Source organism: Homo sapiens, chromosome 12 (genome assembly GCF_000001405.40).
Source record: "Homo sapiens chromosome 12, GRCh38.p14 Primary Assembly".
NCBI classification, from domain to species: domain Eukaryota; kingdom Metazoa; phylum Chordata; class Mammalia; order Primates; family Hominidae; genus Homo; species Homo sapiens.
This window is the reverse complement of record NC_000012.12, coordinates 67,492,271-67,636,449: the sequence shown is the minus strand read 5'-3', so window position 1 is coordinate 67,636,449 and position 144,179 is coordinate 67,492,271. Positions and strand designations below refer to the sequence as shown.

The following is a 144,179-nucleotide window of genomic DNA, read 5'->3' as shown; positions in this document are numbered from 1 at the left end:
TAGGAGATGACAGCTTCACTACATGTGTTATTGCTCCTGAAGACCTTCCAGTGGGACAAGATGTGGAGGTGGAAGACAGTGATATGGATGATCCTGACTTTGCAAGCCTAGGCTAATCTGTCCTTGTGTCTTAATTTTTAATTTAAAAAATTTAAATAAGAAAATTTAAGGCCGGGCATGGTGGCTCATGCCTGTAATCCCAGCACATTGGGAGGCCAAGGTGGGTAGATCACCTGAGGTCAGGAGTTCAAAGACCCAGCCTGGCCAACACAGTGAAACCCCAGCTCTACTGAAAATATAAACATTAGCCGGGCATGGTGGCGCTTGCCTATCCCAGTTACTAGGAAGGCTGGGGCATGAGAATTGCTTGAACCCAGGAGGCGGAGGTTGCAGTGAGCTATCGCACCACTGCACTCCAGCCTGGGTGACAGAGCAAGGCTCTGTCTCAAAAAAAAAAAAAGGAAAAAGCTTATAGAATAAGAATATACAAAAAGAAAATAATTTTGTACTGCTGTACAATGTGTTTCTGGGTTTGTTGTTGTTGTTTTTCAAGATGGGGGGGTCTCACTATATTGCCCAGGCTGGTCTCAAACTCCTGAGCTCAAGGGGTCCTCCTGTCTTAGCCTCCAGAGTAGCAAGGCCTATAGGCACGTACCACAGCTATGTGTTCTTACAAGAGTCAAAACATTTTTAAAACATGAAAGTTTATAAAGTAAAAATGTTACAGTAGGCTGAGGTTAATTTATTGTTGAAGGAAGAAAACTTTTTAAATAAATTGAGCGTAGAGTCCGTGTACAGTATTTATAAAGTCTGCAGTAGTGTACAGTAATGTCCTAGGCCTTCACATTCACTCACCACTCACTCACTGACTCACCCAGAGCAACTTCCAGTTCTGCAAGCTCCATTCATGGTAAGTGCCCTAAACAGGTGTACCATTTTAAAAATTTTTTATACTTTATTTTTACTGTAGCTTTTGTATGTTTAGACATGTTTAAACACACAAGTATTTACTATTGTATTACACCTGCCTACAGTATTCATTACAGTACCATGGTGTACAGGTTTGTAGCCTAAGTGCATTAGGCTATATCGTATAGCCTAGGTGTGTAGTAGGCTGTACCACCCAGGTTTGTGTAAGTGCACTCTGTGATGCTTATACAATGATGAAATTGCATAAAGAGGCATTTCTCCGAGTGTATCCTTGTCATTAAGTGACACATGACTGTATTTCAGTTCTCCATCTCATTGGGGTTGTTCCATTTTGGGCACCTGTTTTCCCTCTCTCTCCTCTCATACCAATGCTGTATTATCCTTTCCTCCTTGCCTAATTTACAATGAGTGAAGAACCTGACAAACGTTTCATATAATATATGCTTTACAGAAAGAAAAAAATCCTTGATTGCTTTATTCTTGAGCCATGTGTCAGGCTGTGTGCGAAGTGTTTTGCCTGAACCATCTCCTTGACTCCTCACTGCAACCCAATGAGGCAGGTATATTATCCTGATTTCAGAGACAAGGAAATAGAGGCCTTGAATGGTTAAATAACTTGTTAGTAACTGGCAGTGAATGGATCTGGATTCAGGGACTCTGATGCCAGAGCTCACTTACCCACTCAGAACTTTGCACATATGCTGTGGGGGGGGGGCATGGAGGATGGGAAGGCCGCTATCTTCCACTACCTGCCCACACATTTTCATCTGACCTAACAGTGGCACATTCAGCTTCCCTGTTAGTACTTCTCCCTCTCCCACCCCCAATGGCTGGGGAATCCCATTCAATAGAAATCCTGACATCAGCACACCCAACCCAAGCAGATCTGAGATCTCTTCTTTTTTTACTCTAGGCTTGTTCCCATGCTGCTGTTTACTGGCTTGGTCCTTATTTTGTCTTCCCTTATGTGCTGTTTCTTAAACAGAATTGCTTCCTCTCACTACAGAGCTATTAAGACAACATTTGGAAAAAAAGGAAGTTAAGACCCAGAGAATTTATCCAAAGAAATGCTCTACCAAATATGAGAACTTGACTGGAATTATACATTTCTGATGTAATTCAGTCAAGCACAGTCATATTGGCATGTGGGAATGTTGACTAATAATCTAACTTGGTAGAGAGAAATGATCCAAGACTGAGAAATTACTGTATATTTCAGATCTTTGAAACAAACAAAAAAGTATCTATACCATGGGGTCAGATGAGTTTTTCCTCCTTGAGAAATGAAAAATCAACAAAATAATATAAATAAGATCAACAGAAAAGTAATAAGATGACCCTCCAAAGAGAAATAATGTTCTCTAACCTGGTAAAGCAATAGAAAAGAGAAAGACATCCTCTCCTTTTTTTTTTTTTTTTTTTTTTTTTTTTTTTAAAGTGTTTCACATAGAGCTAACTGGCAGCAAAGGGTGTCTAAAGAGACCATTTATGAAGAGTAAGTCGGGGGAAACACTAATATCCTGAAATCCTGCAAGATCTTGCAAAGTGCCAAAGAAATCACTGAGCAAACACATGGCTAGCTGGCAGCTGCCCTGGAGCACGTGGCAGTGTAAGAACTTCCTTCTTTTTTGGAGGACCACATTTTCAACAGCAGCTTCTGTCCCCAGGCTTACCACTTCTAACCTTTATGTCAGCAAATCTCCTCAAAGTTCACAAAGTAAGTCCTGCTGAAGTTCAGGTAAATGACCAACCTACATTCAGCAGCTTCCTCTTGAGCCAAGCTTTTCCAACATCACTTTTTCCTCCATAGCCCTCCCCATGCATCTTTTCCCCTAGTTGTTAAAAGTTTTCCTGAAATGATTTGGGATTAGTATAAAATGGGGGCGAGAGTGAAGTTTACTAAAATTATCCTTAATCTCTCTAACTTCGAAGTCATTTTCTATTTTCATTTCAAGCAATGAGGACTTTTTAAATTCCCTGAAGAACCTGAGGAAATTTTGATTTATCACTGATGAGACCAAACAAGAACCCTACTCACCTTTTGAAACTAATCTTGTGAAAAGACTAAGCCAGAAAATATAAATGCCTTCCCTACATTTAAAATACCATAACTCTGACTTTTTCAGAGGTCATCCAAATGTTAACATCAACGATCCAGAACACAGCTGAAGAGCAGAAGGGACTTTTTAAAGACTTGTAGATAAACACAATTGGTGTCACAAAATCCATGCATTGCAATCCATGAATTTTATTAATGAAAGAATCATCCATTCTTTTACTCAAAAACAATCCATAGCATGGTACAGTGGTCAGATGGCCTGAATACAGATTGTGTCTCCCCTACTTACTAATTATATGAACTTGGCAAGTTTCTCAAGCTCTTTGTGTCAGTTCTCTCACCTGTAAAATAGTATTTTCATTGTAGGGTTCATAGAGGATTAAATCAGATTACCTATTTAAAATTCACAGAACAGAACCTAGCACACAGAAAATGCACAAGTATGAGCTATTATTCTTTGATACACCTTCCTATTAAGCTTAGAAATCTGGTTTCTCAGGCCATTGCATGTTAGAGTTAGCAAATTAAGAAAGGTGGGAGGGTGATAGTAAAAGATCCACTGACTATTTTCAGTAAGGAAAGAGACAGAAAAATTGTCAAAAGCAAGCAAAGGATCTAAAAAGCATAGCTGCTTTAAGCCGTAGAGCACTGAAGTAAGATGCTCTAGACCAACAATAATCCTAAAGTGTTAATGCAACAGATGTGATGGATGATCTTTTGCAGTGATTAAGAAATAGTTCAGTTTTGCTCTTTATACTTAACTCTAATTTGTGAAGCAAGAAAGAGTGCAGTAATTTTATAAGTATCTTAATTAAAATACTTAAAACAATTTGGTTGCTTCTAAGGAGCATGTTTTAGTTATATTGAAAGTCTACTTCTTGGCATTTAACCTGCAGACTTAATGTGCCTGAATTAGGTAAGAAACCATTAATAACTTCAACAATACATGCATGTGTGAGCCTTTTAGTATGATAGAATATAAATGATTTTGAAATGTCAAATGATAATATATACAATAGTCTGACACTAGAGTCACAAATCCATCTGAAGATGTTGTACTCATTTAAACTTGTATTTATTACATCTAAGATGTATGCCTAACCCTGCACCAGGCATTGCAAAGAGGCACAAAAGATGTTTAAAATAAACTCCCTCTCCTCAACGAGCCCATCAGCCCATCCGGGCAATGAACACTGAACTCCACAGTGCTTTGTTTCCCTGGCTGCCTCCTGTGTTTATCCAAAGTGATTTGAAGGCTGTCTGAACTCTTGCTCTAGGCAGAATTGAGTGACACTCTGACACTTCCAGTTCATACTGTTTCCAGACTTCCGGAGCTTCTGCCATTACTTTATAGTCTTGCCCTGTTGGCTCCCTGCTCCTGCTGGGGGAACAAAAAGTCATTTTCCTGCCTTAACCATTAGCTGGTAAGGGTTTTAAGATATTACCCCCACTCTAGGAATGTCTATTCTCTCAATTAATTTAGAGGAGAAAAATGAAGACCCTCTCTCCTCCAAATCTATAGGTATAGGTAGAAATAAAGCCACCACAGGGCAAAAGATTCTTAGGAAATTTCCCTGGAAGATAGAACATTTCTCAGATTCCTCTCAAATCACAGTGCTTGAAGCATGGTCCAGAGGCCTGCTTAGGCTATGAGAATGAATCGAGTTTAAGCATTCCTTCAAATCTATCCAATTGTCTGGTATTCTTGCTTTTCAATGAAGATTTCCAGATAGAATGATGGAGAAAATGAGTTACTGGGAAAGACTATGAAATAGCCTTAGTCATAATGAAAATCTCTCCTTCCACTTGTTCATTTCAGTCAGAACCAGTCGTTTTCCATCAGCTTATATGATTTCTGAAACCCAACATCCTTCAGAGGAATATTCCAGGAGAATCTTATAAAATGTCAACCTATTTCAGAAGCAGCAGAGCGTAACTCTACCTTATTCCACATCATATTTAGTTTAATGGTGACTTAACTTTCAGAAGATTTATGCAAAAGTAGTAATAAAAGTTGACAACTTTCATTTGTAAAAATTCTGAAAAGGAAAGGAATTATTTTTATTCTATTATTTTGCTTTTCCTCTGCTAGTATTTGAATAACATGATTTCATACTGCAACAGAAGCTTCAGGTCATAAAAAAATGGTTTCTTCTGTTTCTTCTGTGTAGGGGAAATCATTGTCATAACTATGTAGGGATTTAATGGCTCAGTTTACTCAATAATTAAAACTGTTTGTATGTAAATGGCAAAGTTAGAAGTTGCAAAGTTAGAAATTACAGATCAAAAGCAGCCTGCAGATATGTTTTGTTTGGCTTCCACAGTGTTTTTTGAAAATGTGAACTAAATGCCAACATTTAAAAATCAGGAGATTTCATGTAAATATCCAGATTTCTGGCTTTTCTGGAAATAAGGCAAAATCTGTCTGCACTGTGCTTCCTCCTAGTCCTACTTGGCAACGGAGAACATCCCCCACCTTTTGTAGCTTCAGCCCTCCCCACTTCCCACCAGTGCCTGCCCTGCAGGTCACCGCAGTCCCCACCACTTCCTGTTATTGTGTGTGTGCTAGGCTGGCTTTACCCATTGACATTACCACCTTTCTCCAGCAGGCATTTAGATTTTTAATTTTACTGTAAGCTTTGTATTTCCTGAGATTTTCTCACCGCCATTTCTCTGTTGCTACAAATGTATCCTGACATTTCTTTCTTTTCATTTCTTATGCTCCATTTCTTGGTGCTACTGCTGAGACTAACAGAGGTCAATTGTAATTTGGGCATTCACGCTGAAGCCTTTCAAACTAGTTTGTGCATAAATACATACCTGGCACAAGAAACATTGTTTTCTCTTGTGCTTGAAAATCAAACCGATTTATACTTAGCACCGAAGAGTGCGAAGACCCTAAAACCACTGCCTGTGTAATAGCTCACTGCAGTAAAATCTTTGGTTTTACTCTTTGGTAACCTCTTGCAGCTTTTCTAGACAGAGTTAGCTCTATTTTGGGACTCTTTTTCTACATCAGAAGCACACAACTGATATCTTACTGTTACTAGTTTGCTTTTCCTGAAAGCAGTGTTGAGGTTCTGAACTTCTTGTAGAAGTTCATAAACATGGTTTGCACCAAGAAACAATTCAAATGTCTCATTACTACAGAAACACTCAGCTATAAGTAATATATTCAGAACAGAGATGATGCTTAAAGCAAACTCTTTCTTTGATATACTTTAAATATTTGTACCCTCTAAATTTTATGTTATAATTTGTTCCCCAATGTTGGAGGTGGGGCCTGGAGGCAGGTATTTGGGACATTCAGGATCTTTCATGAACATTTGTCCTTGCATAATAACTTAGTTCTCCCTCTGTTGGTTCCTGGGAGATCTGATTGTTAAAAAAGAGCCTTGCACCTGCCCCTCTCTCTCTCTTGCTTCCCTCCTCTTGCCATGTAATGCCCACTCCCCTTCCCCTTCTGCCACGATTGGAGGCTTCCTGAGGTCCTCACCAGAAGCAGATGCTGGTGCCATGCTTCTTGTACAGTCTGCAGAACTGTCAGCCAAATAAACCTGTTTTCTGTATAAGTTATTCAGTCTCAGGTAGTTATTTATATCAACACAAAGTGAACTAAGACATTATTCAACATCGCTGTTTAGATACCTGATAAATAAGGATATCGAACTTAACGTAGCCAGTATTGAACGTGTGATTTCTTCCTCTCTACCTCTGTTTTTCCCAATATGTGTTTCTTATCTCAGCAAATGGCAAGTCTAGACTTTCCATCACTCAAGCCAAACACTTGGGTGTCATTCTTGATTCTTCTCTCGCTCTTACACATCACATCACATCCATCTGCAAATCCTGTTGATTTTACACTAAAAAATATCCAGGATCCACCTACTTCTCACTACTGCCACAAATATCACCATGCTCAAAGGCACCATTATCTCTCCTCTGGATTACAGAAGTAGCCTCTTAACAGTAGGCATACTGATCTCTTCACAATGTAAGATCATGGCACTTCTCTTCTCAAAACTCCCCGACAGTTTCCCATTAGCCAGAGCAAAAGCCAAAGTCTCTGGAGTAGCTAAAAGCTCCTGTATAATTTATGTGCTCCTTTTTTGCCCCTCTGGTGGTTTGCCTTGTTTCGCCCTGCCTTGCTCACTTCGCTTCAGCCACATTGGCCTTGTTGCTGTTCCTCACACACACCGTGCATGCCCCGCCACACATGCCTTACCTGTTGCTCCTGTTGGTTCCTTTGCCTGGAGTACTCTTCCTCAAGAATGTCCTCCTTGCCTTCAAGTCTTTGCTAAATGTTGCCTTCTTTGTTTTATTTATTTATTTATTTAAGATATGATCTTGAGCTGTGTCCCAGGCTGCAGTGCGGTGGCGTGATCGTAGCTCATGAAGCCTCTAACAACCTCAAGGTGATCCTCCCACCTCAGCCTCTCAAAGTGCTGGGATTACAGCCATCCCAGCCTAAACGTTGCAGTCTTGCTCAGGTCTATTTAAAGGTGCAGTCTATTTAAAGCTGCATTCTCTTTAAAATTGCAGTGCTGCCTCTCAGACCCTAGCTTTATTTTCTTCTTCACACTTACCACCATATGACATTTTATTTGTACTCACTTGTTTTCTGTTGTCTCCCTCCATTAGAATGTATGCTTTTTGAGGTTGGAGACTTTTGTCATTCTCTTTTTTTTTTTTTTAACTGCTGCTTTTCAGTACCCAGAACAATGCCTGGGACATAAGAGTTCCTTGAAAAAATGTTTGATGAATGAATTAAGTAGAAATGCCATAGATGTAAACTTTTCTATTTTCAGAATTGAAATCTATAAAGAAGAATGCATGCTTCCAATCATGAGCATATTTATATGATCTTCAGAAGGATAGAGCCAACACAGAAAGATTTATTTCCTACATTCTCTGAACATGACCCATGATTCCTGATTTATCGAAGTTAAGCCCTGTTGTTGAATTCCAAACATGTGAAACCTCTAAATATGAACAAAGGAAAATTCACTATTTCAAGTTATGCCCTACTAAGGGGTAGAGGATTCACTTTAATATTATGGCGATTGTAAATAAGGCCCTTTGGAGAGGTACATTTAGGCCATTGTGGCTGTTGGGCATGTTTCTGCATCTGAGTTCTGTTAGGTTGGTGCAAAAGTAATTATGGTTTTTGCCCTTTAAGTGATGGAGAAAATTGCAATTACTTTTGCACCAACTACTTGATTAATTCAGTGGCGTCACTGATGGCTACATTTGTTTTAACATCTTACCATGCGTTAAGATGTTACAACTCTTAGGCCCATGTTACTTAAATGTTCCTTCTGAACCTGAAAAAAAGACCAAAAGAAAAAAAACCCACAATATAAAAATCTGTTACTTTAGTAGAAACAATTATAAAATAAAGCAAAATGGATAATATACTGGCCACATTAATGTTTCAATTAGCTATTAATTTCTTAGCACTAATTTAGATGTGGGTATAGTCACTGTTCATTGTATGTGCCATCAAAGTTGTGTTAAAATGCGATGCGATCAACTGTCTAATATTAATTCTGGAGTTGGCATTTACCCATTTCAGAGAATTTTTTTCATTCTGACTTTCCTTCAAAGCGCTTTACAAAGTACTCAATTTACAAAATGCAATGTTGTGTAGTATCATACAGGTAGTATTCTAAGGGCTTTATGTATCATAGCTGACTACAATGCTATGAAAGTGGAGAATTGTTATCTCTATTAATAGAGGAGAAAAACTAAGGCAAAAGGAGGTTTAAAAATTTGCCTAAGACTACAGACTTAGTTTCAGTGCCTGGTTTGGACCCAGCTAGAGTTCATGTTCTTAATAATTACAATAAAAAAAAGAGAATAATACAAAAATAGAACCCAAATAATTGCGGTATTTATAAAGTTTTATTCATAGGTAGTAAGAATGTTCTACAGGAGACAAAGAAAATCTATCTCTTGCAGAGTCAAAAGCACTATTGTGAATTTGACCTTTGAACAGAGAGAACCAATCAAGAACGTACAAATCTGAACCCAAGTAATATAATAAAGTCTTATGAAAATCCCTTTCCTCTTCCCACAATTCTCAACTCTGATAGGAAATCCCAGAAGTGACTAAATACTGTGCAACATCAGAAAAAGGGTATAAGGGCAGAGCAGGATAGTCTGTCCTGAAGATTGTTTTACTGAAGCCAGTACAAAGACTCTAATGACAACACTGGGCACATGGAAAAGTGGAGTATGGGGCTGCTCCTCACACCTGCACTGCAGTGATGACAAAATATGACACCCACAAGAGGGTGGCTGTCCTTTCCAGGCAGGAAAGGCCTAGAGCTCATAAAGAACATAGCTTTGCCTCTTCATAAATTCTAGTCACATGCATCAAACATGCTTTCAGAATACATATGAACTTGCTTCTGCTGCACACTTATGAAGCAACCACCAAGTCTCCCAACCTTAGAAGTTGCAAATGTATTCCTTTTCATTCTCAGTAAGCTTTTAAAATATTTTTTTCCCTTGGTGTCCAATGTAAACATATTGCAATTAACTTTGGGAAAAAAAACAAGATTCTTTAAATATATTGCATTCATATGCTTAAAATGTAGGTTACCAATATAGTTTTAATTTTTTATAGGTATGTCTATGAAAAATTTTTATGTTCTAATTTTCCCAAAAGCACAAAGGAGGGATGCTTTGCTTGTAATAAGGGCTCATTTAATGCTTGTTAAATTGAACACAAACCTTGAGAATCAGGGGACATGGTGCTCTTTCTAGGATGTAAATCTAGTATGCCACACCTCTATTTAAATACTTACATGGTCCCTACTGCTCTAAAGATAAAGGCCAAATTCCTTAACACAGATTTTAGGGTAAGCAGGAGCCACATCCTACCACATGCTACCTCCTTTACCTGGAATGCCTTCTGCACCTTCTCCCCAACACATCATCTCACCTCTCAGTCTTTCCTGACCATCCCCTAGTAAGAACGGGTTGGATGCTGTATTAGTCAGAGTTTTCCAAAGAAACAGAATCAATAGGATATTTATATAGATATAGAGAGATTTATTATGAGAAATTCGCTCATGCAATTATGGAAGCTGAGAAGTCACATGATCTGCCATCTGCAAGCTGGAGACCCAGAAAGCCAGTGGTATAGTTGCAGTCCAAACCCAAAGGCCCAAAAACTGGGGGCTGATGATATAATTCCTGGTCCAAGTCTGAAGGCCTGAGAACCAGAAGTGCTGATAGTGCTGATGTCTGAGGGCAAGAGAAAATGAATGTTCCAGCTCAAGTAGAAAGAGCAAATTTGCCCTTCCTCCTCCCTTTTGTTCTCTTTGAGCCCTCAACTGATTAGATGATTCCACACTGGGAGGGCAATCTTCTTTACTCAGTCTACCAATTCAAATCCTAATCCCTTCCAGAAACACCCTCACAAACACACCCCAAAATAATGTTTTACCCACTGTTTGGGCATGCATCCCTTAGCTCATCAAGTTGACACATAAAATTAACCATCAGAAGTCCATCCCTTGTCAACTTGTTTCTTATAAACATCTCTTTAAACCATACTTGATCTCCAAATAAAGACAACTAGGTCATAATTTCATTTAATCTGATACTACTATCCAGCATACAACAAAAATGTACAAATCCCTTTCCTAGAATAGGAGGTAAAGTCTTTAACTGATATATTTACTCTTCCCTAATATCCTGTGACTTAAATACCATGATGTAAAATTAATAATACTAAAATACTGATGTAAAGTTAATACATCTTATGCTACATGATAAGTGGATAAAAGAGGAATAAAAGAGGAAAGAAAACAAATATACTTGTAACAAAATAAGGATAAAATACTTATGACAATTACAGTCTTCATTTTTGTAACTGGTCACATGGCCATAGCTGGTATTGATAACTGCCTTCTTCTACTACCCATTCTGTATTCCCTTTGCCTTCAACAAGCACCTCAGCTGATTATGTTTCTTTATGGGGTAGGGGTGACTCAGATCTTTATTCCTGAAGAGTCTGGGCCATTCATAGTCCTGCCTTCGTTGGATTGTTATAGTTTCCCACTGACTTTAATCAAAGGTCATGGCAATAATAAAAGATTCTCTAGGGCATAGCCTGTATTCCAGACATACTCTTCTTTATGTCCATTGTGGAGCAGTAGTCCACTTCTCTCTTGGTATTCAGAACAGTTACCTCAGCCAGCACTGTAACTCCCTTCTTGGTCTGTTGATTCAGAGGAATGAGGAGACCAAAGAGACTGGGTGGGTCTTAACTTCCACTTCAACGAAATCATTGTTGTGTCTTCTGGTAGAAGCATTCCTCTCTCTAGAACTATGAACTCTAGGTCAGCAGAGCATAAAGTCATGGGAACAGGAAGCAAAAATTTTATTAGTCCCTATGGGTAACAGTAAGTGGTGCCACTTCCATTTTCACCCCTTGATTCCTAGACCTGTGAATCCTGACTACCAGAAAAACAGCAGCATATATTGGATGCTGATTTAGAGCATATTCTGAAGATCCTTGCCCCAGCCCTGGTAGTATTGCCACCTAGCTTGATGCCAGATGAATCTTCGAAAGACCATTCTACCATTCTATCAAGATAGCTGCTGCAGGATGGTGGGTAAGACCAGGGAATTTCATGAGCACGGGCCCATTGCTGCACTTCTTTTGCTGTGAGGGTAATTTCTTGATCAGAAGCAATGCTGTTTGAAATAACATAGTAGTGGATAAGGTATTCTGTAAGTCCACAGATGGTATCTTTGTCAGAAGCATTACACTCAGCAAAGGCAAATCCATATCCAAAGTGTCTATACCAGTAAGGACAAAATGCTACACCTTCCATGATGGAAGTGGTCCAGTGTAATCAACCTGCCACCAGGTGGCTGGCTGACTCTGGAGAATGACGCTATGTCAGGGGCTCAGCGTTGGTCTCTGCTGTTGGCAGATTCGGCACTGAGTGGTGCCATAGCCAGGTTGGCCTTGGTGAGTGGACATCTATGTTGCTGAGCCCACATATAACCTCCATTCGTGCCACCATGGTTATTTTGTTCGTGAGGTCATTGGGTGATGACGGGGGGGGGGTGGATGGAGAAATAGACTATCAGGTGCCAATAGAACCCTATCGACTTGGTTCTTAAAGTCCTCCTCTGCTGAGGTCACCCTTTGGTGGACATTTATATGGGACACAAATATCTCCCCCTGCCTTCAGAGAGGTCTATCCATATACCTCTTCCCTAGATTTCTTTGTCACAATTTTCCTATCATGTTCCTTTCAAGTCCCTGACCATCCAGCCAAATCATTGGCTACAGTCCATGAATTGGTACATAATTGCATACGGCCACTTCTTCCAAGCAAAGGGCACTTCCAACCTGGTGCACTTCCCCAAGTGGCGCCCACCGGGAGGATTTCCCTTTACCACTGTCCTTTAGAGATGTTCCAGCTATCCATTTTTGAGTGGTACCTGCGTATCATGCAGAATCATCTGTCAGCTAGGCTTGTGTCTTCCCCTCCTCTGTTAATTTATTGTGGAGAACTCCTCATTAGCCTGTAGGTACAGGCTGGGAGAGATAAGGCAGTGTAGCAGCAAGGAGGGCCATTCGCATTTGGGCTAATTGTTTATGCAATTTACTTATGCCTTGAGGGCTCATTTGGCCCTGATCACGTATAAACCATTTCCATTTGACGAGGGATTGTTGCTATACATGCCCAAATTCATGGCTGGGTGTCAGATAAAACCCAGTTTGTGATTGGCAGTCCAGATCACATGATAATGTGGTGGTCCATCAGTCTCTACTAAGGCCCAGTAGCAGCCCAAAAGCTGTTTCTTAAAAGAAGGGTAGTTATCTGATATCAAAACCTTGCTCCAAAATCCTAAAGGCTGGCTCTGCAATTTACCTATAGGTGTTTGCCAAAGGCTCCAAACAGCATCCCTATCTCTGTTGACATTTTAAACACCATTGGATCTGCTGGACCAGATGGACCAAGTGGCAGAGCAGCTTGCACAGCAGCCTGAACCTGTTGCTGAGCCTTCTCTCGTTCTGAACCCCACTCAAAACTAGCAGCTTTTTAGGTCACTCGGTAAAAAGACCAGAATAGCACACCCAAATGAGAAATATTTTTTTGCCTCTGAAATCCAAAGGCGCCTACAATACACTGGGTCTCTTTCTGGGTTGTAGGAGAGGCCAGATGCAACAATTTATCCACTAGACCTCTAGAAATTTCACTACAGCAGAAGGCACTTGAATTTTAGTTGGATTTATTTCCCAATGTCTGAGACACAAATGCCTTACCAATAAGTGAAGAGTAGTGACTACTCCTTACTGATTCAGTCCAATCAGTATAATATCATCAATATAATGGACCAGTGTGATATCCTGTGGAAGGGAAAGGCAGCCAAGTTGCCTGTGAGCTAAATCATGACATAGGGCTGGAGAGTTGTGATACCCCTGAGGTAGGACATTGAAGGCATATTGCTGGCCTTGCCCGCCAAAAGCAAACTGTTTCTGGTGGGCCTATGGACAGGTATGGATAAAAAGACATTTTCCAGATCAATAGCTGCATACCAGGTATCAGGGGATGTATTAACTTGCTCAAGCAATAAAACCACATCTGGCACAGCAGCTGCAATTGGAGTTACCACCTGGTAAGTTTATGATAATCCAATGTCATTTTTCAAGATCCATCTGTCTTCTGCACAAGGCCAAATAGGAGAGTTGAATAAGATCTTTGTGGGAATCACCACCCCTGCATCTTTCAAGTTCTTGATGGTGGCACTAATCTATGCAACCCTTCCAGAAAAGTAGAATTACTTTTGATTTACTATTTTCCTAGGAAGGGGCAGTTCTAACGGCTTCCACTCAACACCTCTACAATAATAGCCCTCACTCCACAGGTCAAGGAACCAATGTAGGGATTCTGACAGTGGTTAAGTATATTTCCAATTATGCATTTCAAAGCCAGGGAAATAACCACAGGATGGGTTTGAGGACCCCTGTGAGATGCACCTGAACTAAAACTCCATTGATCACCTGACCTTCATAAATTTCTACTCTGACTAGAGGACCACAGTGATGTTTTGGGTCTCTTGGAATTGATTGAGAGGATGTGACTCTCTGTTTTTGTGATTCAGGCTAATCTTTTATTCACTTGACCTAGAACTTTTCTGCTTATGCAGATCAAATAAGATTTTAATAGGCTCCTATCTATTACACCACGATTAACTAGCCAATGCCATAGGTCGGTTCAAGTCAGACTATTCTGATTGCTGCTTTGACTCTGCTCCCTATTACAGTAACCACATTCACTTTGTCTTTGGCAGTTGAGTGCCCTAGGATCCAATTACTCCCATTGCATTTAAGTTTTCCATTTCAGTGACTATAGTTCCTACTGCGAGGTTTGACTACAGAGAAGAGTGATCACAGAGCTCTTTAATACTGAGGGACCCCGCACACATTTATTTCTTTCAGTAAATGTGAAAGGCCTGCCTCCTGGACCCTCCCAGTGTAGGTGAGCAGGTCTTAAATGACAGTCCACTCTAACATTCCAATCTCCCCAAGCCTTTGAATCCCTTCTTCCCCATTTACCAAAGCCTTATCCAGCATTTCCAACTCACTCACAATGGGCCATGTTTCGCTCAGTGTTTCAGCTAACCAAGCAAACAAACTGTTAAAGCCCTTTATAACTCCCTCAGCTGCAACAATAAATGCAAAATTTCTGTTTAGTATGGGTCCTTATCAGTAAATTCAGCCTTATCCTACTTTATATTCCTTCTGCCATTATTCCACACCCTTAGTTTGCACTTCCACACATGTTACCTTGATTTCTGCTTGTATAAATTAGAAAACTCACGTAGTTCTTTTGCAGTGTAGTACCTCCTTATGGGTCGCACTTTCTACCTTATCTCTAGGGGCCTGCTGGGACTTGAGTCTAGCTATAGGTCTAGAAGCAAAGAGGAGTGGTGGTACTGGTCCTGAGGACATTATTTTGCATGGCAACAGCCTCAAGAGAGGTCATTACCATTTCCTCAGGTAACGTGAGGTTAATTTAAAAGACTAATACAACTGTGGGTAGAGAGGCTGATACCACTGGGGTTGGGAAGACTTTCTACTGGTAAGATGACTCATCAGAATTTATGGTCTCAATGTTCCCAGTTTCATCAGGACCTTCACACATGTTTCCATCCCAACTTATAGTATTCCATTCTTTCCCAATCAATGTCTTGACTTTTAACAGTAGAAATCCTGCACTGGGAGTTCAACTTGTGTTGTAATTCAGCCAATTGTAGCATGAAGTTCTGCATTTGATTTTCAGCAATTTCAACCCTGTGGCTACAGGAGATAAGGAATCCTTCAGGGCGCACATAGAGGTTATTATGTCATATATACGACACTTGAGTTGGGAATTTGAATCCCTTAGCTCATCCTTTTCTTTCACCACTTTGTCCAGTAACGTAAGAAGCAACCAAACAATGCTATTATACTCATTAATTTTTAAAAAAATATTTGAAAATCTCATATACAGAGTCATCTATCTTCTTATTTCTTATAAATGGTGGATCAGGAGTATTCAATGCAGATATTTTCTATCTCTATAACTAGTTTATGCAATGGAGTATCAGTGCTCTCTTTAGAATTGGAAATAGTCATTAACGTCATTAATGTAATGGTATTAGAAAGCCAATTCCAGAAACCTCAGAACCAAATCAGAAAACTCATCCTTAAAATTCTGTTCCTCTAGAGCCACTTTTCATCTTTAGGGTTTATTAGTTTGTATTATTCTCCAGAGAAACAGAACCAATAGGAGATATATATATATATATATGTATATATAAAGAGAGAGAGAGAGAGAAGGAGAGATTTATAAAGGGATGTATTATATATATAAAACACACACACATATACACACAACACACACACACACATATATGTGTATATATAGAGAGAGAGAGAGAAAAAGAGAGAGAGAGATGTATTATGACGGATTGGTTCATGTGACAGGCAAGCCGGTGGTGTAGTTTCAGTTCAAACCCAAAGATCTGAGACCCAGGGGGGCCAATGATATAAGCTCTCGTTGAAGTCTGATGGCTCAAGAACAAGGATTGTTGATGTCCAGGGGTAGGAGAAAATGAAAGCCCTAGCTCAAGCAGAAAGAACAAATTTGCCCTTCCTCCTCCTTTTTTATTCTATCTGGGCCCTGAACAGATTTGATGATGCCGACCCACATTACAGAGGATGGATATTCTTTACTTCTTTCCTCTTTATTTCTATTGATTCAAGTGCTAATCTCTTTCAGAAACTCCCCTACAGACACAAGCAGAAATAAGCTCTACCAGCTTTCTGGGCATTCCTTAACCCAGTCAAATTGATGCAAATTGACTATTACAGACACCCTCCTTTTTTTTTTTTTTTTTTTTTTTTTTTTTGAGACAGACTCTCACTCTTGTTGCCCAGGCTAGAGTGCAATGGCATGATCTCGGCTCACTGCAACCTCCACCTCCTGGGTTCAAGCGATTCTCCTGCCTCAGCCTCCCAAGTAGCTGGGACTACAGGCACCCACCACCATGCCTGGCTAATTTTTGTATTTTTAGTAGAGACAGGGTTTCACCATGTTGGCCAGGCCAGTCTCGAACTCCTGACCTCAGGTGATCTGCCCGCCTCAGCCTCCCAAAGTGCTGGGATTAGAGGCATGAGTCACCATGCCAGGCCTACAGACACTCTCTTACATGCTGCTAGTATATAGTCATTGAAGACAGAGATTATGTTTTCTCCCTCTTATATCCCTGCTGTCTAACACATTGCTGATACATAGCCCATGACTAATAAATGTCTATTTAATGAACAAATAAACAATATTGTCTATATTATCACAAAGGTGATATAAGACTAAATTAGCTTACATGCTTTTTCTAGATAGCCATTCAAATACCATCTACAGCATACTTGCCATCTGTATTTTTTCTTCAGAATTTTTTTTTTTTAGATAGAGTTTTGTTCTTGTTGCCCAGGCTGGAATGCAATGGTGCGATCTTGGCTCACCACAACCTCTGCCTCCCGGGTTGAAGCAATTCTCTCCTGTCTCAGCCTTCCAAGTAGCTGGGATTACAGTTGCCCACCACCATGCCTGGCTAATTTTTGTATTTTCAGCAGAGACGGGGTTTCACCATGTTGGCCAGGCTGGTCTCGAACTCCTGGCCTCAGGTGATCTGCCTGCCTCAGCCTCCCAAAGTGTTGGGATTACAGGCATGAGCCAAGGTGCCCAGCCCCTTAAAGACATTTTTAACTAATTTCACAAATACTTCTTGAATATCTACTATTTGCCAGGCACTGTTTTAAGCTGCTGAGACACATGTTGGTAAACAACAATCAAAACATTCCTGCCCTACTGTAACTTGCATTCTAAAAAGGTAACTGATAATAAACATAATAAATAAGTCTTTCCATATGATTGGTGATCATTGTTATGGGGAGAAAAGCAAAGCAAGGTAAGGGGGCTCAGAATTGACAGTCTGATATTGTGATAAAATAAGAAATATATGTTTGGTCTCTGCCCCTGGTTTCTGGCACAGAGCTTCTAAAACTTTTATAATTTCCTGAGCAATCGGGATGCTAGAAGAATCTTTTGTTCTAATATTTGGTCATTGGTCACATTCCTGACAGAATCTTAATCTCTTGGAATTTCCTGGGTGATAGGAGTGTCTTTTGTTCTAACGAGGTAACTTTTGATGGGCTCTTGGATGGGGACTCTTCACCAGAAAGACCAAGCCTTGATCAGAAACTTGGAACTTTCAGTACTTCCTTTATCCTTTGGGAAGGGGAGAGAGCCTGGAGATTCAGGTAATAATCAATTACACCTTCATAAAAATCCCTGAACTCTGAGCTTCAGGGAGCTTCTGTGTTGTTGAATGTGTAGAGGTGTGAGGAAGATGGCATGACTGGAGAGGAACTGAAAGTTTCGTGCCCCTTCCCACATACTTCACCTCATGTGCCTCTTCCTCTGGTTATTCGTCTGTACCCCTAGTAATATCCTTTATAATAAATGGGTAAACATAAGCAAAGTGTTTCCCTCATTTCTGGGCTCACACACAAAAAAATGTGCTGTTCTAGCAAATTATTGAACCCCACAGGGGATTGTGGGAACCTCCGATATGTAGCTAGTTGGTCAGAAGTATAGAACAGAACCTGAGACTTGGGATTGGTATCTGAAGTGGAGGGCAGTTTCATGGGACAAGCTCTTAACCTGTGGGGTCTGCAGTAACTCCAGTTAGTGTCAGAATTGAATTAAATTATAGGACACCCAGTTGGTGTCTGCTGGTGAATCGCTTGGCGTGGGGGAAAATCCCACACATCTCAGTGATCAGAAGTGATCTGTGTTGAGAGGATAGCAGGAGAAAATAGTCATTTGTTTCTTCCTTACTGTTCTTGTAAAAGAGGGTATAGGTTGCAATTTGAAATAAAAGAGTCAGCTAGGCCTCACTGAGAGGGTGACATTTCAGTAAGTATTTGAAGGAGTAAGCAGGTTTGCCCTGCGAGTGTCTTGGGGAAGAACACCCAGGCAGAAAGAACAGCTAATATAAAGGCCAGATAGTTTACTTATTCCAAGAATGCCACAGAGGCCAGGGTGGCTGGAGCAGAGAGAATGAAGGGGATAGAGAAGGTGAAGGCAGGGAGGAAATGGCAGAGATGAGCACGCTGGGGAAAGGCTGTGTAGGGCCTAATTTCTATTCCAAGTAAAACAGTGAGCCGGTACAGCATCCTGGGCAGAGAAGTAGCATGATTTGGCTTACATTTTGAATAGATAGGCCTATTTGGGGAACAAGCTCTATTTTAGTAAATAAGAAGATGATCTTTTTAAATTGGTAGTTTCCTTGTTCATATCCCCTGAATACTTTCTCGTGCAGCCAATTCTGTGCCAAATGAAAAGTCTCATCCTGTATGTATGTCTGAATCTTATCTAGGATTTCTCAGCCAACTTATCTTGGCACACAGGAACATTATGACCTGTGGCTAGGAATTTCTCAAAATTCACAGCCAAGCTGATATTTAGGATACTGTCCTAAGATGGAATAAAGAAAAAAATGTAACTTAAATTCTGATTTTAAATATTACTTTAAATGAGTTCTTATAACAAGGGACACAAGATTCAGGATGTGATATAAGAATTTATAATTATAGCTATATAATGGTCCTACAAAATGTTACTGCCTCTTTGAATCAAATGTTCTATGTGGACCTTTGGAATAATAACAACATTCAAGAGATCATCACTTCTGGATTCTTGTCAATTTTTACCGAATCAAAAGGCAATGAGTAAATTTATTAGAATTGGTCATAGAAATGTTTTGACACCAGCCAGAAGGGAAAGTCACATAGGGGCTATTTCAAAAGCAAACTGCAGAAAACATTTTATATAAGAAGACCATAAATGGCTAATAAATCTGATAAAAACGTTTTAGCTGCCCTAGTAACCAAAGAAATTTAAAGTAGTAATGAGATACTTAAAGTGAATTTAAAAGAGGAGAAAAAACAAGGAAAAGGAAAAATAGAAGAATATTAGAATATTTGGGTGAAAATATAGGCATTTAGTGAGACACGGTCTTGAACTGCTTGGGAGTGGGAATAGGGAAATTCTCACATTGCTGATATTTTCAGTGGATCAGAAAAGCAATGTGACAGTACAGACTATAAACATAAAAAAGGATCGCATATTCCTGTACTTTTTACTCCTGGAAAAGTTTCTTTAGAAAATAGTGGAAAAAAAAAGTTGAATTGCAGCATTATTTTAAATACAGAAAAAGTATATACCTTGCAAAAGAAGGAAGGTTAAACAAAATATTTTAAATCCATATTGAGAAATGTTATATAACATTAAACATTCTATGAAAAAATTAATGATGTGGGGAAAATACTTACAACATAATGAGACATTTGATGCAAACAAGGTTCAGACACATGGTCTCGGTCATGTACAAATAATATGTGATAGAAATGAAAACTAAGTGGAAATATATAATTGGGAACAGCGATTATCTTTGAATGGTGAGGTCCTACAGGGGTTTATTTTTTATTACATTTTTATACATAGCATTTATAATAAATATGTCTAATATTTCTAATGTTTTTCTATTTTAATAAAAATTATGTATTTTAATATATAAATCTATGTAATATTTTCTGTATGTAAACTTTCAACATTATTTTTAAATAAAAAAGAAATATATTCAGAGTATAGCTAAGCAGTTGAAAAATAGCGAAATCTTTCGACCTAGCCAATGGTATAAAATAAATATAGGGATACACTATAGACCAAATACCTTAATTAAAGACAATAACCAATTTTCTAGATGCCAAACCAATGCCATCAGTTTGCTGTTAATCTGCATAAAATAAGTTAGTAACAGTCTATTTGCTGCTAACTATAGAATATTTTAACATTTACCAAATTATTAATGAGACTGGCTTTATAGTGACCCTTAAGATGGACTAGATCTTAAAAGCACTGTTGTTAAAGAATAGATTCACAGGACAAATATTTCAAGTAAAAGTCAACAAGAAAAAAAATGTATATGTAAGCATCTAAATTTTATATACCTCCAGGTGTCCTTACAAGGAAGTGTGGAAGAGAACAGATGCTAATTTATGACTCCGGATCAATTTGCTCAAACCTGCACACAGGCATTAGAGGCAGAAGAAGGACACCATTTTTCCCCCCGTTTGGTATATACCATTCCTCTGGTTATGTTGTTTACTGATATCCTGCCTCCGTGTCAGGCTTAATACAAATAAATAAACAAACAACAATCTCTATTTTTTTAAATAAAGGAAGCTTTTTAACCATTTAAAGATAAGCAGTTTAATGTTATTACTAGAAAAAAAAATGAGTATTGGTTATTTTAAGAACACGTGCATTTTTTTCTAATTAAGTCTTTGCTTTTGAAACCTTGGAAAATCAGTGTTTTCAGAGCTCCATTTCACTATGAGACAGTTGTGTTCAATGAATTCAAAGCATCCCCCGTAGGTCTTCCTTCTCTTGGGAGCTCTCATTCCACAGCTGGCTTAGTTTTCTACACCTTGGTGGCCCATATACAAAATTAAAGCCCCAAATTGACCAAACCTCCCTCAAAAGCAAGCTGAGTATGTGGGAATTCAAATCACTGTTTCGATAGAGTGGGTTTCAAAGCCTTCTGATTACAGTGGTCGGAATTCTGAATAGTCTCTAGAAATCAAGCCACACTAACACTTCCAGGACCTGTGCTTAGTTCTCTAGAAAGGTAGTTTCCTAAAAGTGCTCACTTAGTTCCCTCAGGTGAGCAGTTCTTTCCCCCAAGGATTGTTTCTCATTCTCCACACCTTTCTGCACTTTTAAGTAATTTGCCCAGTGCCCTCTTCTCCCAGGAATTGGAACACTTGATACAAATTTTCTATTTTATTTCACAGTCTGCACTTCTGTGGGGCCAGACATTAGATTTTCCTTCCAATTGTCCCACAGACATGTAGCCTCCTTCATTCAAGCAATGAAGGCCATGGTATGAACTCCACACCTGTTCCAGCAAGACAATTCTCCCTTCAGAGCACTCCCAAGTCAAAGGGCACAATACTATCACAAGTATAATACTGGATGGCGGAGGGGCAGGTAGGAGCACCACTTTTCTGTTAAATTAAACTCCTTACTTAGCCTGGAAATCACTTACCTTCCTAGGTTTCTTTTAGGTGATTGGTCCATTATGAACCTGGAAGATGAGCCAGCTGCCACGTAAGTGGACTTTCCAGCCTCAGATGACCACAGCCCCCCACTGACACCAGGATTACAGCTGAGTAGTTACATGCTTACATTCTAAACTGCCTTTTAGAATTGCCAGGTCTGGATTCAAGGGACAACTTCATATCACTGCAGCCACCTTGACCTCTTCCAGAGAGCAGCTGGCTATGGGAAACCATTACAGAAATATTCAAGAAAAACTTAATCTCCCCATTTAGCCACAGGGAAGACATGGAGGACAGGATTTTAGCTTTAAGCCTTAAATGTTCAGGACTGAAGGAGTTAGCCTCAAAATTACTTATAAATTTCATCAAATATTGAGTGTCTGCTTTGTGCCAGGAAAATGTCTACTGTTTGGCTGATCTCCTTGCATGTCCCTTTTGATGATTTCCTGTTTTTGTCCCATTTTCTTCTTTTAGTGAGGAATCAAGGTTCTCAGTGTAATCGAGTTACTCAGCCTACCGAAATCGTTTTGATTTCTATTCACAGGTGTTTTGCCTGTGTTTACCTGATGTTCCCTCTAGCTAATCCAGGGATTCTGTATGTTTAATTGTTGATATAAAGTGGCAGACACACTTTCGAGATCTTAATAGCAAGAATGTAAGCATTTCTTTTCTTTTTTTAATCTTAGGATTTATGGCAATTTCATAGAAATCTGACAGAGTTGGATAAGAAACTGTAATACTGTATATGAGATAGAGAAGATATTTGAGGTGGCGGACGGCGGGGGGCTGTCCTTGAGCAAAACTGAAATAGGCCAAGAGTTTCTTCTGAGGCTCAGTTTTCATAATTCACAATCTGTTCCCCTCTTCTCCAGCCTCTTCCCCTGGGTACCTGTCATGAATCGTTACCCCAAACGAACTGCATGAGCTAATTTATCTGAAGTTAGGTAAGATACATTATGAATATCCCTTTTTTATAGATGAGGAAACTGAGGCTTAAATTAAGCCTGGCTTAGAGTTGCACAACTCGTTACTGGCAAGCACAGGGCTTGAAAACAGGTTTTCTGCTTTAAATTCAGTACTTTTCCATATGCCAGTGACGCCCAAACTAGCATCGGTTTTATTTTTGTCTATAAAATGATATGTACATAGAATTGGCTTTTGCATCTTTTTAAAATCAGAGATGTCGATGGCTACTGTTAATAATATCTGCGTAGAGGGTCTAATAACCTCTCTTTTGGGGCCATTGTGATAATGGAATTCAATGAGATCTATGAAGCCCCCGGCATGGTGTCTGAGCAGTATGTGCCCACCACATGTGCAGCCCCTTCCTTTCTGAGCTTTCCTGCTTGAGCTGGGTCCCCAGTGTTCACCCCCTGGGATTCCAGGAAAATATTTCATTACACTGTTATTTCAATGTAAAGCTAGACAATAACTAAGGGCTTTTGTTAAAAGTGTGAAGCCTTTTGCCAGTGAACATATAATTTCTGTTTTAATATCGAAACTAGCTTACTAATCACTTTCTTCTTAGTTACGAATTTCCTAGCTGCCTTATCCCTGTACCCTTAGCAATTCACAACCCCAGGCTGTGAATCCATCCAGTATATAATTCGTTTTTTAGTATCTTAGAATACCCCAACTTCTTCTGAGAAGGGAAAGAGTATGTGATTATAAAGACTATGGTCTTAATTTAGTAGGTCACCCCTTTCTTGGGTGTATTTGCCTTTTAAAAAGAGAAACCAAGAAAAAGCAATATTTAACTCAAACAATTGAATATGTAATGGCAGAATGTCCAGTACTGTGTATGTGCATAGCCATTTCGTAGATTGAGGGAAACGCGAATATTTTAGACCAGAAGAGGGTATCGCTTAAATCAGTGCTCCCCAAATTTTTTGGCACCACGGACCAGTTTCATTGAAGACAATTTTTCCATGGATGGATGGGGATGGTTTCAAGATAAAACTGTTCCACCTCAGATCATCAGGCATTAGATTCTCATAAGTAGCATGCAACCAGACCACCACATGTGCAGTTCACAATAGGGTTCCTGCTCCCATGAGAATATAATGCCACCACGGATTTGACAGGAGGCGGAGCTCAGGTGGTAATGCTTGCTTGCCGCCATTCACCTTCTGCTGTGCGGCCCACTTCCTAACAGGCCACTGACCAGTACTGGTCCTCGGCCAGGGGGTTGGGGACCCTTGCCTTAAATTATGCCATGAGGGGCTCACTTCTTTGCTTTTTTCAGAGAGTCTCTATTTAGGGAATGGAACAAGAACCTCACCTATTCTCCTCTGCTTATATTGTGGACACTGAGTGTGAAGGTCAAACTAAAAAACTGTGAAAGCATCATGTTGTGAAGTTGGGGCTTTAGGATCAGACAGATGCAGATTCAACTCCTTAGCCACATACTAGCTGTGTGCCCTTAGGCATATTCCAAACTGAATGCCAGTTTTTTCCTCTGAAAATAGAGGTGGCCCCTTGGCAGAGTGGTTGCAGGGTCATATGAATCAGGACAGGTAAAGCATCAACCTCCACATTTGCATTCTCTAAATGACTGCTATTATGCTATTATGTTTCAAGTGCACTCAGCACAGACACCTTTCTTTCTCCTCTCCAGATTGGTTTCTTGGATTTATTTCTAAAACCTGGGAATTTCTAGGAATTGGCAGCAGTTAGAAACACAGGGAATGATTTAAAAGTTCCCCTGAGAAGTTGAGGAAAGCAATCTTGGAGCAGAGATCTTCTTCTTCCTCTTCTGAAAACTTTATTTACCATTTAAAAGACTCCACAAGTTAAAAGAGAGAGAGAGAGATAAAAAATTAATTAGATTTAAATCCCTACTCTCCTTTTGCAAGATCTAAATTAAAAGTCATCACAAAATACCTGTGTGCTTCACAAGCTGCCAAAATTTGAAATTCACAACCCCCTTGACTTTATGTTTCAGGAAATTTGATTTTGAGATCTAATTTTAGGATAACAAATAGCCCTTCACAAAGAGTCCCAAATGTTCCTGGTTCCCAAGGAGTAGTAATTTCAACACTTCTCTATGAAAATCTAAATATACAATTTTTTATTCCTACATTTTGATAAATCACAGCATACAAATTCTGTGAGAATTAACATTAAAATCTCATGCAGATCCATCATTTAATTCTCTAATAAGGCAAAGTTTACGATAAGTACTCTCTAAGGTCTCGATAATTTTTCAGAAATTCCAAAATGCATCTATCAAACATATATGCACAGAAACATGTTGTTATTTTAAACTAGTCAGAAACAAAACTGTTCTCCTTATTTGAACTCTCTACAGAGCCCGCACTAATATTCTTAAGACCAGTAACCACCTAAATGATCATTTCATTGACAACTCAATGCTTGGCACTGTTCTCTGCCCAAAAGACAGCATCCAGCCCAACTCTAGGCACAACTCAGCTCTTAAAGCATGCTTTTACATTGCTTCATCTTTTCCTTTCAGTTCAAGAATGAGCTCTTGCTGCATGGTTTTAGCATCATTCTTTTATTTTGGAGTTAAAAAAATATCCAGGCTGAACAGAATATGACAATCTATGCCTCAAAGTCAGTCAAAAATCCCTATATTTTTGCTGACAGAACTCCTAACATTCTGATAATTGAGAAACTTTCAGGTTTATTGATCGAATTTTTATTCCGTTTTACTGAGGCTTCTGCTAGAACTTCCATTTTCTGTGCCATGGACTTAAGTTCTCTACTAGGTTGTTTTCTGGTGTTGCTCACTTACTTCACAAGTAGCTCTCTTGCCTCTGCAACAAGATTTAAACTTTTGCGAGAGGAATTCAACATGTCTTAAAGCAGGGGCATCCAATCTTGTGGCTTCCCTGGACCACAGTGGAACAAGAAGAATTGTCTTGGGCTACACATAAAATACACTTACACTAATGATAGCTGATGAGCTTTAAAAAAAAAAAATCACACAAAAGCTCAGGATGTTTTAAGAAAGTTTATGAATTTGTATTGGGCTGCATTCAAAGCCATCCTGGGCTACTTGTGGCCCGCTGCAGGTTGCATAAGCTTGTCTTAAAGTGTTCTAGAACCTACCCCCTACACTTGGTTGAACACTGAGTTTGATGACTAACAGGCTGCCAATAAATACTAGACGAATTAAACACCTGTTATTTGGAGATGTCAGATATCTTTCTCTGGTTGATTAAGTCAGAGACTCAGTTGAAGCAAATATATTTTTTAAAATTTTTTTATCATGGAAGACTTAGAGAGAAGAAGTATAATGAATCCCCACGTCCCTATCATCAGCTTCAACAATTATCAACTCATGAACAAACCTGCTTTGTATAAATAGCTTTTGAAAAATTAACAGTTTTTTTGAGCAGTTTTAGGTTCACAGAAAAAGTAAGTGGAAAGTCCAGAGTCCTCAAATACTCCCTTCCTCTTCCCCCAGCTTCTACCATTATTAACATTCTGCATTAGTGTGGTACATTTGTCACAAATGATGATTCGATATTGCTACATTATTATTAACTAACTAAATCCATAGTTCACACTAGGGTTCCCTCTTTGTCTTGCACATTCTGTGGATTTTAACAAATATATAACGACATGTATCCAGCATTACCATATCCTACAGAATCGTTTTACCAAACAGTGCTAACTAACTAAAATAGCAATAACTAACTCCTGATTACCTCAGGGCGAGTTATATTTACACCCTAAAAGATGTTTCTATTCAAATTCAATTCACATTTTATGCTTTTTAAGATGATTTCATGTACATTGTGCCATTCTACTCACACAGTCATCTCCTTCAGTAAGCATTTTTACTCCCATTTTCTAAGATATTAAAGCTCAGAAAGGTTAAATAACTTTTCCAAAGGTCAAATAGCTAGTCAGGGACAGAGCAAGGATACCAATCTAGATTAAATGGGATTAATTCATGCTGCAGAATTTGTGACTTGCTAAATGACAGAAATGCTAAAATTAGTCCTTTCTACCATTTATGGAGCAATTAAGCATGTGGTTGAAAGTAGAGCCAGATGGCACAAGCCTTCCCAGAAGCAGGATTTCTTATACTATGGGAGAGAAGTGATAATCCTGAAATGGTGCTGGTGGGGGGTAGGGGGGATACTTGGTCCCCAACCCACCTCCTCGGGGGTACATGCTGTTTATATGTGTGTGAGAAAGAAAAACTGCAAGAGAAGTGCTGGGTGTATTGTAGGGAGAGCCAGAGTTCGATCAGGCCATGGAGCTGGAGGTAGGGAATGTATTTGCCATGGTGGAGAGAGTTTCCATATGGTTCAGAGGAAAAATTGATGAGGGAACAAGGAGCAGCAGCGGGAGGCTGTATAGGAGAGAGGAAGCACAGAGCAGCTTGGGGATGAGCACAGACGTTAGAGAGGCTTATATCTAGCCAGTCATTAGGGTAAAAATAAAGTGAGGCATGATGAGTTTAACTGACTATGAGGTTTTCCAAAGGATCCCCACTCAAGCTCTTAGTAAATGTTGGAGTCAGCAGTTCCCACTCTGTGTCCTTAAAGTCTGGAATCAACAGCTTGCCCTCTAGTTTCTCAGAACCATGCTGCCTCGGAGGGAGTCTGAAGCCCTGCAGTGTGGACCATGGCTGGAAGGGCGGCCCTACCAGGCCCTGGTTTCTGGTGCTGAGAATGGCATGGGTTGACACACAGGGAGGCAATTCCCTAAAGTTTGGGCTGTGGGTTGGTTTTGATGGGGTGATTACTGGAGAACCTAAGGCTCATGACAGTGAAAATATGTTTTGACAAATATTCTGCCCTTTCTGAGTGGGGAGTGGGACCAGTTCTATGAAAAGTGTGGCAGGGAATTGTGCTCTTGAGTGCCCACACTACCCCCACTCTTCTCCTTTGGTGGTTTCTTCCCTACTCTCCATCATGGCCATTCATGCTGCCATGGCTCACCCCTCCAGTTTCTCCCCAGAGCACACACATTTTCAAGCAAACATTTTGTTTCCTCATACTCGATAAGAATGCACCTGTTTTATGTCTAACTCTATGCGAATGCACCTTGCTGTCCTAATCATAGAATGGCTGTGCTGTAAATCTACTCCAATTACTCATCTGAATCATATCAAAATCACCCCACCAAAACCAACCCACAGCCCAAACTTTAGGAAACTGCCTCTCTGTGTGTCAACCCATGCCATTCTTGGCACCCAGAAACCAGGCCTAGCAGGACCACTCTTTGAGCCATGGTCTAGCCAGCTGGACAGAAAACTCCTTGCCTTAAAATGTTGCCCATCATTGGTTAGTACTGAGTGATGGACAGCTTTATTGAGTTAAATTCCTTGTATGGCCCTCAGACTCATATAGAACACTCATAATTCCTTTTCTTCAGGCCATCACTCCAAATATCAGCCCCTAGGTTTGTCTTACTAAGGCTGCCAAGTCCTATGTCCCTCAGACACTGAACACCAATGTAGAAGGGTGAGATCACAGTTCCCAGATAAAAAATCTGCCTCTTCTTGTTTTAAAAAGAAAACATATTAAGCACTTACTCCGTGCCAGACTCTGTGCTAATTGGAAGATTAATTTAATTTGATTAATCTTCCCAACAACACCAAGAGGGAAGGATTGTTTTCTTTTTTCCAATGACTAAACAAGGGCTCAGTGGAAAACATGATTTGCCTTAAGGTCATGCTGCATTTCTAGGGGCAGAGATAGAACTGAAGCCCAGGTCCCCCAACTTCAAGGCCTGTTCTCTGGCTACCACACACTGAGAGCGACTCTCTCCAGACAACAGCCCATCCACTGGAGCAATCAGATGCTGCAAGTCTAGACAGAATTATAAGTCTGAAGGCTGAGGAACGATTTGAAGCCTAATTTTTTTTTTTTTTTTTTGCATTTCCAAAAAGTGTAATATATAAGTGTATTATTATTTTTATTACTCTCAAAGCCAAGGTTAGTGTGACGAGATGGTGTCTTAGTGTTGGTAAGAAACACTAGCTGCCGTGACAGAAACCCCTAGAATCTCAGTGGCTTAACATAAACCGTCTTATGCAAAATGTAATGCACGTGTCTTTCTTTGGCAAGTGGTCTTCTATGTGGCCTGTTACTGGTTGAAAAAATTCATATGTTGAAGTCCTAAGCTCCAGTTCCTCAGGCCATGACGTTATTTGGAAATAGAGCTGTTATAGATGTAATTAGTTAAGATGAGGCCATACAGGAGTAGATTGAGCCCTAGTCCAATAGGATTGGTTTTCCTATGAAATTGGACACAGGCACACCTACAGGGAATACGTCATGTGAACATGAAGATGGCCATCTACAAGTCAGGAGAGAGGCCTAGAACAGATCCTTCCCTCTCAGCCCTCAGAAGGAACCCACTTTACAAACATCTTGACCTCAGATTTCTAGTCTTTAGAACTGAGGCAATGGATTTTTGTTGTTGAAGCCACCCAGTTTGTGGCGCTCTGTTATGGCAGCCGTAGCAAACAAACACACAGTCCTGCAGGGCATCTTTCCATCTGTAGCTCTGCCATCTTCTAGAGCCTCAGAGTTCTTTCCTGGAGCCTCTGTCTTTGGCTAGGGGATGAAAGAGGAGAGCATGTAGAGGGTTTACGGGGCAGGCATGAAGGGACATGCATGTTTTCTGCCTGCAGTTCATTGGCAAGAAGTCAGTCACATGACCTCCTTAACTTCAGCAAGGACTGGGAAATGTAGGCTAGCTGTGTCCATGAACAGGAGAAAACAGATGTCAGTAAACACAGCGGATTCCTTGCCACGGATAATTTAAAATAGAAAGATACTGGAGGAAAGAGGCCACTGCTAGGAGGCTATGACAGGAGTCATTCATCCAACATCCACTCACTCCCTCATCCATTCTATAAGTATTTATTGAGTGCCTACTGTTTGCCAGCACTGAGTTGGTATGGCGACATAGGGGCATAGCAGGAAACAAAAAGGGACAGATCCCTGCCTTTAAGGAACTTGCACTGTGATAACATATGGTAGAAAATTGCAAGTTGCCTTTGGAGGCTCTTTAAATGTAGTCCTAGTGTAGGTGGTCAGAGAAAGTGGTCACAGAAAGTTCTCAGAGGAGAAGACACTGAAAGAGAAATAAGAGGGAGCTAATGGTCTGCACTCCCACCTCTGCAATTCCAAAATCCAATAAGCTCTGAAAACCAAGTTTTTTGGGGAAAGTTATTTGGTAATAAAACCAGACCTAATCTTGACACATATGGTTGAAAAGCCTGATCTCAATGGACACAAAGGTACTTATACACTTTATCTATTGTACTAGGGATCAGTACTTGAATACTTACACTCTTGCTACAAGATGTTCATGTGTTTGTTTCCAAAATAGATCAAGACATAGTATTGCTAATGTGCCAGACAGAGTCATCAGATAATTAAAATGATGGATGAATTTTGGTGAGAACAACGGATACCACAAATGTTTTTCAGAATACATCCTAGTCACCCAAATTGATAGATATCTTTAATATTCACTCTTTCAGTGGTTCTGTAATTGAATAATTTCCATATCTCTGAAACCAAAGAGGAATTACCAATGGTTTGGTCAATACCTAGAGCCTTAGAAATAGGTGGTGGGCAGTGCTGGGAGCAGCAGTGAGGGTAGTGCCTTTAGTAGTGACCACTGAGCTGGATCTGTGAGCCAGGTTGACACAGAAGGAGTGGACTTAGGATCTAGGGTTTCTTCTAGCAGAGGATTTGGAGAAAAGGTAACTACTCACATCATTGTGAACTAAGACTTTCTTCTCCTCAATAGCTATGGCAAAAGGGAAATAATGATAGTGTTGGTGCTTCCAGAGATGCTCTACCTGCTTACCTTTCCATAGATAACACCTGGACTCTACCATGAAAACAAGCATTAGCTCTAGCCACTCAGTTAGAACACTCATACACACAGAGGAGCAATAAGGAGGTCTAAGCCACCTTGAACCTTGTTCTTCAAATTAAGACATCTGGAAGTGACCGATGTGAAGCAGCCATTGTCCAACCAAGCTCTCTGTGATCATGGAAATGTGCTGTGATCTGTGTCCCCAGTACAGTAGCCAGGAACCCTGTGTGCTCTGGAGTGCCATCCACTGAAATGAGGATGGTGTGATGGAGGAACTGAATATCTAATTTGATTTAATGTTAAGTAATTTAAATTTAAATTTAGATGGCCATATGTGGCTAGTGGCTACCATATTGGAAAGCTCGGGTATAAAGAGTTACTTTTTCTCATGCAAAAATTACACCACCACTGAAACACAGGGCTAGGAATCCTGTTTTCTAGCTTTTATTTCCTTGTAAACCAACTGTGGCTAGTACCAGTTGTGGCGCGTTTTTGAAGGTATGTTAACATTTTCATTTCTGTAAGCTTCATCGCTTCTGGAAAAGTGTTCTAACCTGGAGCCTACTAGTGAGTTGGAGAAAGTCATTAAAGATTTTGCTTTCAATTACTTACTTCTACAATGTTCGTCTTCTTTCTCCTCTTAGCCAGGCAGGAAGAGAGAAACAAAATTATAAAGCAATACCAGTACAGTGGCATGTAGTAACCCTTGTGTTTGACATTTCTTTGGCTCAAATGTAGTCATTCCACTTCTCTTGGTAGGATGAGTTTACTTCAGGCTGTAGCTTTTCTCCTGGTGACGAACAAGGATGTTCTCCTTAAGGACAGGGATGCATTAAAGTTCTCCTTGTGTGGCAGAGTGCCTGGTACTTAGCAGGCATTTGATACATGTATGTTGGATCAAATAGCTTATCACAATCAAACAATGTTTAAGTTTACTTAGTAAATACTAAGTACTATAGTTCTTCAAATACTTTGCAAACTTTTCCCAATGCAACCTAATTTAAGCCAGAGAGTAAGTCCAAATTTATGGCAACACAGCTTAAACATTTCCACTAAATGAAGTAAAGTAAAGCTTAAAAACAGAGATGTAAGGTGCATGTTCCACAGGTATAAAAGGATGATATGGGATCTCCCAGTCTATACATGTTTAAGGAAGGACAGTATCAGTGACATTCTGACCCAAATGCATTACACTTTAATTTAGAAAAAAGGAATAAAAAAGGAGTCTCAGAGTCTTTTCTAGCCATGAGTTCATAGGTGTGAACCCAAATAGCTTTAACCTGATAAATCCCCTAAATCCTTTCCCACAAAAAAGACCACATTTGAAAGACTTTCTCAAAAAACTCTTCAATAATTAGATCACTGTGGAATTTCTGATTGGAGATTTGTTGCCCTGAAAATTTGTAGTATTTTTTCCACTAGCCATAAGCAGTTCTGATTTTTCAATTAAAATCCACATCTGTGGAATATGTACCTAAATAAAAAACTATAAACAGCCTTACAGAAATATTTGTGCCAGTAGGGTGACTATAGTTAACAGCAATGTATTGTATATTTCAAAATAGCTAGAAGAAAGAATTTTGAATGTTCTCACTACAAAGAAACAATAAATGTATGAGATTATGGATGTGCTAATTACCCTGATTTGATAATTACACAACATGTACATGTACTGAAATGCTGTTTCTTATAATATGTACATTTATTGTGTGTCAATTAAAAATAAAAGAAAACTAAAAAAAGAAATATTTGTGCCAAATGGTAGATATAATAGTCATGGCAGAAAAGCAGAATATTCTAATTTCATCTTCTTTATTATGTGAATCCTTGAGTGGTAGATTTTTTTTCCTCAGTTAACATAGATTTAATGGTAATAATTTGCAGAGATGCATTTAGAAGAACTATTGGATGTTTCTGCTAACATCCTTTGGAAGTTGATTTCCCCAACTAGGATCAAAACTCTAGCTTTGTAAATCCTCCTTTTGTTATTCACCACTAAATTCGCATTTTTTAGAAAGGAGAAGGAAGCCATGGGAGTTTTCTGGTGTCCCTGGAAATTCTGTCATTCAATGCTCAAATTTGCAGCTGTCTATCCCTGGTTTGTTGTAGAATAATTTGATGGGACATAGAGTGTCAACACTTTTTTTGTAAGCCCTCTGGATAAGTCTTATATCATCTGTTCATACTTCCAGAAAACATTCATAAAAATGTCCCTATAATAGACCAGGTATGATTTCCTATAATAGACAAAGATGGTCTATACAACTTTGACCTTGTGCAAAGTAAGAGAATTTCAAAAATAGGTAAACGGCATCATGCAATGGATAATCTTTTTTTTTTTTCTTTTTTTTTTTTGAGATACAGTCTCGCTGTCACCCAGGCTGGAGTGCAGTGGCGCCATCTTGGCTCACTGCAACCTCCACCTCCTGAATTCAAGCAGTTCTTCCACCTCAGCCTCCTGAGTAGCTAGGACTACAGGCATGTGCCACCACACCCGGCCAATTTTTGTATTTTTAGTAGAGATGGGGTTTCACCATATTGGGCTGACTGGTCTCGAACTCCTGGGCTTGTGATCCTCCCACCTTAGCCTCCCAAAGTGCTGGGGTTACAGGCGTTAGCCACCGTGCCCGGCTGGATAATTTTTTGAATAGTTAATTATTATTTACTAAAGAGACATAAATGCTGGAAATAATGCCAAGGTTTATATCTCAATAAAAGAAGAAAGTTAGGTTTTGTGAAATTCCCTAAGCCACCTTGGCCATTTACAATTTACCACTGTTGGTAGCTTCAGATAATCAAAAGACGGTGGGAATTTTATGTCCCCGCGTTTCCACAACTTTCCTATTAGCAAATTTCAGACCAGATTTTGACATGTATACAAAACATAGCCCTAAAACCAGTTCTTGTAAACTTGGTGAAATCATGGCTCTCTGACTTTCTGGGTGTTCTGACAAGCACTTTGCATGAAAGTAGCTCTCCTGAGCAAACACAACATGTATTCTATTAGCAGGATCAGCTAGGTGGATTAGCCAACAAAATCCTCCATAAAGTGGGGGGCATGATCGATTAGAGTTCTAGACCTAGGCACTCTATAAAAGGTGTTCGGCTACAGGGCTACCTGGATCCCCATTTCTTATTCATACAAGGAAAGGAGTTTTCTATACAAATCTTTCCATGTAACCATGTATCATAAACACAGCTTATTTCACCAATAGTAAAGCACTTTCTAGTATCCTTATGTTGCATCATCAACCCTTGGAGGGCATATTTGTATAGTAGTATTTAAAATACTTGCTACTAGAGTGTAGAAAATACTATACTTCCTTACTGAGATCCTTCCAATTTTAACTAACCACCTTCAAAGTACGGATTTCTGATTGGAGCACTTCAGATCTTATTCTAGGCATCTAGGGAGTATAACTGTATACAAAATGTGGACATAGAGGTATTTCAAGTAAATTACAGGCCATATAAGAGAATGGTTGGGGGTATGAAGACGGGCTGAACAATCAACCACTTTCAAAGGTCTGGCTTCAGGATTTAAGAAAATGAACACTATTATCTACCTCAGCGTCCTTTTAGGACCATCCTCGCCTCCGTTCTCTCACTAGTAAAGCACTAGTCCTGAAAGTAAAAGCAAAGTCTCTGAAATCAGGCTGCCTGGGTTTGAAGCCTGAGGCTGCCACTCACCTGTCAAAGTTTATGTTCTCTATGCCTTCACTTCCTCACCTAAAAAACTGAGGGCAATAATATGCCTAAGCTATTAGGTTGTTCTGAGGGTATGAGGTAACTCAAATAGAAACCTTGGCAGCTTGCCTCACACCTAGCAAGTATCCAATGAATGTTTACAGAAAAACAAATGCATGCAAACAACAAGGGGATTGTGTTAGGCAGAAGTATATAAGACAAAGCCACAATTCCCGGTCTCAAGGAGCTTATAGCCCAGTGGGAGAGACAGGCAAAGATGCAACAAAAACATAGTTGATTAGTTCTGGCCAGGCGTGGTGGCTCACTCCTGTAATCCCAGCACTTTGGGAGGCTGAGCGGGGCAAATCACCTGAGGTCAGGAGTTCAAGACCAGCCTGGCCAACATGGCAAAACCCTGTCTCTACTAAAAAAAGTACAAAAAATTAGCCAGGCATGGTGGTGAACACCTGTGGTCCTGCTTCTTGGGAGGCTGAGGCAGGAGAATTGCTTGAATCCAGGAGGCAGAGGTTGCAGTGAGCCGAGATCACGCCACTGCACTCCAGTAGGAGGGACAGAGCGAGACTCCATCTCAAGAAACAAAACAAAACATAGTTGATCAGTTCTATGTAAAATGTATGTAAATTGCAATACCTGCCAACCCTTATTAAACATATATATAGATAGATACAATGAAAGCCACTAGAAATTTCCAATATATAAGAGGAGGATTAAGATACCCTATCATCAACAGTGATATACATTGCAAATGCCAGCATAGAAAATACTTTAAAACAACTGATATATTGAAAAATGATGTTTTATTTTAAATGCTCTACATTAACAATTTGTCTTTTTGGATTCTGAAAACATTTTCCAGGGGCCTTTTCCAGTTAGAAATGAGACTACTGTAAACAGTCCAACAATTAATGACATACAGTTGGCTTTTCTGAGCTAAACAGTTATTGAGCCCAAATTTACAAATGCGAAACACTTCACCAGCCACAAAACAAGGCTGAATCATATTAAGAGAACATGGATTTCAAAAAGAGCAGAAACTTTCTTTCTTTTTTTTTTTATCTCTTTGTTTATTCCTTATTTTAACAGGTCATCTACCTTTTAACAGCACGGCTCAGTGTTACTGTTTTCCTTGCCAACTACAGATATGATCTGAGATTTCAATGTGTGAATATGAGCTAATTCACAAGACAAGACAAAATGCCAATTTAATAACTCTTAGACAAGACCTAGATTTTGTGTTTGAATAGGGATGGCAGATTGAGAACTATTAACCTGCTAATCTGCAGATGCATTAAATGTCTGTGGATAGTCAAGGCCACAATAGTTTTGACAACTTAAAAAAATACTCTGTCATGGCAAGATAAGTTACCCATAACCTTCACATTTGCATAACAGGATAGATTGCTTCAACTCTTCAGGGTGCAAGTATATTTCCTACACATCAAAAAGTCAACCAAGTACTCACCATTTTATTTTCCTAACTATTATTCAAATATGATTAAGGTTTTTTTTTTGTTTTGTTTTACATAACACATGATGGGTTTAAAACCTAGGGAAAGAAGATTGATTTTGGAGGTTTAAGAAATGTGTACCTTTTGGTCTTAACAAGATTCTTCATATTATAATTATTAAAATCTATATACTGTCTTTTAATCAGATCTTTAAGAATATTACCAGAATACTAATGCTAATGAGTTCATTAGAAAAGCTTGTTTTTCCCCCAAGAGACAGGGTCTTATTCTGTTGCCCAGGTTGGAGTGCAGTGGTGCAATCATAGCTCATAGCTCACTGCAGCCTCAACCTCCTGGGCTCAAGCAATCCTGCCTCAGTCTACCAAGTACCTGGTACCACAGGCACATGCCACCATGCCCAGCTACTTGTTTTTTAACATTTATTTATTTGTAGAGATAAGGTCTCACTTTGTTGCCCAGGCTAGTCTGGAACACCTGGCCTTAAGCATGAAAAGCTTTTTTTTTTTTTTTTTTAATAAATTTTTGGGAGTAGGGGTGGGATTTAGGTGTGGAGTGGAAGGAAAGTGAAGAGATGCTAAGATAAAAAGCTTCTGTTAGTCCGTTTTCACAGTGCTATAAGGAACTGCCCAAGACTGGGTAATTTATAAAGAAAAGAGGTTTAATTGACTCAAAACTCTGCATAACTTGGGGGAGGCCTCGGGAAACTTACAATCATGGCAGAAGGGGAAGGAGACACCTTCTTCACAAAGCGACAGGAGAGAGAAGAGAAAGCCAAGTGGGAAGCGCACCTTACAGATCCATTACATCTCTTGAGAACTCACTCACTATCACTAGAACAGCATGGGGGAAACCACCCCCGTTGATCCAATCACCTCCTTACCTCAACACGTGGCCAAACAATATGAGAGCTTAAGAGAACTTGTGGCTGAAACCAGTCTCTTTTTCATTTGAAATTATTGTAGAATCTGAAAGTGTTGCCGTGTTCATAAAGGTAAGAAAAAACTTAATTCTAGTTCAAAACATTTAATAGTAGCTGTGGTCTGAATGTGTCCCCTCAAAATTCATGTATTGAAGCTGAATCATCAATGTAATAGTATTAAGAGTTGGGGCCCTTAGGGGATAATTAAGTCATGATGGTAGAGCTCTCATGAATGGGGTTAGTGACTTTATAAAAGAGGTGGAAGGGAGCTATTTGCCCACTTCTGCCATATGAGGATGCAGCAAGAAGGTGCCATGTTTGAAGCAGAGCAGCCCTCGCCAGACACCAAATCTGTTGGTGCCTTGATCTTGGACTTCCAAGTTCCAGAACTGTGAGAAATAAATTGCTGTTGTTTTTAATACTCTGCCTAAGGTATTTTGTTATAGCAGCGTGAATGAACTAAGACAACACCAGAAAGCATAATTGATTTTCACCTTAAAACACTTAATTGGGTACATTAATATGGTTCATTAGTATCCAGATTTTATACCTGATCTATTCATCAGGATATTACTGACTATATTTGTTCTCACCAGATTTTCCATTTTCATAGAGATTCACAAATGGTGAATAAAATTATAACTCTATTCTTTTGCAGAGTTAGATCTTACTTGTTTTTCCTATTTTTCCATGAAGGTAGCTTGAGAGAGGAATTGAGAATATTGCTAAAAAGATCAAATACAGAAATGAGTTTGTCATTTTCAGTCTCACTTAGTTTTCATATTCAACAGCATGTTAACCATTTGGGAAATAAATTCTCCTTTTTTTCTTTTTTGAGACAGGGTCTTGCTCTGTCACTCAGGCTGGAGTGCAGTGGTACGATGATAGCTCATAGCTCACTGCAGTCTCTCAACCTCGGCCAGGAAAGAAATTCATTCATTCATTTGAAAAGAAACACATGGACCATGATCCCTTTCTGAACCAACATCCACTTGACTTTAAATCTTTCAAAGGGCACTTACTGACAATTACTATGCACACACTGCTACAGTTATGCCTGTAGTTAACCAAATTTGTCAACTGCAGAGATATACACATTTCTTTTCTATTCTAAATTAAATTTAAAAATCAACTTGAACACACACATGCGAGATTATCAAGTTCAGTCTCTTACTCTTGAGACTACCCTTTGTCTTTCAATATCAAAGAACCCTAAAGGCAAACACAGATTAAGCCACTCAATCTGTGGGGTTTTGTGAATAGAGGAATTTGTCTGACTTCCACACCTAAGCAGAGATCAGACATTTATTGTCATAGCTTCTCACCAACATGTGGTATCACTGAAGAAAACTTGTTCCATAAGATCTAAAGGGCACTGAGGAATATTTCTGGTCCAGGTCTGTGGGGGTGGATGGAAATGAGGAGCCATGTCTTTCAGGAAGCTGGTTCTGCCATTTTGGATTTTTGAACAAAGCTATTTTTTTTTTTTTTTTTTTTTTTTTTTGCTCAAATCCAAGCTTAGGCAAGGAGCTCCAGGTTCACTGTTTACCTTGAAACTATCCTCCAATGCACCAGTTGTCTCAAGAGTGCCATGTCACAAGTGGCCTAATAGCCTACCATTTGAGGACTCCCAACCAGCAACCCTTTTTTCTTCCTGGGGATGTAAATTCCAAGAATGAGGCTAGGAAGCTACTGACTTTGAGGCCCTAATCCGCAGCAGGCTTTTATTGTCTTTTTGGGTTCCAGACACTCACAGAAGTAAAGGCCTCCTGACCTTTCCCTGTCTTTCCTTAATACTAGGCCTTGATTACTCCCAGAGGGTCTACATGTTCATCCTTTTTTGGGGGACAAAGCCATGTTTCTTTCAGTAGTGATTTACCCTCCCAAGGCTGACCCAGGAGCAAAAACAAAACAAAACAAAAATACATACACACAAATAAAAGCATGGTCAAAATTTTAGGCAGGACATCCCCTACATTTAGGTTCAATGATAAGTTATCATTCCTTCCTAGCCATAGCGTGTACGTCCATCTTCCCTTTGGTAAACAGATTAATCTGCTCAAGCCACTGTAACAAAACACCACAGACTGTGTGGCTTAAACAACAGAAATGTATTTTCTCACAGTTCTGGAGTCTAGAAGTCCAAGATCAAGGTGCCGGCATGCTTTGTTTCTGGTGAGGGCTCTCTTCATGGCTTGCAGATGGCTGCCTTCTTGCTGTGTCCTTACGTGGTGGAGAGAGAGAGCAAACTCATTAGTGTTTCTTCTTCTAGGGGCAGTAATATCATGGGATTAGGGCTGTACCCTCAGGACCTCATCTAAACCTAATTATGTTCCAAAGGCTCCATCTGCAAGCACCATCACACTGGGGGTTAGGGCTTCAACAGATTAATTTTGGGAGGATACAAACAGTCTTTAACAGTAGATAAGACTCATTGTTATTTTTTTCTCCCCTGGCTAACATTTAGAAGATGGTCCTTATTTAAGATTTCTTTTATTTCTAATATGCATTACTTCAACCAGAGTAAAACTGACCAACAGCAAAATTTGTTTTGTTTTAGGTCATTAATATTTTGAAATCTTAAATAGAAAAGTCTATTTTTTATCCAAATTAACTCAAATATATCTTTTATCTTTTCCATCTTACTGCTAATTGTCATATATGGCTTTTTAGAGAAAGATCAGAAAATACCCCAACATGGAAAAAATATATAAATATACACACATAACTGTACTGTTTATCTTAGTGCAGTTAGAAACAGGGTATACAAAAAAAGTTTAAAATGCTGAGATTTTTCAGTCATTTCTATAGTCAAATAAATCAGAGCAATTTTATATTCAAGAATTCTGAGGTGCTGAGTGCGGTGGCTTACGCCTGTAATCATAGCACCTTGGGAGGCTAAGGTGGAAGGATAGCTTGAGTCCAGGAGTTTGATACCAGCCTGGGGAACATGGTAAAACCTCGTCTCTATAAAAAATACAAAAATTAGCCAGGCAGGGTGTTGTGTGCCTGTAGTCCCAGCTACCAGGGAAGCTGAGGTGGAAGAATCACTGGAGCCGAGGAGGCCAAGGCTTAAGTGAGCCGAGATCACGCCACTGCACTCCAGCCTGGGCAACACAGAGAGAGACCCTGTCTCAAAAAAAAAGAAAAGAAGAATTCTGAGAAATCCTTCATCATGACTAAAGGCACCTGTAAATTTATTTATATATAATTTCTGCTTTATGGATTTTAGGGAGGACAGCAACATAACTATTTCTAACATGTAAACAAGATTCCTAACTTTTTACAACATAAAATATTAAGTTAATATTAAATCACTACTACAAAAAAGCTGATAGATGACTAGAATCAACATGATTCAATTTTTATCTTATCTATACTTACGTAGTTTTCTAACAACTGAAATAATAATATCACTTCAGGCAGTCAGACTTTTAGATAACTGAATAAAATTTGCGTCCTTCGGCCCTCCTTCTAAAAACACATAGAATCATCAGAGTGCATTCTTCTGGGTACACTGGCAAAAAAAAAATTGTGTGATATCAAATGGAAAATGTCTCAATAACTGTGGAACCCAGAAAACAAAGTTGGAAGGGAGAATGCATTGTTTTGAGCTAGGTACCCTTCTAGGAACTTTTATAGCCATTAGGTCATTTAAACTCTTACAGCTTCCCTGCATGTGAGGAAAAGCCTCAAGTGTGGCATTAAGTGGGTATTGACCAGTGTGAAGGGCCAGGAGATCTGAATTGCCAATCTATCTCACACGCCCCTTAGTGTGCCTAGGTGTGTCAATATTTTTATATAAAGGAAGAAGGGGTCCTTGCAGCTTTTGATAAGGTGAACTGGAGATGTTTTTTCTATTTTTTAAGCATTTCAATTGCTCCAAAAGCATTTAAGTATTGCAGTTTGTAAAACAAATATTATGGCTTACTCCTGGTATAGGAGAGATAGTGCTGATGGGTGGAAGGAGTTTACCATATAACATCTTAGACATGTTAAAAACCATGATTTTAAATCTTTTGAAACCTTCTTGTGTTCCCTGTTCCATGTGCTGTCCACAGAAGCAACAAGACAGAGGAAGCTGAGGAGGCAAATCTATGAGGCCACAAATCTAAGAGTACAACAAATCTACAAGATTTACATTTTACAGATGAAAAAATTGAGACTTAACATCCAACATCACACACTAACACAACTGGAATTTCAACTTGAATCTGCTGATTGCAAAACCCTAGCTCTTTTCTTCACGCCGTACATACCAGTATACCATATCGCTCTACTGCATCTCAGAGATGTTTGTTTTGCCAACATAAAGCCTTTTCATTTATAGTGCAGATTATGATTATATCATTCTGTAGCAAATGGGTTTTCATGCTTTAAAAGACAGTATACCAACATGAATTTAATCTTGAAAATCTGAGCCATTATCATAAATCAAATGCTGCTTGACATTCTAAAAGAAATAGGACTGGCCAGAGAAATTTTAGATTCATTATAATTCCTCATAGATATTCATACTTTTGTGACTGTCATTGGATACAGAAATGATAGGTTTGGGTTTGGTTGTAACTTCTCTAATTTTAGGAAGAATTTCTAGTCTACCTGATATCAAGTTATGCATGTCATGACCGTAATTTAGATATTATCACTGGCCTTAGTGTAAAATTTCAAATGCAGCCTTAACACGCTGCTATGTTTTATAGGAAAGGATAAATGCTGAGTCATGTTTCTCATCCCAGAACCCTGCATGCTTCTGCTTGAGGCTGTTGACTTCTGAGCCTGTCATCTTGCCTTAAGATGCACAGCTCTCTCTTCTCCCTACCTCTGCAATTCTCCACTCAGCATTTTCTGATGAACTAGTGTTGTCTTCAGTTCTTCCCTCCATCAGAAAACCACATTAGAGGTCATTTGAATGTAATCCTTGGCAATGACATTTTACCTTGCCTTTGGGTAGAAGTCACAGCTAATGTCTGAGCATTTGTGCTTCCTGGTTGTTGGTGGTTGGGGACAAAGCTATGAATTTCCATTGAATTATTCTTCACTGCAAGATTGTCACTCTACAACAGAGCATCATAACAAGAAAAAACAAAGGCAAGTGATGAGAGAAAAAGGAATTCCATTCTCCCTATAACTGGAGAGACAACATGGTACAGCAGAAAGAACACAGACTCCAGCTATCAATTGCTTCCTATCTCACTCCACAGAGAGTTGGAAGCAACACCCGAATTTTGTGCTACTAACCAGCTCTGTGTCATTGAGCTAGTCACTTAATCTTTGTGGCTCAATTTTTTCATCAACATGAAGCAATAGTAATACCTCCTCTGCCCTCTTTAATTTGTTATAAGATTAAAATGAGATAGTGTGTGTGAAAGTGCATTGTAAAATACACAGCATTGTACAAAACTCCCAGCTACCAATTCCAACCTTCATCAGTGTTGACTGTCCCTTACTCATTTGGCACCTCATCAGATACTGTGACAATTAGGGTGACTTCTCATCCCCGTTTGCCAGGAACTTTCCTGATTTTAGCAGTAAAAGTCTTGCGTCCCAGAAACCCCTCTGTCTGGGACAAACAAGGGTATGTGGCTGCCCTAGAAATAATGAAGTTACTTGATAAGAAAAAGCTGACTGGTGCTAACAACTCCTTTCACCATCCACTCCACAGGAAAGAAACAAGCAGGGTGTTTCCATGAACCTGAGCTAAGCCCACACAATCCCTCTTGAAGCAAGGAGAGTTTTTCTGAGCAGGGTTCAGCTGGGTGGTCATTGACAGGAAAGGAGCAGAGAAGTCATGGTAGCTGGTATCTAGTGATATATCAATAAGGAAACTGAGCACTGGTGGGTACTCAGGATACTTCCTTAAGGCCAGATCTGACTCACTTTCCTGCACCCATTAGTAGGTCCTGATGCTCTTTTTGGTGAGAAAGTGGGCATCTACCTCTGCTCCACCAACCCCTCCTTTCCCTTTCCACTCACATTCAATGATCTGTCTAGCATTTCATGCACTTTGATAATCATGTGAAATTTTCAGTCCTGCTGAGATGATGTAAGATGGTCACATTTTTTTTTTTTTTTTTTTTTTTTTTACCAGAGCCAATAAAGCAATAATCTCTCTCTGAACTGCAGGCTCCCAACCAGCCTTGGGCTAGTCAACCCAATTCCTTAATTCCAACCCACACACTGTTTTCCACCCATCTCTGGAGAATGAAAAGAGGTGGTGAAGCCAGGCTCCCCCAGCTGCTGCGGTGCCCTCCTGCACTGGAGTAGGTACAGCCTAATCAAAGGCCTGTTGTTTTCCTTTGGCTTTGAAACTCACTGGTTGTGGGTGTATCTGTTGCATGATCATGAACACTTAAAAAAAAAAAAAAAAGACAGATCCAGTCCCATTACTTTGGCTCTGGCACAGAAGTTTCTGGAAAGAGAAACCATAAAATGATACCAAAGTGGTAACAGTAAAATAAATACCTCTCTCTGAATTTCATGGAAGTAATGAAGCTTCAGGGCACCAGAGGAGACTTTAGTAGCTCCAAAGCTATTCATGACTGTCCAATAACCCAAGAACTGGCCAAACAAGCTGGACTGCTTTCCTGTGAGTCATCAGAATCACTGCAGGCCTATGATGGGTCCCTTTCACCTGTGGGAAACAGGCTGTTAAAATGGAGAGTTGTCACTAGTTATCAGCTTCTTAGTCTTCACCAGGGCTGGGCAACAAGAGTCATAGGACCTGTCTTTATGCTTATGCTTTTTAATTTCTTTATCTCCTTGCAAATGTAATGATGTGACTTACAATACATGTTTTGATGTGCTGATAATCTCGACAATGAAATAGGTTTTAGGACTTGAGGGGATTGGGAGGAGGCATAGAAATAGTTTGGTGTCTCTGGAAGAAATTAAATTGTGGATGTTTTCAATGATTCCTAGTTGCTTCACTCAAGGAGGGTTCAATAGTGTGCTGACAAATGTTTAACAACAGGCACTCTTGGGGAAAACAAAAGCAAAACCAAAACTGATTTGTGTGTTGGCCAGTTTCCATGGTATAAATACTCCTACCATGACCAATTTAGCTGGCTCCAGTGCACCACTCAGAAGGATCCTAGTTTTTCTTTGCCAAAGATCATCTTACCTGATGGATTTTATGAAGTATATTTATTGAGAATTAAATTCATTAGAATGATTTAAGTTAGAATATTGTATCAAAAATTTAATTTACCTTTCTTAACTATCCTTTAATAATTTGTTATCTTGCTCATACTCTCAGTATCCTGTCGTACTCACTTTTCATTTGAAATCTGTTTTTGTTGTTGTTGTTGCCTTCCTTCCTTCCTTTTCTTTCTTTTCTTTTTTCCCCTTCCTTCCTTTTCTCTTTTCCCTTTCCGTCCTTCCTTCCTTCCTTCCTTCCTTCCTTCCTTCCTTCCTTTCTTTTTCTCTTTTTCTTTTCTTTCTCTCTTTCTTTCTTTCCTTTCTTCTTTCTTTCTCTCTCTCCTTCCTTCCTTTTCTCTTTTCTCCTTCCTTTCTTCCTCCCTCCCTCCCTGCTTGCTTGGTCTTTCTTTTTCTTTCTTTCTTTCTTTTCCTTCTTTCTCTCTCTCTCTTTCTTTCTTTCTTTTCTCCCTTCCTTCCTTTCTTTCTCTCTCTCTCTTCCTTCCTTCTTTCATTTTTTTTAAGAGATGGGTTTTCATCATTCTGTTACCCAGGCTGGAGTGCAGTGGTGCAATCATAGCTCACTATAATCTCAAACTCCTGGGCTCAAGCGATTCTCCCATCTCAGCCTTTCAAGCAGCTAGGACTAGAGGCATGAGCAACCATGCTCAGTTAATTTTTTTAATTTTTATTTTTATAGAGACAGAGTCTCACCTTGTTGCCCAGGCTGGTCTTGAACTACAGTGATCCTCCCACCTCAGCCTCTCAAAATGCTGGGATTACAGACATAAGCCACTGCACCTGCAGCCCGTTTATTTTTCTTATCTAGCTCTTATTTCCTTTCTCTATGCTGAGAGTGAATTTGTAGCCAGAAGTTTTTCTATTTTAATCCTTAATTTTTGCTTTTTTCTTAAATTATTTAAAAATTATCACATCACTCCCATTTCCCTTCTCCCCACAGTACTTAAAACCTCAATGACTCCCTATGGCTTTTGGGATAAAGTTTGTGGTATGGCTTTGACCCCAGCCTCTGTCTCTAGCTTAAAGGCCTTAGAGATGGGCTCTTGCTCTGTTGCCTAGGCTGGATTCCCTCACGAAACTTGTGCTCTGACCACCCCCAAATTCTTGCACCTCCATGAATACATTGTGCTACTTCATGTCTTCAAGCCTTCCCACATGTGGCTTGCTCAAGATTTTCTCCTCATTAACCCTTTAACTTTAGCTTACACTGGGCTTCTAATCTCAGTGGCTACAGCATTTTTTGTTATTCATATCTCAGCAGTGACAGTAATTATTGATTTGCTGAGCTATCTCCCTCCACTTAGGCTATGATCCATTTGACTCAGAGATGATTATCCTGCTTACATCCCTGGCACCTAAGAAAATGTCTGGTATATACTAGGTGCTCAATAAACACTTGTTAAGTAGAGATAATAAATTCATAAATGGTAATTGAGGTGATTTCATAGCTTCATTTTAATTCTAATGTGTTGAAGTCCTTTAATCATTCATTGACAACAATATCCACCAATTCATTTGCAAAGCAGATTGGTTCAATAAAATATGATGTAGTCATAGAGCAGAATTAAAATATTGATGTAGATTTCCAAAAAGTGAAAAATAAAGATATAAGACCAAAAAAGTGAGCAGCATTATCTCTTTTACATAAATAATAAAAAAGAACACACATTTATATATGTGTGTGTAAAGAAGTTTTTGAAAGTAGGAAGCTCCTTTGGCAAATTTAAGCTTAAAAAATAAAGAAAGCAGGAAGCATATGTTAAGTAGACTTTTACTTTCTGTTTTGTATATTTCTGTCTGATTTTTGTTTTACCATGTGTATTTATTATTTTTACATAAGAAAACATTTATATGAGAAAAAGTATCAGCAGAGCTTACACAGTGATAGGATTATACATCATGATTTCCTCTTTAAACATCTTTATAATTATCAAACATGAGTGATTAAAAAAACTGAAGCTAAAGGTAGCAATATTCTCTATACTGGCAGATTTTTCAGCATTGCATATGAACCCACCTCCGGTAAGTGGGTTATCTTTCTAATTTATGACTTCAGTGAAATCTGTTTCCTGGCAATGGTTGCCAGGGCACGCCTTCTCTCTTGTTCTCCATCATGCTTACTTTTAAGCCTAAGGGCAAGAAAGAAATAGACAGAAAGCAAGAAGTAGCATGAGCATCTTTTTTTTTTTTTTTTTTTTTTTTGGCATGTTGGAAAAAGGAGCTCTAAACACACTCCACTAAGCATAGCACATGCCTTGGATTCAAGCAGTGGACCTCAAAGAGCAGCGTCTCCTTTTAAGCTTTGCAGGGCAAGTTTGGGGCACTGTCAGTGAAAAATTGTCACTGCTTCTTGCCTTGGTGCTTGCCTGAACAACAAGGAGTTCCTCTAACTGCCTTAAAAGGAATCTACTCCTCTCTCCTGCCACAGGTATCACATACTATTCTCAACATATTACCGCAAACTAAAAAAAAGAAACAGGTTGTGAAGTAATGCAGAAAGTTATTTTTAATTAAAATTATCAATGTATCCGTATTAAAAATTTAAATAGAAGATACAAACAATAAAGTGCCGCTGATAGACCCTGAAGGAGGTCTGCCTCTCCCAAAGGCAGACGGCAAACAATATAGGCTACAGACACAAACACTGGGACTTCGTATTAATTGTGCTGCCACACAAAGGGGGTGTGGTTTGGGGTTGAGGGGCTCACTGGCCAGTTTTTCCATGTTTCTCAAATAAAACTCTGGTGTCATCAAGAAACATGGTGGAGGGAGACATGAAGACTTTAGAGACAGGAACCACTGCAGAAATGTAAGGATTAGGAAGTAGAATAATACCCCACCCTGGGGCTGAGACTTCGGGGAGGGGACGGCACATCACTCCTCCTTTTCCTTCCCGTGCCCAGCCATGGCTGCACCTTTCCCAGGCTGGATATGGTGGACATGTGGGAGGTGTGGACAAAGACGGTAGAAGAGAAGGAGAAGAACGTAGAAAACAAAAGGGGATTGAGCTACGCTAACACTGGAGATGCAGGGTGGCTTCAGATCCGCAAGACATGTTTTGAATTTTCTGGGACCGTTATGATCAGAAGGCAGATACTAATGAGAAAATTTTTGAGCCCATGAAGATTTTAAGGTCTAAATTCTCTCCAATTTGGGCTGCTGGTTTCTGTTTTCTGGGCACCTTGATTCTCATACTCTAGAAGTACCCGGGTAGGGGCTTGAAGAGAGAAAGCAAGAAGCTGGCTTCCTAAGTCTGGCCCTTGACTTTAAAGGAATGTGGTTAAATGGAACTTCTTGTTGTCTAGAACATCCCAGGGCCAGGTTTCTTGGTGTGTAGGCTTGGCAGACGTAATGCTGAGAGGATAAGGAATTTCTGGATTGAAACACCAGGACTCCAAAAGGCCCCTTGAAGTTATCTGAGATTCCCTGTTGAATATTATTACTCAGCTTATCACTATTCTAAATGTCAGCCAGAACTTTGTTATAAATCTGCTACCCAACTTATGTTGAAAGCCATCTCTAAAATTTCCTTTACAACTAATCTTAGGTTTATAAAGTTGGCATTTAAACAGACTGGGTGCAGTGGCTCACGCCTGTAATCCCAGCACTTTGGGAGGCTGAGGTGGGTGGATTGCCTGAGCTCAGGAGTTCGAGACCAGCCAGGGCAACATGACCAAAACCCATTTCTACACAAAAATACAAAAATTAGTTGGGTGTGGTGGCACATGCCTGTAGTCCCAGCTACTCAGGAGGCTGGGGCATGAGAGTCGCTTGGGCCAGGGAGGCAGAGGTTGCAGTGAGCTGAGATTGCACCACTGGACTCCAATCTGGGTGACAGAGTGAAACCCCATCTCACACACAAAAAAGGCATTTAATCATGGTTGTGTGACCTTGGCATACATTATATGGCTTCTCTGGGTCCCTATTTCTTCATCTGTGAAAGGAAGACAAATGTGGAAGAGGAATAATTCTTTGTGTCAGTTAGGATGCTTTTGGCAGCAAGGAACAGAAAACCAAACTCTATCTGGCTCAAATAATTAGGACAAGTGTTAGATTACATAAAAGAAAGTCCAGAGGTAAGACAAGCTTCAGAATTGGCTGACCCAGTTGCCCAGTGATTTTATCAATGACCTGGGAACTTCTTCCTCTCTATCCTCCCATCAATACCATCTCAGGCAGGTCCATCAGGATCTAGGATGGCTACCAGGAGGGCTTGAAGTACTAGCATCTTCACTCCCATCAGCTGGAAGAGAGAAACTGTATTTCTGTGTCTTACGTGTGTAAAAGCTTTTCCAGAAACTTCCAGAAAATCGTTTCTTCCATCCTACTGACCAGAATGGGTGACATGGAATTTCTGGCTAATTCTTGGAAAAAAGAGATAATGCTAGGTTTAGACCAATAACATCCACTCCTGGAACTCAGCTTCTCCTGAGGTTCATGGGGTGGAGTAGGTACCTAAATGAATTTGTGATTCTGCTGGGAAGAAACAAAGTGGCAATGGAGGAGGCTGGCTTACCATCACAATACCGATGCACTTTCTTCCAAATCAAATAATCCCATTTGTCTCTCAGTTACTGCATCTGGGTGACATTCCTATGAACTGTGTGTTGAAAATGTTTTTGTGTCTAGATGCATTTAAGGTTTTGTTGTCCTCACAAGAGTAAAAGAGCAGTATTCTTTTTTGTTGATTGTTTTTGTTTTTGTATCCACTATACAGGGCCAAATGCAAATATTATTTGAGGATATCAATCCTTAGAGACTCATTCAAAAGACTTTAAAAAGAAAAAGCCTCTGAATTTATGAAACCAAAGCAGCTATCAGGATGGTGATATTTGGCTTTTGAGACTTTTAAAAACTGTTTGCATGGAGTTGCCAAAAAATACTGATTGAGGGGTGCTGATGATGACATCATTTACACTCCTTCAGGTCTTTATTTCTTTCTCCGTCTACATGTGAGGATAATAATATTTTCCCTACTATGAGATAATGTATGTGAAAGAGTGTTGTAAAGCATACAACAATTAAAGAAGTGTAATTGTCCAAAAGAAGGGTTTATGAGAACAAAGGTGCTCCCTCTAAAGGCTTCACCATCTGTCGAATTAATGAAGAAGGGAGCCTCTGTAAAACAGACGATGTGTGGCTGGGCAGTTTATTAATGTATTAATTTGGGCTTGTTCTCTTTGTATTCCCCTTCCTCAACTTTAAGTAGGCTTTTTGGGTTTCTGTGCCTCAGGTATTTTTGCTGGGAAGAAAGCAGATGCCATCTCAATTTAGTGTTCTTCCTGTTGTTTGTGTAAAAATGAGCCCACTGAAAGACAATGGGAGACGTCTTGGTGAGGGGCTGAGAGAAAGTGCATGTCTTTTGCAGATCAGGAGATGGGGAGGCAGAGGAAAGAAAGGAGAGATCTGTGGATCCCGTGAGCACCCCAAATTGGAACCACTCCTTACCGTGCCTCAAGGAAGCAACAGACCTCCAAACTGCATGGTGTACCTCAAAAGAGCAAGACCCAAGCAAAAAGGTAGAGTCAGCAAAACGCTGGCAGGCTTGGGGAAGGGCTGGAGTGAACAACTGTCCCATGTTATCTGGGGTAATTCATGGAATACAGGACTTTCATTGTTAAAACTAGGAAAGTTCTAGGCAAATCAGGATGATTTTGTTACTGTAGGGAGAACTAAGGGGCAACTATGATGGAGTGGAGATTAGAAGAACTTGTCCTGATCTGTGGGCACCTGGTATGTCTTCTTCAACTGGGGGTTACATAGACGGGACAGAGTGTTCCAGCCATGACTTTGGGGGACTCAGATTCAACTTTAAGTTGTTTGAAAAGAAACATCCAAAGGAATGTTTTTGCATAGCATAGCTTGGGCCCTGAGATTCATGCCTAACACACAGGTTAAAGAAGTCCACAATTCCTCAACAAAACTTTGGGACCAGACACATTTCGGGATTCAGAACTTTTTGGGTTTTAAAGATATAAGAGTAAGTGTTCTTTATATTATTACATGGCAACTCCAATGCAGTACTCTGTAATAAAGCACCCTGATATTTCTACAGAAACATTTATTAAAGTTTACATTGAATAAATTAAAGACTGTAAATATTCTTATGTCAGTAAGGCTAGGTTGTGTTAGGTTGCGCTGCCAGAAACTTAGTTTAAGTTTTGCCACCAAGTCAGTTGTTACAGTTTTCAGAAATTTTGAGACCTTGGAATTGTGGATAATGGATTGTTGCTGTATTTTTAAATATTTATAAGTATTAGGACAACTCCTCAATTTATTATCATACTAGGTCAAGGGTAAAACCTGTTCCATGTTTTCCAATATTGGCTGAAGATTCTAGAGAATCAATGAACATGTAATGCCACTTAACCCACTCATAGAATTTATTAGCCCCTAATATTGGAATCGATAATGCATTTAAATTCCAATATAAGGTGATATATGCAACATTCAAATGTTCTACTTGCACATTATAGATTTTTTCCAGACAACCAAAGTGCAATTATCACAATTTAAAATAGTTTTCTGTAAAGGTCACTTGAAATGCTAAATTTGGTTGACCTGATAATGAAGAGGTAAAATATTTTTTCTTGAGCAATATTGCCAAACTACAGGTTTTTCTCCAGGGTGATAACGAAAGGGCTTTTGACCAGAAAGCTTTAATGTCTATGTGGAAGCAAAGTCAAGGACGCTGGTTTGCAAACTGCCATACAGGGCTCTGAGAGACATGAAAATAATAGTAATTAATATGATGTTGATGATGCTTTTGTTTGTAGGCCTAGAAGGTGTGGTTATTCTAAGCACACTTAATTATGTGCAAGCACAGGCATTCTTTGTCCTGACTCAAAATCATCAACATAACAGGTCTCCAGGGCCTGAAAAGCTATACCCAATGAGTTTACAATTTCTAAAACTTTGGTGGTTTCATTATTATTCTTCCCTAAAGAGATAGCTCAAATCTAACCTATTCAGAACTTTGAAGATAAGATTCGACTTCTTGAATCAAATTCAGTTGTATTTCCATAAAAAGCCAAAGAAGCAAAGACTTCTTTGTCACAATTCTTAGACTTTCCACAGGGAAAGCCATGGGGAGAAGACAAGGTATCTTAGATAGTTTCTCTCTAACGAAACTGTGCATCACCTGGACCTAGATTGGACTCTGTGTCCACATTTGTACCTATGTTATTTTGCTGCATTTATGTCTCTCATCACATGTGGTGGTTTGTAAAATGTGATGCTTTGGATGGGTTTTTTCTTCTTCATTTCATGTGGTTTTCAAAAGGCCTGGAAATCCGTCTTCTTGTCAGAACCACTTATACTGTCTTTTGAGATCTTTTTGGTGTCAGGATTCAGAGCAGCCATTCACTCCCATTCCTTCAGTCTTGATATTCACAACAAACTCATTACATGGCTGAAATCTAAAACATTTATGTATAGAGGACACTATGCCTCTAATTATTGCAAATGAGGCTCCTTATCTATTTCATGATATCTCCTCAGAGAGGAAGTCTGTGAGGAGCTGTGATTTTTTTTTTTTTTTTTGCCAGCTCCTTTAAAACCTTCATGAAAGCTCTCTTCACGCTGCCTACCCAATGGCAAATGCATTTAATGTTCCCTGTTGCCTCTGCCCTGCTGCATTTGCCACATGAAGGCTGCTCAGCCTCGTCTCTTGGATCACAGCATGCTCCTGTGACCTGGGGGCCACGGCTAAGGCTCTAGGCGCCCGCAATTGGAGGCCTGTCAGCCACGAAATGATAAACAGCAAAGGATGCTTTTATTAACACCTCTCCACACTGACCAATGTGGTTTTCTTTCTTGCTCCTAAGCTCAATGGACTAAGACTCAGCGAAGTTTTAATTCAATAGTATTCTCCTTGCCAAATTTCCCTCAGGATTCTAGTTAACACTAACCCTGAACGAGAAACACCGTAAGGGAAGCACATCTCTCATTGTTAGGCTCACCATTAAATGTAATGACTGATTTCTTTAATCCGTGGGTATGTAAGTCTGTGTTTCTTTCATTGTCAATCTATAATTAATCACCTTATATAAAATAAGAAGTGAGAGAGAAATAAAAAGTCATAGAAATGAACTCATAATTAAGAGTACATTATACAGACTTTATTATTTCATGGTATAAGCCCCAAAGCATCCACACTACAGTGAAATTTTTCTGTTTTTAAAAGTCTGCTTGCTGTTCATAAGAATCTTCCTATAAACAAAAGATACTTAGATTTATTTAGGTAGATTTTTGTGCGGGGGGGCAGGGGGTCAAAGAATTACCCTATGTCCTATAAGAGTCCATCCCAAAAGTTCCCTATAAATAATGACTGTTTATTCCTTGAATTTGATCAGTCCACTCAGCATGTAGAATACAGTGAGAAAAAATAGTGTGTATGGACCATAGTAGGCTTGGAGACAGTGAAGACTTAGAATGATGACTGGTAACATCTCTACCATTGTTAGCATCCCGTGCAATTGCTCTCTACCCAATTGATTTCTATGCATGAATCTCAAAAGAAGATGCAGCTCCCTTTATAAGATAGCGTCTAATGTCTTCCTTTCTTTCCCAGTGGGAGCCAACAATTTCCTCTACAACTTTGGAAACAATAAGATTAGGCAGCCTAGAGTCTAAATTAATAGGAAAATAACACTAAAGTCTTTTCAATAGCCACCAAGTTTCAAAGAACAAGAACAAAATTCACCTGTAAAAAATGGCCAGCACCATGGACCACACCTAATATGGAATTATTAGACTTCATTTCAAAAGTCCTCTTTGTATCTCCCACTTGTGATAAATTAACAAATGGTATTGCTTGAATTAGCTATGCTTTGAGTTTTTCCTGCAAGCACAGAACATTTGGTGTTCTTTTTCTTTCTCCCATGTAGAAAATTTGGAAGCCTCCACCTGTTACCTTGAAAATAAAATCGGGTCATCCTTTTTTTTTTTTATAAAAATGTAAAAGGAACCAGGGTTGTTATTTTAAGGCAAAATATTTATGTTGCAATAGTTACATCAATATCAAATATATTTAACATGAAACTCCTAGAGAAATAAAGCACCTGCAAGGAACTCCCCCCAAACATGCTTCAGAAGAGCAATCTTGATTCAGAAAGATAATCTTTAGTAATCATATGAACTGCCACTAAGGGACTCCTCAGGCAGAGCCTTCCCTAATGAGCATAGCCAGGGAGCTCTGAGTGCTGCCGTCTCCTTACCCCCAAGCCACTGGGAAATGCATCAGCCCCTTGCTCCCACTGCATAAAGCAGGAAATAATACATTTCAAGAAGCTACGTCTTCATATTCAGATTCACATTACAGGGAGGTTAAAAGAAGAAACCTTGTTTGTGTTAGTTGCAGATGTATCCCAAGCACCTGAACAATGCCTGCAACATATACGATGTTCAATGAGTGAATGATGGCACAGAGACTAGGTAGGCTGCTGCCTGCCAAATGGAGGACTTTCAGGGTCATAGTAGAGCAGCACAGTCAAGGGGGATTTTCCTGAACCCTGATCTACCATTTCTAACTTCCTGAATTGTTTTTGACCTTTCCTTCTCTCCACTGAAGAAAAAATGTTAATTTTCTTGGGTGTAGGTCTATTGCTTATTCATAGGACATGTGTATAATTACCATACTATACTGTAATTGATTACTTATTTCCTCCAGAGCCAACCCATCCATTAGGCGTAGTAGTAAACACACACACAACACGCACACACACACAACAATCTTGAGGCTGCAGAAAATGTTTTAATATAAAGTATTAAAATAATCAACTTTATACTAACACAGTTGTAAAATAACAGTTTTAATATTTTTTAATGGAGTAAGGGGCCCATGAAGGCAAAAGTGCCTGGGACCCATGAGAATCATACTGCAGACCTGATCTTCATTAGGCAGTGAACAAACAATATTGGAGACGAATCTGGTTTGAATGCAGAAAGAGGAAGCAAAGAGAAAAGAGCTGATAAAAAGAAGTCATTTTTTTAGGTGTGGGCTAGCAGTGGGAGAGAAGAATGCCTTGGAGAAGGCTGGAGAAGTAGGAGGCTGAAACCAGGGAGGTGTGTAGGGGTATCTGGGGAACTTCTGGAAGAGGTGGGGTGTTGAGTCCATATTTGGCAAGGGAAGATGTATTTTCTGGCAGGCTGATGAATAATGGAATTTGAGAGCTAGAAGTGCTCTAAAGAGCTGTTGTATTCCAACTCCTTATTTTATGGGTGAGAAGGCTGAGTCTTATTAAATTATTGGGAAGATAGAATCTGATTCTAATGCCTTTTCCACTGCTCTGCCAACTCTTCCATTTGCCTGAATTGTATTTACAAGATGGGGTGAAACGAACAGCAAACTTCATTCACGTGTTTATTACATGTGTGTAATACACATATGTGTGAGCAATTCCACACATACCATAATGTTAGAGAGTCATTTTCAGGAATCTTAATAGATCTAGTAGATTACTTTCCAGTCACAGAATGGGACATTTTTATTTCTTATCCCTCTCAACTCTACTGCAACTCTGACTTGGAATCATTAGCATGTGCCTGGCCACCTCCCAAGTAAGAAGCCTGGACCTAGTAGCATAACTAAATTGGTCAGATAACTAAAAGGACAGGTAGCCAAGTCTGGCTAAAGTGAAACCAGAACCCACCAGAATTAGTGGGGCTGATTCTACTCTGATTCCAGAAAAGTCCTAGTTCTAGAGGGACTGTATGAGACTTTCTCTCATTCCCAGATGAGAGCCAGCAAACTGCATCTAAACTTCTGACCCATTCTTGAGTCGTTTGTTGAATGACTCAAATCATTCAACAAACATACCAAAGAGCTATCTCCACAAAATGCAGGTAATGATAAGTGGATGCAAGGGTGAATTATGATTGGACCCTGTCCTCAAGGAGTTTATAGTCTAATTGAAGGTCTAATGAAGGGGAGAGTGAAGAGCCCACAGGATGGTGGAAGCCACATAATCAGTGTTCATGATTACATGGCTCCATTCTGCCTCTAGGACATCCTTTTATGAGTAAATGCTTGGGAGGTTGTAGAATGAAATAAATTCTCCACATATGAGCCAGAGCTCAGGAAATTAAAGAGGAATGGAATCAAGGAAGGGAAAGGTCAGGAGGAGTAGTGGGAGAGGATATTGCAATCTGGGTTTTCAAAAGACATTTCAATTCAGATGAACTCATGGAAGGAATTAAATTTTAATCTTTAAAGCTTCATTGTGCAATTTCCTAAATGAAGGAGCAGTCTGATTGGTATATTTAGCATCCTCACAGAATAAACCTGCATGGGGGTTACACAACCTATCATAGGAACGAGGAGCTTCCATTTTCCATGTCTCTATGAGGTAGGGATTTGACCCTTATTGTCTCTAGTTTGAAAATATTAAGTCACTGTTTAATAAACTAGCTCCTACTCCAGATTCTTGAAAGGCAGCCCTGTTTCTGTTAGTTATTAAGGATGCAAAGCTCTACAAATCCTTTCCTCATCAAATTCACTCTTGTAATATAAACAGATTAATTTTCAAAATAATCAATTTCAGTATGTTGTTTCCACAGCTTCATGACCAATAGAAAAAGACTAACCTCTTTCCCTGATATTAGACAGTCAACCCACCCTCACAATCATGTTCCACTGCTCCACACACAGGTATACTATGCAATCTACACAGAACCTCACAGCCTGCCATGCACACACTCATGTCTACACCCGCTCATACTACTCAGGAACACCCACCGTTTCTCTACGCCTACTTATTCATTTATTATTTGGACAAATATTTATGGTGTACCTACTCAGTTTCAAAAACTTTAATAGGTTCTGGGGATTCAAAGGTGAACAAGATAAACATAGTCCCTCCTTCAGGAGCTTTAAGCTCTAGTTTTGATAAGTGCTACACAGAAGTACATTTATGATGACACGTAAAGGTGGCATGTTACCTAATCCAGTGGGTCATGGAAGCCTTCTCTGAGGGAATTACTTTTAATCTGAGATATAAAAAATTAAGAGGATTGATCCAAGCATTAGAGCATTCTATGAAGAAAGAACCACAGGTGTAGAGCCCTAAGGCACGTCCAGATCCTACCCACCCTGCAAGACTCAGCTCAGTTTTCAACTTCTCATCAAGTTTTTCCCAACCTCTGGAGTCTATGTTGAAGAACTGCTTACTCTTCTGAACTCACTGACACTCTGACTCTGTACCATTTTCTTAAGCTCTTAGTCACCATTGTTCTTATCACCATCCCACCTTTTATCTTTATCTTGCCTAGACTGTATCAGGACAGAACCATGCTCTGTGTCTTGCAATCTTCATGAACATCTAACTCCTAGTAAAAGTGTCTTACAATCTTCATGAACATCTAGCTCCTAGTAAAAGCTCAATAAATATAAATTAAATGCATGTATGCATGACTGAATGTATGAATGAATAAATGGTCTTGGTCAATTCAAGTTCCATGCATGGCCATTCAGTAAGTCTCAACAGAGGCATCACAGCAGTACAGAAGATATTGTATTCTTGATATTTTTAAAAGATTATTGGCCGTGCATCTCATTAAATAAACCATAACCCCCAAATCACCCCCCTGCCCCACCCCCCCAAAAAAACATGAGGATGGATGAGTGGTCAGAAAAAGCTGTCTCTATTCATGGTGCTGTGAGAAGATCCTTTTCTACCTAATAGTTGTTAGGTTATATAAATTGGTCTCAAGAAAATCTCTAACTAGAATGTGCTGGATTCTGTTGGATATGATATGTTCTTAGTGAAAGAGAAACCACCTTAACTATCTCCAGGCAGAAGAATCCTTCAATAGAAGCCTGCTGAAGGATGTGTGGATAGGCCTGTGGACTCTCATGATAGCTAACCTCTTCCACCAACCAAAATAGAGAATTGACACCACCCGCCAGTTTGCAGTAAATTCTCATCCTGCTCCTGGGCCTGCAAACATTTTCACTGCTATGGCTTCCTACCTCCTCCACCTTTGTTCCTCAACCTCCTTGGAACCAACCTGCCAACTTCAGGCCAGGTGGTATCATCTTTCCCTCAAGAAAATTTTAAAATGGAACACACTCAATTTCTGTTTCCTACATCAAAAACCACCTCAATGAGTTTTTAGTTGATACTTATATTTGAAAGCTGGATGTGGTTGGGAGAAAATGTAAACCACAGAGAGGCAGCTGACTCAGAGAGGGCACAGGAGAAACTAAATTATTAACACCTTAGTTCCTGTTCTCTGAATTTTCCCATCCTCTGGATTTTAGATGAAGTGCCAGAATGGGAAGCATTTTAGTGATAGGTTCTTTGCTGTGAGTGCCAAACCAGAAGATATCCAAGCAGGCCTGGAATGAAGAGAGGCCCAAGGATAAACAGGAGCTCAGTTCAGTTCAATGTGTATTTATGAGCTCCTGCTAAGTTGCATACTCTGCACTGGGCACTAGAAATACAAAAATAAATAAAATATTGTCCCTGATTTAAAGGAGCTTGTGATCCAGTAGGGGATTCAGACGTGTCAACATGTGATTATTGTGCAATGTGGTAAGTGCAGTGAGAAACAGGAAATATGAAAGAGGAAAACATCACCCATCTCAGGAAGGATAGAAAAGTAGGTTGGTCTAGAGGGTTGAAAATGATTCTGAAATGATCGTACTAACATCATAACGATAGGTCACACTGCCACATAGCAACATAAAAAGTCTACATAAAAAGAGATCATGTGTTTTGGGGAAATAATTACTTAATTTCTCACCCAGTGGATCAAATGAGGAATTCCATGGCCCAAATGAAGCCAGAGTAATATGAAATGTAATTATTTTAATCGCTCAAAATTGGCAATGCACACAGCTCTCTGCTTAGACCCTGAAATTTGACTAAAGCCTTTATGAATTGCTTATGGAAAGGTTTACCAACCTCAGCACTAATGACATTTTTGGACTAGATAAGTTTTGTTGTGTGAATGTCCTGTGTATTGTAGGATGTTTAGTCTTTACCCATTAATGCCAGTGGCATCCACCATCTCCCAATTGGGACCAACTAAAATGTCTCAAATTGCTAAATGTCTCTTGGGGGGTGAAATCAATGCTAGTTGAGAACCACAAGTGAGGAAGTTTGTAGAAATGAACCCAATCATGTCTATTTAGTTCAAGATAATCAGTTCCTATCTAAGGCTGTGTTTAATAACCCAAACCCAGGAACTTGCCATCATCATTGTAGTTAAGCCTTTTCTTAGACAATTTCTACTTGAGACAGTGATAGCTGTGGCAGAAATTTCTAATTTCCTCCATTATACATTCTACTTCTCTCAGTCAACCTGGAAAAAGAACTCTCGATTTTTAGCTGGCCATCCGGAATAGACATTTCCTGGTCTTGCTGATGAGCTATAAGCAGAATTGGTGTGCACAGTTTCTAGGAATTTCCTTAAAGGGAAGGAATGTGTTCTTCTTCTTCAATTTCTTCCTTTTTCCACTTGATGTAGATGTAATTGCTGGAGCTCCAGCAGCCATACTTGATTATGAGGTGACATTGGGAACTGAAGCCACGAATTTCAGTTCAACAGATAGAAAAGGCTGACACTGGGCAGGGCCTTACCAACCCTGAAATCCTGAATTGCTACCTCCAGACTATCACGTAAGATATTATTTTTTGTACTGTTATTGTCTCTGTTACTTTTAGCTGCACCCTGCACCTGACATTAATCAATACAATTGCCTAAAGTGGACATTTATTATATTTCCAAAAGTCTCTGGACCACAATCTTCAACACATTAGGAAGCTTGGTCAGCTGTTCTACTAGAACCTTTACAGAAAACCCCATCCTCTTCTCTTCTCTTTTCTTCTCTTACAGTACACAGCACAGGATATTGGTTATTTCAACAATAACCCTCCTACCACCTCTCACTCTGCTACTCTGGCCAGTCAGTTACACTAGATAGACTGTTACCACCGCTTACTAAAAGTTGACATCTCCTTGAACCCATCAGACACAAAAATGAAATGAGAATACCTATTACTTGCAGAGTTGCAAGAAAAAGTATACTCTCCACTATTTCTGGTAGAAATGTGACATGTTGCTGTCTTTTTAAGAGCAATTTAATAATAGCAACAGAATTGAAAAATATACCATTCCTCCCAACTATCAACTTCCAAGAAGTAAAATCAATACTAATGAAAGATATATGTGTAGGGTTATTTATTGCATTTTTCCACAGACAGGGAATAATATTTCTTATAAGACAAATAGAGAAGTATATTTGAGATCTATCAACATATAGTTGGTATTTAAAACTATGGGGTTGGATGAAATCATCTAGGAAATGAGTTGTGAAAGAAGAGAGAAGAGATTTGAGGACTGAGCCTGGAGTATTCCAACATTTAAGAGTTAGGAAGATAAAAAAGATTCAGCCCAAGAAAATGAGAAGTAGTAACCAGTGAGATAGGTGGAAAACAAGGAGGGAGGTTTCCTTGCAGCCAAAAGAAGAGAGAGTTTCAAGAAGGATAAAGTGATCAACTATGCCAACTGCTACCAAGAGGTTGAGTAAGATGACGATGAAGAAGGAATCATTTGACATGGCAACATGGAAATCGATGAAGACACTGGCAAAAGCAGTATCAGTGGATTGGTGGGGACAACAGCTCAACAGGAGTGGGTTCAAGAAAGAATGGAAAGTGAGGAAGTGAAGAAGGTGGGTATAGATAACTCTGCATTTTTGCTAAAAGGGAAAGGATCAGTGGGTTACCAGGAAGTATTTTGTTTAGATGCAAAGCAATGTAGCATGTTTTTAGAGCAATGATATAGCAGAAGGGTAAATAGGTGATTCAAGAGAAGCAATAATTGCAGAGTCAAGTCAATAAGTAGATAACCTCATAAAGGGGTGAGCCTCAGACCGGAGCCAGGACAGCACACCTGCTATGACACAAGGGAAGGCACAATATATGGGCACCAATGGAGTTATGATGGCACATTTGATGGTGGAGGGGGAAAAGATTCCTCTGATCACTTTGGCCAATATCCGGCTGATCCACAGATATGCAAGCAAGCCCAGCTGAAACCAGAAGAACTGCATAGCCTAAATCATCAACCTACAGATGATTAAGCTAAATACATGTTTATGGTGTTAAGCCACTAAATTTTTGATGATGTGTTACATGCCATCATGATAGAAATAGATAACTGAGGCAAGGAATGTTCCATGTCTATGGGTACATATGGAGCTGCCTCATTTTTTAATAAATGACTACATATAGCATCGAGCTGTATGTGCCATATTTTATTTATTTTACCATTTCCTTATTACTGTTTATTTTAGTTGCTACTATAAACAATGCTGCAAGAAATATCTTCCTACATATGTCTTTGCACGTGTACATGGAACTGAACAATGAATTCCTAGAAGTGAAATGTTGGGGTCAAAATTTATATGCAATGGTAATTCTAATAGATATTGGCAAATGGACATCTACAAAGAATGTAAAAATGTATGTTTGCCAATAATTTATGAATGCATTTCCACACATCTTCATGTTATCAATTTTTTTGCCAATATGGTAGGTGTAAAAAATGTAATTACTATAGATAGCACTTTCATTCCTCTTATTATGTGGTCCTAGAATAAACCCCACCATCCCTACTGTTTCCGTTGACTCTGAAGAGCACCTATTTCACTCTTATCAGCCCTGTTCAAGAGGCTTAGGGACCTCCTCCTTGCTTCACACCATTTCCCCAGTGGTTTTATATTGTCAATATTCTTCTTTTGTCAGTAGGTTTTCCACTAAGTTTCAGTAAGTTATGACTCATTTAATGTAAGGAAAATAGGAAAAACATTCCACGTCTTTGCAGAGGAATGAGTTGTGTTTAAGATTGTTTATTATAAATGGAAATGTTGAAGGAAGGTTGGAAGAAGCTAAAAAGGAAGAAGAAATTAAAAAGAGAGAGAGATAAAGATGGGACTAATAGAGTTTTCTGAAGTCCCTTTGTATTAGTCAGGGTTCTCTAGAGGGACAGAACTAATGGAATATATATATACATATATGGGTTTATTATGGGTATATATGACTTGACTCTGCAATTATTCCTTCTCTTGAATCACCTATTTACCCTTCTGCTATATCATTGCTTTGACATGCTCCATTGCTTTGCAACTAAACAAAATACTTTCTGGTAACCCACTGATCCATTTCCCCTTTAGCAAAAATGCAGAGTTATCTATACCCACCTTCTTCATAAACCCATATATATATATATATATATATATATATATATATATATATATATATATATAAGAATTAACTCACATACTCACAAGGTCCCACAATAGGCCATCTGCAGGCTGAGGAGCAAGGAGGGCCAGTCCTAGTCCCCAAACTGAACTTGGAGTCCGATGTTCAAGGGTAGGAAGCATCCAGGACAGGAGAAAGATGTAGGCTGGGAGGCTAGGCCAGTCTCTGTTTTCATATTTTTCTGCCTGCTTATATTCTAGCCATGCTGCAGCTAATTAGATTGTGCCCACCCAGATTAAGGGTGGGTCTGCCTTTCCCAGCGCACTGACTCAAATGTTAATCTCCTTTGGCAGCACCCTCACAGACACACCCAGGATCAATATTTTGTATCCTTCAATCAAGTTGACACTCAGTATTAACCATTACACCCTTTGACTTCAACCATATTTCCTAACTTTGATCTCACGAGAGATTTGTATGTTAACTAGAATCTACTTTAAAATACTTCAGCATGGACAGTGTGATAAACTTGTGAACACTAGTTTTCACTTTAAGGCTGGTCAGCTGCCCCCAGGGGGTCTGCATTCTCAACAGGTGTAAAGAGCAGTCATCCAAATGGAAAGTCATAACAGTAAAATAAACAGGTAAATAAATAAAATAGAACTTTAAGATAATGAGGGAAGTACTAAACAAATATAAAAGGAGCTGTGGGTATGCACATGATAAAAGGATACAATTTTTAGAGGTAGAGTTTGGGGCCTTGCATAGCTTCCCTATCCCCATAACACTATTAATGTATCCAACATATACTAAGGATATTTATGTAATTACTCAATGTGCTATACACTTCTTAATCATAAAACAAGGTCAGGAAACTTCATTTATGAATAAGTATAAGTAATTTGACCTTAACACAAGGTGAAAATTGTCAGGTTGGACACATTTTTAATTTTGCCATGGATTCTCAGCTTTATTACTTTGCACTCAAAGGGCAATTAGCTTAGATAGTGGTTTCTGATAGTCAAGCATTTTTCTTTTGAGCATCTAACCAAATTGCATTTGCAATAATAACCCTCCCTAAAGTCAATAGGTCTTTGGAAAAAAAAGAGTGTGGATGACTGCAGAGAATTGAGATGGAGTCCCATGAAGGACAAAGTAGAGAGCCTAATGCAGCCTTTTATCTTCTCCATTAAATGGGCAGGCAAATCAGAGGCTCAAGTGAGCCAACCTTCTTGTAACTGATATGATTTCCTGGATGGCTCAAGAAAACGTAATGTCTCTATGCTGAGTTGAAACCCTTAAATAAAGCACTAAATTGAAAAGATATATTTCAATGCAGCTGTTCATTGTCTTTTCAATTCTATCACTTTCCCACTTAATGTATTTATTTCTTTCACACATAATAAGCCTTAGTATGAGGAAAGGAGACTGGCAGGAGAGACAACTGAGCCATTCAGGGTTTCTAGTGGTCTCATCAGATAATCACAGAACGTCGGTGCCATTGAGGGAACAGTCTATTGGGGAAACAGCAATAATGACATGGCCGCAGGCTCAGTGGCTGGGCCTGTGTTGAGAGTCTGCTGAGATCTTTGTGACCAATTCTCTCAAACAATTGTTTTCTTCTTCCCCAGATCAACCAATTACTTGGTTGAATCAAGAAACAAGTGGTTGTTTTGACTTTACTCTCTCTCCCAATGCTAAATTGAAGTTTGCATTTTACCATAGCTGCGACTAATTCACGATTAAATTGAGACTTAGTTTGAGATACAAAGCAGCTGCAAATTATGTTCAAAAGTCAGTAAATCATTGTCAACTCATTTTGTGGCCTTGGAAATACACCCGAGATGTGTAAAAATAGCACCAGCTACATACTTTTCTTTGAAAAATCCAAGCAGCCAGTGATCTGTGGATTTTTTTCCTTTTCTTATTTATTGTCTTTTACCATATTTTTATTGTGATGATATTTTATCCTAAAAGTAGTTGGTTCTGATCCATTTGTTTTCATTCACAGTGGCCAGATATGTTTCCAAGAGTGCTTACATCCCCATAGCATTTGGAGGGCTCCATAACTGGGTGGCTCATCACCTTACCTTTTCTATTCTTGCCGCTACATCTTTCAAAGGACTAAAGCATTTAATGACTCTGGCCCATGGTAAAATAGGGCCAAATATTCACCTGGGGAACCTAAGCTTGTCTCACCTTCTCATAATGTTTCATGTCCCCCCCAAACTGTTCATTGCCTATCACAAAAGTGTAACAAGTGTGTAACGTTACCCGAATATCTAGGAGAAAGTTGGCAAAGAGATGTTATTTATTATGCCAATTCAGACTGGTTATTGATGACAGTGGCTTGGCTAGCTATGTCCAGGCTTAGTGGAAAGAGACAGTGGTTAACAACCAATGTCTGACAGGTGCACTCCTCAGGCACTTGCCCTCCCTCCCAGTTCCAAAGTATACTCAGGCTCTGTGCACTGATTGAACAAGTGCTCCAGGAGGTGCCCTAAACAGAACATCTTTTTAACAGGTTCATTGGCACTCAGTACTCACACAAGCCTTTTCTTTTCTGTACCCTCAGGGGTCAGAGAAAACTTTCTTCACATGATAACTATACTCTTTGCATGGGCAGGCCTATAAAAGAGCTCCTGACCAAAGCCCTGCAACAAGAGGCCTCTAAATGGAGTGGCCAAGTCAGAGTGGCAGAGATCCAGTACAGATTTTGAGTCCAGCATCTACCTTCTGTTCCCATTAATGGTTCTTGTGCTGCCCTGAATGCTGGGAAACCATGGGGCTAGGGAGTTTCCCTTACAAAGAAAAGCTGAAACATGACCCTAGCCTCTTAGAGGTGGCCATCCACTGGCTCTGTTGCTGGTACTTGCCTCAAGCAATCTATTGATCCTGGAAAATCCAACTACCTACCACCTTGAGCCTGTCTCCAGTGAGCTTTACAGATATCATTCATCCTTTTAGATGATATGCTCCTTCCAAATAAGGAGCTCTGTGAGTTTAGACTGTATGTTTATTCAGGCATTTCTTTATAATGGTAGTGTTTTGCTTATGCTAGATAGGGCTTGAGACTTGAGTGGTCTCATTTCTGTGAGTTCTCTCTCTTTTATTTTGTTCCCTTAGAAAATGTTTACTCCAGGTGCAGTGACTTGCACCTGTAAACCCAGCAACTCTGGAGGCTGAGGTGGGAGGAACACTTGAGGCCGGGAGTTTGAGACAAGTCCGGGCAACATAGCGAGAACTCATCTTTAAAACAATTTTTTTAAAATTAATAAATTTTAAAGAACTTAGCCAGGCATGGTTGTGTGTGTTTGTAGTCCTAGCAACTTGGGAGACTGAGGTGGGGCGGGGATCACTTGAGCCCAGGAGCTGGAAGTTGCAGTGAGCTATGATCACTCCACTGTACTTCAGCCTGGGCAACACAGCAAGACCCCGTCTTGAAAAACAAAAACAAAAAAAGTTTTGACATTTTGGTTTTTAGTTTTAGTGTACGGTTTTCAGATTCCATCACCCTCTTTCTTTCCTCAAGATCCACCCTCTTATTCTCACTTTTACTCTCATTCTCTCTCCCTCTCCTTCTTTCTCTTTCTCCCTGTGCCACCTCTGTTATATAAAATAGTGTCTTTTACTGTGATGCTCCCTGTTTGTAGCATTACCGCAAACTTCCACATATCCATGCACACACACTCTCGCAGCAGGCTGCACATTCTCTTTTGCTGTGGGTCTGAAGAGTTGGGTGGCTTTTCCTACTCACCAGTGGAGCAAGGTGTGGTGGCAAGAGTGCACCCAGGAAACCAGGTTTCTCCCACATAGTAGTTGTATGATTAGGGGCAGGTCAACCTCTCTCTGTTTCTTCTTCTTTTAGAAAAAGGGTAGCTCTCCCTGCCCTATCTCCTTTGCAGAGTATTTACAGGGATAAAATAAAGAAATGATCATGAAATCTCTTTGTAAAGTATAAATTGCTATGTAAATGTTATTTTATTATTGCTGTATTTTTGCAAATCAGGTCACTCCACTGTAAGGTGGTGATTATACTGCAGGAGGATCCGATTGTCCCCTGCAGGCACTCAACTGAAGAATGACAGCTTTTAGGCAATGCCTATCCCATGTAATTAATTCTCACTTATCTGAGATCCTCTTCATCATTCCATAGAATGCTGCCTGATTTCCTGACATTAACAATGAACACAGCCAGACTCAAGAGGAGGAAGCTACTGGGACCACGGCAGTCAAGGAAACACCATCAACACCCAGTCTTCCTCCCACATTACTCAGAGACTTTTATCTTTGCCATCCTTAAACACATTCCTGCAGGTCTCCAGATCCCTTCCAGCCCATCTTAGATAAAACTGTGCAGGAAAAATGTGCTTCTAATATAGAGGTTTCCATCTGGACACCTTGTATTTGAATCACAACTCAAACTTTTTTAATGCCACCCTCTGTTTCCCTACTGGATCTTAAAGACAATTGGCACTGAAGCATAATAAAATAATCAATTATGTCTCATCTATGCTATGCTATTTGAGAGCATTTCCCTCAAAATCTCTTCTATACTTTGATTTAAAAGTAAGATTTATACCAAAAAGCCAATGAATGAATATTAATGTGATATTTTAGATGATATCTAATGAAAAATCTCAAATATCATACAATGTAATTAATTTATATTCTTAATATACCAGTTTCTCACCAACTATGAGAATTTGATTCCTAAAAATCCCCTTGGTAGAAGAATTCAGATTCGTGAAATAAAAGATCTTACAGAAAAAGAATATTAGTAGTTAATGTTCATGGTAAACCTTAAAAGGTCCTTAAAAATATGTTTCTATTATATGATCCAGCAACCTCACTTCTGAGTATGTATCCAAAAGAATTGAAATCAGGATCTTGAAGGGATATTGGCACTACTGTGTTCACTGCAACACTACTCACAATTGCTAAGATGTGAAAACAAATGTCCATCAACAGATAAATGGATAAAGAAAATGTGGTATATACATACAGTGGAAAACTGCTGGGCCTTAAAAAAGAAGGAAATTCTGTAATAGGCAACACCATGGATTGACCTTGAGGACATTATGTTAGGTGAAATAAAACCAAACACAGAAAGGCAAGTACTGCATGATCCCACTTAGATGATGTATCTAAAATAGTCAAACTTAGAAAACAAAGACTGGAATGGTGGTTACCAGGAGCTGGAAGTAGGAGGAGGTGGGAGTTATTAATCAACAGGTGTAGAGTTTCAGTTAAGTAAGTTAAATAAGCTTCTGAGGTTTGTTGTACATTGTATGTATAGTCAAAAATAATGCACTGTACACTTAAAATTTGTTAAGAGGATAGATCTCATATTAAGTGTTATGCAATTAAATAATAATTTAAAAATATACATTGCTATCAATTTGAAGAAAACAATAAAGGCAGCATATTCCTTAAAGACAGAATCAATGAGATTAAGTTTTCGCCATTTGAAAGTCATCTTCTGGTTGTCTTTTACCTCGAATCAAGCTTCATGAGACAAAAAAGGCTGTGATGAACTGAATTGTCCCCAACCTCCCATTCATGTGTTGAAGACCTAACCCCCAATGAGATGGTATTTGAAGATGTGGCCTTTTGCAGAAAATTTGGTTTAGATGAAGTCATGAAGATGAGGTCCTCCTGGTGGGATTGGTGCCTTTATAAGAAGATACACCAGAGAGCTTGTTTGTTTGCTCTCTCTTTCTATGCATGCTCATGCAAAGAAGAAATCATGTGAGCACACAGGGAGATGGCGGCCATCTGTAAGCCAGGAAGAGAACCCTTACCAGAACTATACCTAGTTGGCACCCTGATCATGGACTTCTAGCTTCCAGAAGTGTGAGAAAATAAATCTGTTTTTTAAACCACCAAGTCTATGGTATTTTGTTACGGCAGCTCAAGCAGACTAAGATAAAGGCAAATACAAAAATGGGGTCCTAAAGTCCCAAGGGAAAACAGGAAAGTGTGTCCCAAATAGACTAGTCAATGGCATGGGGAACAAAGGTGTGGGGAACATGGGCAAATTATCAAAGCTGAGTCTGAGAGCCTATGAAGGAACTGAGGAAATAAAGAAGTAACAGCAACAGGTCAGATCAGAATAGTCAGAGATAAGACATTAACTCCTGCAGCAGATTTTGCACATTCCAGGTACACCAGTGTGTGGACAGCCAGGTCCATCTAAAGACACCAGACAGAGTGAGGAGCAATGCATTATTATTATCTTAATTATTTCTAATAAGCAGGACTCACAATTTGGGTACATGGGAAATACTATTGTTACAGTTGCCAAAAAAAAAAAACCTATATTGGACTTTTGCATATGGACTTGAGACTGGGAATAATTACCATGACATTTTGCAAAGATCTATTTTCATGGATGGAATTTTCATCATGCTTCATTTTAGATGTCCTCCAATCTGATAAACAACAAAAGGGTTCCAAGGATCCATTTATTCAGAAGAAACTGAAATTTAAAATTAATTTTAAACCTTCCATAAAGCTGTTCTACATTTGAAGAAAAAGGTATTTTCTTCACTAGACTTTGTGGTTTTCATTTCAATCATTATATGAATAACCAAAATCTCTTCTGATGCAAATATCAGTATTTGGAGAGATCCACCTTTTTATATTGTATTCCTGAATGTCTTTAACCAGAATTCTAGAAGGTAGATTGCCATGTTCTTGAATTGCCTGACCTCTCTAAACAAATACCTACTTTAACTTTGAGGTATAAGACAAAATACGCACAATAGCTCTCTGTATCAGCGGGTTCTGCGCTCGTTTATTCAACCAAGGATCAAAAATATTTGAAAAATAAAAATTAACAATACAGCAATAAAAAACAATACAAATTTTAAAAATACAGTATAGCAAGTATTTACATAACATTTACATTGTATTATAGGTATTATAAGTAATCTAGAGGTGATTTAAAATATACAAGAGGATGTGCATAGGTTATGTGCAAATACTACACCATTTTATATAAGAAACTTGAGCATCCGCAGATTTTGGTATCCATGGGAAGGGGGGTTGTCCTGGAACCAATTCCCCATGGATACCAAGGGATTACTGTATAGCAAGTATATGTTTCCTATGGCTGCTGTCACAAATTACCACAAATGTAGTGGCTTAAAACAATCAACCTTTACTATCTTATAGCCCTAGGGATCAGAAGTCCAACATGGGTGTCACTGAGCTGATTTCAAAGTGTTAGCAGGGGTGTGTTCCTTTCTGGAGGTCTAGGTGTAAATCTGTTTCCTCGACTTTTCAAGCATCTAGAGGCTGCCTGCCTTCCTTGGCTCATGGCTCCCTTCATCTTCAAAGCCAGCCATGACAGATCACATCCTTCTCACACATTTTGACACAAATTCATTTGCCTCCATCTTTCACATGCAAGGAAACTTGTGAGTACACTGGACTCATCCAGATAATCCAGGATGATCTCCCTATTTTAACAACAGCTGATTAACAACCTTAACTTTATCTACAATCTTAATTCCCCTTTGTCATGAAACATAAAATATTTCCAGATTCCAGAGATTAGGATGTGAGCATCTTTGTGTGTGTGTATGTGTGTGGCAGGGTGCATTATCCTGCTCATTACAGCAAATGTGTTAGAGGTTAGAGAGAGGAGGTTGTCATTAAGATCTGGTTCCACATGCATAATTCAATAAAGTTGCTTATAGAAATTATGTATCGAAGTACCTCCAATAAATATACTAATAGAGGAACTATAAGTTTTTTTTATATTATCAAAATTACATCGAGTATGAAATAGGAAAAGAGACTAGTATTGATTAAAATGAGCAAAGTGGAGTCAGTACTTCCCCCATCCAAATGTAATAGTGATATGTATGTTGCCCTTGGATGTTCTGCAAAGGTATGAAACCAACTGAAAAGAGGTACAACTTAAGCTGTTCCTGTGCGTTGAGCCAAAGAAATTTTAAGTCCACAAGGGCATGCCTCTTAAGGAGGGAGGGATAGGCTATAAGGCAGTGAGTTTCTGACGATGAACCAAACTATCCTTCCAACAATCTATTCCTCTTGCTATATTCTTTAATAAACTACTGCTTTATAGGTAAAATCAAGTCTTTTATGTATTCTGCACTCCCGACTACCCTATAACAAAACTAACACTTCCCTACAGTCACTTATAATTCTTTTTCAGAAATCTCTTTCCATTCTCATTTCTTCTGCTGTTATTTTATACAGCATTTCTTTAATAAATGGCCTCAATACTTCCAATGCTTTAGCAAGTTTTTTTGTCATTGTTGTTTTGTTTTTTGTTCATGTGTGTTTTTTTTTGTTTTGTTTTGTTTTGAGACAGAGTTTTGCTCGTGTTGCCCAGGCTGGAGTGCAATGGTGCGATCCCGGCTCACTGCAACCTCTGCCTCCCAGGTTCAAGCGATTCTCCTGCCTCAGCCTCCTAAGTAGCTGGGATTACAGTCGTGTGCCACCATGTCTGGCTAATTTTTGTATTATCAGTAGAGACAGGGTTTCACCCTGTTGGCCAGGCTAATCTCAAACTCCTGACCTCAGGTGATCCACCTGTCTCGGCTTCCCAAAGTGCTGGGATTACAGGCATGAGCCACTGCACCTGGCCACTTTAGCAAGTTTTGATGCAACTATGTTTATATATGCCACTTTACAACCAAGATTCCTGGTACCCCTAATCTCTTCTAGTCTTAATTTACTACTGAAGTTCATTACATCATGTTAATTATTAACATATTTATTTTGTTTTTCAACATATCTGAAGTTGGAGAAATTGTTGTCAAAAGAATCTTCTCAGATCTATCAGAACTGCCTGCCTGCCAATTCAGAATAAAGGTAGTCACTGAATGGATTCTGTCTAAGATTTTCACGACCAAAGTCTTAATTATTTCAGATCAAGCTTCAATGAGCAAAATGTTTAGTTTTAGAGATGTACCTTCTTCACGCAAAGCACTGGACTCCAACCATATTAGTCAGCTTGGGCTTCTAGAACAAAATTCCGTAGACTGGGTGGCTTAAACAACAGAAGTTTATGTTTTCATGGTTCTGGAGACCGGAAGTCCAATTCTGGCAAGGGTTCTCTCTTAGGCTTGCAATAAGCTGCCTTCATACTGTGTCTTCACATGGCAGAGAGAGAGAGCAAGCAGGCACTCTGGTGTGTTTTCTTATAAGGGCACTAATCCCATCATAAGGGCCTCATCCTCATGACCTCATCTAACCTTAATTAATTCCCAAAGATCCCATCTCCAAATATCATCACATTGGAGCTTAGAGCTTCAACAGATAAATTTTGGGAGCACACAAGTCAGTTCATAGCACCACCTAAAGAGCAGGTTGGGCAAATTCCCAAAATTACAACAGAGATTCCTACAGGCTTTCCATACCAAACCAAAAACAGTATATGGCACATAGTAGTTGTTCAATAAATACTTGTTGAATAAGTTGAAAAAAATGAACAAATGTCCGTAACTCAAGAAAAGACTAAGGGAAAAGGAAATTTGAATGAGGCAGGGATCTAATCCCAAAGTGGACATCTCATATTTGGGTGAAACAGCAAATCTCCTTGACAATATTAATGTCCCTGGCAATTCAAATATCTTCAAAGGAAAATGATGTGGAATAAAATTAAATGATTTTAAACAAAATTATATTTCACCAGCTTATAGTTGCATCTCAGTAAATGCCCATTCTTTTCCAAGAGCGGGCTATTTCCATTTTCTAGAAATCCTGTCTCTTCTGTGGGAATTATCTCTAAAATTGTGTTCAGTTTGGATGTCATGGTTAGTCCAGGTCCTCTGCCTTCTTGATGAGGTCCCTGAGGTTTGTTTTGCCAGATCCTTCTTCTCATAGCCTCAGTACATCCAGTGAGCAGGCACGTGTCCCAGGATCAGCCAATCAGGCATCCACTTAGGACTCTGTCTGCTGAAAACAGTGCTGTGAAGATAGAAGAAACTGCTGAAGTTCATTTTTTCCAGCAGTAATACCTTAACAAACAGGTAATTTTTGTCCTGGTTTCTGTCTTATTTCCCAGTCTGATTCTCTGGTTTTTCATTCAACTATGTGAAATCCACAATACCCTTCTGATACATTCCCTTTCTGATTCAATTAGCCAGAGTTAGATTCTCAGGCATACAACCGCGAAACACTAATGAAACATGTTCTTCATCCTGTTTCTTCAGGCGACACCACCTACAATCAGAGAGTCCTATCCTCCTTGCTACTGACTACTAATATGCGTGGTTCAACACCAGGAGACTCATTTGCCTCTTCCAGCCATCTGGATTGGTGTATTCCATTATGGTCACAACATCTTAAAATATATTTACCAATTATCTAGATATTTAGATGTTTACCAATATCTAATATCTGGATATTTACCAATAGGTCTAGGAGAGCAATGAGCAATTGTGAAATCATATCACATGAGGGGGATTGAAGGAGGTAGGAACCACTGGCCCACAGGAGAGAAAACTGAAAATATAGATGTGTAAACTCTTTAATTATTCAATTGACTTTGTATAATTCCACGTGACAGACTCAGGTGCAATACATAGAAGATAAAATAAGGCAGTATTCAGGTCAAATTTTAGAGAAACAAAATATTACTAATTAGAATTACTTCCCCTTCCCCAGTAAGATGGCCTGACTGTAACTGAAATTATAAATGATCATCATAGAGAATATCCAAGCAGAAATTTGATGTCTACCTTACAGATATATGAAGTGGAAAATTGGGCACCATGGTTATTTAAAACTTACATTCTCAAGATAGCTTCTATCATTACTCTTTGCCTCTCTCAAATAAGACAAAAAGCATGGCATTTAGCAAAAACAAACAAACAAACAAACAAAAACCACCACCAGAAATAAAGAAAGAAGGGAAGCAATATTTTAGGAAACAGCAAAGGTCCTAAACTTCCCTTCCTACCCCTGCCACTAATTTGAAGAAAACTAAACAGAGGGCCTAGTATAATTATCCTGAAGGAAACCACGTGGAAATAGTAGCACACCTCTGTGCCCCACCATGTACACACAACACCTCCTTGGAGCAGGAAAACCTCCTGGAGCTTAACACTATATATACATATTTTTTTTTGGCAAGAAAGAAACTCAAAAGCAAAGTAGGAACATGATAAGTACATGTAGCTATAAACAGAATAGAAGAATAGAATAGAAGCAGAATAGAAAACCGCAGGTAAGTAAGGAGAAAACTTCCAAGGAATAAGAGACCCAGGAGAAAGAGTTTCACTTACCAAATGACAGTCATCCTGTCTGAAGCCACTTGACTTGAAAATATGTGTGTTTGCCAACTCGTGGTTCCGCATTTCTTTTTTTTCTCTACTAGCTAAGTATGGCAATGGCAGCTGGAGGGAGGACAGCAATGCCAGATAATGAACACCTAAGACAATCATTTCTGTCAGAAGTAGAGCTTCCAAGGCCCCATCTTGAATTGGGGAAATGATCTGAAGTCTAAAGATGCTACCCACTAACATATGATAAAGCCCCACAGTGGTAGAAAGGGCCCTAGAAGGTGAATCTAAACAAAATTACTGCTGATTATCTATTCTCTGGGCCATAGGACACAGAAAACAAAATACACTCTACAAGCAAGCTAAACTTATGAGACAGACACACAAGGTCTTAATAAAGCTGACTGCAAGAAAAATGGAAAGGAGAAAGGGAGAGCATGGCAACTGTGCAAAAGATGTTATCATTTTTAAAAAGGCAAAAAAAGGATATATGTGGTAGATAAACCATCCTTTCTGGGAGAAAACATAACTGAATAGATCAGAAGAAAATTTCCCATTATGAGTGCTCTAATCTTAAGAGGAATAGGAAAACAATGAAAATGACAGGCAAAAAAAGATGATAGAACAATATAAGATGAAAAATATAATGGGAGAACTACATAAAAAATTAAGGCTCAAAAACACTATTATAAAAATAATAAATAAAATGAGCACATAATAGTAGTTATAAGACTGAATAATTACAAAGAGCCTACTATGAGCCAGACACTGTTAAAATATTTTGAGTACATTATGCATATAATCCTCACAAGAACACTGTAAGGTAAGGGTTACTGTTTTCTCATTTTACAGATGAGGAATTTGAAGTACAAATGGTTAAGTAGCTTTCCAAAGAGCTCCAAAGGGGCAAAGCCAGGATTTGAACCTGGCAGAATGATTTCAGAGCCCATGCTCTTCAGCTGTTATAATATACTGCCTCTCAGCAGGACTTGAATGAAGAGCCAAAATAACAAATCTTAGAGCGAGGGTAGCCTCTTTCAAAGAACTGGAAATCACCAGAAACAATTTTGTCAGCAATTCAAGAAGCCAAGTGGACTTTGTACGACTGCCTATTATGAAATACAAACCTTGAAAGGTTCTCTTACTCAGAGATGTAGATAATTATGTAAGAGAAGAATACTTAAAAATAGAAACCTCCTCAGAGAGAAGCTATATAATTTGCTTCAGGTCACACAACTGGAAAGCTTTGGAGCTAAGATTCAAATCTGGCTCTCTGGTTCCAATTACTCCATGCTTAACATGGCACTAGAAACATAAGGGCATTGAAAATACATATATATATATGGCTAAGAACATTGGTAACACAGACCAAAGAAAAAACTTGCTTAAAATAAGCAAACTAAATGCAAAGGAAAAGGAAATCTATAAAGTAAATAAAAAGACGACAGAGTGGGAAGACAATGACATTTCAACACAAGTATAATTGGAGTCTTTGAAGGTGACAACCCAATTCATGGAACAGAGAAAAAACTAACCTGAAGATAAAATGGAATAAACATTTTCTAAAATGGAAGAGAAAATGTGCAAACTAAAAGTACATATGTTTAGGGAGATGTTGATACAGAACATTGACACAAAGTATATCCTGGTAAAGTTGCTGAATATCAAATATAAACTCAAGAATAAATTTTTCATCAATTAAGGCAGAAATAGTAAGTCACTGATAAGGAAAAAAAGTATCTGAGACTGGCCTCAAATCTTACTGCAGCAATTATCAATGTCAAAATAATGCAGCAAAGTCTGAAAATTTTGAGTGAAGGTGTGACCCAAAATGTCACACTTTAAAAAAACTCTTTAGTACATAATTCATGTACACCTTTTTAAAAATTCAAAAGTACAGGAAGACATATACTAAAAATAAGGACTTTCTTCTCATAGCTCTGTCTCCATCAAAGAGGTAAATAATGGTAATTAGTTACATATTTTATTTTTTAGAACTATTTTATACATATGCAAGCATATATATTTTCTTAGCTTGGGTTCTCCTGAAATCAGAGCTGATACAAAGCTTTTTTGTAGGTAGTCTGACAACATGATCCCAAGGAGGACGAGTAGCAATCAGGGGGAGTTAAACAAGTTAAGAGAAAAAGGCAATAAAGAAATGCAGCATTGAATTGGCCACTACTGTGAGCAACAAGAGCTGGATTCTGATGGGGCTTCTGGAAATCTTCATAAACTGTGACTCTAAACTGTCCACCTGAGTGTGAAACGAGAGGCACTTATCTAGTGTTTCCTGTGCTTTATTGATGGAGGGTATCCAAACAGTTAATTCCCTTGCATTTCTACACTGCAAGTGCGTGAATGTTGAATGGGTTTGTGTGAGAGTCTCTCTCCGCAGCTTCAGAGAAGCCCTGGGACAGTGTCATAGACTGAAGGTTTGTGTCCCTCCATAATTCCTATGTTGAAGCCCTAACCCCTCAATGTGATATTATTTGGAAGTGGAGCCTTTGTTGGTAATTAGGTTTTAACGAGGTCATGAGGGTGGAGGCCCCATGATGGAGTTAGTGTCCTTATAAGAAAAGGAAGAGACTGAAGTTCACTCTCTCTGCCATGTGAGGACACAGAGGGAAGACAGCCTTTTGAAAACCGGGAAGAAAGCCCTTACCAGGATCCGAATGGACAGCACCATGATCCTGGATTTTCTAAGCCACCCCAGTCTATGGTACTTGTTACGGTAGCCTGAGCTGACTAAGACAGGCAGGAGCAAATAGTACACACTGCAGGCCTGAGAAGAGACACTGTCACAGTGCACCAGTGTGAAGCTTGTTGAAGCCTGCAAAGAACTGGTCATCACAGCAGTGGCTGGAGTTAGGGGTAAGTGCCAGTTACATTGAAATAGAGAATAAAACATATCCAATGCATTTATGCATATAAATGTACTACCCCACATTTTCCCTACAAACCATGGCATCCTATTGACAATGTTCTGTACATTGTTCTAACTGATTAGCAATCTATCTTGCAGACTATAGCCACATCAGCATAAATCTTACTCATTTAATGACTACATAGCATTGCATTATATGAATGCATCATAATATATTGAACCACTTTCTAGTTAATGAATATTGAAATTGCTCTCAGGCTACAAACAATGCTTTGGGAAATACACTCTCATAGACACACAGTCATCGTATCTTTGTGCATACATGTAATTTTTTTCTGTAGAAATATTTTCTACAAGTTGGATCGCTAGGTCAAAGACTATGGGCTTAAAACATTTTTATTAATATTGATAAGTTGCTCGCCAAAGAAGGTTTTTTCTTTTTTCTGTTTTTTGTGATGGAGTCTCACTGTGTCACCCAGGCTGGAGTGTAGTGGTGCAATCTCGGCTCACTGCAACCTCTGCCTCCCGGGTTCAAGCGATTCTTCTGCCTCAGCCTCCCGAGTAGCTGGGACTACAGGCACGCCCCACCATTTTTGTAGTTTTAGTACACACGGGGTTTCACTGTGTTGGCCAGGCTTGTCTCGAACTGCTGACCTTGTGATTCACCCACCTCAGCCCCCCAAAGTGCTGTGATTATAGGCATGAGCCACTGCACCCGGCTTCAAAGAAAGTTTTTCAATTTACACTCTGCCAGAAATGCATAGATGCCTGTGTTCTCACATCTTCAGCACAGTGCATTTTCACATTTAAAACTTTGTTGCCAATCTAGTAGGTAAAAAAGGACTTTGTTTTAATTTGCATTTTTAAAATTACAGCTGAGGTTGAGTGTTTTCGTTTGCTTAAAAGGCTTTCATATTATCTCTTCTATAAATTGCTTGTTCATATTTGTTGCCCATTTTTTTCTACTGCATTTTAGGTTTTTTGCATTAAGAAAATTAGCCTTTGTCACATTTGTTACAAAACATTTTCCCTGTGTGCTGGTTTTCTTTTATGGGATTTTGTTTTCTCTTTGATTAAAAGTGGAAAGTTCAAAGGACTAAAAGATCTCAAATATGACGCACCAGCCTCACACCTGCCAAAGTTTAAAACAATTCAAGTAAATCCACAGCCCCTAGAGCAGTTAATGTAACAAAATAACATTCTCAGAACTAGTTCTTAGTAGAACCTGATACATGCCACTGGGGTCTATCACATCCCAGAGACTCAGCAGCACCTGTCAGCAACACTGTGGCAGCTACTGCTGTCTCTTGGAATGTGATTGCTGAAGCCCATGACACCTGGCTCCAAGGAACAGTTTTTCTCCTTGTCTTCACATGTGTTTCTGCTAGAGGATCTCTCAGCCAATTTCCGAGCAGGAGTGCCTATGAGGCTGTCTGAAGCCTGTGCCCTAAGGGCTTTCATGAGGGCTAATAACCGTCCTGATCTCCTGAAGGCCCTTTCTTTCCTCTGCTTCTGAATCTCCTGGGCTTACAGTGATGATCATTCTGCCGCAGCTTTACCTGCAGTGGACTGTGTTCTTCCCCGCTGGGGTTCTCTCCTTTCAGGAGGGCCTAGCTAAGGTTTTTAACTGCTTAACCTCCTTCTTAAGGGGCTTCCTTTCTTTCTCAATCTTGTATAATGCTAGCACTCTTGGACCTTCTTTGCTCTTAGTATCTGAGCAGTGCTTCTTCTAATTCTTGTCTAGATTTCTCTATTCTCTAGCAACCCCTCTCTATTCAGATAAATACCAAAATATCTTTCCTTTTGCAAGCCTATATTTAAAAGCAGTTGGATATGAGTGTATATATGTTCTATATATGTAGCTAGTCTATCCTGTAAGGTCTGACTTTTTCTCAGAGGGAAACTCTCTTCTTAAGTCTGTCTTCCTTAATTTTTCTTTCATTTGCCCATAATCCCTGTTTTAATGGTAGTGGGCATGCATATTTTTAAATACCAATGGTAGTGGAAAGCATATTTTTAAATACTAATCTAGTTCCTCCTTGATTTCCCCAGGAAAAATGATTCTCAGAGTATTCCAGGCACAAGCCTTCTAAAATCGCCTGCTTTAGCCTGCAAATTTGAAATACATTCACTGAATTGTTTCTCCATTTCAAACCAAGAAGATGACATATTTGCTATACGACAAAAGTTCAGTCTACCTTTAATTTTTTTTATTAATGAAATCTACCACTTCTGCATAGTAAAGAGATAGCCTAGGTCACTGACATTTGAAGCCAGATCAGAATTTATGTGATTAGCACATGCAGCGCCAACTGGGGGCCACATGGCGGAGGTTAATCTGAACCCAAAGCCTAGGACAAGCTGCATGAGTCCAAAATGGCTTCTTTCACCTTGAATGCTGTTCAAAACAAGATAAGAAGAAATCAAAGTGGGGTCTGCTAAGCAAAGTCTAACACCTCATAATGTGCATCTCTCAGATCAGCAGTAGCAGCATCACCTGAAACCTGCTAGAAATGCAAAATCTTGGGTTCTACCCCAGAATTACAGAATCCAAATCTGCACTTTAACAAGACCCCCCGAGAGATTTGTTTGCACATCTAAGTTTGAGAGATCTTATATAACTTAGCTCTCTGCAGTCCTTGCTGAGAATAAAAAGTTACAGAGAGAAATTCATTGCACCCACAATACTTACAAAATCTGCACACTGAATCTCAATCTGCTTTAACTGAAACTAAAAGGTTCTTTTCTGATCATTTAATCCTTGTCCTAGCTGCTTGCTTTGGTGAAAGCAAAGGTGTAGCATTTGGTGTCAATGAGCTACAGAGGTGCCTTCTCTCTCTCCCCACACTGAGGCCCATGCCAGGTGAAGACCAGGTACAGGACGATAGTGATTATAAACCACTTCTCAAATACCTAGTGTCCTGACATAGTCCCAAACTACCCAAGCTGGCCTTTAAGAAGGTTCCATTTCTATGTATTATTTTATCCCCTAAATTCTAGTCCTTAGCCATCTATTAAAATCAATATTAAGGGTTTGAAGGTCCTAATGAATAAAACCACTCTTTCCTCCTCCCAAGCGAGAAAATATGGAGAACTAAGAGTGAGGCATTAAATCAATAAAGATCAAAAGTCAGACCTGTTGTTGTTAAGCTGATTACAATATAAGGCTTAGAATCGCAACCCAATGAGCTTCCAAACACTCCAGAGAATTTGGATAAAAAACCGTCCAATCCACAGTCAGGCCCTGCAGGGCCAGGCCAGTCTCCTTGAACCAAAGGGAGCATGTGAATTCTGAGGAGCAGCTCCTTTGAAAGAGATAAAGCCAAGCCACTCGTGTTCAGCTAAGCGCCCAGTTTCACAGCCAGAGAAGTCACTCCCCCTCCCTTGGGGAGAGGCAGCAAGGGTGACAGAGCAGTCAGAAATATCATACTCATACATTCTCTTCCATCAATAGAAATCTGAGGAATGGGAAATAGGAAGGCTCCTAATAAAGTCTTTGCAACGTTGAAAGCAAATAAATCTGAAAACAAATAATTTTTTTTGGAAAAAAAAAAATCACCAAAGCTGAACCATGAAGAGACAGAAAACAGACTGATAACTATGGGATAAATTGAGAAACTTACCAAAATCCTAAATTGCCTAAAAGTACCATGTTTCATAAGAGAAATCCTTAAAACTTTTGAGGAAAAATTAATTTCAATACTATTTAAACTTTCCAAGAGTGCATGGGGGAAAAAGGGGCTGTGAAAAGAAAGGCTTGTTCGGCAAAGTCAGCATAATATTTATACATAAATCTGACCTAAATAGAGTCTAAAAAGAAAAGACCAAGCTCATTTATGAATGTTGGCATTAAAATCTTAAGTGTGATTTTAGCAACTATAATTGGATAATATATTAAAGAGTATTACACCATAACCAAGTCAAGAGATTCTAGAATGCAAAAATGGTTCAAAGTTAATAAATATATTTATATAATTTATGTTTATGAGTCAAGTAACAAAATAATAAAAAGTTCAAGGCCCTACATGCTATAAAAGCATTTGACAAGATAAAAAATCTATTCCTGGCTGGGTGTGGTGGCTCACACCTATAATCCCAGCACTCTGGGAGGCCAAGGCAGGAGGATCACTTGAGGCCAGGAGTTTGAAACCAGCCTGAGCAACATAGTGAGACCCTGTCTTCACAAAAAATTGAAAAAATTAGACAGGCCTGGTGACCTATGCCTGTAGTTCTAGCTACTCAGGAAGCTGAGGTGGGAGAATCTCTTGAGCATGGGAGTTCCAGATTGCAATGAGCTGTGATTACACCACTGCACTCCAGCCTGGGTGACAGAGCAAGATCTTGTCTCTTAAAAATAAATTAATTAATTATATCCATAAAGGATATATATACTTGACTTTTTTGTTTTTTGAGATGGAGTCTTACTCTGTCGCCCAGGCTGGGGTGTAGTGGCGCAATCTCAGCTTACTGCAACCTCCACCTCCTGGGTTCAAGCAATTCTTTGCCTCAGCCTCCTGAGTAGAAACTATTCACTGGTATTACAGGCACCCACCACCACGCCTGGCTAATTTTCATATTTTTAGTAGAGATGGGGTTTCACCATCATGGCCACACTGGTCTTGAACTCCTGACCTCATGATCCACCTGCCTCGGCCTCCCAAAGTGCTGAGATTACAGGCATGAGCCACTGCACCCAGCCATACCTGACTTTTTAAGATACAAAATCTTAGTAAAGTAGGCATAAAGAACCTCATGCCTAATGATGAGATGGTAGAAAAATTCTCATTACCATTGGGAACATGACAAGGATACCCAGTATCTCCAGTATTACTCAGCTTTTCAGAAAATACTATCCAGTATAGAAATGGGAAATAAGTAGAAAAATTATTTTTCCCATGCCTAGAGAACTCAAAAGAATAAATGATGGGCTCACACCTGCAATTCCAGCACTCTGGGAGGCCAAGGTGGGAGGATCGTTTAAGGCCAGGAATTTGAGACCAGCCTGAGTAACACAGGGGGTCCCAATCTCTAAAAACAAACAAATTAAAATAAAGAATAAATGAAAAGAAGTATATTATTGGCAAAAAGAGAACTTAGTAAGCTTATCAAAAGTTTTTCTATATTTGCTGGCAACATGGCCGAATAGGAACAGCTCAGGTCTGCAGGTCCCAGCGAGATCGATACAGAAGGCAGGTGATTTCTGCATTTCCAAGAGAGGTAGCAAGTTCTTCTCATTGGGACTGGTTGGACAGTGGGTGCAGCCCATGGAGAGCGAGCCAAAGCAGGGTGGGGCATTGCCTCATCTGGGAAGCACAAGGGGTAGGGGGATTCCCCCCACCCCCAGCCAAGGGAAGCCCTGAGGGACTTTGCCATGAGGAATGGTGCACTCTGGCCCAGATACTGCGCTTTTCCCATGGTCTTCACAACCCGCAGACCAGGAGATTCCTTCCAGGGCCTATGCCACCAGGGCCCTGGGTTTCAAGCACAAAACTTGGCCGCCATATGGGCAGACACTGAGCTAGCTGCAGGAGTTTTTTTTTTTTTTTTTTTTTCATACCCTAGTGCCACCTGGAATGCCAGCAAGACAGAATCATTCTTTCCCCTGGAGAGGGGGCTGAAGCCAGGGAGCCAAGCGGTCTGGCTCAGTGGGTCCCACCCCCATGGAGACCAGCAAGCTAAGATTCACTGGCTTGAAATTCTGGCTGCCAGCACAGCAGTCTGAGGTCAACCTAGGACGCTAGAGTTTGCTGGGAGGAGGGGCGTCCGCCACTGAGGAGGCTTGAGCAGGCAGTTTTACCCTCACAGTGTAAACAAAGCCTCCAGGAAGTTCAAACTGGGTGGAGCCCATTGCAGCTCAGCAAGGCCACTGTGGCCAGACTGTCTCTCTAGATTCCTCCTCTCTGGGCAGGGCATCTCTGAAAAAAAGGCAGCAGCACCAGTCAGGGACTTACAGATAAAACCCCCATCTCCCTGGGACAGAGTACCTGGGGGAAGGGGCGGCTGTGGGTGCAGCTTCAGCAGACTTAAACGTCCCTGCCTGATGGCTAAGAAGAGAGCAGATCTCCCAGCACAGCGCTCAAGCTCTGCTAAGGGTCAGACTGACTCCTCAAGTGGTTCCCTGGCCCCCATGTATCCTGACTGGGAGACACCTCCCAGTATGGGCCGACAGACACCTCATACAGGAGAGCTCTCACTAGCACCTGGCAGGCACCCCTCTGGGATGAAGCTTCCAGAGGAAGGAACTGGCAGCAATCTTTGCTGTTCTGCAGCCTCTGCTGGTGATACCTAGGCAAACAGGGTCTGGAGTGGACCTCCAGCAAACTCCAGCAGACCTGCAGCAGAGGGGCCTGACTGTTAGAAGGAAAACTAACAAACAGAAAGGAATAGCATCAACATCAACAAAAGGGACATCCACTCAGAGGCCCTATCCGAAGGTCACCAACATCAAAGACCAAAGGTAGATAAATCCATGAAGATGGGGAGAAACCAGCGCAAAAATGCTGAAAATTCCAAAAACCAGAATGCCTCTTCTCCTCCAAAGAATCACAACTCCTCGCGAACAAGGGAACAAACCTGGATGGAGAATGAGTTTGACGAATTGACAGAAGTAGGCTTCAGAAGATGGGTAATAACAAACTCCTCTGAGCTAAAGGAGCATGTTATAACTCAATGCAAGGAAGCCAAGAACCTTGAAGAAAGGTTAGAGGAATTGCTGACTAGAATGACCAGTTTAGAGAAGAACATAAATGACCTGATGGAGCTGAAAAACACAGCACAAGAACTTTGTGAAGCATCCACAAGTATCAATAGCCGAATCGATCAAGCAGAAGAAAGGATATCAGAGATTGAAGATCAACTTAATGAAAGAAAGTAAAAAGACAAGATTAGAGAAAAAAAATGAAAAGAAACAAACAAAGCCTTCAAGAAATATGGGACTATGTGAAAAGACCAAATCTATGTTTGGTCTATGATTGGTGGAACTGAAAGTGACGGGAAGAATGGAACTGAGTTGGAAAACACTCTTCGGGATATTATCCAGGAGAACTTCCCCAACCCAGCAAGGCAGGCCAACATTCAAATTCAGGAAATACAGAGAACACCACAAAGACACTCCTTGAGAAGAACAACCCCAAGACACACAATCGTCAGATTCACCACGTTTGAAATGAAGCATAAAAGGTTAAGTGCAGCCAGAGAGAAAGGTTGGGTTACCCACAAAGGGAAGCCCATCAGAGCAACAGCAGATCTCTCAGCAAGAACTCTACAAGCCGGAAGAGAGTGGGGGCCAATATTCAACATTCATAAAGAAAAGAGTTTTCAACCCAGAATTTCATATCCAGCCAAACTAAGCTTCATAAGCAAAGGAAAAATAAAATCCTTTCCAGACAAGCAAATGCTGAGAGATTTTGTCACCACCCGCCCTGCTTTATAAGAGCTCCTGAAGGAAGCACTAAACATGGAAAGAAACAACCGGTACCAGCCACTGCGAAAACATACCACATTGTAAAGACCATCAACACTATGAAGAAACTGCATCAACTAACGGGCAAAACAGCTAGCATCATAACGACAGGATCAAATTGACACATAACAATATTAACCTTAAATGTAAACAGGCTAAATGCCCCAATTAAAAGATACAGACTTTTAATTGGATAAAGAATCAAGACCCATCAGTGTACTGTATTCAGGAGACCCACCTCACGTGCAAAGACACACATAGGCTCAAAAGAAAGGGATGGAGGAATATTTACCAAGCAAATGGAAAGCAAAAAAAAGGCAGGGGTTGCAATCCTAGTCTGTAATAAAACAGACTTTAAACCAACAAAGATCAAAAAAGACAAAGAAGGGCATTACATAATGGTAAAGGGATCAATGCAACAGGAAGAGCTAACTATCCTGAATATATATGCATCCAATACAGGAGCACCCAGATTCATAAAGCAAGTTCTTAGAGACCTACAAAGAGACTTAGATTCCCACACAATAATAGTGGGAGACTTTAACACCTCACAGTCAATATTAGACAGATCAATGAGACAGAACATTAACAAGGATATCCAGGACTTGAACTCAGCTCTGCACCAAGCAGAACTAATAGACAGCTTCAGAACTCTCCACCCCAAATCAACAGAATATACATTCTTCTCAGAATCACATCACACTTATTCTAAAACTGACCACATAATTGGAAGTAAAACACTCCTCAGCAAATGCAAAAGAACGGAAATCCTAACAGTCTCTCAGATCACAGTGCAATCAAGTTAGACCTCAGGATTAAGAAACTCACTTAAAACCACACAACTACATGGAAACTGAACAACCTGCTCCTGAATGACTACTGGGTAAATAACAAAATGAAGACAGAAATAAAGATGTTCTTTGAAACCAATGAGAACACAGACACAATGTACCAGAATCTCTGAGACACATTTAAAGCAGTGTTTAGAGAGAAATTTATAACACTAAATGCCCACAAAAGAAAGCAGGAAAGATCTAAAATCAACACCCTAACATCACAATGAAAAGAACTAGAGAAGCAAAAGCAAACAAATTCAAAAGCTAGCAGAAGACAAGAAATAATTAAGATCAGAGCAGAATTGAAGGAGACAGAGAAAAAAAAAAACCCTTCAAAAAATCAATGAATCCAGGAGCTTGTTTTTTGAAAAGATCAACAAAATAGACGACTAGCCAGACTAATAAAGAACAAAAGAGAGAAGAATCAAATTGACACAATAAAAAATGATAAAGGGGATATCACCATTGACCCAAAGAAATACAAACTACCCTCAGAGAATACTATAAACACCTCTATGCAAATAAATTAGAAAATCTAGAAGAAATGGATAAATTAATGTACACGTACACCCTCCCAAGTCTAAACCAGGAAGAAGTCAAATCCCTGAATGGACCACTAACAAGTTCTGAAATTGAGGCAGTAATTAATAGCCTACCAACCAAAAAAGTCCAGGACAAGATGCATTCACAGCCAAATTCTACCAGAGGTACAAAGAGGAATTGGTACCACACCTTCTGAAACTATTTCAAACAATAGAAAAAGAGGGAATCCTCCCTAATTCATTTTATGAGGCCAACATCATCCTGATACCAAAACCTGGCAGAGACAACAAAAACAAAAAATGAAAATTTCAGCCAATATCCCTGATGGACATTGATGCAAAAATCCTCAATAAAATACTGGCAAACTGAATCCAGCAGCACATCAAAAAGCTTATCCACCACAATCAAGTCAGCTTCATCCCTGGGATGCAAGGCTGGTTCAATATACACAAATCAACAAATGTAATCCATCACATGAACAGAACCAATGACAAAAACCACATGATTATCTCAATAGATGCAGAAAAGGCCTTCAGCAAAATTCAACACCCCTTCATGCTAAAATCTCTCAATAAACTAGGTATTGATGGAACGTATCTCAAAATAATAAGAGCTATTTATGACAAACCCACAGCCAATATCACACTGAATGGGCAAAAACTGGAAGCATTTCTTTTGAAAACCAGCACAAGACAAGGACACCCTCTCTCACCACTCCTATTCAACATAGTATTGGAAGTTCTGGCCAGGGCAATCAGGCAAGAGAAAGAAATAAAGGGTATTCAATCAGGAAAAGAGGAAGTTGAATTATTCCTGTTTGCAGATGACATGATTGTATGTTTAGAAAACCCCATTGTCTCAGCCCCAAATCTCCTCAAGCTGATTAGCAACTTCAGCAGTCTCAGGATACAAAATCAATGTGAAAAATCACAAGCATTCCTATACACTAACAACAGACAAACAGAGAGCCAAATCATGAGTGAACTCCTTTTCACAATTGCTACAAAAAGAATAAAATACCTAGCAATACAACTTACAAGGGATGTGAAGGACCTCTGCAAGGAGAACTACAAACCACTGCTCAAGGTAATAAGAGAGGACACAAATAAATGGAAAAACATTCCATGCTCATGGATAGGAAGAATCAATATCATGAAAATGGCCATACTGCCCAAAGTAATTTACAGATTCACTGCCCTCCCCCATCAAGCTACCATTGACTTTCTTCACTAAATTGGAAGAAACTAATTTAAAGTTCATATGGAACCAAAAAAGAGCCTGCATAGCCAAGACAATCCTAAACAAAAAGAACAAAGCTGGAGGCATCATGTTACCTGACTTCAAACTATACTACAAGGCTACAGTAACCAAAACAGCATGGTACTGTTACCAAAACAAATACATAGACCAATGGGACAGAACAGAGGCCTCAGAAATAACACCACACATCTATAACCATCTGATCTTTGACAAACCTGACAAAAAGAAGCAACGGGGAAAGGATTCTCTATTAGATAAATGGCATTGGGAAAACTGACTAGCCATATGCAGAAAACTGAAACTGGACCCCTTCCTTACACCTTATACAAAAATTAACTCAAGACGGATTAAAGACTTAAATGTAAGACCTAAAACCATAAAAACCCTAGAAGAAAACCTAGGCAATACCATTCAGGACATAGGCATGGGCAAAGACTTCCTGACTAAAACACCAAAAGCAATGGCAACAAAAGCCAAAACTGGCAAATGGGATCTAATTAAACTAAAGAGCTTCTGCGCAGCAAAAGAAACTATCATCAGAGTGAACAGGCAACCTACAGAATGGGAGAAAATTTTTGCAATCTATCCATCTGACAAAAGGCTAATATCCAGAATCTACAAAGAACTTAAATTTACAAGAAAAAACAACCCCATCAAAAAGTGGACAAAGGATATGAACAGACACTTCTCAAAAGAAGACATTTATGCAGCCAACAGACATATGAAAAAATGCTCATCATCACTGGTCATCAGAAAAATGCCAGTCAAAACCACAATGAGATACCATCTCATGCCAGTTAGAATGGCTATCATTAAAAAGTCAGGAAACAACAGATGCTGGAGAGGAAGTGGAGAAATAGGAATGCTTTTACACTGTTGGTGGGAGTGTAAATTAGTTCAACCACTGTGGAAGAGAGCATGGCAATTCCTCAAGTATCTAGAACCAGAAATACCATTTGACCCAGCAATCCCATTACTGGGATTGTATAGTAGAAGGATTGTAAATCATTCTACTATAAAGACACATGCACACGTATGTTTATTGCGGCACTGTTCACAATAGCAAAGACTTGGAACCAACCCAAATGCCATCAATGATAGACTGGATAAAGAAAACGTGGCACATATATACCACAGAATACTATGCAGCCACAAAAAAAGGATGAGTTCATGTCCTTTGCAGGGACATGGATGAAGCTGGAAACCATCATTCTCAGCAAACTGAAACAAGAACAGAAAACCAAACACCGCATGTTGTCACTCATAAGTGGGAGGTGAACAAGGAGAACACATGGACAGAGGGAGGGGAACATCACACACTGGGGCCTGTCGGGGGTGGGGGGCTAGGGGAGAGATAGCATTAGGAGAAATACCTAATGTAGATGATGGGTTGATGGGTGCAGGAAACCACCATGGCACGTGTATACCTATGTAACAAACCTGCACTTTCTGCACATGTACCCCAGAACTTAAAGTATAATAATAAAAAAGAAAAAAATTTATAAAAGTTTTTCTATGTCAAATAATAACCTGCTATAAAAATATAATGGAAGACAATGCCTCATTTATAATAATATCTGAAAACATTATAAAATGTCTAAGAACAAACTTAATAACATATATGTTTTTAGAACTTTAAAATTTGACCAAAGGGCATAAAAGTAGCCAAATAAAAAGAAGTAGTTATCTTGTTCATAGAAAGATTCAATATTGTAATGATAAGAAAATTTTTAATAAACTTTGATAGTGAACAAACTATCAAAAGGCTTGTTTACAACTGAAATTAACATCTGAGAAAAATCATGAAATTTCTGAAAAACTCTAAAAGAAAAAGATTAACTCTACTAGCTATTTAACAGTATTAATGATAGTATAAATTATCAACACTGCAGTATTGGGAAAGTGAATTATTTCATTACAGACACATGGAGAGCTATTTCAAAAAAAAATCATATATCAAAATAAATTCTAGACATATCTAAGATGTAAATGTAAAAAATTAGCCATAACAGTTTTAGAAGAAAATACTGTGTTAATGTACTTACGATGTTTGAGTGGGTAAAGCCTTTTTTTCTATGGTACAAAATCTAAAAGTCATAAAGGAAAAGACAGATTAATTTGACTAAATACACTTTGAAAGGTTTACATAGAGCACAAATACCAAACACATGACCCCTCAATTGAACTCATTTTCAGTTTTCTTCTATCCTTTAATAACTTCACTTTCAATCTATCATATAATCATGTTAAACATTTTTCCTGAAATCACAGTAAAGGTTCTGTTTCAGCAGTTCATTATCCAATATCAGTCCAGATTCAGGAATCAGGTGACAGTCAACTTGAACTGAAATTTGTACATTATTGAATTCTGTGAAATAACGAAAATAATGTGTTTTATTTTGTTTTTGTTTTTTGAGAGGGGGTCTCCCTCTGTCACCCAGGCTGGAATGCAGTGGCGTGATCTCAGTTCATTGCAACCTCCGTCTCCCAGGCTCAGGTAATTCTCCCAACTCAGTCCCCCAAGTACCTGGAACCACAGGCACGCGCCACCACACCTGGATAATTTTTGTATTTTTTGTAGCAACGGGGTTTTGTCATGTTGCCCAGCTGCAGAGCTCCAGAGTTCAAGCAATCCACCTTCTTCAGACTCCCAAAGTGCTGGGATTACAGGCATTAGTCACAATGTGTTTTTGTTTCTGTTTTTTTTTTTGTTCTTCTTTGAGACAGGGTCTCGCTCTGTTGCCCAGGTAGAGTGCAGTGGTGCAAACACAGCTCACCGCATCCTCTATCTGCCAAGCTCAAGCGATCCTCCCACCTCAGCCACCTGAGTAGCTGGCACTACAGGCACAGACCACCATGCCTGGCTAATTTTTTTTTGATTTTTTGTTTTGTTTCTTTTTGCTTTGTTTTGCTGGGTTTTTTTGTTTTTTGAGACAGAGTCTCGCTCTGTCGCCCAGGCTAGAGTGCAGTGGTGAAATCTTGGCTCACTGCAAGCTCCGCCTCCTGGGTTCACGCCATTCTCCTGCCTCAGCCTCCTGAGTAGCTGGGACTACAGGCGCCCGCCACCACGCCCGGATAATTTTTTGTATTTTCAGTAGAGACGGGGTTTCACCGTGTTAGCTACGGTGGTCTCGATCTCCTGACCTCGTGATCCTCCCGCCTTGGCGTCCCAAAGTGCTGGGATTACAGACGTGAGCTACGGCGCCCAGCCCATGCCTGGCTAATTTTTTAAATTTTTTGTAGAGATAGGGTCTCACCATGTTGCCTGGGCTGGTCTCAAATTCCTGAAGTCAAGCAATCCTCCCGCCTTTGCCTTCCAAAGTGCTGGGACTACAGGTGTGAGCCACCTCGCCTAGCAGATAATGTTTTAAAATACAAATTATATGTCACAGTAAATAGTTTATATTTATCGTCTCATGTAATCCCAACAAATCTATGAAATAAGTACTATTATACTCATTTTACAGGTTAAGAAATTGAGGGTTGGAGAAGTTAAGTTACAGACGTAGTTGTTAAATAGCAGAGTCAAGACTTGAACTCGGGTCTGTTTGTGAATAAAATATGTTTTCTCAATGACCTCATTGCACTGCCACTAATAGAACGGAAGGCTTAATAAGCATAAGACAAAAGACCTCTTTTGTTTCCCCCCTTCTAAATGAAAAGCGAACTTCATTACATATAGAAACGCACATTTATCCTTTCAAAAACTTTTACCAAATACCTACTATATGACAGGTAGATGATCTGGAAGCAGGTTATTCATCAGTCAATAAATCTAAGTGTCAAAGTGTCTGCCCTCAATGGAGGAAACAAGCAGCAGAAAACAAATGAATAAGCATATAACATGCCAGATGGCAATACAAGCTATGAAAAATATAAAAGGCATTTAAGGAGAATAGAGAGTGTTGGGAGAGGTTATGTTCCTAAACAGCAGGGGTTGGAAAAGCTTTTTGCCTGTAAAGGGCCAGTGTTCTCTGTTAGAAACTGCCATCAAGGAAGACTTCTGTGTTAAGGGGACATTTAAGCAGATACCTGAGGCAGGTTAGGGAGCCAAGTTGATATTTAGGAAGAAAGTAGAAAGCAGGGGACCAGAGTCAGAAAGGTGGAAAATGGGGTCAGAGAAACAGGAGAGCCCAGTACATGTGGGGAAATCATCCATCTACCATGCTTGAACAAAATACCTTTTGGTGCCATTGTCTACGAGACAGCACTGAGCTGACCTTTGAGCAGAAGGGCATTATATGCTCTTGTGTTCTCAGAAGAGAGCTGCACAATAGGACTGCAGACTGGAATCACACAGGCCTGCTGTACTCAAAGAGAAAGATACACTTGGTCCTTGGGAAATGGGAAGCCAGAAGAAGTTTATGATTAACTTACACATCTGCTTGATAAGCTCTCCCATTATTGGTTTTATCAAGCAGGGAAGACTAAACATTTGAAATGATCAATTAGCTTAATTATAACTTGGAGCCATGTTCCCTATCGTGAAATGCATTCTCACTGCCCTGACTAGGTGACGTTCATGAGATTTACATGTGGTGTTGCTACCATGATTTTGGTTTAGAACTGCTCTGATTCCCCTCCTTGTGAATTTCTGTTAAAATTCAACATGTTTAACTCTTAATACCTTGCATGCATTGGAGGAAGCAGCATTGTGGAGTCTATGCATAAAATTTATTTTTAATTCTGTTTGGCTGTTGTTAGATGTCTGTGAAAGTTTGGGATTAGAACCCAAGTCTGGTCAAAATCAATGTCAAAAGATGCTTTTTGCCAAGGAAGAGTGAGGGATTAGGAAGGTAACATTTAAAAGGGAAATTTGTTTTGAACTGGAATTATTACACCAAGAAATTATATTCTTAAACAGCAGTGTCTGGAAAGCTTTTTTTTTCTTGAAACGGTTACATAGTGAATATATTTAAGTTTTGTAGGCCATACAAGTCTCTTTTCCAACTGCACAACTTAGCATGCAAGTAGTTATCGACAATATGCAAATGAATAAGCATGGCTTATGAATAAGCATGGCTTGTAAATAAGACTTTATTTACAAGTGAAGTCTTATTTGTAAATAAGACTTTATTTACAGAACAGGTAGCAAACCAGATTTGACCCAAAGGATGTAGCTTGCCGAACTCCACCTATAGGAGTAATTTGGTCATTTATTTCTACAAGTGCTTAAGAAAACAGGTAGGCAGGCAGAAAAGTAGCAGAGTTTGTTTCTTTGAACTCTTATTCATAAATATCCAAATTAAATGTAATTGTCAAAAAACTCCAACTGACTAAAATAAATGCCAAAGAAAAATAATAAGTGTGGCTTAGTACAGATTACCTCTATGGTCTTAAAATGATGTGAAATACATTGATGCCTGAACATGGCAGGGACCAGCTGCTTTTGCAATAGGACATTACAGCTGTCTTATTATGAGGTGTTTCTTACATAAGATTCCATTTGAAAATTGAAAGAAATTGTATAAATCAATTAACATATTAGCTAAGTTGTCCAACACATGGTATAAAGGAATTACAACAGTTAACTATTATACATTTCCAAAAAAAAAGGAGGTGTTTCTGATCAGTCGTATTCCCCCTCCCTCCTTCTGTGTTGTGTGTGCAATCTGGTTAACATTTTCAGGGGTTGCTCTGACACTTCTAAATAGTGCAGAGTTTCCTGCCTGGGGCAGGAGAAACTTGCCAGCTCTCATTGGGCTCCGGCTGACTGTCTCTGCATCCCTGGTGTGCCAGCCTCCCTCGGGCATTGCAAAACGTCTCCACACAGCGTCCGCAGCACAAACAGGGTTCTGTGGCTGGCCCAGATTTCCAGGAGCATCCTCCTCGAAAAAGAGACAGGAGATGGAGACAGGGCTGCTTCATATACCTGCCCAAGTCAATTACGAATTCTCAGAAAGTCAAGGTCATGTGGTCATGTCGTTCCTCTATCCTTTAAGAGACTAACACGAACCTGTTTACATAGAGATTGCTTTATGAATGCTGATTGAAGGGAGATGCTGAGACACTGCCGATGTTTGCCTGTTGGTCACTCAAGGGCCATGTGAGGTCCCAGTATCAGCACCCTTCTCTGTCCCCTTTCCCACCTCCTCACGCAACCCCTCACATGCCAGCTGGGGACTAAGCCCAAAGGTGAGAGACTTTAATACATCTTGGAGAATCTCAGAATTTTGCTTTTATGGACAATACACAGATGAATTTTATAATTCATTAGCATTAAATCAGACCCCGTGGGTCCCTATTAACTATCATTGATGGTACAAGAGCCAAAAATTGAAATGGGAGAAATGTGGTTGTTGGAGTCTTTAAATGTCACACACCCCCTGTTCCTCTTCACCAGTGGTCTTTAAAAAAAAAAAGTATAGTAATAAACTGCTCTTGGAAAAAGGCATTGGTTCCCCTGTGTGTTGGTTGATCCGTTGTCAACTTGGCACTGCTGCCACTCTAAGTCTGGCAACCAGGTTTTGTGAATTTTCTTCCCAGCGTGGATCCAGGTTAGAATTTGCCAGTGAAAGAAACGCACTGGAGATTTGGAATGCAGAAACCATTATTATTTTCCAGAGGTGGTTGCAGACAGATGTGGAAGCAGAAGGGAGATTCCCAGTGGCTCCTAAAGAACTCTACGAACCACCTGCTTTGCCTCAGCAGATTGAGGCAGTTGATGAAGCGTCTCTAAGATTCTTGAGAATTGCAGCCATTTCCACAAGCATTTGAGAGCATCCTGCTCTGGTGTCCTGGCTAAGATCACCATGATCATCAACCCTGGTCTCCAGCAAGCACCTGCCCTTACCTCTGCATCCTCAGCTTTTCCATGAAAACTGTCAGTTCTATGCTAAATGCTTTATGTCTGGAATACGTAGAGTGGCTTCTGTGTTTAGGACTACATCCTGTATCGCATGGGTAAAGGATAGATTCACACACACTAAATAAACATCACCTCAGCATCGACTTTCCTTTTGGAGATCAGTAGGTATTAAGGAGACCATCCATTCATGGAATTAAGTACTCTTTTCCACTGAACCTGAAGTGCTATTGATTATGACACAAAAGTAACTAATAAGAAAGAAAAAATATGCTCCAAATGGGTAGTCTAATAGGAAGCCCTATATAAAGCTGGGATAGGAAGCAGCTATTCTTCAGTGCAAGTTTAAATGAGAAATGAACACAACTTACAAAGAAAAGATAGCAAGAAAACTTGTTTGTATGTCTGAACCTTGCTGATGGGGGAAGGAGCAAATCTCCCTGGAGGATTTGAACTACAAGCTGTTCATGCAGCTTTGTTGTTGGAATTGACACTGCCAGTGTAACTCCAAAACCCCTAACCAGAGAACTTAAAATAGTGTCCTTGATGACTGGCCAAAGCTGAGGCAAACCCTCTCTGGAAGACCTCACCTTCAGTCCAGGTGGGCAGGAATTATACCAACATCAATGGGAAGATGCACCCCCATCTCAGAGACTTAGAAATAGACGGAAAATAACAATGGTGCAACTCAAGATGGATGGCATGTGTTAGCAAACAACAGCATACTAGTAATGTTCTGGGGAATTCCCACTAAGGAAGAAGTTGAGAGCACCCTCTTCAGATGCGTGATACAGAGCCAGGCAGTTTCCAGCATAGAGTTCCAACTGTTTTGCTTACTCTGCAATATGCACCCCCATTCTCCAGACCTGCTGACACCATGGCCACCACCGTCTATGTTCTAACATCTTTCAGCTGCTTCCAGTTCTCAGGACTCACTGAGCCACCCCACATTTCTGAGTTTTAAGAGTGTCATTCTGACCAGGCTACTGTCCTTGCTTCCCAAGACTGGTTAACCTACCCGTTAACTTTCCACACCCAGGTGAGGTTTGGCTCACCTTGTGGCACTTTCCATACCCAGGCAAGCTTTGGCTCCTGGGGGAAGCTTTCCCTGACAGTCTAGTTCATGTAACCCTTCTCGGTGTTTCCACAGCACCTTGCAACAGCCCACAAGCTGATGGTATTTACTGTATGCCAAGTGCTGATCTAAGCATATGACCTGTTTTATCTCAGTCCTTACAACGACCCTGAGAAGGTACAGAGGAGAAACTGGAGGCCAGAACGGTTCAACAGCTCAAGTCAGACAGCCAGCAAGTCAGGAGGATTCAGGATTCAGGATTCTGGGCAAATGCATTCTGGAGTCATGTTCTCATCTCTGCTTTATTCTGAATAGTTCTATGATACTTTTCATCAAATTATTGGCTCATCTAAGATAAATAATGATAACAGCTGCTACAATACACTGAGAACATATTGTGTGTCAGGCACTATTTTATGCTCTTGAATTAACTCATTTAATCCTCACAAAAATCCTATGGGGTAGAGAGTATCATTGTCCCCATGTTACCAATGAGGCTCTAAGCCCATCCCTTTACTCTACGCCTCTGACTCACCTGGCTGACTCCTGTAGGTCCCAGAGACACTCTCCTGGCACTAATTTTTGGCACTAATTTTTGGTGGCAGTTCCTGTGGCCCAGAAGCTGAGGTTGGCGGTTCTCCTATCAGATCTTTTACAGTGCCATACCTGACATTCTGATTTAATTAATTATGATTTTCACTTATCTTCCTTCCTAGACTGAGCCATGTCTTATTTATTTTTGTGCTTCTAGAACTTAGCACAGTATGTAATGCATAATTAACACTCAGTACTTACCTACATGAACTGAAGAACGCATGAAGAAATGGATGCCTGCTATCTGATGCTTTCTTACAACCAGACTTGGAGGCTCTGTTATGATGTGGAGAGTATAGCCTTTGGAGTCACCAGGTTTGAATTTAATATTGCCATTTGGTGGTTGTGTGACTTCTAGCACACTCCTCAACCTCTGAGGGAGGGAGTCTAGTTTCTTCATCAGTAAAATAGTGGTCATCATCTTCCCTTGCAGCTGACTCTAGCTCAAGGGATTTAGTTTAATAAAACATAAAGTGGCCTACTATAGTGATTGGCACACAATAGGTGCTTTGTAAATGTAATTTCTCTTCTTCCTTTCTTGAGGATCTTGAGCATTCAGTTCAATTGAGCAAAATGAATTGTCCATGGATGCCAGACACAGTGTTGAGGCTGCAAGGATGAACAAGACACAGTCCTTGCCCACAAGAAGATGACACTTTAGTGAGAGAGAATTTTAAAAAACAAACTATTTAATTCACATGAGACAGTGTTATTGGGACACATGGGATGGCCTAAGTCAAGCTGTTTGCATGACTCCCCAAAGGTTATCAAGTGTAGACTCCCAAAGAGCATCTTAGAGGCCCAGTTGTCATTAGCCCCCTCCCGATGGCCTGGAAAGCTGAGAAGCAGCTGTGCTCTTTTTGCTTTGGCAGCAGAGTTATGCCTGGAGCTGCACACACAGGTGACCCCTTGAGCATGTGCTGAAGGAATTAAGGTGCTCTGCTGTGATTGGCAGGTGGCCAAGTCTCTAGCAGGGGAGGAGGAAGCAGAAAGATTAGGTGATCAGTTACACTTATCTGAAATACTCATAAGCATCCGGGAGAAAGGGGAGCATTAATACGATATGGAAGGTATAAATGGGAGTGAGTGAAGAGTTCAGTGTTTAGAGGGAGGTTTAGGTTGAATATTTGCGATGGTTAAATTATGTAGGTTCTTGAATTTTGCCCTGTCTTCTTCCTTTTTCTTAGCAGCTGAGAGAAAATGGTGGGTACAGAGTAGGAGTGAAACGAAGAATGTCTTTCTGGTAAAACAAACAAGAGATTGTGGTTCCTATGCTGAACTGAAACTCCTTTCCTTCACAAGGTAAATGTGAGGTTATTGGACAACATCCAATACCCTTCTGCTTATTCTGCCCCTGACGTGGTCAGGGTTTTCAGGCAGATTCTAAACACACTGAGGGATATGTCCACACAAAAACTCATACACCACGTTGACAGCAGCATTACCATACAAAAGCCAAAATGTCCACCACATGATGAGTGGATCAATAAAATGTGATACATCCATACATTGGAATATTCAGCTGTAAGAAACGGTTGAAGTAATAATACCTGCTCTGACATGAAAGAATGTGAAAACACGTGGGTGAAAGAAACAGTCACAAAGTACCACGTGTTGCATGATTCCCTTTCTATGGAATGTCCAGAACAGGAAACTCCATGAGGCAGAGAGTAGACTAATGGTTGCCTGTGGCTGAGGGCAGGGTAGGGGATAGGGAGTGATAGTTAAAGGCCATTGGGTTTCTTTTGGAGATTATGGAAGTGTTCTAAAATTGACTGTGGGAATGTTTGCACAGTCTGAATATACAAAAAACCGTAAACTGTACACTTTGAGTGAATTACATGGTATGTGAACCATATGTTAATAGCCCTGTTTTTAAAATGCTGAGGAATGCTAGTCAAAGTACAACTGACCCTTGGCTCAACCTCTACCCTATTTATCCCAACCAGAGAATGGTCCTGGGAATGGTGTTCAGAGCTAACACATTCATAACATAACGTACACTAAATGATCGGTGTAGGGCCACTTGGAATACTAAAACAAAACTCTCTGAACATTAAAACCAAACAGAACAGAACACACTCTGAAAAGCAAGATGAAAGGTAAACAGAGGTGTGCGGCCACTATCCCTCCAGTTGCCCAGTCTAGACACCCAGGATTTCTTAAAGTAATCTCTCTCCCTCTAGATAGATTAGATAGATAGATAGATAGATAGATAGATAGATAGATAGATAGATAGATAGATAGATAGATACATAGATACATAGATACATAGATAGACAGACAGACAGGTTTAAACACCATCTATATGCTCTGCTGCGGTTCTGAAATATATACCTTAAGGCTGGCTATTTCTCTCAAACTGCATATGAATGATATATATTTTCATATATGTGACTGCCTTCTCAACACTTCCACTCAGATTTCTATAAGTGGGCATCTCAAACTCAAACTGAACACCTACAAAACCCAGCTCTTTATGCTCCCTTGTCCCCACTATCCTGCTCCACCTTCCTGTCTCAGGAAATGGCAATCCCATCCTTTCAGTTGCATAGGCCAAAATTGTTTGAGTCATCCTTGGCGCCTCTGTTTTCATCACAACTCATGTCTGATCTGTGAACAGTGCTGTTGGATTTCAAATCTTACCACTGCTCATCACTGCCACTGCTGCTGCCACCCTGGTCTCCTGTCTCTTTCCTGGATTATCATAGCAGCCTCCCCGCTGGTCTCCTGCCTTCTGCGGGAAGTGTCTTTGTAAGTCCTGGAGTTTTTTCTCCTGCTATATCTCCTTTATTTTTCCAAAACTGCCATGCAAAATTTCTGTTTCTCTGCTATCCCTTTATTTTCTTTCCTGTTTGCAATGCTCCTGTCCCTTTTCAAAAAATAGTTATTAAGAATAATAAGCATATGTTCATATGTTCTTATTAAGAATAACTATTTTTTGAAAAGGGCAGGAGTGCTTCTAATTCCATTAAAGTTCAATGAAAAAAGGCTCAAAGATACCTAAAATGTATATAGAATTTCACCTATATTAGGACAGAACTCTCGATGCTGTGCTTGTCATCAAGCATTGCGTTGATTGAGGTGACAGATTTCATCTATTGCCTGAGGAATGAATCAGAGGTTTTGTCAACACCCTCCTAGACTGTGGAAAATAGGGACTGCTCCCCTGACGAAGGGTGTGCTCAGGCGATGTCTGGAGAGGAGGCGGAGATCAGGATTCAGACATCCCCCGTGGCTGTTGTCTGGCATCAGAGATGAGGTTACTCAGAGCCATTCTCTGAGGAGGACCGTCCACCCCACGCCCTAGGACATTAGGGTCTGCAGAGGCACTGAATGAAAACAGAGAGGATAAATGCAAAAGAAGCATGGGCTCTGCTCACACGTCTCAGTGGCAGAGTTGGGGCTCCCTTAGAAACATTCTGATCATGGCTGCAGCCACCATGGGACTTTGAGACTTGCCACCCCATCTGCCCAATACTATCAAAAGAACCCACAGTGAAAAGGCACAAGGCGATAGGCAGCTGATCCAGCAGAAGATCGGAGACAGCTGGTCATGGTAGCCAAGGGATCAATCACAGGAAGAGGAAGGACAGGGACCATTAATACCTGCTGAAGCTCTAAGCATCAAAAATGATACAGAGCTCTTTCCTCTACACAGAGTTAATGCTTAACTGTAAAACAAGTCTAAAAATGTCCAAGAAGTTCTGATTTTTTCCCCTATAATATCAAATAATTTGAAAAGAAAAAAATACAGTGCCTCCGACTTGATAGTACCTAAACATCCACACATTTGGTCTGCCTTTAGAATGACACAGTATCTCAAGGCAGAGAAGGCTCTCCTCATATAGCAACTTGCCTGGACATTTATTCAGATCAAGCTATCCCTTATTGACTGCCAGCTATATGCCCAGTGCCACATTCAGCAATTTTGCAGACCTCCTTTTCTAATCCTAACAACAATAGTTTTATGATGATTAGGAAGACAAATTTTTCTTTTTGAGATGGAGTCTCACTCCGTTGCCCAGGTTGGAGTGCAGTGGCATGATCTCAGCTCCCTGCAACCTCCACCTCCTGGGTTCAAATGATTCTCCTGCCTCAGTCTCCCGAGTAGCTGGGACTACAGGTACGTGCCACCACGCCTGGCTAATGTTTTGTACTTTTAGTAGAGACGGGGTTTCACTGTGTTAGCCAGGATGGTCTTGGTCTCCTGACCTCATGATCCACCCGCCTCGGCCTCCCAAAGTGCTGGGATTACAGGCGTGAGCCACTATGCCTGGCCTGAAATGATTTTTTTTCTATTCACCCAGCTTTTCTTGGTGGTAAAACTATGATTCAAATCCAGGTTATTTGGACACATATTCCATATTTTTCTCATTATGCTAAACAGATGCCTTATTTAGGATGGTGTGAGGTTGTGGAATTTTAGGTTATTGGAGTTTATCTATTAGATGTTTAGTTTTTCTGAAAGGCTTCCTTCTAATGTGTTATGGTCAGCTTGCTTACAAGTTAGGGAGTTTTGACAGCTCCCAAGTTGTCCAGTACAGAATTTTATCCAGGTTTCTGGGTATGAGCTTGAGCCAAAAGAAAACATGACACCTTGGAAAAGTGACCAGGGCCCTTTGTGTCTCAGGCACCTGTAAAATAGAACTTGCATTCTTGTTGGAGATACAGTATCATGCCCTATAAAACATCTTTTTTAGAGGCTGATACCATAAGACAATAAACAGAAGCATCAGTTTCTGGCTCCAGCAAAGATGTACTTGTCTGCCTCATTCTCCCCCTGCCCCCTCTCTCCCTGCCAGGAAGGAGGTTGTGTAGCACAATAATCCATCAAAGTTGTGCTGTCAATAATAGCAAAAGAAAATTTGTTAACCAGATGCTATCCTCTAAGGAATGCATCAATTCCATGAATATTTATTGAGCACCTTCTATGTCCCAGGAACTGGAAATGCAGTGGTGAACACGGGGATGGACAAGGTCCTGTTCTCACAAAGTTTTCCTTCTAGTAGGAGGAGAATGACAACAAACCACAAACAAATAATATTGAATAAGCAGTAACTGCTATAAACAATACAAAATAGTACAAGGAGCTCAAGAGTGATGGGGGTAAGGGCTGGTGCTCAAATTATATGGTCAGAGAAGGATTCTAAGTGTGGAAATGTGAGAATGGAGCCAGCCATGTGAGGACGCAGGGAGGAGCCTCCTGGGCAGAGGGGACCCAGGAGAGAAAGGCCAGTGCCCCAGAGGCAGGAACAAGCATGTTGCATTTGATGCAAGGGGGAGAAGGTCCACAGGGCTGCAGCCTGAAGAGTGCACAGAGGGTGCCACGAGTCACAGAGTTAGGAGGGGCCTGCTCACAAAGGACCTCGTAAACCAAGGTAAGGGTCAGATTTTATTCTAGGTGCACCTGAAAGCCACTGGAGAGTTTTAAGCTAGAAGTTGATTTACTGCTATAAAGACATTGCATTCTGGGAGGCAGGAACAGGAATAGAAAAGCTGTTTGGAAGGGACTGCAATGGCTCAAGGGGGATGACGGTGGCAATGGAGAAGGTGGTGAGATGTGAGTAGATGGAGATTAGATTTTGGAAGTCCTTGGCCTGCTCCTGCAGAAGCCTGTAGAAATCCAACCTCACCTATGTGGGATAGGGGCTGAGATAATGGTCTCTTGATTCTGACCACATAGGATGTCACGTGGGAAGCCTGCAAAATGCAACCTGAACCCAGGGTGAAGCAGAGGATCTTCACTAAAATGAGAGAATGAAGCCAAATGCACCAAATGAATCAAAATGAGAGAAGTTCCCACCTGGACTCTGCATGGTTAAAAGGAAATCTGATCCAAAAAGCAAAAACCTATTCAACTCAACATCTTTGTCTTCCTGATGAGTAAGAACTCCTCTATCAGTAAAAGCATTGATCGTTTGCTATTTAAATTGGAAATATTTTTATCCCTTTTGTTGTTGGCTTTTAGTTCTGTTTATTTTTTTTTTTTTTTTACTTATTAAAGGATTTTATTTTTCTATAATAAGCTCTAACTAGTCTTGGCCTTTATAGTTTCCACCTTTGCTTTTATACATAAAGAAGCATTTGACGTCCAATATTGTAAGTTACTGATCTATATTTCTTCTTATTTTTTAGCTTGAATCCATTCTATTTTTAAGCATGACATGCAATAATAACCTCATTTTATTTCATTTTTCCAAGCTACCAATCTCCCCAGGACCACTTGTTTTATTCTTTCTTTCAATAATTTGAAATGTATCTTTATCACATGCTAAATATTTTTTAAACTTGGGTGTAGCAGATTGTATTACTATGATCTTGCCAAATATTCCAGAGGCCTTCTCTGTGGTAGTTCTCCTGCAAGAGGATAAAACATGTCCTGCTGAACTCAGGTGTGGCCATATAGCTTGTGTTAGCCAATGGAATTCAAGCAGGAAGGACATATGTCACTTATGACCAGAAGCGTTAAGAGCCAGTGAGTGGTTTTCCATGTTTCTTTTTCCTCTGTAACAATACCACGAATGTTTCCAATAGATGCTGCTCCATTAGCCTAGGTCCCAGCAGGAAGGCAACGTGGAAGTGAGTTCAGCTGACCCATGACAAATATATAGCTTGGACAAAATATAGACCTTTGTTCCAGCAAACTGCTGAGATTCGAGAGACTTTGTTCTCACAGCATAACCTAGACTATCCTGATAAGGATGTGTTTCTCGCCTCTCTCTTATGTCTACTCTTGTTCTAGAAACACAGAGATGATTCTTAAATGCTACACCTTACCCACCTAAGACTAAAATATGCATAACCCCTAATCTGAAAGTCTTTGGAAAACAAATCAAAAAATAAATATACTCAAATCATTCCTTGCAAGGGTTTCCATGTTTGCTATTTTCTTCCTACATTCAGCCTTCCAGAATGCAGAGTGGCAACCTGTAGGGATTGAAAAGGAAGGAAGTACTTGGGAGGAAGTGGCATTAAAACTGTCTTGAACACATTCCATTTAAGGATTTTAGTGTGATCCTTTTTCCACTAAGACAAGAGTCCTGGTAATAGAATGGCTTCTCAGGCTGTTGCCTGCATCACCATTACAACTATGCCATTCTCTCTCTGTCACTTCCTTGGTTTGGGCCTGACTCGGAGCTCCACGTCAAGTGACAATATTTGGTCACCGGAAGTGGTGTGGGAAAGTGAAGAATGGAATTTACCTAGGGAAATGCTGAAAGGTAGTGAAGCAGGAAGCCAGTAAAAAAAAGTGCCATAATCCCATTTCTTTCGCCTGTCAATGCTGTTTATTTCTCATGCATGCGAGCATGGCTGGGCAGCCTGCTGCACCACAGTCCTTCTGTAAGGGAAAGCTCTCAAAGGTGGCATTGTGATTTAAATGACACTGGGTCAGAAACGATTAAATGCAAAAGCCAGGAGGGATTTTCAGAGGAAGCATCTTCTAAATGCTGTGCCTCCATCTGGAGGTGACTTGTCCAGCCCCAAAAGGGCAGAGTGTGACTCCCTGCAACAGCAACTCCGAGACACGGCACTGAAACCCTGGAGAAGGTTCAGGGTTGCATCTTCCCAACTTTGAAACTATCCTCATGGCCTTCCACTTAGCCAGTAATAAGAATGGATGGATTCTCATTAGAATCACATTTGTATGGACAAGACCTAATTCTGCTCCTCTGCCCAAGTTTTGACCTTGAGCAGCAGCCAACATTTGACTCGCTCTTGAGCTGGAAGCCATAGCAAACTGTACTGTTTCCAACAGCATTTCTACTCCAACTCCCCTCCACAACCACCTCCATGGCTCAGCAGAGATTCGCAGACATATAAATCAGAGTTGGCTTATTTTGCAGGGGGATGGAGAACTGGACGTCGCCCAGAGAAGTTACACCCAGAACAATTAGTCATCAGCAACAAACATTCCATACAGCACATCACAGAAGCAAGAACCTCCAAAGTCCAGTGCAGTTAAGAACAGAAGCAGCTGGAAAAATAGAAAAAGTTGGTAAAGAGTCTACCACAAGGCCAAACTTTGAAGAGTGAAATGAAGAAACTGAAAATTCTGTGTAGCTGTCATTGGAAGCCCTACTGTGAAAAAAGGTCACTCAAAAATGATATTGGATACAAGAAGAGAGCACCAGTGAATCAGCTGAAGGAAAGCAGAAAAACACAAAAACTGGACCAAACCAAAGATATTTACATCACGTCCTTAATGGGAAGAAATCCACTGCACATGGTAGTGGTTAGAGATTACTGTCACACTGAAGATACTGGTGAGTAAACTTGATATGGTTCTCGCTCCATAGCTTAGGTTCAATCATTCTGAGCTGATAAAAATATTTTCTCTTCATAAATTCTCAAATTAAGGCATCCTTTCGGGCTTTTTCCAGACAAGTATCTCAATTAGGTGGACCCCACTGCCAAGTGAAGGCAGAATTCACGTGCCCAGACTGGACAGCCCAGTTAAGCAGCAGTCCTTACAGAATTGCATCATAACAAGGCTTAGGCCTGTCTGAGCATGCTACAAGTTACACTTCACACCTATAACCTCCTTTCATCCTCACAATGCCTTTGTAAGGCAAGTAGGGTAGATATTTTACAGATAAGGAAACTGAGGCACAGTAAAGTCAGAGTTACAAAGCTGGCAAATGACAATGTTTTATCATGGAAACTGACTCTTGGGCCTTTTCTTCTAGCCCCTGCTGCCCTACTGGAAGACTTTTCCAGAAAGATGCTGTGAATACTTATTGCTCAAGTCCACAAAGAAAGACCTGTCTTAAACACTTTGGAGGATAGTTTCCTTGATTCTCTGGCATCTGACCTGAGTCCAGAGGTGGTCCCTCCACAGTCAAATCTAAATTGTGAGATCTTACTGGATCCTTGCCATGGATGATGGATCACCTGACCATTGGGTGGTCATCTGCCCCAATTTAACCCATATCACAAATAAAAAAAAATACTGAGAAATAGAGCATCATTGGAGCCAGGGGCAACTCTCTCAAGCAATTCTTCTTGAATGCAAATGAGATACTCCAGTATCCAATTAATATTTTTAAATTAAAGTTATTTTATTTATTTATTTTTGCTTAACTAACTAATCACTTTCTGCTACTTGCAACCAAATAACTGTAACTGATACAATCCAATTTTCTGTCAATCCCACTCTGAGTCTTGAACTTGCCGTTTCGTATGATACTTCTTGCCTTGCTTTTATCCAAATGCAGTTCTCTTTTCATTGATCATTTTCTCTGCTGCTTTCTTCCCTCAATTAACAATGGCAAAGTTGGAGTACTTTAATCTTGACCACATTTTCCTTGGACTCACCAGCTATTGACCTTCTCAGATGACCATGCAACAATTAGATGCTGGAGAGAAAAACCACACTTAGGTACTTAAGAGGGATGAATGGACTGGCCTAAAGCCAAAGGGATGGTGAAATTGCTATTAAATTAATAAACTTCTCAAATTGCCTCAGTTCCTCTGAGCACTAAGAAGGTACTAAAAGTCTGCCTCAAGCCCACCAGAACCAACCAATTGACTCATATTGCAGGTCAAGTCAGTTCAGTCTCCTTAAATCACCTCCCTTTTGACTACAGCTTGCAATTCATATAATAACCAATCAGCAGGCTGGTAGGTAAAATAACACCCAGAAGAAGAGTATTATGAGATCCAAACTTCAAGTAGAGTTATAACATAAAATAAAAATTCTCACTGTGAATGTTAGTGCTGTCTTTGCTTGAACTGAGAGAGAAAACGAAGACCCTTCTGGCTGTTCTTCTACTTGATAAGACTGAGAGCAGTGGCTATAAATTAGGAAGTAACAAATAGTGCTGGGAGGCAGCATTTGCATTGCCCTGGTTCCTCCTGGTAGCTTTATTGACTGCTCAGCAGGATAATGGGAAAAGCAGATCTATTATGGACACTGGTGAAGGCAAATGATTTGCACAAGTGCCTAAAGCACTTCATGTGCAGCCTTCTCATCTCCAGGTAATAGCAAGCATGGATAACCAACAGTGTGTTTTAAGAGCCTCTAGTGTCTACATCAGCATGGCTAAAGGTGCTCTTAATTGCTTTTCTATTAAGATGCATTAAATTAACTTTACCAAAAAATATTGCTTACTTAGTTCAATGAGGGAAAATTAAATTTAGATTTAGAGTCGAGGTACAGATGCAAAATAAGCACTAAAACCTTCACATTTTTACCATAACATATGGGCAAAGCAAAATGCAAATGTCTTTGTAATTCCTGATTTGAATATAAGTACTATTGTGTCTGACACCAACACTTTTTACTTTTTCAGTATGATATTTGGGGGGGAAAGATGCAAGAGTGAAGGACATAGAGTGTATTTGGACTCTCAATCATTAGTTGCCTCAGATAGGTCAACCACCCCATTTAGAATGAGCCAGTATCAAAGTCAACCAGATAAGGCTGGATCTTATCCTTACCCTTATATATTCTGAGTCAGATATATTTAGATCCCCAGAAAGAGCACTAAACTGGGAGTCCTAAGACTCAGGTCCCTCAGGCTTAGTCAAACACTATTTCCTATGTGAGCCTAGAAGATAAAGGATTCCGAGTCTAGGCGATCTCTAGATTTCCGTCCAAGTCTATATAATGCTTACGAAGGATGATTTTCTTTTTTATTCTTATTATCCTAAAATTTAGATTTTAATTCCACAAGTTCCATGCGAAATCTGAACATGATATACTCTTATTTATCTAGAATCTAAACACCCAAAAAGTTCAATAATCAGACTAGTTTTTGTTAAACTATATAATTTTCAAAATATGGGCACCATGTTGTACAAATCCTAAATTACCTTCAGAATCATAAAGATTAATTTCTGTTCAGTTTGGTTTTATGAAGTATGCTGTATTTTAATCCTATTCCAGAGACATCTCAGGAAATGAGAAACAAGTCTGAGTCGTTCAGAAAAGACTAAACATCCTCCGTTGTTCCACCAGAGTCTCTAAACCTCAATAATGAGGCTGTGGTTTGCATTGATTCCTTTTTCCTTGTAAGTAAATCTTCTTTCATTTGCACTTGCCTCATTTCCATCAGTTATTCTTGGCATCCAGAAAAGGCGAACTGATTTGATTTTTTTTAACTAAAATCAGAATCCTGCCAGACCAGCTAACATAAAGAAAAGAGTCACAGACAGCTTTGGATCTTGAAAGGACTGACCCAACTTGGGTGAAAATTCCAAAATCATATTAGAGGAAACATCTTTTGTTTTCTAATAGAGAGCTGAGTGTGACCAAGAGATGTTTGTCTCTTCCTAGAAAGAACACAGTTGCTCTAAAGATGCTCGGTGTGCATGTGCTCCCCAAGGGTAAGACACTGTCCCACCTTCAAGGCCATGCAGTCCCTCTGGGGAGATAGGCAAGTCCACACCTGGCAAAGCCCTGGCTCAGCTCACCAGAGAGAAGAGACCTCACAGCCTGGGTGGGGCTGAGGTAGGGGCAGTGCCCAGAGGAGGAGCCTTCTGAGCACCATTTGCTTCAGGGAAAATTTCAGATGGTGTTTACTTTTTCCTTTCATTCTTTTTCTTTTTTAAAGCATTGTATAATAGTGACTAAGACCATCAGACTCTAGAGCCAGACAGGCTGAGCCTAAATCCTGGCTTAGCCACATAATAGCTGAGTGACCCCAGGCAAGTTATTTAACCTCTCTGTGCCTCACTTTCCCCATTGTAAATGGAGATAATAATAGTACCTGTGTATTAGTCTGTTCTCATGCTGCTAATAAAGACATTACCAATACTGGGAAATTTATGAAGGAAAGAGATTTAATGGACTCAAGAGTTCCACATGGCTGGGGAGGCCTCACAATCATGGCAGAAGGCAAAGGAAGAGCAAAGTTACATCTTACATGGTGGCAGGCAAGAAAGCTCGTGCAGGAGAACTCCCCTTTATCAAACCATCAGATCTTGTGAGACTTATTCAGTACCACCAGAACAGCATGGAAAAAACCCACCCCCATGATTCAATTACTTCCCACCAGGTCCCTCCCATGACATGTGGGGATTATGGGAGCTACAATTCAAGATGAGATTTGGGTGGGGCACAGCCAAACTATATCAACCTGTTTTCTAGGGTTGTTAGATTAAAGTGCTTAGACCAGTGTCTGGCACATAGTAAAGGCTGGTTACAGATTCTTATTCATCTTCAGTATTTTAGGTTTTAATGTCTTGCCCATTTAAAGGTCAGGGTTTTGATGACTTCAGTGCTCTTGGACATGACAAAGAATGTGACATGAATAGGGTGAATAGGAAGGGTCTCTGAAGAATCAGTTTGTTTCCAAGCAACGTGGCTCCAACTTACCTTACCTACCTCTCTGCTCCCAGCTCTCTCAAGTGTACCCACCCCCAGCCTGCCCCTCTCCTCCTGCCCTTCTTTCCAACCCCAGCCCCACATTCTTTCAGGATTGTGGCCAACTTCTACCTGCCCATTATAGACCTCCCTGATCTCACCAGGCTGCATTGCTGCATTGCCCGCTCTTTGGGGTGCTCCTGAGAGGCACTTTACCCCCTGAAGACACTTTTTACATACCACTTAGTATTATAGTCAGTACTTTAGTACTTTTTAAAATCTAGCCTTACTGGATTATAAATTCCTTGAAGGCAAGGCTGTGTCTCAATCCTTTTGGTAATTCCCACTGTTCTGAGTACAATGACCTTCACATGGTCAGTCCTGAACTTGTTTCCTAAATGAATGTACACATTAAAAGCAAAAAAAGAAAAAAAAAATGCAAAAATTTGCAGTGAATTGGAGAGTGGGTTTTGGAATTGGACTGACTTTAATTCTGGCTCTGTCAATTTTTGCTGTAGAACCTTTGGAAGTAATTCAGTTTCTCATCTCCTCATCAGTAAAGTGGAGATAACCATATGTATTAGTCCATTTTCACATGGCTATAAAGGACTGCCTGAGACTGGGTAATTTATAAAGAAAGAAGGTCTAATGGACTCACAGTTCCACATGGCTGGGGAGGCCTCAGGAAGCTTACAATCATGGAGGAAGGTGAAGGGGAAGCAAGGACCTTCTTCACATGGCAGCAGGAGAGAGGGAGTGGGGAACTGCCAAACACTTTTAAACCATCAGATCTCATGAAAACTCACTCACTACCATGGAAACAGCATGGGGGAAACTGCCCACACGATCCAATCACCCCTCACCAGGCCCCTCTCTTGATACGTGGGGATTACAATTCTACATGAGATTTGACTGGAGACACAGAGCAAAACCATGTTACAGGAGTACCTCAATTTTACAGTTACTGTAGGAATAAATGAGATGATGTGTGTAAAGGACCTGAAAAAGCACCTGGCATTTAGTAAGAGTTCAATAACTGTAAACCTTAGTTGATGCTGTTGTCTCATTACCTTCCACATTATTATGATTAGTCTGGGGCAGTTTTGTTTATAGGGAAACATCCCTCCACCTGCCAATGACCCCTAAGGAGAAAGATGTATTTAATGCTGAACAGACTTTAAGGGTAAAAATTATAATCCTGAGTTAGTAAAAATTATAAATATACTTAGCATATTCTGCTTAAGAATTCAAGGAGGTAAGTTTGGTATTTTAGAAACCAAACTTGTCCATCAAACAAACATTTTAAAATGTCAGACTTCAGAAAAGTTCCCATCTATGAGTCATTTTGTCCCTAGCCAGATGGTAATATGACCTATAGTTCACCTGTCTGAAGGTGTGGTAAAAGTCACCTGATGGTAAACACTATTTCCCCCCAATACGGTGAGGAGAAAACAAGGCACAGAGAAACATTTGCCTCCAAGATAATAGAATTAGTAGCAAAGCCTATCCAAAAAAATCATTCATTCTCAAAGTTCCATCCAAATACCAAATGCAGAAACAAATCTCATTCAGCTATTTAAGTATAACTTTTAGTAAAAGGACATATCATTAAACTGAACTTTTAAAAATTCAAATCTAAAACCAAGTATGATGATGTGACTCAAATTATACAGCATTTTGGTCCACTTGCTTGTTGAAAGAACTTCACGTGTTCTATTAATCAGAGCTCAGTCAGAAGCCAGAAACCACCAGTTATTTATTATTATTATTGTTATTATTATTTTGAGACGGAGTCTTGCTCTGTCGCCCAGGCTGGAGTGCAGTGGCACAATCTCAGCTCACTGCAAGCTCCGCCTCCCAGGTTCACGCCGTTTTCCTGCCTCAGCCTCCCAAGTAGCTGGGACTACAGGCACCCGCCACCATGCCCGGCTAATTTTTTGTATTTTTAGTAGAGACGGGGTTTCGCCATGTTAGCCAGCATGGTCTCAATCTCCTGACCTCGTGATCTGCCTGCCTCGGCCTCCCAAGGTGCTGGGATTACAGACGTGAGCCACCGCACCCGGCCGCCACCAGTTATTTTAACAGAGAGAAGATAACAAAAATTGTTAACTAAGGTATTGAAAAAACAAAATACATACAGAAAGAGAAGTTAGCAGGAAGCTAGCAGGTGCAGGAAGCAGCTACCAATCCTAGGAGGAACAGAGAGAAGAAATCAGATTTATGAAAACTTAGAAGCTCGGCATTGAGGCACCATGGACTGAAACTCATACCCCTCGGAAGGGGCAGCTGTTTGGCTGGCACTGGTTCCTTTGAGATTGGAGGATGAGCTCCATGGGCCCAAGAGGTCCCCCAAGACCCTGAAAAAAAGATATCAACTGACTCCTGCTGGCATATCTAAAGGATGTGAGGAGGCTGATTCCATGAGTGCTAGAAAACTGAAACCTGGATTCAACCGCTGCTACTGAATGGAACTGTTTTGAATGTGGGAGGAAGAAGCTTTGCGAGAGCTGTAGGACAAGAACGCGAAACAAAAGGAAAGAAGGAAGACCCTTTGCCCTTGGCCTGCCCTACAATCTGCAGCCATGCAGTGGCAGAGGTAGACTAAGGAACCAGGTGGCAAAGCACAACAGTACGCTGCAGAGTCAAGCTTGTTGACATCACATAGTAGTGAAGAAAAAAGCGAGCTGGAGGCTCAGAGACAGTAGCTTAACTGGCACAAGTGTCTAGAGGAGGGGAACTTTAAAATATTTTGTTTTGCTTTATTTTTATTTATACCCAATCTAGTGATCTGTCTCTTATAGTTTACTTGGCTCCTATTTGCATATTTTCTATCATAATTGAGGTAAGAAAATTGTCTTACCAATCCAAACATATGTTTTTATTAGACTTTTAGGTTAAAATTACAGGTTTTTAAAAAGTGTAACATCATATTTTCTTTTTCGCCCTGAAACCCAACAAAAGTATGATTTGTCCACTCTACTTATTTTCAGAAATGCTATTTATCTTTGAGAAAAGCCTATATGAATCTGTAATTTTAAAAGATGTGTGAAAGATAATACTAAGAGCATAACGTACCCTATATCAGTAAATAATTATATTTAGTAACTTTAATGATGGGAATTGCTCATGGAATCCACATATCACTGGGAAACTCTCAGTGCTTTTGTTATTATCTTAGAATTGTTGCAAAGAATAAATTGTCCAATACTGGAAATCCCTAATACGATCTGTTAAAGCTTGTCCATTTTACTCAAAAGTAACATTGAGATTCAAGGGAGACAAAATCTAAGATATTTGCCCAAAGAATAGAACTTCTGTTCATTTAGCTCAATTCCCAAAGTATTCTTAGGATGCTATTGCATGTCTGTTACTGAACATAACTTTGAAGGTTAAGGCTACAACAAGGTCTCTGATTCAAGGAGCCAACAGTCTAATGGAAAAGATGTTCCTAACACATATAAAAAGGTTTTGAGTCTGAGATAAGTAGCTGATCACCAGAATCCCCTCTCCTCTTCCTCACTGCAGCGGGGAATTGGAAGCCCCATGGCACCACATTCTCAGCCTCCCTTGAAGCAGCCTGTGGCCCTGTGATAAACTTCTCCCAATGGACAGTGACAGGGTCAATGCATCTGGGTCATAAAACATCCCACATATGCACCTTCACATTCCTGCCCATCCCTCAGGGTAAAATGGCAGACAATGAATAGAGTGACACTGGAAGCCACTGGTCGAGGACAGAAGAGCAGACATCACCCTGAATTTATAAAGGACTGTCCTTACCACCTTCCCCTGCCCACAACCTGGAACTTCTTCCCTGGACTATAACTTGAGAAACAAACTTCTGTTCCATTTAACCTAATAGGCTTTTGGTCTATTAGTTATAGGAGTTTTGTTATAGTTGAAAACCAGTATATTGTTTAGGAGGATATAAAGTAGTTGGGTTAGAGTTCACAGAAAAGATAAAACCTAATCTGGGTCTTAATTAATAACAACCACAATTAATTTAGAGTCTGAATGTGCCAGGAACTACACCAGGAAGTGATACAAATTTTCTCACTGCATTGTCATGACAGCTCTTTGCATTAAGTGTCATTAAACCCTACTTTGCAGATGAAAAACAACCTTCAGGGTGGTTGGGTAATTTCCCCTAAGTTACACAGCTAATAAATGGTAGGCTCATAATCTGAACACAGGAATTTCTGCCTCCAAAGCTTGTGCACAGAGAACATTGCAGGCTGCTGGGGGATTGTGTGAGGAAAGGAGTGGAAGTATGTGTTATCATGGCAGGTGGGGGTTGGGAGTGGCAGTAGCTGTGGGACCTTTCCAGTGACAGTGTTATAAAAAAAGAGTTCCCTTCACTGTCCCCTTATTCAACCCAGTCTTGACTTCTGAAATCTGCAGTGCACTGCTCTTTTCTCTAGCCATGTGACAGCAATGAGAAAGGCTAGAATAAATTATCAACGTATTTAGAGATTACAGGGAAACCAAAAGCCCAGGCTTTACCCACCATCAACCCCACCCCGGAGCAGGAGCCCAGCTTAACTGAGAGAGAACTGGACTAAATAGAGGTCAAAGGGCAATCAAATGGGTGATCCTGCCTACGTAAGAGGAGCCTAGAGGAGAATTGGAAAGGTGAGGGGCAGGGTTCCTGGCCAAGAAACAGATAGAGAAGCCCAAATAAAGGCAAATACACATTAGTCAAGATTCCCAACCATTTGCATAGGTAATCAAGAGTGAACTCTAAGCCATTTGGTTTTGTTTGGATGGCCCTAGAGGAATTCCAGGCAAACAAACAAATGTAAGTCTGGGGATCTCTAAATAAAACCACCTGCAAGAGCTACCAGGCCTTGGGAAACAATGTAGAGTTTTGAATAGAGGAAGTAGACATCGACGGGGGTGGCGGGGAGAGGCATGTACATCATTTCCAATGTTATCTTGGAGCTGACATGTTTAAAGTGTTAGAACTAGTCCTTTTTTTCAATGGAGAATATTTTTAAGTCATTTATATCACAGACGGTTCAGCGGCTCTGATTGGCATGCAACAGCTAAATAGAGCCTTCTGTTCAGCCTGCTGTATTCCAAGACACCCCCACACTCTGTCCTCCTAAAGCCCATCCCAGAGGCCTGCAGTTCTCCTTCACCAACAGCAACAGCCAGCAGCCCGAAAGGTTAAGGCTACTCAAACCAAGAATGCCAGATGCTTTTGCTGCAGAGGCATAACAACAACAGAAACTGTGGATGTTATGAGTGCTGTTTGCCAAAGATGCTTGATGTCTGCCTTCCAGGCACAAGGTGGATTGCACCTCCTGGCCTCCGGGTGATTGAGTGTGGCCATGTAACTAATTCTGGCCAATGAATTAGGAGCAGAGTTGCAGTGCCACTTCCAGCCAGGAGCACTTAATTGCTATGGCAAGACCGTCCAGAGTTATCTTTACTTCTGCTGCAGCAACTGGCAGCGTTTGAAACGACTACTCTTCGAGGGACATGTAGCTTGAGCAAGAAATAAACCATTATTCTTTCAAGTCACTGGGATTTTGCAGTTGTTTGTAATGACCTTGCCTTTTGTGACAGATAACAACAATTAACTTTCATCCAGTGCTCTTTTCCAAGCACTTTATATACATCAATTTAATTCTATCAATAACCCTTTGAGATAGCTACTAGATGAAGACATTGAGGCGGAAAGGAGTTACGTAAATTGCCTAAGATGGCATAGTTAATACAGAAGGTAAAACTAGATTCAGGTGCAGGAAGCCTGTCTCCAGGGCCTGAGATTTAACACTGAGCTGTGCTGCCTCTTGAATAGTATCATGCATTTTAATATGATCACTGTGACAGGCTTTAATAAAATTGCTCATCATCAGAAACATACACATCGGAAACTAGTAAAAACATATCATCATATCAAAGTCACCATAGGCTACCATCAAGTTTAACTCTTGTTTACAGTTAATTGCAACTTTTTTACAAGGAAGAAAAAAATGGCATTTGAAATAATTGCACCCTAGATGTCATTACTTGAGTCACTAAGTTGCATGACAATTTTTAAAAGGTAATAGCTCACACATGAAATAAATAATGCTTAATCCTATAAGCTGTATTTTCTGCAAGATCTGGGTCTACACTCTTGAAACTGCTCTCCCTGGTTTAGAATTATACCTAAACAAATAAGCAAACAAAAACAGGAACTGGAAACATTATCTATTTAGCATGTTTCATTGTAGATTAAACAGATTTTATTCCCTGTTTCCTGGTAATTATATATAATTAAAAAGCACAGAGGAATGTGCATAAAAGCACAATGAAGTAATAATCATGTGAACGGTGTCTTATTTTAACTCACCGCTGAGGGGAAGTTGCTTTTATTCAGATTAATTTGTGAAAGGGCTGATGAGAACAAGACAGAGTGAGACAGAAGGGAACGTGTTCTTTCAAATTGCTCTGCTCAGAAAACACGGTTAATGAAATACATCTAATTGCACAAATGCTTCAGAAGGCATTATTACTGAGTACACCTTAAAGGTTATGCTCTCATGTAACAGTTTTTTCTTTAGGAGAAAAACTCTCCTATTTTTCAGAACCTGTGCTGGAATCGGATGGACTCAGCTCAGTGTTTTATAGCAAGGCCTAGCTTAGTAGTGATAACGCTCCGGGGCTGAGTTCAGACTCTTCGTGTAGGCATCAGCTTCAGTACCATGCTGCACCTCACGTGTATGGATTCCCCAGAACAAAGACAAGTATGGAAATGTTGACTCTGCCAATTAGGTCATTTATTTATTTAAAAGCAATGTAGGGGACATCTCCTGCACATACGGTGTTGAGTTTGATGCTAAGGGCATGCACACTAGAAGCACATTAACACCCACTGAAAGCTTACTCCACATTAGGCACAGTGCTAAGCACTTGTACTACATCAGTGAATCCTGACAACAACTCCTAAGAGGTCGGTGCCATTATTATCAGTATTTTTGGATCAGGCAGGAGACTAAGGCTTATGCTAACACATCTAGAATGTATATAGTGATTTAAGTGTTCACAGAGAAAATAAAGCATGGGAGGAGAGTAGGAAGTGCTGGGATGATTATGGCCATTTCAAATAGTGTAGCTAGAGAAGGCCTCACTAAAAAGTAATGTGAATAAAGACCTAAAAGAATTGAGGAGAAAGCCTCAGAGATCTCTGAAGGAACAGCATTGCAGGCAGAGACAAGAATGCATAAATTCAAAGACCTTGAGGTGGGAAAATGTGAAAGGCACAGTAAGGAGATCTTGCAGCTGGAGCGGAGAAGTCAAGTCATAGGGAATCCATGAAAGCAGAAGGGGTGGGGCCATGCGGCTTGTTGAAGGACTATTGCTTTTACTCTAAGTGATAGGGGAGGTCCTCAGAGCATTTTCAGCAGAGGAGGATCATGATCTGAGGACAGCAGAATCACCCTAGCCGCTGCATTGAGAATACAGTCATCCCTCAGTATCTGTGGGGGACTGGTTCTAGGATCCCCCTCAGATAACAAAATCCACAGATGCTCAACCCTTTATATAAAATGCATAGTATCTGCAGGTAACCTATACACATCCTCCCTTATACCTTACATCATCTCTAGATTACTTACAATACCTAATACAATGTAAATGCTGTGTAAATAATAGTTACATTTTATTGTTTAGAGTATAAGGACCATGAAATGAAATCTGCCCATGTTCAGTACTGGTGCAACTATCCATTTTCTCCCCAATATTTTCTATCTGGCAGTTGGTTGAATCTGCCCATGCAGGGAAGATGGGCCGACTGTAGACTGAAGGGCAGCAAAGGAAAAGCAGGGAGACTAGTTAGGAAGCCATTGCCATCAACCAGGCAAAAGCGATACAGGTCTGTCCCAGGCTGGCAGCAGTGGCCGTGTAAAGGAAAGGCCAGGTCCTGGATACATCTAATCTTAAAGGTGGAAACGGCAGGATTTGTCACAGATCATATTTGGAGGGTCAGAGCAAGACTGGGGTCAATGATGGCCCCAGGCCTTTGGTCTGGCAACTAGAAGCATGGAGTAGTCTTACTGACACGGAGAGGACAAAGCACAGCACCCTTGGAAGCCCATGTTGAGGCATTTAAGTCTTAAATACCCATTAGACAACCAAAGGGAAATGTCAGAGATGAACAGTCCTGAGATAAAGAGAGCAGAGCTAGAAATAACATTTGAGTGTCGTTTGCATAGAGATGGCATTTAAATCTGAGGGAATGAAAGAGACCACCAGGGAGCTGAGTGTAGAGAAAAGAAGATGCCCAAAGGCTGAATCTTAGGTCACGTCAACCTTTCAAGATTAGAAGATGAAGAGGAACCAGCAAAGAGGATGAGGGAGCAGCTACAGAGACAAAAAGAAAACCGCAAGAGTCCAGACCACTGACCTGGGAGCCGACTAGCCTGGAGAAAAATGACATTATTCCAGCTCTGCTACTTCAGTGGTGCTTTGAAATAAAATGAGAAGACAAATGTGAAATCCTTTGATAAAGTTAAAAATCATTCTATGTCTCCAAGAATCTCAAGAACTTCCCAAGTGTGTACACAAACTAAGTATATTGATTTTTTAAAAAATAAATGTATACACATTTATTATATTGATTTAAAATGTATGAGTTTAAACAAATCAATCAAACCAAAACATATGAAGTAGAGGTCTACAAATAATAATACATTTCAAAATACTGAAGTTATAAAGCCCACCAAGTTTCTTAAACACTGTTGAGTTTCCCTGCATTCTCCAGCCATTTGATTAATCTTTCAGTGCCTGTGGCAACTTAAAGAAAAATATTTGCCTTTCACGGTCAGTATCATCCCAGGATTTAACCTACTGTCTGCCTACAAGCTCTGGAGAATTAGAAACCAAGAATGAGACTGCATACCCATTACCCCTTACGACCGTGATGTCTTGAATCTAGTGACTCTTAACCTTGCATGATATCTTTTATATATTTAAGACTTCTATTTTTAGAATCATGATATTTATGTCTATTGAACTTAGAACTTATATTATTCTAAGAGTTCTTAGGTAATGATGATGACAGACATTCATTCACTTACTCCACAAAAATACTAGAGAGGCAACCTAAGGCAGTCATTCAGAGAATGGACTCTAGAGTCACTTAACAGTTTCTCCATCTATAAAATAGAGACAAACATAGGACTTACCTCCTAGGCTTGTTGCAAGGATTAAATGAATTAATATTCATAAAGCTTTCAGGATGGTGTCTGGCAACATGGTTAGTGCTCTAGGAGGGCTCACTACATAAGAGGAGATATTTAGTGGATGCCCACTGTGTACTTGATACTGTCCTAAGCACTGAAGATACTGTGGAAAACAAGACCCATACATGTGAAGGTGGGGACAGAAAATAGACAAGGAAATAAATGACATAATCCTAGAGTATTAAAGTATTAAACAAAGACATGCAACAGAGTGATTAGGAGCAGAGAGAGTTGGGGAAAAGCCTTTCTCTGAGAAGAGGCAATTTGAACACTGGGACCAGAGCACCCAAAAGCCACCAGGCATGTGAGGACTCAGTTAGAGGATTCCCAGCAGAGAAAACCACAAAAGCAAAGAGATACAGCCATGAAGCCAAAATAGCCCACTTGATCTCAGAAAATAAACCATCCAATTTAATGTGGGGAAGGCATATGAGTCAGACAGGCAAAGCCAAATTAAGCCATTCAGGAATCAGGCAAGGAACATATATCCAGGCGGGACCTCTTCACACTTGATGCCACAATGCAACGATACGTTTTAAATTCCAATGGAATTAATCTGCAAATTTTAATGGCAGGATTCAGGAGTAGGCCCCTTCTTTCACCGACTTACCCGTCTCCTCATTAATATTTCATATAATCTTCTTCATACTGTCTTGGAAGCAAGCAAGACAACAGACAGGGAATATTTCCCCCTATATGAAATGTTTTTGCTACATTATTTTGTCATACCAGGTGTCAACCACCTGGTCTACTGCCAAATCCACTGTACTATCTTAAAGGGTCCATCCTCATCAGGTTATTTTCATAAGCAAATAAATACATCATAAATGACAAATGCTAGGTTTTCTCTAAAGGAAAAAAAAAATCATTTATCTCTAGCCCTGGTCCCAGTCAGTATTTTGCCCACTTATTTTGTCTTATTTTGCCCACTTAGACCTGCTGCTTCAAGTCCTTTCTGCCATTGCTGAAGAAATGACATGAATTCAGACAAAGGAATTACCTGGTCCAATTGTGTCTATCTGAGACAGTCCTCAAATGCTAAGTTAACAGCCATCTAGGATCACACAGCTAAGGAAGGCTTCCCGCCGCTGCCTCCCCTGCCTTTCCTGCTGAGCCTGATGGATGAGCTTTTGTCTTTCTGGCATCCCAAGCCCTTCGCTTTGTTTCACTTTTGACAGCTATGCACCTTGCGGAGAAGCCAGCCAGGTTTGGAAACCAGTTTGGTCCTGACAGACCTGCACAGCGGGAACTCACCTATATATGCAGTGATCTGGGGCAGTGCCTGCCTGGGCACTAGAAAGTCAGACCAGGTTCCCAGAGAGCCCTAAAGGCAACCAGTCTAAACAGATACATCAATCTGCTCACTAAAGAATAAAGCTGGCTCTCCCAATATAATTACAGGCTGGCTGATTTATTATTCCAATCTTTAGTGCGTGGCAAGGTTAGTGTTATTTGTGCCAGTTTATGGTATTGGGCCAAAACATGAAATATCAAGTTAATATGATTGGTTCCAAGAATGGATTTGCACAGAGACAGCTCCTGCTTATGCCAATGTGTGTGCAGGGATTACACCACGTGACAAAGCCCTTTTGAGAAGAAAATGACAATTCTTCATATATTCAGAATGATTTAATAGCTGGCAAGCTACTGCCAATCACCTGGGCTACTGCCAGATCTACTGAAATATCTTAAAGGGTCCATCCTCATTAGGTTATTTTCATAAGCAAATAAATACACCATAAATGACAAACGCTAGGCTTTCTCTAAAGGGAAAAAACCAATCATTTATCTCTAACTCTGGTCTCAGTCAGTATAAACATGCTAAACCCCACATGGGAGAAGAACACTTTGTAAGAAGTTGTGGAAGGCCACGTGAGATCATGGTCCAAGGACACTGGCTTTGGAATGGCAGAGACCAGGATTCGAATCACAGCTCCTTCACCTGACAGCTCCATGTTCTTCATCACATTTCATAACCTCTACAAACCTCGGCTACCTCATCTGAGAAATGGGAATGATATGTTGTTACAGGGGGTAAGTGGCTCCAGCTCAGTTACCTGGTATAAGTGAGGCATTCAATAAATCAGTGTTTCTCAAAATGACAGGAGTGTGATGATAAGTCTTCTAGGTTTGGAAGTTCTCTGTGGAACATTATTACATTTCTGTTTACCTTTCAATCAATTTAAAAATTAATATAGCCATATTACGGATCAGCTGAAAGATCTATTTGGATTCAGTTTGGGAACTCAATTCATAATCTGTGTTTATGATTACAATTGGTACCAGATGGTACTACTTGAAGTGTCATGAGCTAGAGAAAATAGAAGGAAATCAGAGTTGATATAAAGGAAGTGTTTATGCCAAGTGAAAGCCCAGGATGCCTTCAGGTTGTGCACATAAATGTCCTAAGAGTTTAGAACAGAGAAAAGTGGTATAGGAACTGAGTGAGCTCACAGCACTGGTCCTACTGGCACCAAGAAGGCAACATATCTGCACCATAGCAATGAGCAACAGTTAAATTCACTAAACAATGCTTGTCACATTTCATCAATATATAATTGTGAATTTTATTGGTTTTGTTGCTTTTTTTTTTTTTTTTTTTTTTTGAGAAGGAGTCTCGCTGTTGCCAGGCTGGACTGCAGTGGCACGATCTCGGCTCACTGCAATCTTCACCTCCTGGGTTCAAGCGATTCTCCTGCCTCAGCCTCCCGAGTAGCTGGGTCTACAGGCACACACCACCACGCCCAGCTAATTTTTGTATTTTTAGCAGAGACGGGGTTTCACCATGTTGGCCAGGATCATCTTGATCTCTTGACCTCGTGATCCACCCACCTCAGCCTCCCTGTTGTCTTATTTTTAACATATAAAATTGTTTTGATGTTGTGGTTTGCAAGTAATAAAGCATTTGTTTTTAGGCCTTATAAAAAAGGAGAGACAGATGTAGATATATAACATATAGATGTACATCTTTATGTTATAAAGTACTTGTTTTAGGTCCTGTATATTTAAGTAAAGATAAAAACAATTTTTACCGGTAGATGTTCATGCAAATTTTTTTCTATAGAATGAGTTCATAGATTATTCAATTTTCAGAAACCCAGCAATAACTGGTCACTGTTAGTGTAATTATTATGAAGGAAAGGATATTCCTTAAGGAATAAATGGTCATATTATTTTGAGTGTAAAAGCAGGCTATAATATTTGCATATACATTATATACACTGTTGAAAAATTATGTCCAGAAAAAATGACAACAATATAAAGGAATATACTGAATAATAGTTGTTACACATGGGTGATAAAACTGAGTGGTTTTTTTTTGCTATTTTAACTTGGCTTTAACAGACACAAATTTTATAATTCTAAAACACATGTCTAGGGTGTAAGGAGAGTGAGAGTGTAACTTGCAACTGAACCAAGCCGATTCCAGACTCGCAACTGCTGGGCTGGGGAAGCCCTGACATCCTAGCACTCACATCTCCGCGGCCTCAGTCCCTGGTTTCAAAAGGCTCCTACCCTGAACACTTCAGATCCCAAAATACTCCCCTGGTACCTCCAACAGATGTGATTTATAAGGCAAGTTTCTGTCTTAAAACACTTTTCCGGGAACCCTGATTCTTGTTGGTACTGGGGAGTTCCAGGAACGCTCTGTGCGGCCGTGAAGGTGGTCACCTCTGTGGTCTTCCCCCTTGGCAGTTCTCCACGGCCACCCTTGGCAAACGGTGCAATGGGGCTCTGTTGGTTTTCTTGTCTCTCTAGCACAGCACCTTTTTTGGCCGCCTCTTCCTTTTTTCTGGCATTCTTCCCCAAGCCTTAGTCATGGCACCACGCCCGAGCCAGACCTTCTGTGGCTGGGCTTCCGATGTTGTCTGCCACCCCTCAATACTTTCCTTGGATGACGTGATGGGAAACACCTACCTGTGCCAGCTGCACTCTTTAAGTGACTAAGGCTAATCTGGTTGCACAAGACATATTACACACGTACACACACACATACATATTATACATTACATACACACACAGGCACACACATTTTAGTACTCAGCCTACCCTAAACCATATAAATCTGTATCTTTGGAGGTGAGCCCTGGCACTGGCATTTTTAAAAGTTCCCCAGGTGATTCTAATGTACAGCCAAGGCTGCGAACTGTCAGGTCAATCGCAGCATCCTGGAGGCCTGAGAACGCACACTCTGAAACCAACGACCTGGAATTAAATCCTGGCTCTACCACAAACCTGCTAGCTGCATAACCTTGGGCAGTTTAATTCACCCTGTTCCCTCTGTTTCCTTATTTGTAAAGTAGAGAGGATGCTGATAACAATATCTACCCATAGTGTTGATGTGAGGATTAGATAAGACAATACATACTTAGAAGAGCCTAGCGCGGTGGGGCACAGTGGCTCACGCCTGTAATCCCAGCACTTTGGGAGGCCAAGGCAGGCAGATTGCTTGAGGTCAGGAGTTCGAGACCAGCCTGACCAACATGGTGAAACCCCACCTCTACTAAAAATACAAAAATTAGCCAGGTATGGTGGAATGTGCCTGTAATCCCAGTTACTCGGGAGGCTGAGGCAGGGGAATTGCTTGAACTCTGGAGGTGGAGGTTGTAGTGAGCCGAGATCGCACCACTGCACTCCAGTCTGGGTGACAGAGTGAGACTCTGTCTCAAAAATAAAAAAAATAAAGAATAGCCTAGCACAGAGCTCCATACAGACTGCTTCCTCTCTCTTATTGGTAATTATTTTTACTCAGCATCGTATAGTCACCTGGTTCAGGAAGAACACCAGGGTGGCAGCTTCAGGAATATAGAACAGGAGATTTCCTCTCAGGGCAGACTTTGTAAAGGTCTTGTTTCCCCCGAAACAAGATCCTATGAAAGATGTCCTGTCCTAAATGTGACCGTTGCTGCTCCCCAGTCCCTAGCAGGTGCTGCAGCTGAGGACACCCGGGGAGTGTCTGCTGCATCATCATCAGTGTGTGCATTTCAGCAACACTTGCCTGGATCTCATCTAAGAGATCCCAGAAGCTTTAACATGTGACTCTGACAGAAGCTTTGAATGTAATTACCAAAATCCATTTCTGCAGCTTGCTCACAGGTGGGCCTGGTTGTTGCAGGCCCACAGCAGCTGTTTGAAGCCTTTGGCACCCTCTCCCTGTCTCCGAGGGGGCTGTGGGACCCAGGCGGTTTGCTCATACCTGGACCGGCTTTTTCCTTCCCTCCAGTTTACTGACCCTTGCTGTAGAATAAACGCCCTCCCTCGCTCAATGTGCTGCACACCTGTTAGTGTTTGTTTTTCACTGACAGTGTTGATTTCGCATTGGACCCAGCAGAGGATGTGGTTACAGGGCCATGATAAGGGCTCAGAGCTGCTCTGTGGACAAGAGGAAAATGCCAAGTTGGGTAATGAAAACTGAACCGCCCTGTGCTCTGACTTAAAAATATCTTTACCAAAATTATGAAAGCACCACAAAAGCAAAACAGAAAATAAACTCTCTCTCTCTCACCCACACTCAACCATCCCAGAAAGTAGTGTGGCATGTTGGAATGGGTACTAAACTCAGGGGCAAGAGTCCTATTGATACTTTCAGCTCTTTCAATGCCTCAGTTTCCTCCTATGTTCTGTGAATACTTCCAGCTCTCTCTGCACCATGAAGGGAAGGGTTTGAATGCACTGAACTTTATGGTCCCTTCTGGTACTCCACCCCCTTGCCCATCACACAGGCCAATGTGCCATCTCCCCGATGCACAATGCGTTCAATTACTGAGCACAAACCATGCAGCAGGCATCGTGGGAATTTCTGGGAGAGAAGGGAGATCAAGCAGACACGGTCCCTGGAAGCAAGTGTGTAAACAAAGAAGCACAACCAAGGGATTCATAAACACATGCTGGCAGAATGTATGTATAGGGGTGGCTGCTTTGCACAAATCAGGATCAGGAATTTTTTATAAAGAAGGTGATTCTTAAGTTGAGCGTCACGTAATGAATAAGTACTTGCCGAGGCAGGGTGGGGTGGAAAGGGCGGTGTTAAAGGCAAAAGGAAGGTTCAACAAAGGCTGAGTTGCAACACAGCTTGGTGGGCTGGAGAATTGCAGGACTCTCTGAAGAGTCAGGAGCCTAGATTGTGAGGTAGGTGTGGTGTGTGTGTGTGTGTGTGTGTGTGTGTGTGTGAAGAGAGAGGGGGAGAGAGAGGAGAGGAGGAGGAAGAAATAAAGAAAAAGAGAGAGAAATGCTGCTGGATACCAGAAGAGATGAGAAATAGCAGGAACCAGATAAAAAATGTATGATAAAAAGTGAGTTTAGAGTTTAGCCTACAAACGTAGTGAATCTAATGACAGTTTTAAGCAGTTTTAAGAATGACGCTATCATATTTAGGGCCCATGGAAACTTCATGCAAAATAGTTATATATGGGAATGATTAAGAGATTAGACTAGGTTCTCATCTCATTTGTCACTTTTTTTTTACACTGTTAGATAACAGATGTACAAGCAGTGGTATCCTATTTCCTTGCTTATTTCTTAAGCGACAGTACTTGAAGCTTCAGGACACAAGTTTACAAGTTGTTGGCTTTACTCTTCAGGCTTCTTTTTTATGCCTTTTCCATTTAGACAATGCAAATTAAGAAACTTCCAAAAAGCTTTCCAAGATTAATTCCATTGTATTCTTACCACTCCATTATCCTCCTTTCTCCAACTGTTAGGGATTTTTCTTCTGCCTTTTTTTTTTTCTTGCCTTGATTTTTATCTCACACATAGCTATAAAATTATCATGGAGATTTTATAACTCTATAATTTCAGGATAGTAAAGGCCACTAATATCTAAATGACTTAAAATAATATTCCCACACACTTAGCACACGCCTGGCATAGAGCAGATGCACAATTAGAAGAAAGCACATAGGCCGTAGGGTCAGAACATACAGGGGTTTCACCCTGGCCAGGTCATTTCATCATTAATGGTTCCCAGCAAGTCATCTTACTCTGAGCCTCAATATCTTCATCTGTAAAATGGAGCTAATAATATTGTTAAAGTATACATATAAATGCAAAATCCTGATCCTCCTACAGATATAAAATGAGCACATGCTAAAGATATTGTTTAACAGGCAAATGTTAAATTTGGTTCAAAGAAGAAGTAAAAAGAAACACAAATTTATATAAAGGAATGTTGAAATGAGTTTACAAATAGGCAGAAACTGGCTTTTTCTGTTGGGAGGGTTAAGGGGTGGAGAATTAAATTTAGTTCCATTTGGATACTATATATTTATGTATCTTACAGACAAGAATCACTTTCATGTAGGTTATCTATAACCATCAAAGGTAATGAAAGGCACCAAGTCCCCCATAGAATCAGAATGAGATAAACGGGAAAGGTGAGTGCTAAACAACTCATGGTTTTTCATGGAAGCCAAGCTGTTCTCTACCATGCCTAGCTGGCATCCTAGGTTGCTGGAAGGATTTAAGCTCACATATGTGCAGCACCTTCATAGTCTGTATAATGTACCAGTTGCCCAGCAAGTAATAACTGGCTTTGTTACTATTAATAGAAGCTATGAATGAAAATTACTTATTGGGTAAGGTTTTACTCATCCAACCAGAACGTGTATTCTTTTATTGCTATCATCTAATAGTGTGCAGTAGACTGTCCAGCACTGCTTGATACTTAGCATTAAATGACAAATTTATATTAAGGAAAATATTCTGATGAAATGTGAGATGGCTTTTTAAAACAATTAATGATTAACCTTCTGAGTTAGAAGAGATGGCAAGGGCAACTAAATGGCTGCTGCCATCACACTCTCTTTCTGAAAATCAGTGGGCCTTGGGTCCTATTACTGGAAAATGATGGTGGTTGAACACAATGCTGCTGCTTCCCCTTCCCATGAGAGACCAGTGTGAGTTCAGCTTAAAATGAGCATTTGCTTTACTCTGCTTCTAAGTCCTTATTCAAACTCAACTCTCACTGTTACCAATCAGATTTGCCCACTCTGCCTTCTATGACATCCCAGCAGCATTTTCTTCAAGGAACCAAGATCAGTTTATGATGTCACCATTGTTGCCAACAGTTTGATTCTGGATGCAGACTAAGACAAAGAAACTTAAGTTTTTGAACTCACCTCACTTCAAGTGATAAGGAAGCAAATACAGAAGGAGAACTTAGGAGAGTGAGCGAGTGTCTCTCTCTCGTGTGTGTGTGTGTATGTGTGTGTGTGTGTGTGTGTGGTGTGTGCCCATGATTAAATAGCAATATGCAAAACAGCTACCCAAAATTTAAAATGATGTTCCTCGCATAAGGCTGAAATAATTTTTCCGGTGGGAAAAGGCACATTGGGATGACATAGGAACAAAAAGTTGGGTATACATTGGAACTGCTTCCCGTTTTAGTGGTTTGGACACAAAAGTGTTTCTACTTGCCTGTTCTTTCCTTTTTTCTTTTTGAAAGCCTTTAATTTTAGAATTGTAACAAAAAAACCATCCAATTTTACTTAATAGTAGACTTGGCTTCTAATAACTTCAAAAGCTAGGGAAAGATAGAAAAAGTGCTTTTGATTTTCTAAGCTGGACCGAGTTTCTGGAGCCCCAACGTTCCCGTACCCTTTCGGGCATCCTACTTGGTACTTGAGAAAATGCTGACCTAGAGACAGACTTAACTTATTCCACCCTAACTCCCATAGTTGCTGTTAACTTTTCTGTGCACTGAAAGAGCTCTTTTGACTGGAGAGAAAAATGCTGTGAGAACAAGTATGGGTTGAGGTGGTGGCAAAGGAGTATCTTTGATCAGAAAGCAAACCTCAACTGTGGGTAAAGGCAGGACTAGCCTTTTCATTTAGGGGATTTCTACAATTATGTTATAAGTTCCTGAGAAACATCCATTCTGCCAAAAATAACTCTGCTTTGCCAGAGGATGCCAGAAATTCCACAATTTTTAGTTCAGTGACTCAAGCACCTGTTAATTTGCAAGGGTGCATGTATTCAATCCTTCCTCAAAGGCAGATATGATCATCTAACCTAGTGATTCTTAACCCTTCTGGATTATGGATGCCTTTGAGAACTTGAAGAATTCCATACCCCAGAAAAATGCACACATGCACTTTGTGAGTTGAACTTTTCTCCCATTGCAAACAACAGAAGCTAAGTTGTTTCTTAGCTTCTAATTTAAGCAAACTGGGGATTTAATGGAAGAAAATTGAGTGGGAGAGGAAATGGAGCTGCTTTGGGCACTAGATAGCAGGAACTAGTTCCTAGTGGGCACAATTTCTTTGTGTGCTGTCAGTGAAATGAATCTGACCAAGATATGTTTTCCTCTGGCTGTTAGACCATCAAGATTTCCCCAGAGGAACTCTGGCTCAGCTTAGACCCCCAGCCCCTCCATGGCTAAGGAGGTAAGGCTTGTTAGCTGATGTGCCACCAAGATAGAATAAGCTATGGAGAGGAGCCAGCCCTTAAAGGAGAAATCAGGGTCCTGGCATTACCAGGAGAGAAAGAAATGATGCCGGGCAGGCAAAAACAATAAATGCCCAATAAACACACTCGCTCACTCAGAATTCTTCATATTAGGTAAGTGGGGGAATCAGAAACCCCAGCTCTAAAAACTGGGGTCAAAAAGCCACAGATTAGCTACACCCTATGACCGATATTTAAATGCTCTATACAACATACCCTATTTCCTGAGAGTATGCTTGTTATTAGAAAATCCGGAGTTAAAGAGAAATTGGGGAACCTGATAGAAAAAAAATGAGGATGAAGATACCAAAAAGTGACAGGAAGCTAATAAAGAAGCTAGGGACAGTAAAACCATGGTTGGTTTTCCCATGCCTGACCCCAGATTAATGAATCTCTATGGAAAGATATATCTACTCTTATCCATGTCAGAGGCTCTGATACCAGTTATCTGCTGGACATGCATGGGGCTCACTGGCTTTCCAGTCCTAAAGAAGATGATTAAGAGAGACCTACTGTGTGTGGAATAATCCCCCAGATTGAGTGATGCTACAGAACCATGCCCCTGCGCTTGACTTCTGATTTCCCTGGTGTGAGTGCAGCACCTGAAGAAACCCATGATGGTGGGGGAGAAAGAGTCTCTTCCCCATCTCAGCAAGATGTCACATGGATCTAGATCTGAAGTGGCCTGGGAGGTATGCTCCAAGGACCAATGAACACACTGTGTTCAGTAACTGTGCTGTCAGTGAAATGAATCTGACCAAGTCATGTTTTCCTCTGGCTGTTACACCATCAAGATTTCCCCAGAGGAACTCTGTTTGGCTCAGCTTAGACCCCCAGCCCCTCCTTGGCTAAGGAGGTAAGGCTTGTTGGCTGACATGCTACCAAGATAGACTTCTGACTTCCCTGGTGTGAGTGCAGCACCCACAGACACCCATGATGGTGGGTTTCCTCTACTACTAATTGGAGCACATGGCTAGGGAGAGAAATGAGCTTTTATTGGATGACTTACCCATTTCAGACCTTTACAACTCCGTTCCTCAACAGGTGGTGCAGATACCTTGCGAGGCCCACTGTGATTTTCCCCTTGACTGCTTCTCCAGATGCATCTCAAGTGCCTCTCACTCTCACACACTCATATTCAGCCACATTGCCTCCTTTAAAACTCCTTGTCCTACTAGAAACCTCAGGGTTTTATCACATATTGTTTTCTTTGTCTGATGCGCCCTTCCCCAACTCTAGCTAACACCAACTTATTTTTCTTATTTATGGAAGGGTGGAGGCTCCATCTGTCTCATTTACTTTTGTGACCTGGGACTTTTGAGCCCAGGCCCATGTTAGGTAATCATTATATGTATGTTGAATGAATGTTGTTCAGCATTGTACAGAAGGAGAGGCGCTCTCAAGGATAAATAGTAGAAAATAAGTGAGTTAAGTTAGTAAATTTAGAGATTGATGAGAATGCTGATGTGTGTAGAGGTGGGAACAGATATAAAACATAAGACGCTGACAGAATTGTAGAATAGTCCATTCTTTCAACCTCAGGAATGAAGGCAAGAGAGCCAAGAAAGTACATGGAATACGGCCAAAGATAGTTAAGGTTTTAGATAAAGCTGAAAGCTCATGTATCACTTTTGGTTGCCTTGGCAACAGAACCTTCATCTCATGATAATGATATTATAATATGACGAAGCAAATACAAATAAATTAATACCTTATCAAAAATGGAGCCACAAATGGTCTAGTTAACTTCACCTTTGAGGATAATGTAAGGTGGAATCTTAGAAGGGGTTCTATGCTGCAAAAAATGCACCCTAGGATTTGAGTTATGTATAAAAGGGTTAAACCAGGTCATGGAATTTGACAAACCAAATCTAAAATGCATATGTGGAAACACATAAGGCCATGATCAACTATGATGGTTTTGAATAACAGAATAAGTTATGGGACTTGCCCTATATTTCAGTCATCTTTTAACATCATTATGCTGTGGAACAAACAACCACAAAGCCCCAGTAGCATAGCACAATAAGCATTTATTTTGGCTTATTTTTTCCTTTTCTTTTTTTTTTAGATGGAGTCTCACTCTGTTGCCAGGCTTGAGTACAGTGACGCGATCTCGGCTCATTGCTACCTCCACCTCCCGAGTTCAAGCGATTCTCCTGCCTCAGCCTCCCGAGTAGCTGGGACTACAAGCACACACCACTACGCCCAGCTAATTTTTGTATTTTTAGTAGAGATGGGGTTTCACCATGTTCGCCAGGGTCGTCTCAATCTCTTGACCTCGTGATCTGCCCACCTTGGCCTCCCAAAGTGCTGGGATTACAGGCATGAGCCACTGTGCCCGGCCATGAGTATAAGGTTGGTATTGCAGTTATGGTGTTCTGAATCAAGTGTGGCTATTTTGACTCTGGTCACTCACATGAGCAGCTGGTAGGTTGGGTGGGCACTGGCCAGTCTAGGATGGTCTTAGCATGGATGGGCTCCACCCTGCTTCATGTGTTCTTTCAGCACACTTCAGCATACTAACCTGGGCTTTTTCTCATAGTGGAGGCAGAGTTCCAAAAGAGATGGGAACATGTAGGGCCTTGAGGACTATGTCTGGAACAGGCACAGTCATTTCTACCACATTCTTTGTAGCAAATTCAGTCCTGATTCAAAGGATGGAGAAAGAGACTCAACTTCTTCATAGTATGAGCTGTAAAGTTATATTGCTAAGGGCATAGATCCAAGTGAGCCATTAATTTTATCTGTCAGTGCAATTAACCAACCATACCAGAAATCAACTTATTATAAAGCTATAGTAACTAATTCAGTATGATATTGGTGTAGAAATAGATAAGCAGAATAAGGATATGGTATTATGACCCAAAAGAGACTCGTATGATAATAAAATATCATAATGACAAAGAGAGTGTTGCAAAGTCTCTGTGGAGAAAATGGTAGACTATTTAACAAATGGTTCTATAACAAGAGGCTCTCCATATTGGAGGGGTGGTAGGGGAAATGGTTCCTTCCCTCATATCATGCACAAAAATTAATCTCAAGTTTATAAGATCTAAACGTAAAAGGCAAAACTTTAAAACTTTTAGAAGACAATATACTAGAGTACCTCTACAGCTTGACTGTGGGGAAAGATTTCTTAAACAAGATACAAAAGGTATAAACTATAATTAAAACATAGATAAGTTGAATTAAATTGTAATTTAAAACTTTTATGCAAAAAATTTCCAAAAAGTGAAAAGAGAGCTCCAGTCTTCAGGAAGATATTTATAAAGCAAGTAATTGAGAAAAGGTAGTATTGAGAACTAAGAAAGAACTTTCAAAAGTTAATGAGAAAAAGATAAGTTACTAGAAAAAATAAACAAAAATAAATGTGCAAAGGAAGAGGAAGTACACAGAAGAGGAAACCTAAATTGCCAACAAGCACATAATATAATGATCAATCTCATTAGTTAGTTACTGGGCAGATGCAAATTAAAACCATAATAGGCCCAGCATGGTGGCTCAGGCCTGTAATCACAGCACGTTGGGAGGCCGAGGCGGGTGGATCACTTGAGGTCAGGAGTTCCAGACCAGCCTAGCTAACATGGTGAAACCCCTGTCTCTACTAAAAATACAAAAATTAGCCAGGCATGGTGGTGGTCACCTGTAATCCCAGCTACTCCAAAGGCTGAGGCAGGAGAATCGCTTGAACCCAGGAGGCAGAGGCTGCAGTGAACCAAGATAACACCACTGCACTCCAGCCTGGGCAACAGAGTGAGACCCTGTCTCGAAAAAAAAAAAAAAAACAAAAAAAACCATAATAAAATATAATTTCACATCTTTTAATTTGCCAAGGATTACGCAGGTTGGCAATATCAAGAGTTAATGTGGAGCCACTGGAACCCTCATACACAGTGGGTAGGAACTGAAATTAGCATAACTACTTTGGAGAACAATTTGGTAATATCTAGGAATCTAGGAAAGTTGAATATGCACATACCCTATAACCCAGCCATTCCATGTCTATATCTTAGAGAAAGCGTTACATATTTTTCTCAATTCATGCATGAGAATATATATTGCAGTGCTATTTGTAATAGAAAAATGGTAAACATCCTAAATGTCTATACATAGTATGGATAAATAATATTGGCATAGTCATACAGGGGAATATTACACTACAGTAAAAATGAATGAACTAGAGCTAATATAGCCATACATGAAAAACACTCACAAGTATAACGTTAGATAAAAAGCAAGTTACAGAAGGCATATGCAATATGATAACAGTTTAAGACCCTATTAAACCACACTATATTGCTTAAGAATACACACATGTATAATAAAAGCATAAAGACATACATAGGATGATAAAGTAAAAATTCAGGATAATACTGCAAAACACCTCTAGGGAGGAGGTCAGGTTATAAAGAAGAGAAGGTAATGGGGAAAGGTCCGCAGGAGGCCTCAACTGTATCCATAATGTTATATTTCTTAAGCTGGGTGGTATAACATAAGTGCCTTTCTGATATTAGTCTCCATATGCTATTTGTATGTCTGATGGTTAATTTTTAAAAATAAGTGAATATTTAAGAGTCTTGCTTTGAAAAGGAAAGAAACAATGGGGCTGAAAGAAGAACCTAAATAACGTTAGAATGTTAACACCTATCTATAGGCATCTCTGGGTCTCCTTACTCCAGCTCCTCTCTCTAATCCACATGACTTGTTTGGAAACATTAAAGATAAATAGGATTAAAAGAATGGTTAAGTAAGTTTGAGGAATGCTGGGTAAAACAAAGCTAAATATGCGCTCTTTTCTGCAATACTTGTCAGAGTCTTTGAAATGCTAATGGCACTGTGAATCTCTGAGTGGGAGAGAGAGTCAGCAGTGTTTCCCCCCTTAAAGTCAGGAACCATTTTTCCATGCAGCATCTCAGGGCAAGGGTTTTCCATGAAATACATTTTGGAAAATGTGTCCCCAGATGTTTCATTTTCCTGTCACCAGCCTCTATCCCCACGTCTCATCCTGCCCACAAATTCCACTTCCTTATCAACCCTCATGTCTTTGTCATTTCGTTTCCATCTTTCCACAAGCATAGCTTTCCCAGGCTTTTGTCTTTCACGAAGGCAACATGGCGTCGTGAAAAGAGCACTTAGCTATAAATCTGTGAGCAATCCTCGCCTCAGTGCTTCTTAGCTGGGGCACCCAGGGTGGGTTATTTAATTTCTCTGTGCGCCTTGGTTTCTGTCTACAAAAGGGAGAGAAGAATCGAATCATTTACCCCATGGGAGAGTTGTGAGTATTGAGTTCATACCTATATAGTGCTTGATACTTTTTATGAACTTACAAAGTGTTGACTAGATTTATATAATAGAGAGAAGGTAATAGTTTACCTACCCCAAGAGTCTGCTTTTGGAGACTCCATTAATTTCCCAGGGCTGCCACAACAAAATGAGTGGTTTAAGCAACAGGAATGTATTTTTCTCACAGTTCTGGAGGCTGGAAGTCCTAGATCAGGGTTGGTTCCCTCTGAGGGCTGTTAGGGAGAATCTGTTCCCAGCCTCCTCCCCAGCTCCGGGAGGCTTGTTGGCAGCCTTTGGTGTTCCTTGACTTCTGCTACACCACCCGATCTCTGCCTTCATCTCCACATGGCATTCTCCCTGCATGTCTGTCTCCAAATTTCCCTTTTTAAATAAGAACGCCAGCTCTATTGGATTTGGGGTCCACCCTACTCCAGTGTGCCCTCATCTTCACTAAATATGTCTGCAACGACTCTATTTCTAAATAAGGCCACACACATTCTGAGGTGCTAGGGGTTAGGACTTCAACATTTGAACTTTAAGGGGACACAATTCAGCCCATAACAAAGACCAATTGAAATCACATCTATGAAAGTGCTGTTAGATTCTTGTAAAGAGTTACAGAATGTAAGATTCTGCTTTTGTCACAAATGACCACATCTTAAAGCATCTAGTAACACTTCATTGGAGCATACAGCCAGAGCTTGCCTTTGTGTACCTGAGACAGCTTTTTGGAACAATATTGAGCAGAGTTTGTCCAGGGACTCTTTAAAGTGCACGCTTTCTGTTTGGTTCTAAATCTATTGCTGGTAATTGATTGTTTTACCTCAACTAACAGAGAAAAGTCCATCTTGTTAAGAATTACTCAATACATGGGGTTTGCATATAAAAGGAGCTACTGCAGTATGCAGAGAGATTAAATAATTTCTTGGAGGCAAGAGCTCCATGAAATTTCTCAAATTAGCTGGGCCATTCCATAGTGAAACTAAATGGTGAATCTAGCTTTCCTCAGGTGCAGGCTTGTGTTATGCCCGCTGGCCCTATGCTTTCTTCAGGGGACACTTTTCCAACATTGTTTCCCTAGAGAAGAATTCAGAATGACATTAGGCCATTCTGAATGTCCTAGCAAGACTGTTCATATCAAAATGACTTTTTCATATGGTTAAGGTGAAGCAGTATATAGCACAGTAGTAAAAAGCATGAACTCTGACGTCCAGCTTCCTGGGTTTACATCCTAATTCTACCCGTGGGATCTTGGGCAAGAGACCTCAGCAACCATCACCCAATAACCATACTCACCTGTTGTGGCTGCTGTGAAGACTGAATGAGATAATCCATGAAACAGAACAGTGTCTGACACACACGCTGCACTCAACAAATGGTGGTTATTATTACTCTCAGTGTAATGACAGGCCCTCAGAAAAATCACTTTGAGATAACCTCTTCCTTTTGAATTGTGAAAAATAAAAACAGTTATCCCAACCAACACAATCACTTCCAATTTTATATATTCTAGTTCCTGTGGATACCTGGAGTATGAATATAATGTTGTACTGTGCCATTTGAATGTTGGCAGTTTTTATGTTCCCAAGCAGTTGTTCTTAACAGCTGTATCAAATTCAGTTAAGTTAATATACAGTGTTAGGTCATTCTTGCATTGCTATAAAGAAATACCTGAGACTGGGTAATTTATAAGAAAAGAGATTTAGTTGGCTTATGGTTCTGCAGGCTGTACAGAAAGCATGTTGGCATCTCCTTCTGGGGAGGCCTGAGGAAGCTTCCAATCAGGGCAGAAGGCAGAGGAGGAACAGACACATCACATGGCAAGAACGGAGCAAGAGACAGAGAGAGTGGCAGGGAGATGCTACACACTGTTAAATGACCAAATCTTGCGAGAACTCAAAAGTGAGAGCTCACTTATCACCAAGGGGATGGCCCAAGCCATCCATGAGGGATCCGTCCCCATGATCCAAACACCTCCCACCAAGCCCAACCTCCAACACTGGGGATTACAATTCAACATGAGATTTGGGCAAGGACATACATTCAAACCATATCATACACCACCTTTTACCTAACAGTCCTCCTATGGTTTGATATCTGGACTTTGGGGGTTTGTTACTGATTAATATCACTTTGTGCAAGCTAGTGAGCTTTTTCCCCATTAAAACCAATAGACCAGGGCAATCTCCCTCAAACTTCTGCCTAAGTGTCTTTGCTTTAGTTTAGCCCTCCTCCACTGTTGTTTTGACCTAAATCACCTTCCTCATAATCTGTTTCCTCATATCTCTGTTCCCCAAAGTCTAGATAAAAAACCACATCTCCATTATTGTTTCTTATTCTCCCTTTGCAGATTCCAGGCTCCCCATTCTGTTCCTTACTGTGTATGTCACCGTGGATCTATTTGTAACTCCCTACAACCCACCCCACCATAGAGCTCACAAGCCCCTTCTAGGGACATCAAACTGGGTAGATCACAAGAATAGCACCATTTGCCATCCCATATACTCCCCTTCCCACACTGGGTATGTTTGTAGAGTCTAAAAGAGAAACAAAGCATCTTTTTCTTTTTTTGCCCACCAAACTCCTGCTCATCCTTTATCACTAGGCTCAAATGTATCAGCCTCTGTGAAACACTTTCATTTCCCCCGCCAGGGCTCACCGCTCCCTCATACTAGTCCCAGGGCACTTGCTACGTATTTTAGTATCCTCAACAATGAACAAAGATTACACATTGAACATGCTCAAAAATCTGTTTGCAGATAAGTCAGTTATGGAGAGACCTGTATATAAGAAGTTGGAAACTGCTTCAGTTGTCTGTTTTGACAGGATTGAATGAGAATATAGCAAAGGCTTGGGAGTCAGACACTTTGATTTGAATATTAACTCTACAATGTGCTTGTTAGGAAACCTTGGGAAATATAAGCCAACCTTTCTGAGTCTCAGCCTTCTCATCTGCAAAATGGGGTCATCTCTGTCACTGACTTCCTCAGAACGCTGATGTGGACCAAATGGGATGATAAATGCAAAGCACACAAGCGCATGGTTTAAAGTGGTATTGATTAAGGCTAGCAAAGAATTTGAGACCAGCCTGGGCAATATAGTAAGACCTTGTCTCTACAAAAAAATGTAAAAAAAAATTTAATCAACTATGGTGGCACATGCCTATAGTCCTAGCTACTCAGGAGGCTGAGGCAGGAGGATTGGTTGAGCCTGGGAGATTGAGGCTCCAGTGAGCTATGATCGCACCACTGCACTCCAGCCTGGGTGACAGAGAGAGGCACCATGTCTTAAAAAAACAAAACAAAACAAAACAAAACAAAAAAACAGCAATAACTATCCTGAAAAGTCAAAATTGGCCAAAAATATTATCCCCTGTTGAATTTTGTCAACAAACCCCAAGTTCCTACCTCTTAAAATATAAATGGGGGCAGTACCATTAGCTTACCAGGAGCTAGAAGCCGATGATTTCAAGGAGTTTCCTGTCTAACTATTGATGGGTATATTCTGCTTCTGCTTCAGTCTCTCAATATTTTTTGCCTGCTCTTTTCAAGGGTGTTCTATTTACCATAAAGCACTGCTAAAAGTATGCCTCACCCTGTCCTCCTCCAACTCTCAGTCTTCTCCAGGCCTTTCCCACAGCTACTCTGCGGCCTGAGACTCATTCCGTGGTTGCCTTTTCTTTGAGCTGACAATTGTTTCTAGCCATCCTGCTAAGAAGTGTGAATTAAATGTTTGATCTAGAAGGGTTGATGCATCAAGTCATGAATAACTATAGCTCATTGATTATAACTAATAACTAATCTAATAAAAGATGATTGACCCCAAAGGGTCACCAAGTGGCATTGTTATGAACAGAAGAGGAGGAAACAGAGAGAGGGAAGAAAATGGAGATCCAGATGGGATTCCCAGAATGAAGCCCCAGGCAGCCAGAGGGTAGTATACTGTATGCATCTCTTGGGAAAGGAAGGGAGTGTATAAAATGGAGGAAAATGGAAGACAGGGGAAGAGTGGTAGCCCACATCAAGCTTTGCCAGAGGCCAACCTTTCTGTCTGCAGTGACATTCGTTTGCAAGGTTGGTGAATGGGCTACAGTCTCTGAATAGATAAATGAGGGAAGACAAAGTCACCAGGGTCCAGCTGAGCTCACAGGCCTGGTTAGCACTGGGGGACCAGTGCTGGCTAGTAACAGGTATGCTTACTAGAGGCTGTCAAACCATCCAGGGGCAAGTAAATATGTACCCACTGGCCTTAGAAAGACTCTTTAAAAACTTGAAGCTCTGCCTTTGATTTAGGTCGATAAGATATAAGAGATTATTAAAATGTAAAAGGTTGCTAAGGAATAAAACTAAAGCAATGCCAAAGAGCCTAATCTAAATGCAGACAAAAAATAAACTCACAGCTCTGTTTGCTTGGCCCAGATGCCTGGAGCATCTTGAAAGAAGGCACATTTCTGCACCTGAATAATGTTAATCTTGGGTTTAGAAAGAGGTAGAGTGAATATGGAGACTGCTCAAAATCACTTCTGATTATACTTAAGATATTCTGGGAAACCACTCAAATATTTATTTAAAAATTGCATTGTGGAAGACATGGTACTAGAAAATAATGATAACCACAACTAACTTTATTATGATACCTTACAGCCGACTCAAAGCTTTTCACATGGTGGAGGATATTCACTGATATCCAAATAATGTGCAACTGTACAATGCTGCATGAGCCATGATTATCTCCCTTAAAGAGTTTACAATCCAACGAGAGAAGAAAGGGACATACACAATGTAATATAATACAAGTTGGATGATGACAAGGGCTGTAATAAAGGTAATAATTTATGATTGTCTAAAAGTAGGTTACATAAAGGGAGTATTGTTTAAAATGGACTTTGAACATTTGATAGGTGGAGGTGTCAGATAGATATTTTAAGCAAAGGAAAACATCACGTACAAGGGCAGGAAATAGAAAATTGCAGCATGTGTTCAAAGAACAAGTAATGCAGGAAGGATAGGTTGTGGTGGACATCTGTTACTTTTGCTTACTCAGTATTCACTCTCTATTCTCTTTGTCATAGTAACTCTTTTCCCTTAGGGAAGCCCATCTATTCTTAGGATCTGAAAAGTAGAGTTGACCCCACTGCTGGATTCAGAGTGGGGCCTGTGATCATGACTTGGCCAATCACTACCTTTATCTTCTTGGATGGAATGATTTGTTTAGAGCTGAGCACAGAACTCAAGTCAACCAATGTGCCAAGACTAAATCCCAAGAATTTTGTTGGAATTTTAGGAAAGAGTCAATCTCTTTCCATGAGATCACTAGCTGTGAGGATAACGTAAGTCTGGAATTTCTGAGTCTCTCTGAGGAGAGTGCTCACCACCGAGAGAGACCAGCACATTTATACACTTAGATGTTGCCATGATGGAAGAGACAACACATTCTCTCAATGTTTAGCCAGTCCAAATTGCTTTCTGTCACTTGTAACCATAAAAATCATCAATCCATAGCTGAGGACAAATTGGAGAGTCTTGAGTGCCCCACCAAGGAACTTCATTCTCTTATCAACAATAAGTAGAGTCACAGGAGGTTTTGGGAAAGTAATAGATTTTGATTCTCCCCACCAAAAACAGTTTGAAGGCAGTGTCATACGCAGGAACTGGGTAAAAGATTTTTACAAAGGCAAAGTCACTGGTAGGAATTGTGGCTCTTTGTGAGTTCTCTTTGTGAGTTCCTGGACTCATCATTGTCATCATTTTGGAAGCTTACTGTGCCATAGGCATTGTTCTAAGCACTTCACACACATTAACTCATTTGATGCTCATGCCAACCCCACAAGACAGGTTCAGTTACTCTCATTTAACACTCACACCAACTGTATGAGGAAGGTCCAGTTATTATCCCCATTTTACAGAAAATTTTGTTCATTTTTACCTCTAGAATAAAATTTCAAAATAAAATTTCAAAACAGTGAACTGCAAATAGCAGTTCACTATTTTATCTCCACCATCAAGAATAGTTCCTGGGACATTACAGGTTCTCAATAAATATTTGCATAGTGAAATGAATAAATGAGTGGTTCAGGCAGCATGATGTCTCTTCCTTCAAATTCTCTCCTGAAATGCTCCCATTAATGTGATCACCTGGGTAACCCAGAGGAGCATTACTTCTGTGTATAATTAATCATTTATGTCAATGTGATGAGAATGCAGTGAGACCCCTTATTATTGGAGCTGGTAGCCTGAGGTGAGTAGGAAGTAGGTGGTAACTGCAGGGGCACCAGGGAGGCATGGGCACAAAATTGAGGCACAAGCAGGTTAACAAATCCCCAATGTCTCACAACTAATCGAATGGCAGAACCAGGATTTCAACCCTGGGAGTCAGGTCCCAGAGCCTGTCCACAAAAAAGACAAGTGCCAACACCATGAAGTTTTGCAAGCTCCAAATTTCCTTCTCCAGTGGCCCATCCTTTCTCCCCACTAACCTGGAAGTCCATATTTAGAATCACTTATTTGACTTAGGAAAGGTAGTTGGGAGTGTTGTTTCTAGAATGTCCCTGTTATATTGTCACTTGAGTAGGAGAATAGGGCCTGGCCTTTTCCCATTGAAACATCAACAGAGCCTTAAAGGGCACAGGTAAGTTTTGTGGGTTTGTTTTTTTTTTGTTTGTTTGTTTTTTTTTTTTTTTTTTTTTGAGATGGAGTCTCGCTCTGTCGCCAGGCTGGAGTGCAGTGGCACAATCTCGGCTCAGTGCAACCTCTGCCTCCTGGGTTCAAGGAATTCTCCTGCCTCAGCCTCCCAAGTAGCTGGGATTACAGATGCCCACCACCATACCCAGCTAATTTTTGTATTTTTAGTAGAGACAGGGTTTTACCATGTTGGCCAGGATGGTCTCAATCTCTTGACCATGTGATCCGCTGCCTGGGCACAGGTAAGTTTTAAAGAGAAAAATGTGGAGGAATTAGGATATTGGGGCACTACTCAGGGAAATACTGAATCTCCCTGGTGTTGGCAAAAGCGCACCTGGTGTGGGGTTAAAGAAAAAAGGGGCACAGAGAGAGAATTTGTTTCCTAACATGAATATCATGTCTCCTTCAAAATGTAGATTTCTGTCAAAATTCCCAAAAGCACATTCTTGCAATGCTGTGCATACTTCCATAAATGGCCCTTGCCTGTGTTGTTTCAGTCAGTCCTTGGATACAGCAAGAAGAAGTCGAGCCTCCCAAGTACTGTCACTGTCAAGTTCCTTCTCTCTGCCAGACCTTCCCACAGCCCCAGATGGTGTAGCTTCTCCCTCCCTCTCATTTCCTGAGCAGGTGGGAGAAAGGAAAGAGTTAGAAAAGAGGCAAGAAGCATAGAATTTGCCAGTACTAACCCTGGCTCTCACCCACCCATCCAGCATGGCTGGTGCCAAACTGGCAGTAGATTTGTAAGTGTTTGAAGTAGCCCCAGGCCCATGCCTCCCTGGTGCCCCTGCAGGTACCACCTACTTCCTACCTACCTCAGGCTACCAGCTCCAATGGGGGTATCATTGCATTGACATAAATGAGTAATTATACACAGAAGTAATGCTCCTCGGGTGACCCAGGTGATCACATTAATGGGAGAATTTCAGGAGAGAATTTGAATGAAGAAGCATCATGCTTTCTGAATCACTCTTTTATTCATTTCATTAAACAAATATTTATTGAGAATCTATGATGTACCAGGGACTACTTTTTTTTTTTTTTTTTTTTTTGAGATGGAGTCTCGCTCTGTCACCCAGGTTGGTGGAGTGCAATGGCGTGATCTCGGATCACTGCAACCTCCACCTCCCTGGTTCAAGCAATTCTCCTGCCTCAGCCTCCCAAGTAGCTGGGATTACAGGCGCATGCCACCACACTCAGCTAATTTTTTTATTTTTTTATTTTTAGTAGAGACAGGGTTTCACCATGTTGGCTAGGCTGGTTTTGAACTCCTGACCTCAAGTGATCCACCCGCCTCGGCCTCCCAAAGTGCTAGGATTACAGGCACAAGTCACCGTGCCCAGCCAGAAGGGCCTATTCTTGGTGATGGAGATAAAATAGTGAACTGCTATTTTCATGGAATTTTATTCTAGTGGAAATAATGAATAAACAAAGTAATAAATATACAAGCTCATGACCTATGATAAAAAGTGCTATAAAGAAAAATAAATCTGGATAAGGGTAGTTAGAGAGGAAGGGATTGCTAATTTAGGAAGGGTTGTCAGGGAAGTCTTCACTGAGGAAGTAGAGGCAGCAGCAAGCCAAGTGAAACTGGAGGGAACACTATACCCCTGCTGAAGGGGAAAAACAGGAGATGATCATTCTTGGCATGTTTGAGGATAAGAAAGACTGTGTGGCTGGAACAGAATGAACAAGCAAAAGAGTTACAGGCAGTGAAGCTGGTGAAGGAACCATGGGCTCGATAAGAATTTTGTATTATATGTATTTTTAGGACGATGGGAAGCTATTGGCGGATTTTTGTGCAGAAGAATGATATAAAGTGATTCGTATTTTAAGAGGTGATTAAGGCAGAAAGAATATAAGAAGGCAAGTGAGGGAGCAAGGAGACCAGTTGATCTAGGTGAGAGATGAAGGTGCCTGGACCAGAGTGATAGTGGTGGAGGTGGGAGAAGTGGGAAGGCTGTAGATAGATTTTGAAATTTAGAGGCTTCATCTCATTTTGTGGCTGTGTCAAGGAAACCTCTGATGACTGTTTTACTTGCCACTGGCTCACCTGTGATGTCAGCCATGCAACTGACATGGATAGTTCCCAGGAGCTCACCTTCACCTGGCTCTCTCTCCAACACTAAAGTAGCCTCCTTGTCCTGCAGGCAGGCACACCCAGGAGTACAGGCTGGAGGCATTTTTATGCCAGGAGCAACCCTTGCCCAACAGGGGACTGGAGCTACAGGGCTAAATATTCCAACCTATCTTTCAGGTGGAAGATTCTAGAAGGCATTCTATATACTTCTCAAAGATCCAGCCTACATCGGTGACCTTGGACACACCCCCTCATGTTGACTTGTCCTCCTTCCCTGTTTCACTCTCCTGACTCTCTCCCGCTGTCCTCACTCAATTTCTTGCCTGAGTCTCTGGTTTGAAGGAACTCAACAAAGATAGGGCATTTCCCACTCTATCTATTCCTTACTTCCCATAGTTCTCTCTTTATGCCCAAGGTTGTTGAGGAAAACTTCCAGGAGACATATCCGGGGAAAACATCCGGTCTATCATTTTCTTTCACGGATCTATGGGGTTTACAACCAGAAACAGACCTTCCAACCCTCAAATTCTCCAAAATAGCCATCATCAATCCCCACTTCAAAGATCCACATCTACAGCCTAGTTTGTGAAAATTCAATTGAAAACCAATTGAGCATTAAAGGGGAAAATAATCAGAGACGTCTTCTAGGCAGGAGAATATAGGATACTATAAACAAGGTATAGTCTCCAAATCCATAGATGACTTTGTAATGGACCTGAATGGACACATTGCAGAGTTTATGAACAATAAAAAGACAGAGATGCAGCTGAGTGATAATTCAGCTGAGAGATAATATACTTCAATGCGACTTGGCAAGAATCACTTAAAATGCATTGGCTGGTAGGTTCTGAATGTTCTTTATTAGAAATGACTATAGATTAAAGAGATATGAGACAAGTGAGTAACACAAAGCAGAAGAAATCCTTAAATCAAAATAGACATTTTAATAACTATGCTTTAAATAAATCCCCCTCTGAAGTCTTCTAATGTTTAACAGCTGCAAATAAATATGACACTGGGAGAAGCTAATCAAAAAGTTTAATAATGCAGGAAACAAAAGAGCAAAAAAGAACCTGAAACACCACGTCTTCAGCCCCTTTAGGCTTCTAGCCTCTCTCCCTCTCTGGTGCTACCACACCCCCCAGTACCCCAACACCCCACAGGTTGGGAAGCCTTCTAGCTAAAACCTGTGGAGCTAGACAGCCTGGGTTTGAATCTCAGCTCTGTCATGGTTCATCTCTGTGTGCCTGGGCAAGTGTCTTAGCCTTCCAAGCCTTGGTGCTCATGGCTATAAAATGGGACTAAGCCACCTGATAGGGTTGTTGCAAGAGTTAAGTGGGCTAATATATATGAAGGCAGAGTAAATACTCAATAAAATGTCAGCTATTGCTTTACTATCTTGCTAAAGCAGCAGAAGAGAGCTAGAGTAAAAAGAAAACAGATTGAAAGAACAGAAAATAGAGGGAAAGGGAGGCTTAGAGGCAACTGAAAGTTTGCTAAGTCACAACGATATTCAGGCAGTGCAGCCAGGCAGGCTGACTAGCTGGCCTGGGTTTAGATGGGTTGAAGCCCCACCTAGTTAATAAATTATGACTATCACTCCTGCTTTGGCTTTTGAATTATTAAACCACAGAGAATCCACAGGATGTAAATCTTACAATCCTTTAAGAAATCAATATGGTAACACATATCAAAGGCTATATTGTATAGCTGTAAACACTGTATCCCACTCCTGGGAATTTATTCAAATACAATTGAATACAGGGTTGATAACCCCCACACAGTCGAAGATCTACATGTAACTTTTTTTTTTCCTTGGAAGTGTAACTGTCACCAAACCATGTATAACTTTTTCTTAACTTTTATTTTAGGTTCAGGGGTACACGTACAGGTTTGTTATATAGGTAAACTCAAATCATAGGGGTTTGTTGTACAGATTATTTCATCACCCAGGTGTAAGCCTAGTTATTACACCTGGTTAGTTTATTAGTTATAATAATAACTAAAAGTTATTTTTAGTTAGTTATTTTTCCTGCTCCTCTCCCTTCTCCTACCCTTCACCCCCTGGTAGGCCCCAGTGTCTGTTGTTCCTCTCTTTGTGTCCATGTGTTATCATTTAGCTCCACTTATAAGTAGGACTATGCAGTATTTGGTTCTCTGTTCCTGCGTTAGTTTGCTAAGGATGATGGCCTCCAGGTCCATTCATGTTCCTGCAGAGGACATAATCTTGTTCTTTTTTATGGATGCATAGTATTCCATAGTGCATATGTACCACATTTTCTTTATTCACTGCTAAATGGGCATTTAAGTTGATTCCGTGTCTTCACTATTGTGAATAGTGCTGCAATAGACATAAACTTGTATTTGTCTTTATGAAAGAATGATTTCTATTCCTTTGGGTATATACCCAGTAATGGGATTGCTGGGTCAAACAGTAGTTCTGTTTTTAGCTCCTCAAGGAATCACTACACTGCTTTTCACAATGGTTGAACTAATTTGCACTCCCACCAACAGTGTATAAGTGTTCCCTTTTCTCCGCAACCTTGCCAGCATCTGTTATTTTTTTAACTTTTTAATAATAGCCATTCTGACTGGTATGGGATAGTATCTCATTGTGGTTTTGATTTGTATTTCTCTAATGATCAGTGATTAAGCTTTGTTTCATATACTTGTTAGATGCATGTATGTCTTCTTTTGAAAAGCATTTGTTCATGTCCTTTGCCCACTTTTTAATGGGGTTGTTTGGTTTTCTCTTGTAAATTTGTTTAAGTTACTTATAGATGCTAGATATTAGACCTTTGTCACATGCATAGTTTGCAAATATTTTCTCCCATTCTGTAGGTGGTCTGTTTACTCTGCTGATAGTCTCTCTTTTGCTGTGCAGAAGCTCTTAAACTTAATTATATCCCAGTTGTCAATTTTTGCTTTTGTTGCAATTGCTTTTGGTGTCTTCCTCATGAAATCTTTGCCAGTTCTGATGTCTAGAATGGAATCGCCTATGTTGTCTTCCAGGGTTTTATAGTTTCACATTTAAGGCTTTAATCCATCTTGAGTTGATTTTTGTATAAGGGGTCCAGCTCCTTATTTTGTAAGGAAGGGGTCCAGCTTTAATCTTCTGCATATGGTTAACTAGTTATCCCAGCACCATTTATTGAATAGGGAGTCCTTTCCCCATTGCTTGTTTTTGTCAGCTTTGTCAAAGATCAGATGGTTGTAGGTGTGTGGCCTTGTTTCTGGGCTCTCTATTCTGTACCATTGGTCTATGTGTCTGTTTTTGTACCAGTACCATACCATTTTGGCTACCATAGCCCTGTAATATAGTTTGAAGTCGGGTAACATGATGCCTCCAGCTTTGTTCTGTTTGCTTAGGACTACCTTGGCTATTTGGGTGTTTTGTGGTTCCATATGAATTTTAAAATAGTTTTTTCTAGTTTTGTGAAGAATGTCACTAGTAGTTTGACAGGAAAAGCATTGAATCTGTAAAATGCTTTTTATGATATTGATTCCTCCTATCCATGAGCATGAAATGTTTTTCCATTTAAGTCATCTCTGATTTCTTTGAGAAGTGTTTTGTGATCCTCATTGTTGAGATCTTTCACCTCCCTGGTTAGCTGTATTCCTAGGTATTTTGTTCTTTTTATGGCAATTGTGAATGGGATTGCCTTTCTGATTTGGCTTTTGGTTTGGCTATTATCGGTGTATAGGAATGCTAGTAATTTTTGTATGTTGATTTTGTATCCTGAAACTTTGCTGAAGTTGTTTATCAGCTGAAGGAGCTTTTGAGACAAAACTATGGGGTTTTTCTAGATATAGAATCATGTCATATGCAAACGGGGGTAGTTTGACTTCCTTTCTTCCTATTTGACCGTTTATTTCTTTCCCTTGCCTGATTGCTCTGGCGAGAACTTCCAATACTCTGTTGAACAGGAATGATGAGAGAGGGCATCCTTGCCTTGTGCTGGTTTTCAAGGGGAATGCTTCCAGCTTTTGACCATTATTTATGATGTTGGCTGTGGGTTTGTCATAGATGGCTCTAACTATTTTAATGTATGTTCCTTTAGTTCCTAGTTTATTAAGAGTTTTTAACATCAAGAAATGTTGAATTTCATTGAAAGCTTTTTCCGTATCTATTGAGATAATTATGTGATTTTTGTGTTTGGTTCTGTTTATGTGATGAATCACATTTATTGATTTTCATATGTTGAACCAACCTTGCATCCCAGGGATGAAGCCTACTTGGTCATGGTGGATTAGCTTTTTGATGCACTGCTGGATTTGGTTTGCAAGTATTTTGTTGAGGATTTTTGCATTGATGTTCATCAAGTATACTGGCCTGAAGTTTTCATTTTTTGTTGTGTCTCTGCCAGGTTTTGGTATCAGGGTGATGCTGGCCTCACAGAATGAGTTGGGGAGGAGTCCATCCTCCTCAACTTTTTAAAAGTAGTTTTAGTAGGAATGGTACCAGCTCTTCTTTGCACATCTGGTCGAATTAGGCTCTGAATCCATCTGGTCCTGGGACTTTTTTTTATTGTTAGGCTATTTATTACTGATTCAATTTTGAAGCTCATTATTGATCTGTTCAGGGAATCAATTTATTCCTGGTTCCATCTTGGGAGGGTGTATGTGTCCAGGAATTTATTTATCATTTCCAAATTTTCTAGTTTGTGTGCATAGGGGTCTTCATAGTAGTCTGTGATGGTTATTTGTATTTTGTGTGGTCAGTGGTAACATCCTCTTTGTCATTTCTGATTGTGTTTATTTGGATCTTCTCTATTTTCTTCTTTATTAATCTAGCTAGTGACCTACCAATCATCAATTTTTTCAAAAAATCAATTTCTAGATTTGTCAATCTTTTGAAAGGTTTTCATGTCTCACTATCCTTCAGTTCAGCTCTGATTTTGGTTACTTCTTGTCTTCTGCTAGATCGGGGTTGGTTTGCTCTTGCTCCTCTAGTTCTTTTAGTTGTGATGTTAGGTTGTTAAATTCAGGTCTTTCTAACTTTTTGATGTGGGCATTTAGTGCTATAAATTTCTCTTTTACCACTGCCTTAGCTGTGTCCCAGAGATTCTGGTATGTTGTATCTTTGTTCTTATTAGTTTCAAAGAACTTCTTGATTTCTGCCTTAATTTCATTATTTACCCAAAAGTCATTAAGGAGCAGACTGCTTAATTTCCTTGTAATTACATGACTTTGAGACATTTTTTTAGTCTTGATTTCTATTTTTATTGCATTGCGGTCCAAGGGTGTGTTTGGTATGATATCAGTTATTTTGCATTTGCTGAGGATTGTTTTATGTTCAATTGTGTGGTGGATTTTATAGTATGTGACATACAGCAATGAGAAGAATGTATATTCTGCTGCTTTGGGGTGAAGAGTTCTGTAGAGGTCTATTAGATCTATTTAGTCCAATGTTGAGTTCAGGTACTGAACATCTT

The 144,179-nt window shown here is 40.1% G+C and overlaps 2 long non-coding RNA genes across 2 annotated transcripts, besides 7 other annotated features; one reads left to right on the top strand and one right to left on the bottom strand.

Moving 5' to 3' along the window:
* Window positions 43,497-43,586: an enhancer, noted in NCBI's record as "active region_6629". NCBI's record gives its function as "activates an Ori minimal core promoter by ATAC-STARR-seq in GM12878 lymphoblastoid cells {active_cell/tissue: GM12878}" and the evidence as "EXISTENCE:reporter gene assay evidence [ECO:0000049][PMID:35858748]".
* LINC02442 (long intergenic non-protein coding RNA 2442) lies at window positions 46,460-65,760 on the top strand. The gene is made up of 3 exons (NR_183543.1): window positions 46,460-46,584; window positions 49,144-49,294; window positions 65,145-65,760. It is a non-coding gene; the product is annotated as a long intergenic non-protein coding RNA 2442 (long non-coding RNA).
* Window positions 46,624-46,843: a silencer, noted in NCBI's record as "fragment chr12:67983387-67983606 (GRCh37/hg19 assembly coordinates)". NCBI's record gives its function as "represses an EF-1alpha promoter that drives an FKBP-Casp9 reporter gene in an ReSE screen in HepG2 liver carcinoma cells {active_cell/tissue: HepG2}" and the evidence as "EXISTENCE:reporter gene assay evidence [ECO:0000049][PMID:32094911]".
* Window positions 65,761-69,318: 3,558 nt separating the features above from the next.
* Window positions 69,319-116,368, bottom strand: LINC02408 (long intergenic non-protein coding RNA 2408). The gene is made up of 3 exons (NR_103861.1): window positions 116,258-116,368; window positions 87,286-87,327; window positions 69,319-70,936 (listed from the first exon to the last, which is right to left on the bottom strand). It is a non-coding gene; the product is annotated as a long intergenic non-protein coding RNA 2408 (long non-coding RNA).
* Window positions 80,398-80,897: an enhancer, noted in NCBI's record as "H3K4me1 hESC enhancer chr12:67949333-67949832 (GRCh37/hg19 assembly coordinates)". NCBI's record gives its function as "activates a minimal SCP1, AML or CMV promoter by ChIP-STARR-seq in primed H9 embryonic stem cells {active_cell/tissue: H9 hESC(primed)}" and the evidence as "EXISTENCE:reporter gene assay evidence [ECO:0000049][PMID:30033119]".
* Window positions 80,898-81,399: an enhancer, noted in NCBI's record as "H3K4me1 hESC enhancer chr12:67948831-67949332 (GRCh37/hg19 assembly coordinates)". NCBI's record gives its function as "activates a minimal SCP1, AML or CMV promoter by ChIP-STARR-seq in primed H9 embryonic stem cells {active_cell/tissue: H9 hESC(primed)}" and the evidence as "EXISTENCE:reporter gene assay evidence [ECO:0000049][PMID:30033119]".
* Window positions 94,646-94,725: an enhancer, noted in NCBI's record as "active region_6628". NCBI's record gives its function as "activates an Ori minimal core promoter by ATAC-STARR-seq in GM12878 lymphoblastoid cells {active_cell/tissue: GM12878}" and the evidence as "EXISTENCE:reporter gene assay evidence [ECO:0000049][PMID:35858748]".
* Window positions 94,916-94,975: a silencer, noted in NCBI's record as "silent region_4640". NCBI's record gives its function as "represses an Ori minimal core promoter by ATAC-STARR-seq in GM12878 lymphoblastoid cells {active_cell/tissue: GM12878}" and the evidence as "EXISTENCE:reporter gene assay evidence [ECO:0000049][PMID:35858748]".
* Window positions 116,042-116,707: an enhancer, noted in NCBI's record as "OCT4-NANOG hESC enhancer chr12:67913523-67914188 (GRCh37/hg19 assembly coordinates)". NCBI's record gives its function as "activates a minimal SCP1, AML or CMV promoter by ChIP-STARR-seq in naive H9 embryonic stem cells {active_cell/tissue: H9 hESC(naive)}" and the evidence as "EXISTENCE:reporter gene assay evidence [ECO:0000049][PMID:30033119]".